This window comes from Rhododendron vialii, chromosome 1a (assembly GCF_030253575.1).
Source record: "Rhododendron vialii isolate Sample 1 chromosome 1a, ASM3025357v1".
Taxonomy (NCBI): domain Eukaryota; kingdom Viridiplantae; phylum Streptophyta; class Magnoliopsida; order Ericales; family Ericaceae; genus Rhododendron; species Rhododendron vialii.
The window spans coordinates 36,100,578-36,244,756 of record NC_080557.1 but is presented as its reverse complement, the minus strand read 5'-3'; the positions used below and the strand labels follow the sequence as shown (position 1 = coordinate 36,244,756).

General features: G+C 38.1%; 9 protein-coding genes and 3 non-coding genes across 13 annotated transcripts in view; 8 read left to right on the top strand and 4 right to left on the bottom strand.

Annotated features, from left to right (window-relative positions):
- Positions 1-6,388, top strand: part of LOC131333372 (zinc finger CCCH domain-containing protein 14-like) — a 6,938-nt gene extending 550 nt beyond the window's left edge. The window contains exons 2-3 of the mRNA XM_058367859.1: positions 852-912; positions 5,435-6,388. Coding sequence (XP_058223842.1) covers positions 852-912; positions 5,435-6,194 — 821 coding nt within the window. The 3' untranslated portion in view covers positions 6,195-6,388. The remainder of the gene's footprint in view (positions 1-851; positions 913-5,434) is intronic.
- Positions 6,389-26,711: 20,323 nt separating this feature from the next.
- Positions 26,712-74,144, top strand: LOC131336171 (callose synthase 3). Its single transcript, XM_058371908.1, has 43 exons — positions 26,712-27,015; positions 27,140-27,374; positions 28,235-28,335; positions 29,034-29,158; positions 29,243-29,336; positions 29,503-29,613; positions 29,724-29,840; positions 29,984-30,076; positions 30,907-30,998; positions 31,641-31,767; positions 33,776-33,913; positions 34,029-34,105; positions 34,182-34,278; positions 36,859-36,984; positions 37,060-37,177; positions 41,290-41,624; positions 41,719-41,771; positions 41,859-41,919; positions 47,851-47,932; positions 48,011-48,060; positions 48,148-48,234; positions 50,041-50,184; positions 50,308-50,402; positions 50,571-50,655; positions 53,601-53,761; positions 53,912-54,035; positions 54,536-54,636; positions 54,720-54,849; positions 63,153-63,304; positions 63,441-63,550; positions 63,663-63,788; positions 64,053-64,121; positions 64,803-64,992; positions 65,070-65,226; positions 66,592-66,711; positions 66,791-66,909; positions 67,041-67,124; positions 67,883-67,995; positions 68,133-68,362; positions 68,441-69,238; positions 69,334-69,384; positions 71,808-71,993; positions 73,532-74,144. The coding sequence occupies exons 2-43, from the start codon at positions 27,185-27,187 to the stop codon at positions 73,778-73,780; spliced, it is 5,868 nt and encodes a 1,955-aa protein (XP_058227891.1). The 5' UTR covers positions 26,712-27,015; positions 27,140-27,184; the 3' UTR covers positions 73,781-74,144.
- On the top strand, positions 35,125-82,474 carry LOC131336179 (uncharacterized). The gene is made up of 2 exons (XM_058371921.1): positions 35,125-35,140; positions 80,516-82,474. The coding sequence occupies exon 2, from the start codon at positions 80,764-80,766 to the stop codon at positions 81,979-81,981; it is 1,218 nt and encodes a 405-aa protein (XP_058227904.1). The 5' UTR covers positions 35,125-35,140; positions 80,516-80,763; the 3' UTR covers positions 81,982-82,474.
- Positions 38,027-38,133, bottom strand: LOC131308692 (small nucleolar RNA snoR100). The gene has a single exon (XR_009194530.1). It is a non-coding gene; the product is annotated as a small nucleolar RNA snoR100 (small nucleolar RNA).
- On the top strand, positions 60,980-61,086 carry LOC131308998 (small nucleolar RNA R71). Its single transcript, XR_009194676.1, has one exon. It is a non-coding gene; the product is annotated as a small nucleolar RNA R71 (small nucleolar RNA).
- Positions 82,475-84,056: 1,582 nt separating the features above from the next.
- On the bottom strand, positions 84,057-91,022 carry LOC131336164 (formate--tetrahydrofolate ligase). The gene is made up of 5 exons (XM_058371894.1): positions 90,592-91,022; positions 90,209-90,358; positions 86,561-87,736; positions 85,128-85,274; positions 84,057-84,587 (listed from the first exon to the last, which is right to left on the bottom strand). Exons 1-5 carry the CDS (start codon positions 90,751-90,753, stop codon positions 84,312-84,314), a joined length of 1,911 nt encoding a protein of 636 aa, XP_058227877.1. The 5' UTR covers positions 90,754-91,022; the 3' UTR covers positions 84,057-84,311.
- A 57-nt stretch (positions 91,023-91,079) lies between these two features.
- TRNAA-AGC (transfer RNA alanine (anticodon AGC)) lies at positions 91,080-91,152 on the bottom strand. The gene has a single exon. It is a non-coding gene; the product is annotated as a tRNA-Ala (tRNA).
- A 1,777-nt stretch (positions 91,153-92,929) lies between these two features.
- Positions 92,930-100,127, top strand: LOC131324544 (GTP-binding protein BRASSINAZOLE INSENSITIVE PALE GREEN 2, chloroplastic). Of its 2 annotated transcripts, none has more exons than XM_058356548.1 (4): positions 92,930-93,060; positions 95,433-96,955; positions 98,335-98,502; positions 99,096-100,127. In XM_058356548.1, the coding sequence occupies exons 2-4, from the start codon at positions 95,693-95,695 to the stop codon at positions 99,468-99,470; spliced, it is 1,806 nt and encodes a 601-aa protein (XP_058212531.1). In that variant the 5' UTR covers positions 92,930-93,060; positions 95,433-95,692; the 3' UTR covers positions 99,471-100,127. The 2 variants fall into 2 exon arrangements, with proteins under 2 accessions (XP_058212531.1, XP_058212528.1); XM_058356545.1 differs by lacking the exon at positions 92,930-93,060 and adding an exon at positions 94,619-94,877.
- Positions 100,128-100,916: 789 nt separating this feature from the next.
- Positions 100,917-108,417, bottom strand: LOC131318560 (casein kinase 1-like protein HD16). The gene is made up of 16 exons (XM_058348424.1): positions 107,642-108,417; positions 106,674-106,802; positions 106,498-106,571; positions 106,334-106,403; positions 106,197-106,252; positions 105,965-106,036; positions 105,717-105,811; positions 105,557-105,623; positions 105,350-105,479; positions 105,026-105,244; positions 104,789-104,931; positions 104,188-104,362; positions 103,943-104,033; positions 102,339-102,496; positions 101,715-101,903; positions 100,917-101,245 (listed from the first exon to the last, which is right to left on the bottom strand). The coding sequence occupies exons 1-16, from the start codon at positions 108,101-108,103 to the stop codon at positions 101,186-101,188; spliced, it is 2,190 nt and encodes a 729-aa protein (XP_058204407.1). The 5' UTR covers positions 108,104-108,417; the 3' UTR covers positions 100,917-101,185.
- A 26,609-nt stretch (positions 108,418-135,026) lies between these two features.
- On the top strand, positions 135,027-137,665 carry LOC131323878 (uncharacterized). Its single transcript, XM_058355721.1, has 2 exons — positions 135,027-135,852; positions 136,827-137,665. The coding sequence occupies exons 1-2, from the start codon at positions 135,421-135,423 to the stop codon at positions 137,514-137,516; spliced, it is 1,122 nt and encodes a 373-aa protein (XP_058211704.1). The 5' UTR covers positions 135,027-135,420; the 3' UTR covers positions 137,517-137,665.
- Positions 137,666-138,538: 873 nt separating this feature from the next.
- LOC131336251 (pentatricopeptide repeat-containing protein At5g66520-like) lies at positions 138,539-141,155 on the top strand. The gene is made up of 2 exons (XM_058372040.1): positions 138,539-139,180; positions 139,807-141,155. Exons 1-2 carry the CDS (start codon positions 138,627-138,629, stop codon positions 140,654-140,656), a joined length of 1,404 nt encoding a protein of 467 aa, XP_058228023.1. The 5' UTR covers positions 138,539-138,626; the 3' UTR covers positions 140,657-141,155.
- A 1,768-nt stretch (positions 141,156-142,923) lies between these two features.
- Positions 142,924-144,179, top strand: part of LOC131332689 (RNA pseudouridine synthase 3, mitochondrial) — an 11,188-nt gene continuing 9,932 nt past the window's right edge. The window contains exon 1 of the mRNA XM_058366988.1: positions 142,924-143,547. Within this exon, the coding sequence (XP_058222971.1) occupies positions 143,227-143,547 (321 nt within the window). The 5' untranslated portion in view covers positions 142,924-143,226. The remainder of the gene's footprint in view (positions 143,548-144,179) is intronic.

Sequence of the window (144,179 nt, the reverse complement as noted above, 5' to 3'; positions counted from 1 at the left end):
CAGTTTTTTCCACCGTTGTTTTAGTTTTTATTATTCTTTTGGTTGGTTAATTTTTTTCCCACAATTTTTTACCTTGTAAGAAATTCAGGTTTTTGTAGGTCTCTTTTGTTCAGTATACCGGTCTTTCTCTTGGTCGATTCTGGTGGCATTTTCATAATTTTTGCATTATCAAAGGGTTTTTTTTTTTTGGTTTCCGCGTTTGTCCTTTTTTTAGTAGCTGGGTCTGAACAATTTATTGGTATTTCGTTCTTTCTGTTCCTACATTTCCTAATGCCAACATGTTTTTGAGTTGTGTTTTGTTTGGACAAGGATAGTTTAAAGTGGGAAGATATCTGATTGCCATGAAAATTAGGTTTAAGTTTTCTTTTCCTCCAGTTTCTCGATGACCCGAGAGAATTCTGGTATACAGTTTGCTTGAAGGGGACGGAAAGGAATCACTTTTTTCGATTTTCTTATGGGATTGGTTATTTATGTCCTTTCGAATTTCATTGGGGTCCATTATTGAAGTATTATTTCCTAGATATGAAATGCCTAAGTATTCTCATCGTGAATGGTCATTCCCGGACACAATTGAAGATTCTTTGTGAATTTATCAAAGAAGAAACAATCTGATAATGGGAGCCTTAAAAAATCGTAGTGAAGCGTTTCCCATTAAAATCTTTGGAGCCATTATGTTAGTGACGGTCTTCTATTGTTTTAGCAAAGAATAATATTGGCTCTCTTTATTAAGGCAATGTTTTTTGGACAATGTTTAAAAGTTTGTGAAGTCGTTCTTAGATATTATTCACTGCTCCAAGAATAACAACTTAGTGGAAATTTAACTGAGAAAAATAATTAATGTTCTACAACAGAAATGGAGTCCTTTCCAACTGGTACAGGAAGCAAATCGAAGCCATGCACAAAGTTTTTCAGGTTCAAATCCTAACCTATCTAAGATAAATATTCTGATTGCAAATTTTATCTGTTTTAAACGTCTATACCAATTGTAAAGACAAATATCTTTGTATAATCATTGCGTGGAAAAGTATGATGATTTGGACTAATGAATTGGCAGTCTAAAGTTGTGTACAGGTCACATTTCATATAGTGATGTAACAAGGACTATTGAACAGAACTGGTTGATTTGTAAGAGCCCAGTTGGATTAAGTATTTGCCGGTGGTGTGATCCAAACTAATAAATTGGGTGTCTAATATTGTGACACAGGTCATATACCTTCTTTAATGAATGGTTATGAGAACTATTCAACAGAACTGGTTGATTTGTAATTCTACTATGGCATTAAAAACCTTATGGCTTCGCTGCCTTATAGTCCGAAAGACGCTGAGTGGGTTGTGAGTATTCTATTGTAGAAGTTACTTGGTCGGCTGTCTATAGGTGATAAGAAGCTAAATGGTAAGCAAAGGATTGTCCGTAAGTGATTTCTTGTGATATTTCCTTCTATCATTGCAAGGTAGTGGAATCTAGTCCCATTAATGGACATCTAAAGTTGTCGGAACTGGTTATTTCACTTACCTTTTTTCCTCATCATTTTGTCCGTAAAGACTATGGGATGATACTATTTTGTTTTCACGACCGTACAGCATATATTAAACTTGGAAATGGTTGTCGGCAAGGCAACTCTACTACCTTATTTTGGTTATTGACTTCTAGTACCTTGAATAATGAATACTTTGTTCTCCGACTGAATTTTGTTGATCACTTTGCTTTTGGTTTCCTACTCCTGATTTTAATACCATCTCAGTCGCTGTTGCTTTTACTTGGGAATATTGCTTTCTAGTTCCAAGTTGATATTGTGCTGATGGTCTTTCTTAAAATAACTTTTCGTGTAGCTAATCCATTCAATTATTTGCTGCATTACAGATTATTGCAGTTTTTTGTTAAAATCTATTTCAAAATCTTCTCACTGAATCTTAAAAATACTCCATAACACCTTATGTTTTATACTAGGAGAAGTATACAAGGGGAAAAAAAAAATAGGTGAGCTGGATTTTGTAAGTATGAAATCCTCTGGAAAAACTCTGTAAAAAAGTGTTGATCAATTCTTTTTGACATGTTGATGAAATTTGGGCTTGTACTTCGTTCACATTTGCTTACAATCTAGTGTTCTTTTGATATTGATGGTAGCCCATTTGCAAAATTAATCTGACTGCACAGTTATTACATCGTATTATATTTCCAAGTTGTCTGCATATCGAATTCAATGCCCATTTGACATGGTGTATAGGTTATCGTTATCCCTTTTCTTTTCTTTTTTGTGTGTGTGTGTGCATAAAAGTGTTAATGAGTATTTTCATGTAAATTTTTTTGGTTGTCGAGCAACCTCAAATGCTGCTGTGCTTGAAAAAATACTGAATATAAATTCATGGGATGCAATGATAGATTGATCTTAAGATAGAGAAATGGAAAGGACAAGTAGATTGAACATCAGCTCTAGCTGTTATGTTTTGTAGTCGATATTTAGGGTTTCAAAATTCTCAAATAAGGACTTCAACAAGCTCATTAGAGACTTGAAATACGCAGGCCAGGGTCGAATCGGGTCATATGGCCAGCAAATCAGCACAACTTGGTTCGAATCTGGCTAGAAATTGCTCGAATCTCATTGAATAGGGTTGTATTAAGTAAAACATTGCTCGAAAGTTGTCCGACACCATTGCGAGGTATAGTCTATGGTTTCACATTCAAGCAGGTACAAATAGGATGGAAATCTGTCTGGCTTTGTGTCCGCAGGTTCGAATTTGCTGTGGATTCGAATGGGTCAAAACAAGATCACAGATCTTTAATTAACCATGAAATGAATGATCGAGGGGTGCAACTCCCATTGGAGTCGATTTAGGGTTTGATTTTGTGTGCTATATATATATATATATATATATATATATATATATATATAGAGAGAGAGAGAGAGAGAGAGAGAGAGAGTCCGTCTCCCGTAAGGACCACCTCATTTTAATAAAATGCGGACCTCCCTTTCCCGATTGAATTTCGATGATCCGAGCCGCTCAATGTGTTCAGAACGTGATTTTAAGGGTACCCGCGGGAAATCAGCAAAAAAAATGATCGGGAAGGGCTTCATCCGAGCAGTTTTTGTTTGTTTTTTATCGAACGGTTCAAACAAAAACTGCTTGGATGAAGCCCTTCCCGGTCATTTTTTTTGCCAATTTCTCGCGGGTACCCTTAAAATCACGTTCTGAACACATTGAGCGGCTCGGATCATCGAAATTCGATCGGAAAATGGAAGAAACGAGGAGGTCCGCATTTTAACTAAAATAAGGTGGTCCTTACGGGAGACGGACTGTATATATATATATATACAGTCAGTCTCAAATGAGGGAGCCCTTATTTTAGTTAAAATGCGGACCTCCTCATTTCTCCCATTTTCCGATCAAATTTCGATGATCCGAGCCGCTCAATGTGTTCAGAACGTGATTTTAAGGGTACCTGCGAGAAATCGGCAAAAAAAATGACCAGGAAGGGCTTCATCCGAGCAGTTTTTGTTTGAACCGTTCGATAAAAAACAAACGATAAAAAACAAACAAAAACTGTTCAGATGAAGCCCTTCCCGGTCATTTTTTTTGCTGATTTCTCACGAGTACCCTTAAAATCACATTCTGAACACATTGAGCGGCTCGGATCATCAAAATTCAATCGGGAAAGGGAGGTCCGCATTTTATTAAAATGAGGTGGTCCTTACGGGAGACGGACTGCATATATATATACACACACATATATCTCTTCAAACCAACATATCTGAGTGAGAATAGGAAGAGAAAGGTGTTTAGGGTTCTGGCAAAATTTTCCTGGCGAGGCTAGGGTATAGGCAAGAGTTCACATCCAGGTTAGGAGTCTGATACCAAATGATGCGACCAAATCAAAATGAAATATTGATAAAGAACAAGAAAATCTCAGAATGGGATACAATGAGAAAAGCTCTCAAGTATTCTCTTTTGAAAATGATAAAAATTTCCTAATGAGGATTCTAGACTCGTAGTTATAGACTCACCGACTCTAAGACAAGAATAGAAATAAAATACATATTCTATTCAACTGCATCGACGTTTATTTTGTTGTCGAGCAAACATGTATGCTGCTGTGCGTAAAAGAAATACTACTAGATATAGATGTCCTCGGCATATCTGCAAGTGTTGGAATCAATCCTGTGTCTTCCCCGATGAGTCGATGACGTGGGTTCATTTATTTCTATTTCTAGCAAGCAGGGAAGTATAACTTTACCATGAATCAAGGGGAAACAAAGTGGAATCAGGAAATGCTCCTCTTTTCTTTGTAACTTTACCATGTATTCATTTATTAATGGACCCAACACTTCATATCTTTATCCTTGGCATATATCATGGATGATTAGGTATTTGATGCCTTGATGTGTCCATGCAACGTAGGAAGCCTTGCTCTTTATGTAGTATTTTATGTCATAACAGTTGGATACTTAGATTACTAATGGTTCTTATTAAACAAAGAATCTAATTTAATCAGCTGCGCATCCTATTTTCCCAGTCAGCCGTTGAAACTCAGTTATCAAACATGGCTTGGGCACCTACTTGGAGAAGTGACCGAGTGGATAGGTCACTTGTTCAATAGTATGTTTAACTGGTCAGAATGCATGTATTATCATTATTTGCATAAAGATGAAGGATAACAACAAATCACAATTAGTAATTTTGTGAATGACATTAAAAAAACTTAGATGTTACTTTATATAGGAGGGTCCGAGAGGGAGGGTGTTGGAGGCATGTGGCCTACCATATATCCAAATTGGAATGAGCTTCAATGCTGAGATTATTACGATTGAGACATCCTTTGAAGAGGTCTCTGGGCTGAATCTAAAAGGGTTGACCCTAGGTTACCTGGAATGCATAAAGTCATCGTTATACCTTTATTTGAATTTGTAATGCACCTTGTTGTTCACCTAGACACAATTTTGGGTCTGTCCTTTTTACTGATCATCTCATTGTTTTAGGTCTTTATCGTGATTGCAGCATTGTTTATAGTAGCTTTTGCACTGTGTGCCCAAGTCTAGTATGCGGCTGCTAAAGGCTGTTAATGAATGCTGTTTTTAGCACTATTTCAGTAAGTCGTAACTTTTAGGAGAGACAATTTCCTCATTATGCTGTGGGTTCAGTTCAAGGTAGAGAAAGTAACTTTTGAGTTTATTTGGTGCTGAGCGACACCTTACTGATGTCCATTGATATGTTTGAGTTTGAGAAAACCTGTACAAATTGCAGCCTGTTTATCGCGTTTGGTAGTTGTCCAAACCAATTATTAGGTGAATGTTAAATGTTTGAATCGATCAAACTTGCTTTCCACTCTATGGTTGTGAACCAGTTTGGAATTGATTTCATATCTCCAGCATTGTTTTGAATCAGTTCTGGTTTTCCCCTTTTGGCTCTGATGCATTTGGTGTTATTACTTGCCATGCAGCACTACGGGGTGCCAATTTGGGGAGGGGTGCCATTTCTCGCATTATGTTCCCGGCGGCATTAAAGTCGTGACTCAAATTCTTGGCAGCAACCCAGCTCTTCCATCAGCCGCCAGAAATCCAGTTCCCCCACAGCCCTTTCCAGAAGGTCCATCTCCTCCCACTGTCAAGACCCGCATGTGCAACAAATACAACACAGCTGAAGGTTGCAGGTTTGGCGACAAGTGCCATTTTGCACACGGCGAGTGGGAGCTTGGAAAGCCAACGATTCCGTCCTACGAAGGTCCTCGTGGCATGACGGTGAGACCACCAATGGGAGGTGGCAGGCTGAGCCGGCGAATGGAGCCACCCCCTGCCAGCAGCTTCGGGGCCTCTGCCACAGCCAAGATCAGCGTTGATGCGTCACTCGCCGGGGCTATCATTGGAAAAGGTGGTGTGAACTCAAAGCAGATCTGTCGCGTGACAGGAGCGAAGCTTTCGATACGGGATCATGAGTCGGATCCTAACCTAAAGAACATTGAATTGGAAGGGAGCTTTGATCAGATCAAGCAAGCGAGTGCAATGGTTAGAGAGATCATTGTGAACATCGGTGGTTCGGCGTCTGGGCCGCCTCCTCCTATGGCGAAGAACCCTCCTGCTGGGCCGGGCTCTGGTTCTGTGAGCGGCTTCAAGACAAAACTTTGCGAGAAATTTGCTAAAGGAACTTGTACCTTTGGGGATAGGTGCCATTATGCTCACGGAACCGATGAACTGCGTACATAAGGCAATGTGAGTCTTTATTGGCTCCTATATTAGGTATTCTATTACTAGTTTAGCATGACAGACTGTTAGTTATGGCCTCTAGTTCTAGTTGTCGGTTTGTGGTTTCGGTTATGCAAAGTAGAACAAAAGACGCATTATGAAAAGTTCTCCAGGCTTCGATTAGTAATCAAATTAAAAAAGAATTTAGGGTTTTACATGGGATTGTTGATGTAGATGAGCTTTGGTTTCATTGTTCTTTTTTTGTTCTTTTTTTTATTTATAAAAAACTACCGTTTGTGATGATCGAGTAAATCAGAATTACACACACTGCACGCATTGAAAGGGCTAGCCAAAGCCAACGCTGACGGAATCTACTCGTTTAGGCGGCTAACCGGATATATTGGACGACTTCAGGATTATGTCTTTTCTTTTTCTTTTTTTGTCCAAACCATAAGTGAAGACATTCCTAGTTTAATTGAACGGAACAGAAGTTGACATGGGTCTCTGGGCCCGCCCTTTATGCCTTTCGGTTTCAATTTGGGGGCATGATTCTGCAGCAAAAAGCAAAACGTCTCTTTAGCTCCTCTCTTCTTGGAGGTATAGAGGGTCAATGAAGTATTCTGAGAGCAGTCACTTTGTGCATATATTGCCAAAGGTTAGAACTATCTTCAATCTTTTCTTGCTCATACCCTATGATTGAGGATCAGATGTGTTCTATTATTGTTGTTGTGTATGTGGATCAAATGCATGGAATTTGGTAATTGAAACTTCGAATAAGATGTGGGGGGATGTTTCAAATTAAGTAATGCAAAATTAATGTGAGCTTTAAATCTCTCTGTATACAACATTATATAGACAAATATGGCGCAAGATTCAGTTGCATTTTCAAAAAGTGCGATGAATGTTTACAGCTTGCGCACAGCTAAGGTTTTCGAGAAGAGAATAAATTCTAAACGGAGGGTCCGTGTAGAATGAAATGTCTGCCTAGCCAATGAAAAAAGGACAACTCAGCAATTCACTCCACAATGAAATGTCCGCCTAGCCAATGAAAAAAGGACAACTTAGCAATTCTCACATGTGCTATTCGTTGGAAAATAATTATTTTGGATCTTATGGAGAAGAAACTTGATTATGAAAGCTATAGAGATAAAATTAATTATGACCTTTTAGAATAAAATAAAATAAAATAAAAAAATACGTGCTCCAATTTTTAATGTGTTTGAACCGGTGCGAAGATCCTTTTTTTTTTATCATTTTATTCTAAAGGGTTATAGTTAAATTTTGTTTCTAGAGCTCTCATAATCAAATATTTTCTATTTATTTGAAATCCTATGGAGCAGAAACTTGATTATAAGAGCCTCGAAGACAAAATTTAATTATGACCCTTTAGAATAAAATTATTAGAAAAATAAAATCTTCGCACTCGTTCAAAAGGATTGAAAATTAGAGCACTTAATTTTTTATCATATTTTTTAATATGCAAACAGTCTAAAAAAATTAAGTGCTCTAATTTTCAATCCGTTTGAACCGGTGCGAATATCTTAATAATTAAATTTTGTTTCTAAACCTTTCATAATCAAGTTTCTGCTCCATAAAGTCTCAAATACCCTCCGTGTAGAATTTATTGAGAAGATGGAATCTCAAAAATAAAATTGTCACAGTGATATACATCAGCGGGATTAGTGGAGTTAGTGAGTTAGTAGGTTAGTTAACAGGGAGTTCAGAAGTTATTCATAACCCTAAACCCCAAACGCGCCCCCGTGGGACTCGAACCACGGCATCCACTGGAGAAGCCTATGCCGCACACAACTGAGACAGCTGGGTTTGGCGATGGAGTATGTTTCACATTTTAATTAATGTTTTCAGTTAGGGTAATGTATCGTGGTCCCTATTACACCCCATATATTAACCCACTTAGAACCATTTAAAGCCCTTTATAAATGGGCTTGTGCAATCTAACCCAACTACAACCCACAAAAAAATGAGCAGATTTGGGCAGATTTTAAGTGGGCTGGGGAGTTGGTTCAGGTTGAGATTACCACCTCTAAAAATAATTATTAATCATGTTTTCATGCTTCATATTGGACCTTTGTAGAATCCATACAAATACAACTTGGTTGCCATAGTTGAAGCCATCTTTCTTATTGAGGCTTTCATAGCTCCAATTGCATGTAGCTTCTTTTGGCAAAGTCTTTTCAGCATCTTTTCATTTTGTTTCTGTATCACATAACTAGGAATCTAGGATAGTTAATCAAGCAGTTGTGTAGTTATACTTAGTCAGTGGAGTTGTGAGTTCAATTTCATTGGGGGGATGTTATACTTAGTTATATCTTTTGTATCCGTGCTTCTTTTGGCAAATGCTTTGTACATCTGTTGATCAAGTTAACAACTCTCGTTTTCGACTACGAAGAGAGATTGGGGAGGGGACAATTACATCGAACTACCTGCTTGGCTTTTCCCCTATGAATTCTTGGCTTGCCGAGCACAAAGAATGGTGTTGTCATGACAAATTTATTATTGTCCATCATGGTTTTTGTTACGGCAAATGTGGGACCAATCCTTATATATTTGATATATGTCTCCGGGTTGGAATTTATTTCTCGGTTTTGGGGTTTAGCAAAAAAAGAAATTAATTCCAAAATTTTGAAGCTAACAACAGCTTAGGCATGCCACTCAAAAAGAACAACAGCTTAGGCACATCCCAACTATTATCGATGCTTCAAATTAACGACAATGCAAAAGTCCACGCCAAGAGTTCTTTTTTAGAGTAGTGGGAGTTGAACAATCTCCAAATTTCCCATGTGATCCTAACCCCTCCCCCTTTTTAATTATGTTCCAAAAAAATTAAAAATATGTTGTACGACTTCGCTTAATTAATTCCCATGTCACCCTTACCGCTCCCCCTTTTTAGTTATGTTCCTAAAAAAATTTAAAATATGTTATAGGACTTCACTTATTCAAAATATGTTATGGTACAAGCTTGTAGAGTTTGTCACAGAGGCATATTCAGGGGGCTACAACTTTTGCCCCGGAACTCCAAAAGAGGCGTCCGGCTAAGTGACAAATCAAGCAGAGCCTCTTTTGGAGTTCCGGGGTAAAAGTTGTGGCCCGGGAAATATGCCTCCATGATTAACCCTTCATAACAGAGTTATTCACGGAGGCATATTGAACGGGTCGCAACTTTGTCCCTTAAACTCCAAAAGAGGCGCAGGCGGATCCGTCGCGTAGCTGAACATATTGCGGCCCGCTCAATATACCTCCGTGACCAACTCAACAAGCATTTAGAAAGAAAAAAAAAAAGTAAGAACATTTGCGGAAGTGTTCACTACTGTTCTTGTAATATCCCGTATTTTTCTAAATAGTATTTTATTTGAGTTGGGTAATTAGACAACACAGGAAAGGGAAAAAAAAAAAAAAAAGGGCCACTCGGTGCCTTGTGTGCAACGTGTAGGCTGGAAAAAAGGGCATAGGTAAAAAGGGCATAGGCCGGAAGTTTTTAGGGCCCACCATGTATATTTGTTCTTAAGGACTTGTAATTACTGGACATATATTATTTTTGAGGCAGTGTAAAAATTCGGGTCGTCACAGTTGGTATCAGAGCTTAGGGAATAGGTCTTACATGGAACTTGGTGGGCATGTGACTTTTGAGGTTATAGGAAAATTTGTTTATCAGAGTTCGCAGCGGAAGCTTAGTTGTGATTTTTGAGGTTAATAGGTTATTGAATTTTGAGGGTATAAGGATGCCTGATTCTTTTTTGAGGTTATAGGGAGGAAAACAATATTGATCAGAGGGCGCAGTGAAAGTATGGTTTGAATTTTTGAGGCCCCTATGATATTAATTTTTGAGGTTATTAGGAAGATGGGCATTTTGAGGTCATTGAAAGGCTAAATTTCGAGGACGAAATTTTATAAGGTGGGGAGACTGTAATATCCCGTATTTTTCTAAATAGTATTTTATTTGAGTTGGGTAATTAGACAACACAGGAAAGGGAAAAAAAAAAAAAAAGGGCCACTCGGTGCCTTGTGTGCAACGTGTAGGCTGGAAAAAAGGTTTGATAAGCAAAGTGTTAACCTAGTCATCTTATGGCTGTACACGTGGTATTCTAAATAACTAGTTCACTAGACTTTGGTTCAAATAGGGTTATTTGTAAGGAAAATCCTTAATGCTCTGGAGAAATAGAAAAAACGTGAGGGGCAGTAGGTTTGTGGCATGGCAAGTTCTTCACAGTAGTTTTTGTGAGAAATTCCACGGCGAGGTGATATTCAGGCATAATTTGAGGTACTGGGTAGTGTGCAATACATTCTTAGCTGAATCTCTTTGCAAAGAGTATTCTTTGATTTTCTCATATTTGTACTCATTTGATGTCTAAGCTTGTTGATTCAGTTATTGTCACTTCTTGTTTCGTGACAGAGAAAGTATTTGGCTAAAAGCCATGGAACAGATTGGTACATGTTTAAGCCCGCTGGGTTATAGAGTTATGAAAGATGTACGATTGACTGACCCACGGAGAGTCTAGTATGTTTATGGGGCCCATGTACCCAATACAGAGTTTTGACTTGGGTGGTGTTTGGCATGTTATCGAAATGAGCCGAGTATGAGGCCATAAATGAAAAGCGTTCAGAATGATCCTACTTGATTTGTTATTCTCGTTTATTGAGCATATTCTTATTGCTAGCCATGTTATTGTCCTCGTATTGCATATACTACCCGGACGTTTTATATTTTTCAGGTGCAGAGAAAATTAGTGAGGACCCGAGTTGGAGTATTTGAAGAATTAAGCCTTATAGAGATTGTTCAGAAAATCTGTATCATTTTGGAAGTTTTTAGGGCCCACCATGTATATTTGTTCTTGAGGACTTGTAATTACTAGACATGTATTATTTTTGAGGCAGTGTAAAAATTCGGGTCGTCACAGTTCTTAATTCACTTCTTCACTTTATGTTATTAAACATTATAAGATCAAGCCTCCCAAAATGCTTCGAATAGAAATTTAAACTGTTTCATGTAACTAGGCAATGTTGGGACTTTGGTGTGTATTTATAAAACATTGTGTTTGCCTCTTGTTTCACATTGCCTAGTTACAAAATTCCTTTCTATTTTAAACGACATTGCACACTAGTGGATTTGTGAATGAGGACCCAATGAGAGGTCTTACGCGCTTGGAAAAATGGGCCACGGCCCAAGGCAATTTGAAAAACTGATGATTCGGAAACCAGATAACTGAGTGCGCGTCATGAGTTATTATTTATCTTTTTTCATTTGTCACATACCTCGGTTTGGTTCACGAATAGATTGTTTTGGACGGATTGGTTGGTTTCGGCGATTTAGTTGATTTGCTGGGCAGTCAGATACCACAAGAGGTTTCTACGGCGGTCATTATTTTATCCTGCATAATTCTTTACAGTTACAAATAGAACAAATAATGTCTACATCCCACGACAACATCCTCATCTTGTAACTCATGATCGTGTTAAACGGCACATTTTCAACTTTTCTAGTAATAGTAGATTAGATGAGCTCTTATCGACAACACATAAAAGGGTCTAGCTAGTATATGGAGAAATTTCATTTGAATCAATAGATTAAAGTTCAAAAGCCTTCCCGAACATTACTTTAAAGCCTCTCCGAACATTACTTTTGCAGTGCAAATGTAGTTCTTGAAAAGCTTCTCCTTCATTTCAGTCGATGTACTTTCATCCAATTAAGCACCCAAAGAAGAGGTAAACTTGAATTAGTGTCTCCCATACCAAATAAATAAACTGCCAAATCAAAATCAATGTAAAGATTTGAGCTCTTAAAATCTTAATAAGTCATAAACAACCAAATGTCAACTGCTATCGAATTTAAACTTGGTTAGTTAACAGTCAGAACCGACTACAATGCAAGAAGAAGCCCAGAAAATGATCTGGCCCCTCATAATTGCGCAATCTAGTCATTTAACTTGTTTTATTGTGCTACTATTTTTAAATTCTTTTGTATATACATAAAAAAAAAATTTGCACGCTCAAATCTACCCAAATCGATTCGCTCAAACCACATCCAAATCGATCCGACTAAACAATACTCACAGATGGGCGGACGGATGGTAGATCGAAAAAAAGCGACAATCCGCCGAGATACATGTATCATTTAATTATGTGTTGTCAATTACAGGATACCCATCGAGATATGTATCTCATATCTTGAGATAAGTTTGTAGAAAGGGTAAGAGTTTCTATTATTTAGTTGGACAAGATTTTTGGAAAAAGGAAAAAATTAAAGACAAGAGCGGGGAAGGAGAGTATTTGTATTACACTTGAACTCAAATTTTTTTTTGGCTTTGTACAAAATGGTTAGAACATATCCTTTATTTATACTACCCCATGGAAAGATTCTAGTACAAAGATATTTTCATACAAGATAAAATTTAAGATAATTCTAGAATTACACATGTGGCTAACTAATTCTCACAAAAAACTCTAGAATATTTCACAATCTAGAGCTACATATTTTAAATTTCTAAAAACTAGATATTTATATCTTCTTCAGTATTATCTTCTATCTTTGGGTTTGGAGCTTTGTCAATTGGACTTGTTTGGACTTAATTTTCTTGTACCAAAATACTAAGTTTAGTTTATACTTCAACAACGTTAATCGTAATTAATATAAGTACAATTAAAAAGTAATACACCTAAGGCCATCCACAGTGGTATAATTAAAAAATGATAACCAAAATTTGACATATCAGCTTTTGATTATTCACTTAAGAGGTTGTTGTAGACACTTCATTCTAGACTGTCCAGATAACGTTATTTTTCCGATCTTTTATTTCCCCAATGATGATTATAGTCGAAAACAGTCTAAGGATGATGGTGTGTTTGAGCTTTGAGCGTCCCGAACCTCTTTCAAACCCATGTCAAACCCTTCAAACCAGAGCCAAAACGGCCCCAGCAAAAACGAACAGGCTTACGCCAGTACCTTGATGCCGTACGCCAGTCATGTGCCACGTGTCGGTCATCGAACGTTGACTCAGTTTTTACTGGCGCACGCCAGTCAATTCCAGTCAAATCAACTTTATTCAGCCACATGGACGAGACTTTTGTGCCACCTTGACATCAGCCACAGTAGCCCCTGATGATTATATCGTCCAGGCCCGTCTCCCTTCTCTCCTACACCCCCCATCAAGGCAAGTCCCATGCATTTAATGCATGGGAGGCTCCTTTCTTGACCCAACCAGCCAAACAAGGCCCTAAACCAGACTGATCTCAGTTTCTCTATCCCCTATAAATACCCCCCTTGCATTCATTTGCAAGAGGTTAGCTTCATTAAGAAGGAATAACTCTTTTCATCCCTCTTTTGCTCTCTATCTCTCTCATTCCATTGCAAGAGAAAGTAGGGCAACTCACCTGCATATACATTACTGATATCCAGGCACCATAAAAACACCCATCTTCAACCTTTGGGCTCAAAACTACCTTCAAACCTCAACACCGAAAGGTATACCACCTTTGTAGTCCTTTCTGGTTTCAGCCCCTGAGGGGAACCAGTAAGGCTTAGGCTAGTAAGTAATACTAGTCCTGGCCTTAAACTGGTAAAATACAACAATCGTAAGAGATGGGAAATGGCGCACGCCAGTACACCTATGCCGTACGCCAGTTATGGCAGTGCGAGCACTACTGGCGTGGGGATCATGGATCGTCATTTCTGTTATTTTACCTTTCTGTCAATCACCCTTGCATGCAAATAATCAGTTTACTGCTTTCTGTATATTCGGAGCTGCTTAGATGATGTTGTTTTTGCTTATCTCTATCTGTTCAAAAAGGCCTCTGGGATTCTTTTGGTCGTGTTCCAGAGCCCAGATGATGCAAAGCCAAGCACTGGATTAGGGTCAAACTAGCGCACGGTTGTCTACAACTGGCGTACGGCAGTTTTCCTCAGGATCCAGTGGCTGGCCCTTGCATCTTAGTTTAATTTTGGCCCATTTTCTGTCCCCACACTGTTTTTGGGGTATTTTGTTTTCTTTCGTGGCTTGAAGCCATTTCATCTGTCTGTAACTATGTGTATTCTGCTCTATTAACTGTGTGGTTTGCCCTGGGTGTGCGTTGGTCCCTTTCCAGAGCCCAAAGGGTTGCAAACAAAGACTGTGAAATCTGATAAGTGGAGTACGCCAATTGGGTTGTGGCGTGCGCAGGTCTTATCAGCATGCATTGGTTCGGCCAGTGCATGCTGGTACGGATCCTGCTCATGTCCTTTCAGGGCAGCGTGCTCCAACTTGTTCGGGTTGCTCGGTGTTTGTTCTCAATTTATATTTAGCATCGCAAGTAAATCATCCATAAACATTTTGTCACATAATTGCAACTTGTTACAGTTTTAACCCCCATTAACTGTTCCCCCACCCTAACTGGCTAGAAAAATGATCAAATGAGAGAAAAATGCAAATATTTTACAAAAATGCCCGAGTAGAGACCGATCTCCGGATTGGGCGAGAGGGGTGCCATAAAACCCTTCCCCTCTCGTAACATGGCTCCCGAACCTCAGATATCGAAGGTGACGACGGACCGGTCTACAAGCCTTCTTCAAAATCAAACAAACGTGGCAAACATTTTCGAGTTCGGTTCCTTGGGTGCTTTCACCGCTAAAACCCGAGTGGCGACTCTGAATCGAAGCGTTTCGTCGCGCTTTTCCGAAAAAAAAAGGGGCCGCGCCCAATTTTTGTAAACAAAAATTTCCGGGGGCACGTGCCCACAGTTGTTAAGTTTAACAATGTTAAGCTTCACAATAATCACTTCTAGTCCATAATCAAAATAAGGGTCCACTACAATTCACTCTCTCTCGTCATCTGTTTCCTGCTATTCACTTCCCTTCATTTATATTTATTTTTTTTGACAAAAATATATCAATTTTCTCTCTTAATTTTGGGAAAAAATCGGTGACTTTCTTCTCTCCTATTATGAATTTTTTTTGGGGAAAAAAATAGAAACTAGAAAAAAGAGTGAAATATCTTAATCCGGCGATGATGGGTTGAATTGTACGTGATCGAGAGATATGAACTTCACTATTTGAGGGAAAGAAAGATAAATAGTTTGTGGGTGGAATGAAGAAGATATAGAGTAGATGAAGAAGAGAAGGAAAAAATGCCAATTGAAACACGCATATATACAAATTTTGGAACTAGTTAACTTATGTGATGTGGACTCTACAAATTTTGATTATTGAAAAATGTTGCTAGTTTTGGTTATTCAAAGCAAAAAAATTGATAATTTCTATGGATGTTGCTAAGTTTGATTATACCATTGTGAGTCATCTTTTGCACCAACATTGTTAACTTTAAAAACAATTGGTTTTTAATTATACCAGCATGGATGGCCTAATAACAACGTCCTTAGAAATAATCAAATTTTTTGCTTTTGATAACCAAAACTGGCAACCTTTTTTAATAATCAAAATTTATAAACTTTTTTTTTCACGGAATTTATAGACTCCACACCACATAAGTTAACTATTTTCAAAATTTGTATACACGCGTGTTTCAATTGATATTTTTTTCTTTCTTCGCCTACTCTATATCTTCTTCGCTTCACTCACAAACTATTTCTCTTTTTTTTCCTCAAAAAGTGAAGCTCGTATCTCTCGGTCATTTATAATTCAACCCATCACCAGATTAAAGTATTTCACTCTTCTTTTCTGTTTCTATTTTTTTTTCCCAAAAAAATCATAATAAGAGGGAAGAAAGTCACCGATTTTTTCCCAAAATTAAGAGAGAGAATCAATATATTTTTGCAAAAAAAAAATGTAAATGGAGGTAAGTGAATGGTCGGAAACAAAGGGGGAGAGAGAGTGAAATTGTAGTGAACCTTTATTTTGATTATGGACTAGAAGTGTTCTTTGTAAACCTTAACATTATTAAGCTTAACAACTTTTTAAGTGAATAATCAAAAGTTGATATGTCAACTTTTGGTTATCCTTTTTATTATTATACCACTGTGGATGGCCTAATGGCTCTAAATTGTTCTAACTTCTGGTGTTCCACTTTCTGGAAAAAGAACTTTTGGAAAAAGAAAGTAATTTCGAACTCAAATATAATGAAAATGAAAAATATTTTTTCAAATTTTTTTTGCACCGTTTAAAAGATTTTAGTGAGATCTATCAAACAATATCCATATTGGTAGGAAAATTATTTGCGTAAATATATAATTTTTGAGCTTAAAATTGTCTTCTTCTTCAAAAAGTTACTTTTCCACAAAAATGGAACACCCTAGGTGGATTAATAAATGCGGTAGATAGGCACCACGATACCTTACCCAAACTGAAAACATTAAAATGCAACAATTTTTTCCATCTTCTCATTTCTCCAAAACCTTAGCTGTAAGCAAGCAGTAAACATTCATCGTGCTTTTTGAAAATGCAACTGAATCTTGCTTCGTATTTTTTTTGTTTATATAATGTTGCTGATAGAGAGATTTAAACCTCACATGAGTTTTGCATTACTCAATATGAAACATCCCCCCACATCATCCTATTCGAAGTTTCACTTAATTACCAAATTCCATGCATTTGATCCACGTATGTCATGGAAAATAATTTATCACGGGACGTTTGTACTTGGGCTTGTGCAATCTAACCCAATTACAACCCACTTAAATAAATGAGCAGATTTGGACAGATTTTAGATAGGCTGGGTAATTGGTTCGGGTTGAGATTACCACATCTAAAAATATATATCATGTTTTCATGCTACCTATTGGACCTTAATTTGTAGCATCTATACAAATACAACTTTGTTGCTACAGTTGAAGACATCCTTCTTGATTGAGGCTGAAAGCTCTAATTCCATGTACAGTAGCTTCTTTTGGCAAAGGCTTTTCAGCATCTTTTCGTTTTGTTTCTGTATATTAATAAGATAAGATAACTAGGATAGTTAATCTACCAGTTGTGTAGCTATACTCTTTTTCTTTTTTTTTTATAACTGAATGTCCAAATCAGCTTGCGCGCATCTCGTCATCTTGCAATTGTGTAGCTATATTTAGTTTGCAGTGAAGTTGTGAGTTCGATTTTCATTAAGAGGATGTTAATGTCGGAGAAATTTTTGGATAAAGAGTGGGTATCACATAGCCGTGCCCACGTGGTGCCCAAGCAACCCATCTAGGCAGTTCAAAAATGTGTTGGACAATCCAAATTGAAATTCTTTCTTTTCTCTCACCCCACCAATCTCTCTCATTTTTCTCTCTCCAAATCGGAGCTGTCCAAAACTAAAATGGATGGTCCGAATGTGCTATGATTACACCATTTGATGTACACTATAACCCACCCACCATTTGAAAATGAACTGTGCTACGGGTACAACAAGAGCTATACAGACAGCGTGTACAATAGGCTTTTGGGCCCGTTTTGGGTCCAACAAAGATAATCGGAATCGCTCATTTTGTTCAAAATAATTTTTTTAAGGTCCTTGCAAAAAATCAGCTCCATTCAATAACGTGAAGGGTATTTATGAAATGTCCATATTTGCTAAATTGGACGTTTTGTAAACGCCCTTAATGATATCGGATGGAGCTGATTTTTTATGAAGACCCCAAAAAAAATATTTTAAATAACATAAGCGGCTCTGATTATTTTTATTGAACCCAAAATGGGCTCAAAAGCGCGTTTTATGCACTGTGTACGGCATTTTCTGTACCAGTAGCATTTCATATAGAGGTGCAAATGCTGACAAAGAAAGTTACAGAGTAGAGAAGGGAAATACTAGGCAATAGAGAAAGAGACCTGCCCCCCACCCCCCCCCCCCGACGCACCCCCTCCCTCCGCCCCACCTCTCTTTTTTCGAATTACCCCCGCCTCTCTCTCTCTCATTTTTTTTTCTTTCTACTGTTTGCTTCTTTTCTTTTCCAATTTATTTTTTCATTTTATTTTCTTTTTTTTTTTCGGTTTGAATTTTTTTCTCTTTAATAATAGGTTTAAGTCTAATTCTAGACTTTATAAAATAATTAAGAGAAAAAAAATATTTCAATTAATTATGTTTATCTGACTGTTTTATTTTTATTTTTTTGTCAGGAGGAGTAGCAATTTACATAGAGAAAGGGTACAAGACTTGTATATTTACAACTGGTAAGAATGGACGTTTGATTTGATTTGGTGTTTTGGTTTTACGTGACACTTTCACCCGAATCAAATAAAGCGAGTGCAATAATTCTAGTGACACACCGAAACTCATACCCAAATACACACTCATAATCATATGAGTGGTAGGCTCCATACATACACTAGAGTATGTAGTGTGTGTGGGACCCACCACTCATGTGAGTCGTAGGTGTGTGTTTGGATATGAGTTTTGGGTGTAGTACTAGCACCACTCAAAACGAGTAAGTGAATGTTTCTTTGCCTCGTCATAAAATATTTCATGGTAGCTTCTTCTTCTTTTTTCAAACGGAAAATCCTGCATTAAATAAAAACGAATGTCAATTGCCCGATAAACGGCATACAAAGATCATAGAACGACAAAAAGGCTACACAGCATAAAATGAAGCTTCACACCTTAACGTAAATTAATCTTTCTTTTCCTCAACATAAAATATTGGGAAAATACCTTTTCTATTTACACTTTTATTTTGTCTTTATTCACGTGAAATTTTTAAAGTACACTTTTATTTCTGTGAATGCAGTAAAAAAAAAGATAAAAATGAAAGTATGAAAATAATTTGGAGAGTGATCTTCACAATCCCCAAATCATCTTTGAGAGGGCCCCAAAAGTTAACAAGAGTGCGAAAATCATTCCCGCATCAATTTGAGGAGTACGAGAACTATTTTATTGTAGAAGACCTTGACTACTGATTTAAAAAATAAAAAAAATAAAAACTTGACTTATCCCGAGGTAGGCGACTCCTGTCAAGTGGGACCCACCCCAATTAAGGTAAAGCGAATCGAAAAAATAGTTGGCCGAATAAAGCAAACCGAAAAAAGAGTCGGCCGAATAAAGGTAGTAATTTACGTGAGTTGCCCAACTACTGTGTTTAACAAATGTACATGCATTAACAAAGCTTTGATTTTCCTTCTGGGAGAAATTTTTCAGTGCGGAGCGGGCACCGGCCACGTGGTGCCGAGCACGCATCTCGGCTATCCAAACGTGTTTTGGTGGCTCAAATCTGTTTGGACTTGAGGGGATGTTTTGGTAATTTTACACTCTAAATTTAACCAAACAGATTTGGAACGTCTAAAACACGTTTGGACGACTGAGATGGTGCTCTGCACCACGTGACTGGTGCCCCCGGCACTGAAAAACTTCTCTCCTTCTGGTGGCACTCTTTTGGTGTCATTTCTCATTTTAAGAGTTCAAGTCATGGTACTCACATTTAAATTTAAAAATGTACATGCATTGTAAAAAACAAAAAACAAATGTACATGTGAGATCGGTCTGAGGAGAAGTTTCTGATCTTATTATTAGTATTTCTATTATATAAACGTGCACTAGCTTCGATTTATGTGCCTATTCCTATTCTTATACTAGTACTAGTGTAATTTCAGGTGCTTTGCACGGTGTTATGTGCTTATTGGTGTAATTGTTCATGTATGTAAGATAATTTAAATTAAGATTTAGTTATGGGAATAAAGAAGTCGTACGAGTAAGTAATTGAATTGCCGAGCAAAAAAAAAACAAGTAATTGAATGAAAGTTCATTTTTACAAAAAAAGAAAAGAAAAGAAGATAGTATTTTATAAGTAATGCGAAAGGAGTTTCTGAACAGAAAAAATAACATAAAGAACACTACTTTGGAGTACCAAAATATTTTTAATTTTGTGGACTCAAATAATTAATTAAGGCTATAGTAATTTCATAGATCATGCAAGGAATTTAATTCAACATATGCACTATAACTGAAAAGAGTCACAAATAGCTCAACCTTGTTAAAAAAGGATTATAAGGAACGGTATTTTTGATTCCATCAAGACAAATTAAACATTGCATAAACATAGATCAAAAAAATAGGTATTTGGATTAAAATATAAATTCTTTCTCAAACAATAGCAACAATAATCAAGATAATGTCATGGATTAGATTCTAAAATTGTGCGAATAATGAGGCTTTTTCGTCCGTGTATATTGAAAAATAACTGTAAAACCTTGCCGCAAGAGAGCCTTTCTCCAAATATCATACAAAATTAGAGCTCAATTTGCTGAGAGTACATAACAAACTATCATGCCGAAAAAGACAGAATCCTAAAAGTAAAACAATTAGAAAATTCCAGAAAGAAGAGACCACTCAAAATATTTACGATTTGAAATTCTAACAAAATCATAGTCTAGGGTTATGAAATTTAAGAGAATCTAACCAGGTAGTTGCGTCTTTCCTCGTGTGTAAAATCGATGCGTCTATCTTCGTTTGAATTGTAGAGGGATCGATGAAAAAGAGATCGGGGGAGATCTAGGAGACAAAGAGAGAGGGAAAGAGAGAGAGCAAGAGAGAATGATTTCTTTCTTTCTAATGGTTAGATTTAGAAAATGTATAAAGCTTTTTTTTCTTAACAAAGCAAAGAGGCGCCTAAAATACCTAAAATACTCATGAGAAGCCTTTTGTTATTGACTAAGCAAAGTAGGACCTAAAATACTCCCGAAAAGATTTTTCTCCTTTACCTCAAAAGAAGACTTTAAATACCTAAAATACCCTTGAAAAAGTTTTTTCTTCTTGACTTAGCAAAGTAGGACCTAAAATACTCCCAAAAAGCCTTTTTTCTTCACTAAGCAAATGAGGACCCAAAATACCTAAAATACCTTCGAAAAGTCTTTTCTTCTTGACTAAGCAAAGTAGGACCTAAAATAATCTTAACTCAAGACATCAAAAAGAAATTTGAAAGACGAAATCTACAAGGGTAATTTTGTCTTTTAACATGGTAGCTTGGCTTGTCTTAAATTAGGGGAAAGAAAGATTTTTTTTTTTTTGTACCTATAAAAAACAATTTCCCTTAAATTAGGGAAAAGAAAGATTTTATTGTACTTCATTTTCTTCTTTACTAAGCAAAAGACCTAATACTGAAATGCCTAAAATACCCCAATATCTTAACTCCACCATTGACAAACTACAAGGACAAACCGGTAATTTCACAGTGTGGCTTAGCTTGCCATCCTATGTTCTTTTAGATCTTCCAAAGGCAAAATGACGACCATATCCTTCAACTCAAACTACAAGGGTAATCCTACCAGGGATAATTTGGTATTTTGAAGGTGTGCCTTGGCTTACCATCCTATCTTCTTTTATTACAAGTGTATTGATAAGTAAAAATGGTCAATCAGGTATTATTATGAGTGACCTTTTGGGACTTCGTCTCATTTTAAAATGTTTAAATCTTTTGATTTATGAAATTTTATGTGATTTTAAAAAAAATTAATAGAATTAATTAAAATCTATCAAACAATATCTATATTACATATTTTTTAATATTCATATTAAAATATATAAGTAATTGAAAATGACACACTTTTCCAAAAAGATCACTTCATTTTGGAACGAAAGGAGTACTTATGTTCCTCTTTTTCAGCCTCAGAATTTTAACTTGGTATTGGTCTGTTCTTTTTGAATTCGAACTCCCTAAGCGAAATGCCCCACGGTGATGCTAATTTTCCGAGATCAGCCCCACGGACCTCGCATTGTTTGGACAGAATTGCCCTTGTCAAGTATCCCAAGTTAAGACCAATGAGTTAGTTTAGTGGTTGTGGCTCTTCCTTACTAGATAAAGTGCATGAATTCGAGTCTTATTGCTACGAATTGGAGCAACCATCCCTTATCACTTCCTATCAATTGAAAAAACAAACAAAATATATATATCACAAGTTCCAACCTCTAAAAAAGAAGTTACCAACTCCATTCAATTTAGCTACTCAATTTTTCCAAAATTTAGAAGTTGGTCGATGTAGTTCATGATTATGGAAGAAGATTACATTAATCGATTCACTGTTTGAGTAACTATATACTTTATCTTAAATTTGTGCAAGAACCTTTTTTAAATTTGAAATTTTATAAACATTTGAATCAAAAGCACATCGCCACTCACCGGTCCATCTAATTATGATACATGCTCTCGTGTCAAACAACCAAACTCTTTGGAGACAACTACAAGTGTTGTTTTGTATTGAGTTTGTCAAGCCTGATTTAGTTTGATATGTAATTCTAGTTGGGTTTAACCTGCATTAACGGGGACAATACCCCTAAAACTTAGGACGAGGACATTTCGATAATTGGTTATGTAAACCCTAGGGAATGACTTCGTGCAATATACAACCCAAGTAACTTGGAATTGGGGAATGGTGCTGTGCAGAGCACCATGCTGCGCACTTTCGAGCCATCGGATCGTGCATCCGACGGCTCGGGTCTCATCTCAACAATGAACGGCTCTCGATCGTTGGTTATTGAGATGAGATCTGAGCTGTCGGATACACGATCCGACAGCTCAGAAGTGCACATCACGGTCACTGCACAACATCAAACTGAAGTCCAGTAACTTATAGTCAATTCCTCATTCAATGCATGCTGGAAATTGATGTGAGTTTCCGACGGCTCAAAAGTGCACAACACGATCACTGCACAGCACCAATCTGAAGTCCAGTAACTTATAGTCAACTCCTCATTCAATGCATGCTGGAAATTGATGAGAGTTTGGAATGTACTTAAACTACACAATTAGAGAATCAAGCAAAAACCATTGTATTTTTTTTTTCTAATTATACTTTGCGTTTTATGTGTTTGTTGATTTAGCCGAATTCTTAATAGTTTGAAATTCAAATTTGTTAATGACTATAATCTGTAGAATTTTCCTTGCATTATTGATGCTTTGAATTTTGAAGAAAGAAGTAAGATAATGAGCATAAAAATTGAGTCTAAGTCCCTAGCCCTACTATACCAGATGTTTTTTGGTGTTGATTAAGGGAGCATGGTCCTACAACATAACATTCCTTGAATTTCTTAATTTTTTGAGGTATAGAGAGGCCGCTAATATATAGTAAGCCTTTCTAAGAATAGTCACTTTGTGCAAACATTGCCAATAAGATTATACAGTAGTTGTCTCTAGCCCTCCCACACTCATATCCCCATCGAAAGGGTATTACATGGGTATTGCTATTACAAGAAGTTTGTTCACAAATATGTTTTAAACAAATCTTGCACATGTGGTTTTTGTGGGGCCCACCTCGAGTCCAAAAAAATTAATACGAGCTACTTATTTTTTTAAAAATATTTTTTAAAGAATTTTTGTAAAAAATCAATTCAATCGAATATAGATAGGTGCGTTTTCAGAATTGGTAGGTGCGAAATCAGTCAATTTCACCATAGTATTTGCCTTTGCTACAATTCTCACTCACTCTGAGTGAGTTACTGCAACATATTTATAAAGTGGTGAGATAGATAACTCATACTCCCTCTGTTCCATTTTAAATATTCCATACGAAAATTTGTGCATTTTTAAATTTTAAAAAATATTTTTTTATATGTTGTTTATTAGATTTTTTTACACCAAATTAAAATACACAATGAGTACTTTAATTTGGTATAAAAAAAATAATATATAAAAAAATGTTTTTTTGGACTTTGAAGGGAGTACAAACCTTTTTGTTCAATGAAATGAATCTTTGTCTTGTCTAGAAGCAATATATACTAGATCGATGGAATTCGTACTGATGGGGTATCAACAGGCATGCGGGGTCCACTTCGGATCTCGCACGGATGATTTAAGCAGTTTAATAATTTTAAAAAAAAATTGAGTAGGACCGCGAGAAATTAGCTCAATCCAATCTATGTAGATGCTCGACCAATCTTTCATTTTTTTATTCAGATATCAGGATTGTTTTTTTTAATTACTAAACGACTCAGATGAATTCCATTGGTCCTCTTAGGATTACCCGCGTAGAATATAACATTTTAAAAATGACCTCCAATAAATCATATATTCTCTCCGTCCCAAATAGGATAACAATTTTTTATATTTGTGTCAATTTCAATTTCTTATATCTTTCAATTTGAATCTCAAAAAATATGCAACATGGATCTTGTTTGATAGTTATCGATTAGTCTTATTATACAAAGTTTTCAAACTCGCGAGAAATATTATAGATTGAAAGATATAAGCAATTAAATTGGCACAAATTTCAAAAATTATCATCCTTTTTGTGATGGAGGGAGTACTACTTTAAGCTTCGTACGGAAGATTTTAAAAAAAAAATTCTCTTATAACTTGGGATTTTCAGAACTAGTACATCTTTTTTCTCTTAAATCATTTATAATAATCACTCTATATCTCTCTCCACTTATTGGCTCCGTTCCGCTAAAATTCTTATTCTTTAAGTATTTATTTTTGCTTATGAGAAAGATCATTCTCTCACAATACATCACCTTTAATTCAAAACTTATTTTAATTAGTGGAACACACCCTTAGTAAAAAATAAAAATAAAAACTCCCTCAAAATATTTACCAAACCACCTCTTGTTTTACTTGTAATGGAAATATTCAATACTCGTGGAGTACACTCTCTCCTTTCATACAACACGCGGAGACTCCAAGATTATACTCGTTCCTCTCACATAACATGTGGGACCAATATGTTATGCGAGGAAGGGAGTATACTCCCAGAGTACTGAATAATTACCCTTCGTAATGATTGGTTGAACAGTAAATGAAGTTTATCCCACATCGATTAATTATTTTCTCAAAAAATAGTATATGGGTTTGGACCGTCTCTCTACTCTTTACCAATTGATTTTGAGTTGAATGTTTTGACATGATATTAGAGCTAGAGTTAGAGTTTTGGAGAATTTATTCCCTCTTGTCTATGCCTTAAGTGCACTGTTGTTTGTTATGATCCAAGTATTATGAATCATTTGTTACCTCTCCACATGTGAGTTGGGGGTCGCATGTGCGGGGAATGGATCCAAAATACTACATCAACCCAATGCAACCCATTATGGCCAAGTTATATATGTTCCGATCAAGACACTTAGTGATATTCGATCGAGCTAATTTTTATCGTGCACTTGTTGTACTCGACGAATCTAAAAAGTAAATATTTTCGATCATCGGAGCTGACCATGATCGTGGGGAATAACACGGTGCGCAGCAGGCCCTGTTCTCCTAAAAAATCAATACTTATAGTATCCATAATGCTGTAATCAAAAGTAAAAGATTTTTAAATTTAACAATGTTGATGCAAAACATGACTCATAATGCTAGAATCAAATTTAATAACCTCCTTAGAAATAATCAAATTTTGGGCTTTGGATAACAAAAATTAGCAACTTTTTTACAATAACCAAATTTAATAGACCCTATATATTCTCAATCAAATACATCAATTATTATACAAAAATATTCTATCTCTTTTCCCTTTCTCTCTCTCTTTCTTTTCGAACAATATTTTCGAAAAAAAAATATTTTACTACAAAGTTGTTTTCTTAGAAAATAGTTTTTTTCCAAAATAAAATTTCAAAAACTATTTTCTATTTCTAGTAAATAGTTTTTATTAGTTTTAAAACTATTTTTGGAAAAACAATTTTCTACTATTCACAGTTTCTAGTTTTTTTTTTTGTGGTTTGAAAAGATGACGTGATAAGTTTTGGTTATGCAATTTTGATTATGCAATTGTAGACATCTATATTGCTAACTTAAACAATATCTTAAATGAATAATAAAAAACTAATGTGACAACTTTTGGTTATCAAATTTTGATTATAGTATTGTGAATACCCTTATATGTAATTTGCAAACTTAAAAATAACGCCTTTGTTTGGTTTCCATGTTTGAGTATATTAGTTGAAATAGGAAGGGCTGTAGTGCACCCGCTACATTATACCGTGTAGTGCGACCGATCCATCCGTCTATCTTGGCACAGACGGCTCGGATTTAATCCAAACTCTTACAAATTCTAGTCGTCCATTATTCGTATAAAAATTCGAGCGCGGATCAGCCGCACTACACGTGTAATGTGGGGGTACATTATAATACCCTGAGTCCATTTTAGTTTTGGTAGTGGGTAAAGAGAGAAATATGGTAATGTTTTTTTTTTCCAAATAGGGTAATGATTGGAAAGAGGAGTAATGAGTAGAGAGAGGAATGAAAATAATAATTGAAAAAAAGAGTAATAATTGAAGAGAGAAATAATGTAATAATTAAAAAGTAAAAACAAAACAAAGTTAAATTTGAAAACGAACAAAATGAATGTATTTACGAAAATAATTTTTAAATTCTTTTACACCTCTCAAAAGATTTTATTGAAATCTATTAAACAAAATTTATATTACAAAAAAAAAATATTTCAGTAAGTGCGTTATTTTTAAGCTTAAAAATTATAAATAATTAACCCTCCCCGGAATGAAAATTGGAAAAGTTCCAATGGCGGTTAAGAAAACCCAGTGGCACCCCTCGTAATATTCGGTACAATTTCGAAATTCTTCCGCAGCTATCCTTTTCACACACAGAATCATGGTCCCTTTGTCCGGGCCCACTCCCCACTCAAGTAAATTCCCCTGTTTTTTCAATAAACTTTCCTCTTGGGTCGCACGTTCTTGTTCTTCCCCCACCCCAATCCCCACTCCCCCACGCGCTTGCGTTCTTTTCCTTCCCAACCTGCTTAAAGTTGCAGTATACACTCCTCCCCACCCCCTCAATCACTCTCTCTCTCTACTCGCTCTCTCTCTCTCTCTCTCTCCGCTGCTTTTTACTCTCTCTGCTAGGGTTTGTCCTCTCACTCACACCGCTGTATTCTCTTCCAACTTCACAAAATCTCTCCTCAATGCTCCACATTTTACTGCTTTCTGAACTCTCTTTACTTCACTCATTGCACTGCAGATGCTAGATTCATCAGTATCTACCTACCTTTCTTCACCGGCAGGTACTCTTTCTTTACTCTCTCTCTCTCTCTCTACTTTATCTCTCCTCATTCTCACTTTTTCGATTTTCCCCTGTTTACGTTCAAATTTTGCTTGGTAACAGTTGTGGTTTGTTGTAATGGTTAGGGATTTGTACTGGATTTTGAGATACTGAGGAGACTAATTTAAAAAATGTCGTCGAGGGGAGGGGGGTCCGACCAGCCGCCGCCGCAGCGGCGGATCATGCGGACGCAGACGGCCGGTAATCTCGGAGAGTCGATTTTCGACAGCGAGGTTGTGCCGTCTTCGCTCGTGGAGATTGCTCCTATTCTTCGCGTCGCCAATGAAGTCGAGAAAGCCAATCCGAGGGTCGCTTATTTATGTAAGGTTTTTACTCCTGCTGTGTTTTGTTTTATGCATTGTGTAAGAATTGGACAATGGTGATTAGGAAGCGTTTTTTTTACGTGTTTTACTTGCTTTTACGAGTAAAAACTATGAACAGTGTGTTTGGGTAGCGATGATGGGGTGGCTTCGGCTGTTGTTTCTTAACATGGTTATTGCGGTTCCTGCAAGGAATTCTGATGCCTTTGGCTCGATGCACTAATCTATAGTGGGCAGATTAGTGGTTCCTTCGACGAGGGGAGAAATGCTAACCTGTAATTATAAGGGACTCAAAAGTCTCATTGGGCTGGGACCTTTGATCTTTTATAGAAAAAGAATGTCGCCCGGGTAGGTGCTGTAGTTCAAAGAGGTTTTTTTTTTTTTTTTTTTGTAAGTTGGGCCATGGCTAATTCTACAATAAAATTAACAATAAGTGGAGCACAGCACTGTGTTTGGTCGACAACATAGCATCTCTAATATTTTATATTTAGGTCTCCCATATATTTACAATATCATGGTTATACAGTTCTATATTCCATGTATTGTTGCTATGTTATTTAGAAGTTTCAAATTTGTCCCTCATTTGCTACACGTAGGTTTCAATTTTAGTAGCTATATTGTTCTCCACAGTTGAGTTATATAGTCCCAAAGTGGTAAACTGAAGCACTAATTGCTCTTATCTCAAACCTGGAAATGTGTGCTGAATCAATTCAGCTCTTCATATGTGATTTGAACTTAACCAAAGTTCCTTAAGGAGGTTAACCCTTGTAGTTTATTATTATTATTATTATAAATCTTATGCATTATTTTCACAATATGTGCTCTCCAATGCTATGGTTGACATGGTGGTTCGGGATGTAGGTCGATTCTATGCTTTTGAGAAAGCCCATCGATTGGATCCCACTTCCAGTGGACGTGGTGTTCGCCAATTTAAAACTGCACTTCTTCAACGCTTGGAAAAGGTAACCATTTACAGTTCCTGTATCTTGAATAACTTTGTAGCGACATTATAATGTTAAATGTGTATGAAAAATGCTTGACATGCGGTTATATTTTGGATGATCTGTCACCTCATGTTACAGTGATGAATTTCATTTGGAGGGGTGTCTTAAATATGTCCTACACTTTTCTAGTTGCGTGAATTATTCTATAGGATTTATCTTTCGGTCTCCTTTTGGCGTGCCTACACTGTGGCCTAACGTCTCCATGTCGGACACGTATACATGAGGCAGTTGTGCTTCTTATCTCCTACTTACAGACCCAACCTTATTTATACAAGCCTCCGATGTGGGATGAGGTCATTACAACTTATTTGTGGCTAGCGCCTAGTGGTGTTGAAATTTGTTACCATCTTCATTTTTCAAAGTATTCGTCGATTTGATTGTCCATCGTAAATCTTATTAATGACAAGATGGATTGCCTGTCTGCAAGCAAAGATTTAGATAATAAAACTCGGTTACCCATTGCTAGGAACTCAAATCCATCTTATGAAAGCTTTTTTTGCTCATCTTCCCTGGGTGAGGGGTCGTAGTTAGGACATTCCAATCCATCTTACTGACATCCGTCCTTCAAATCTTGCGCCGAGTGTTTCTGTTGTTGCTTATAATGTCTAAATTATTGTCTTCCTATTTGTTGAAGTTCTTTCTATAACTTGCATCAGGAGAATGAACCTACTTTCATGGGAAGAGTTAAAAAAAGTGATGCACGTGAGATGCAGAGCTTTTATCAACACTACTACAAAAAATATATTCAAGCTTTGCAAAATGCTGCTGATAAAGCTGATCGGTGAGTCTTGTGAGGGATATGAGTCAACTTAAGCCAGCATACTCAGCACTTGCTATACCAGTTGTTTGTTTATTTGCCTGTCAGTGCACAGCTCACCAAGGCGTACCAAACTGCTAATGTTCTCTTTGAGGTTCTGAAGGCTGTCAATCAGACACAAGCTGTCGAAGTTGATCGTGAGGTGACACTAAATGCCATTTTAACTTTTCATCTGATGTATTGCTTAATGAAGGAATTTTTTTATGTGGGTTTCTCGTAAATTCAAAGCTTAAACGGCAAACTTAGAATTGTGAGTGTGTAGGGGGTGTTCTCCACTTATTACTTGGCCTAATGATTGACTTCCACAGATATTGGAAACTCATGATAAAGTTGCAGAGAAGACTCAGATATACGTCCCTTATAATATTCTTCCTCTTGATCCGGATAGTGCAAATCAGGCAATTATGAGATATCCAGAGGTTTGTTGCCTAACCTGGAGGGTTGTTGACTCAGGGTTTTTTTAGCCCCACTTTCCTTTAACCTTCTCCTAAACGTATTTGAATTACTATGGTTGGTTGTATGATTGCAGATTCAGGCTGCTCTTGTAGCTCTTCGCAACACCAGGGGTCTTCCTTGGCCTAGGGACTACAAGAAGAAACAAGAGGAGGATATTCTAGACTGGCTACAAGCCATGTTTGGTTTTCAGGTGACAGATAACATTTGTTTGTCTATGAATTTAGATCTTGTACAATTGTGTTTGCGAAATGCTACTTGAATGTGAAGAGGAACAAATTGTAGTTATTTCTCTGTGTTCAAGGAATTTGATTCTGTGAATTAATTGATTTGCAGAAGGATAATGTGGCAAATCAAAGGGAGCATCTCATTTTATTACTTGCAAATGTACACATTCGGCAGTTCCCAAAGCCTGATCAACAACCCAAGGTTTGTTTTCTGAATCATTTTGTTCATTGCGGGTATATGTCATACAATCATCACCTTTACAAGTATCAAATACTCTACTTCTAGCTTTCCTCCGACACCACCCATATTCCATCAAATAACAGATGACATGGCTACCTTTGTCTATCTGTATAGAGGCTTCTGCTTCATCACCTGACACCACTGCCAGTGCCAGGTTCATGTTGCTACCTCTGCATCGGCCCATGAAACTCATCACTATTGTCTTAGATATTACGTTTGTCTATTTTCTGCCATCACTATTTTTTCAGAACACATTTCGAAGTGGAATTTAAATTCATCACTCGTAATTTTGATGGGCGTTCCCTTTTCACTCATGATTTTCTGCCAAAGGTGTCGAATTAGCTTACCATCTCTCCCGTAAGTTTGTTTGCGTATGTATGTGAACAAAAGTGATTAATGTTGTTAGGGAGGTGTCATGTGTATTTATGATCAGACATCAATGATGTCCCATGACACCTCTTGGAGATAATTATTTGCAGACTGGGGTTCTTCTAAAATCTAAAAACGAGTTAGAGGACCAGATCGCAATTATGAGGGGCCAGATCATTTTTAGGGCTTCTTCCTGTGTTGTAATCAGTTCTGAGTTCCGTATGCAAAGCATCATGTAAAAGTCCCCTTCTAAGTGTTAAGTAACAAAGTTCAAATTTGAAAGTGGTTGATTTTGGTTGTTTACAACTTATTAAGATTTTAAGAGCTGGAGTTTTTGTCTGACGGAGTCTTTACATTTATTTGGTAGTTTTTTTTTTTGTATGGGAGACGCTCATTCAAGTTTACTTCTTCTTTGTGCTTAGTTGGACGAACGTGCATTGAATGAAGTGATGAAGAAACTTTTCAAGAGCTACAAAAAATGGTGCAAGTACTTGGACCGCAAAAGTAGTCTTTGGTGAGGCTTTTGAACTTAGTCTGGTGTTTAAAATGAAATTTCTCCAGATACTATCTACACCCTTTTTTGTGTTGTCGAGGAGAGTTGCTCTAATCAATATTGCTAGAGAAGTTGACAATGTGTTGTCCAACATGTTCATGAGTTATAGGATGTTGTGGTGGGATGTCATGCAGACATGAGCTGTTTTATTCGTAACTGAAAGAGAATTATGCAAGGATAAAACAATGTTAGCCATAGAAATCTCTGTGGTATCTGACTTGACGTGTCTTGATTGAAATGAAATTTCTCAGATACTATCTACACCCTTTTTTGTGTTGTCGAGGAGAGCTGCTCTAATCAGTATTGCTAGAGAAGTTGACAATGTGTTGTCCAACATGTTCATGAGTTATAGGATGTTGTGGTGAGATGTCATGTAGACATGAGCTGTTTTATTCGTAACTGAAAGAGAATTATGCAAGGATAAAACAATGTTAGCCATAGAAATCTCTGTGGTATCCGACATGACGTGTCTTAACATGCGAGCTGTGTTTCTTCTATCTTTTAAGAGAGTCTATTGTCTATGCTTGTTTGTAGAAGAGTTTTCAAGCATACTCTATCTTTCATCACAAGTGTATCATTTTAATTCTGTGCTGTCAACTGCAGGTTACCTACCATACAACAGGAAGTGCAGCAACGTAAATTACTATATATGGGCCTATATCTTCTTATATGGGGTGAAGCTGCAAATCTAAGATTCATGCCAGAATGCCTTTGCTATATTTATCATCACGTATGCTTTAAAATGTTTCTTTCTTTGTTAGATAGATACTCTTTGATTTATTTGCGGCTTTACAGTTTCTACTCAGGCTTCATTTTGTTATTATTAAATCATCCAACTCAAAACCAATTGCATGTGATGATTAATCAATGTGGTAGAATTAATCTGTGGATCCAATGGATCACTACAAAACAAATTATAGATGACACAAACAAAGGGGTGGAATAAATGTGGAGAGGTTTTCCAAAAGCAACCCCATCTCTGATTCCATGTTAAAGTACTCAATTAAAACCAATTGGCAATGAGTGGAAGGGCACCTAGGCTTATATACTAGGCTTTGAGGTGATAATAATGTTATTAAAAAATTAAACTATGACATGATAAAATGGATGGAAGGAAAGAGTCTTTAAAGATTTACCAGAAAATAAGACAGTGGTATTCAAATGGCATGAGAGTGGTTTAAGTTCAAACAAGAGTTGTAGTTGTGTGGGTTGAGGTCTGTTTGAGTAGATCTTCTCGATGGACCCATTTAAGAGAAGATTCATTGGAGTAGAAGGATAAAGTGAGAGTCTGAGGATGTCTCTCTAATCTGATCATTCCTATGCATTGAAAAAACTAAATAAAAACTTTGTTTGTTGATTTAAAAGAACTGTTTGAGTAATAGTCATTGACATGGTGCTGGAGTCTGAAAATCTTGATTTTGAATTTGAACTCTTCCTTTTAGCCAAGCTTGGCATCCTCGTGGTAGTGAACTTGGCTGCCCAAGATGGAAAGGGGGTGGGGGTGGATGGTGATAATTTATACGTTAAGGACCATTTGGCATGTTGGTTAGGTTGCGCATGGTATGTTTTTATATGTTAGTTGGACAGATCATGACAGGTATGGGTAAACATTAGAGTTCAATATCTAGTTATATTAGTTTACGAACACCCTTAACCTAGTATTATGCAAGGAGAAATATCCCACATCTATTTTCAGCTGGGCTAATGTTTAGCATGGTTACTGTTACAGCTTGTCCCACATTGGTGAATAATCACCTCCAAAACTAATATGAGCTTGGGCGGCCTCTCCACTCATTGTCAACTGGTCTTGAGTTGGATGCTTTAACATAGTATCAGAGCTAGGCTTTCAGAGGCTTTTGGACAAAACTCTATGTTGTTCTTGGTTGGTTGCCCATTTGTTGTTGATGGTTGATCGTTGTTGTATGTCTTCAAAAGTTAGAATCGTTTGTTTACCTCACCACGTGCGAATCCGGGGTCACACATGCGGGGAGTGTTCGAGCTTGTCCTACATTGGTTAATAATCCCCTCCAAAACTAGTATATGAGCCTGGGCGGCCTCTCCACTCATTGCTTGTTTCACATTGGTTAATAATCACCTCCAAAACTAGTCTTGAGTTGGATGCTTTGGCAGTTACAATCATAGCGAGAGTTTGTGAAAAAATAGATATTGTAGGTTGCGTGTCTGTGGGTCTCACTCCTCTGCCTACCTGTGGCAGTTACTACACAGAGAGTTGTAGGGTTTTTATTGCCAAGGTTTCCAAGAGTGAAGTCTACACTAGTATCCCTATCTGGGTATCTCCTAAGAATAAATTCACTTCTGGATCTATCAACTTTCCTATGTATCCTTTCTACTGTAGCTAGTGCATGAAGGTGTGGTTCAGGTAGTTAGTCTGTAATATGAAATAGATTGTCGTACTTTTGATGTTGAAGTTTAAAAGGTTATACATATTTGTGCACCTCTTGTCTTTTGGCAAAAGAAGTTGATTTTAAAGCAGCTATTAGGCATTGATCTCAACCTTCCTTTGTGGACAGAGTCAAATCAAGAAATCTAAAATAGCATTAACTAGTCCTTACTTTTTTGGACCCGTCTTTGATCTTACATGGTTTTTTTGCTTCCATGGATCAAGAGACAATTTCTTCTTTAGTAGAGTGGTAGGTAGTGACAAATGATAGTAAGCAATGAACACATGATGCTGAACATATGTTGTTGGTTCTCGTGTTTGTTTCTTCTTATTTTAGATGGCATTTGAATTGTATGGAATGCTCGCTGGCAATGTCAGTCCCATGACGGGAGAGAATGTTAAGCCTGCCTACGGAGGTGAAGATGAGGCTTTCTTGAGGAAAGTTGTTACTCCTATTTACGAAGTGATTGCACAGGTATTGCAAGCCTTGGTTTTCAAATCTCTTCCGAGTTTGGGTTTTGTCTTTGTGCCGATGTCTATAATCTTATTTGCTGACTTCTATCGCATTATTTTTACTTGGACTCTAAAAGGAAGCTGCAAGGAGCAGAAAAGGGATATCAAAGCATTCGCAGTGGAGGAACTATGATGATTTGAATGAATACTTTTGGTAATTCTTTTTGTGGGACTCAGCTTTTGCTTGATTTTATCTCTGTAAATACTAACTTGACCTTTTAAAATTACAGGTCGGTTGACTGCTTTCGATTAGGTTGGCCAATGAGAGCTGATGCTGATTTTTTCTGTCCTCTTATAGATGAACATCATGTTGAGAAAACTAATGGGGTATGCTTTAGTTGGAAATATTTTTGCTACGATTTTCATTTTCCAGTCCCATATTTGTACATTAGGGCCTCGTTTGATAACTGTGATAGACAGGGTGGGCTTCGTAATAAGATGAGATTGGGATAGGATTCGTAATGAGATGGGATTAATGTGAGGTTGTTAAATCACCCTCTCATGTTTGTTTTGCACGGGATTAGACGATGGGATTATTAATACTATGTTTGTTTAGGTCTGGATGGGATAGGATTACACCATAATTTCCCTTTATACCCTTAAACCATAAGAATAAAATTAAAAATTTATTGTAAGGTTAAATAAATAAAAAGTATGCAAATATTTTGTTTGCTAAAAAATTATATGTACAAGAAATCATCATCCACCAAGTAATTCAGGAGAATAACCGTTCCACTGGGGCAATGAGAGGTAATTTTTTTTTTTTTGTTACTTCCAAAATTGAGAGGTATGCTTCGGCTTCTCCTATCAATGAAACAAAAAAGTCAACTTTTTCCGTTGAAGTACACACATAGGATTGTTTCTTTTTCTGTTTAAAAAAACTGAGAGGTGTGTTGGGGGTTATTGTGGGGAATAATAGAAATTACCTTGGGCAATGAGGTAATTTTGGACTACAAGCTTGGGCCCTGGTGGGAGAAGGTATTAGTAATCCAACACAATGGTAGGATTAGCATTCCCATGTGATTAGTAATCCCCTCCACTTTTGTGCAAACAAACAAGGGATTAGTTGGCCCACAACATTAGTAATCATGTCCCAAGGCCTAACACACTTGTCAAGATGTTGACTTGGATGTTTCAAGTGCATCAATGCATCCTTTTTTAAATGACCAACAACTTCGTTTCAATATTGGTAACTGCGTCTTTGGGGTCCTCCCCCTGCCTGTATACTCAAGGTAATAATTACATTTTGTTTGCTCATTGCTGTTGAGCATTGACATCAACTGAACTATTTTCATGTTCCTGGTGAGGTATGTTTCTCATGTGAAATGGAAAAAGCTTGTTGCTGGAGTTTTTCTGTTATACATTGTGAAATCTTAGTCTAAGGAAGCATTTATGCAGTTTGCTTTAACAGTGTGCTTGCGTAAAATGCTTTGAGAGCTGAAGGGTATATGGAAAATATAAGGAATATCAATGGCATATCCAATATCCTTGTAGTGTATGTCAGGTTTGGAAGTACTCAGTGTTATAAAATTTGTAATTAGTCGGCGAGTACTCAGTGCCTAGGCGCTAGTCGGCACTTGGCCAAGGCTATTATGGGGTAGTCGGTGAGATTAGTTAGCCGTACGACTAATCAGGAACTAGTCAGCATTAGTCATGGAGTAGTTGGCAAGTCAGGAGTAGTTGCTGATTCAGGGGTTATTTGGATCTTGGTACCGACTTGTCATATAGAGAGAGAGACGAACAGCTGTCAGTCATCGCTGGAGCTGCCAGATCTAGAGGTTTCAATCACCGGAGAGGTAATGTTTGTCATATAGGGCAGAGAGAGAGAGAGAGGTACTCAGGAATTCTGATCGCTAAAGTAATTTAGGGCTGTTTCGAGATGTATCTGGAGAAGTATATATATAAAGGGTAATTTTAAGATTTTAAAGATTAGTGACCCCTGAGTTGCAAGGATAATATAATATGACCCTATAATTTGATGAAATTATACAAAATTCCCCTTTCATAGTTTTCTTTTTTGTCATTTTCTTACTCAAGACTCTGGGGAGAGGGGGAAATAATTTTTATTTTTTGATAAAAATGAAAAATCAGACTAATTGCTAGGCGCCGACTAATCTCCGATTACTAGGCCTAGGCGCTCGAAGGTGCCCGTCTGCCCGACTAGCGCCAAGCGACTTTTACAACACTAGAAGTAAAGTTGTTCTGAAAGATTGAGTTGATTGTATCTTATCCACGCCTCATCCTCACCCTTCCCTACTATCTTTGGGGTGATTATCCTTTTGACGGTGCCTAGGGCGTCTCATTTTTTATTCCTTAGTTATTATGTAGTGTTTGTAAACTTGGGTTTGGTTTATTTCTCATAGTCTTACAGAGACATTCAAGTAGACAAGATTAGACATGGACACATGGTTGTGACTCTGTGCATCTTTCTAGGCTTCTTGTGGTCGCTATGCGTTATGTGCTGCTCATTTGAAATACGCATTGGGTTTATTTGAGCATTGCCTCTCATTCATTTAACATTGCCTCTCATGCATTTTGTGAGAGATTTAATGACGTTTTGATAACTTAGGTGTTAATTTGATTTATTGGTGTTTGGAATCCCAATGGCGGGCTATGCATGTTAGGGGAGGATAGTCTTCTTCTGTTTGTTTTCAGTTATAATGCTTTCCCAGGATTTCTCTACAAGTCCTGCTGTAGTTAAATGAAGTATATTTGTGACAGATATTAGCAAATAGTCAATAAAGTGGTTGAGATCCTTCAAAGTCCACCTCTCTCTCTCTCTCTCTGTTTCCAAATCCACTACTAATTGAGAAAGTCCTTGTTTATCCACCAGTAATGTTCTTAAAGGGTGCCTTAAATGTTTTGTCTGGTGGGACTTTAATTAATATGAATTTTGGCGATCTTCAGGATAGCAAGCCAACCGTTGGTAAAGATCGGTGGGTGGGGAAAGTCAACTTTGTGGAGATACGATCATACTGGCATATGTTTAGAAGCTTTGATAGAATGTGGAGTTTTTTCATTCTGTGCTTACAGGTAACTGTTTCTTGAATATGTGAGGTTATTTATTTCGAGCTATAAGTATTGTTATACTCCTTTATTCCTCTGAAGGCCATGATAATTGTTGCTTGGAATGGCTCGGGGAACCCAAGCTCAATCTTCAGTTCTGATATTTTCAAGAAAGTTCTGAGCGTTTTTATAACAGCAGCGATATTGAAGCTTGGGCAAGGTAGAGTATTTCATTTCATTGCTTTCATGATGCACACCTATTTGCATTTTTAACGCTTGTTTTTAAACTATTTGTTTTGCTTTCTTGTGTCTGAGCATACGATGATGTTATTATTACGTGCTTGAAGAAAATGATGTAGCCTTTATTTTAATCATTCGAATTCCAACCCTCCAGTAATACAAGAATACAACATTCTTTTCAAATGTAAGTACAAATATTCTTAAAAGTGAGACAAAAGAGTTTCAAAAATAATAGTACTATGGGACATGATGGGTCCTAAAATGGAAGAGTCTCTAAATATAAATGGTTCGCCCAATACTCCAATCCGGTTGCACCTTTTCCACACCTGAAAAAATAGTACGGTATACAACATGACCTGAATAAAATTGGCTTTAAATAAAGATGAGTCAAAAAAATAAATGATGATTGCCAGTCAAATAGAGTCAGATCATACATTATTATTAATGACTAAAATGAAGCCTCGTACGCGGATATTGGTAGCCTGCCAAGCGCCATATGGGTGAAATCATATGCACCACTCGGGCCGCATAGCTGTAGCCTTAGGGGTAGTTACCATATATCCTTATCTCTTCACATGGTGGGCTTGTATATGCCACCAGTCATGGCATTCTAGCCAAAAAATTGTTGTGCATCAATTCCAAGAAAATAATCATGCCACTGAGTTTGTTAGCTCAGTAGATTAAAATCAATACAAACAACAACTGAACCCATGTAGTCTCCGATCATTGGGGGTAAGGGCGGGGGAGGATTGGAGACAGACATAACCTTTGGCAATATGCACAAAGTGGCTGCTCTCAAAATACCATTGAAACAGTGGCCCCCTATATCTGTTTTGTTGCGGAACCCTACCCCCAAATCAAAGCCAATGACATCAAAGAAGGCAGGCCTAGAGACCCAATTCAATTTATGTGCACATTACCATGCTTTCTTCATTGATAGTCTAGAGCATCGGTATGCATAATTATTAAAATCAATACAAACACATGACTAAAATGTTTTACTCATTGCAAAGAGCTTTAGCAACAAAAAATTTCTTAGTATCGGATTACATCATATTAAGATCATAGCCGTTGGACTAGTAGGTTCCCCCTCGCGAATAGCACTCCAAAATTCAATCTCAAACTGAGTTGATTTACCCATTTGATTACCGAGTTGGAGATTTCTATAGTTTTGGTCTCCATCTCATTTTTCTCTCTCGGATGCTCACAATGTCTACTTTCTCTCACACTATCCATTTGATCAGGAGCTGAAGTTCACTAATGTGATACTTGTTTCTTATCCCCGATTCATTAGCGTGTAGAAATGTAGAATTAAGAGTCTTGAGATTAGTAGTCCCAGGCTATTTGTAACGCAAGAGTATTACTTGAGGCCTTGTTTGATCGGAGTCTAAAACATACATGATTAAGAGTCCTGGGATTGGTAGTCCCAGGCTATTTGTCGTGGGATAAATTCCACTGTTGGGTTTTTGGAAAGACCAAATTCTAATTTTACATTAAAGACACTGGCCTAATTGCATGCTTTTACACATGCAATTCATCCAGAGGTAAATTGGAGTTTTGTTGTGAAACTGAAGAAACAAAAGTTTCAAGTCCTTAGCAAATCGAATGTGGAAATCACCTCAGGAAGGGAACTATCGTGGAGCTACGGTCGCCAAAGACGCAGAACCATAGAAGGTGATTCTTGCGATCTTAAGACGGTGATTCCCCGACCTTTTGTTTCTTCTCCTGCTTCCCTCGACTCTTTCTCATCCCAAAAAACATCCTTCCAACTGATAACCTTACTCTTTAATCTAAATTATCACACTACACAAATCCAATCAATTGATTTATTAATAGTTTCTGTGGCTGTGTGCCTTCATATGAAAAAGAAGATACGGGATGTGCCAGAGTTCTACCTCTCCAGACTATTGGTGATTCCAGCAATCTTTCAACCGGTTTTCGCTTAGGATGTATTCAAAGGAGATTTCTGATTAATAATTGTAGTTCAAGAAGTGAGCAATTTTCGTAATTCTCAGAATCTCAAATACCAAACAGAGAAACAATATGATAGTACTACATGTACCCAATATCAAGTGAAGAAACTGATAGAACCCCGCATAACTATTGATCTCCAAAACCAGTCCCATCAACCTAACAATACCCATTGAAGTTGGGCTGCAAAAAATTGTGGAAGTGCTTGAGGGTATACCGAAGCAACTACTGGGCTAGAGGATGAAATTTCATGTAACATCGGTTACTTGGCAACCTCGAACACACGTTGAAAAAATCAGAGGAGCTGCACGATGGGCTACGCATAAATTTGTCTCTCACACATTTCATCGAACACGTAAAATGCAAGTTACGTTTCTTACCTTCCACGCAGCTTTCAATGTTGTTCTTGACGTCGAGACCTCGGTGGAGATTCGAGACTGCGGTGGATTTCGTCGCCGGTGACACCAGTGAGAGTGAGAGCCGTGGATTTCGTCGGAGTAGTGTAGATGAGAGAGAGAGATAAAAGGTTGCCCAGCAAACCCATTCTTCTTGCCAATGATGCAGATTCTCATAGAAACCCATTACCAGGGGAAACCCAAACGTCGACTAAGCTGTTTTTTTTTTTTAATCAACACAACAGAAGCTGATTGGTAGGGGGAAAAAACAAACTGATGGCGTTTTTGTAATATAATTGAAAGAGTGGGCACATTCTTAAGAGTAGGAGAACACACATCAACCATTGGAATCATTAGATCAATTCAATCCTAGCCATTGCAACAACTTGTATTTTGGGTGGGCTCTACACCATTGTGTTTTGTATTATTGATATAGATAATGCTAACACCTATATACGAATGCATGCACCCAACTCCCAACTCTCCACTTCTTCACACAACACCACCACTTCCACGTGTCCATCTCTAATAAAAAACTGTGCGTATGATCACATCACATAATAAAGCTAGCTTACCACACATTTGAATGCATGAAATCCAATATTTATACTAAATATAAACAACAACATACGTAATAAATTGTTTAACGTCAAATTTACTGTGGATGCAATTATAAAGGTTGGTTCAAAGGGATTCACTGGGTTGATAGTTGCATCCCAAGTTGTATTGAGTACATCACGAGCTTGTGAAAAGTTGAAACTTTCCTAGATATTTATGGAGTTAAAACAATGAGGAAGAGTGCCTTTTCTGTATGTTTTGGTATGATAGATCGGGAGAACTGACCAGAGTGTTATATCAAAGAGGGCCAGCTCACGGAAATGTGCCATCTAAAGAAATAAAATAATTTCTATTTGCCGCTTACTATGTAATACTACTGTCTTCTGATATTGACATATAGCTGTTAACTGAAAATGTGTCCTCATCACCAAGGATAGTGGATATATATATGATACATGTACTTGACTTCTAGAGACATGTTTTTCTTTTCCGCGAGGTTTCGAAATGGTTTTAACAATCATGGAGATAGACATTTGAGCGCAAATGAAAGGAAATCATTAGTTTTGTTTTGTTTGTTGGCCTTGGCAACATTACAACTGAGTAATTATGTTTGCGTATTACAAAAAGCGAAAAGACTTTGAGGCCATCTGGGTGTCAGTCAGGCCTTTGTGTAGTATTTGGTCTTAATGCTACATTCATGGCCATAACGAACTTTCTGAGGTACTGCTACTTCTGTTGTAGCAATTGGGATGGTGATTTTCTTACGATGGTATGATGACATAGACATGGATCTGCTCATTAGATATGTATACATATGCACATACATGAAAATATAATATGCAAGTGATTGTTTTCTTCACCTGCTTTCTGGCATTGATTGCCCTTTTGTCGTTGTATTTGTTTCTCATTTTGTTTTGATTATCCTTTCGTCCCGACTTTCTCAGAATTGTAGTTAAGTCGAAAAAATGTTCTTTGCGTATGAGAAGAATGGGATGCCTATTTGTTTTAGTACTTTCAACTGAATGTTCAACCTGTACATGCTTTGTTTGATGGTGTATTCTTCATTCGCTTTGGTTCCATTTTGTTTTAATTTAGTTATACTCGTGTTTTATCAGACATCTACTTTGTTAGTGCTGTCATATGACTGTTGTACATCTTAATTATGCAGCTGTCCTTGACTTTATCCTTAGTTGGAAAGCAAGACGGAGCATGTCAATCCATGTTAAGCTACGATACATATTGAAAGTTTTGTCTGCTGCTGCATGGGTGGTCATTTTGCCAATCACTTATGCTTATACATGGGAGAATCCACCTGGATTTGCTCAAACTATTAAAAGTTGGTTTGGCAATAATTCAAAATCTCCCTCATTGTTTATTTTGGCGATCACAATCTACTTGTCCCCCAATATGCTCGCTGCAATTTTGTTTCTTTTGCCCTTCATCCGCCGGTTCCTCGAGAGATCTAACTATAGAGTTGTGATGCTGATGATGTGGTGGTCACAGGCACGTCACTCAACTTATGGTCTGCATTTCAGTTGTTGACAAAGATAACCATTTCCGATAGTCATTGGCTAATAGTTTGCTTGATATCTGGCAGCCTCGGCTATATGTTGGAAGGGGGATGCATGAAAGCACGTTCTCTCTTTTCAAGTAATAGCACTCATGGGTGGAACTGCTTACTACTATATTAGAGTGAAATTATTTGGATTTTAGATAATATTTTGTTTTATCTTTCAGGTACACCATGTTTTGGGTTCTTCTTCTAATGACAAAGTTGGCATTCAGTTACTATATAGAGGTGTTTCACTTGTCCATCATGCATTCTTATTCGTGTTGATAGACTAGTTTTGGATTTGATCATTTGATAATTAGCATGTCTTTATGTTGCTTTTTATGGATCATCGTAAGGTTTGTTTTCTAGCCCATTTGTTTCCTCTTTGTGTGTGTGTGTGTGTGTGTGTGTATATATATATATATATATATATATATATTTTTATCAACTTATAGAAAATCAATCTTGAACTGGACCAGTCCAAACCAAACCAAAGCAACTTTTGGTTTGGAAAAAGGTTTGTGTCATGCCTTATTCGGGTTTTGTCTTTGACGACCTAGAGTCCTTTATTTGAATAAAGGGGGCCAATTGTGAGTAAGGTTGTGTGCAGCCTTCTCTTATATTTGATAGTCCATTCAATCTGCTTCTTGTTGGCATCCATCCATACCTCCAAAGTAACTGGCTTCCACCATAGAACTCTATTTTGAGAATATTTTCTGCAATTGCAGTTTCTCTGCCATGAAAAAGTGCCCCCAGTTTAGTCTCCTCCGTTGATGAGGGTGTGGGACAGGAAGATTGGGTACAAGCCTAATCTTTTGCATTCAAGCCTAATCTTTTGCATTTTATGCATCTTTTACAAAGTTGCTGCCTTCAGCAGTGTATAATGTATATTACATTTGTCGAAATACTTTGATTGATATTTATTCTTCTCACAATGAGGTACAATATATAGACCGAATACAAGGTAAAATAAGGAAAGAAAATAAAATAAAATAAAATCCCTAACTGATCCCTAATTGATTAGGTACTGATCCCTAATTGATTCTACCTAATCAAATCCCTAATTGATTCTACCAAATTGAGTAACTTCCTAATTACATTCAATACATTAAATACAGTCAACACTCCCCCTCAAGCTGGAGCATAAACGTCGTGTACTCCCAGCTTGTGACAAATAGTATCCATGGAAGTCTTGGGAAGTGCCTTGGTGAAAATATCAGCCAGTTGAGAACCTGAAGGAACAAAAGGAGTGCTAATATCTTTAGATTTCACCTTTGACCGAATGAAATGACAATCAACTTCAATGTGTTTGGTCCTCTCATGGAATATTGGATTATTAGCAATGTGGATAGCAGCTTGATTATCACAATATGGAGGAGTAGGACCATGTACCAGGATCCCAAACTCTGGTAGAAGTGTGCGCAACCAAGTCAACTCACCAGCGGTATGAGCCATTGCTCTATACTCTGCCTCAGCACTAGATCGTGCTACAACTGACTGTTTCTTACTTCTCCGTGTCACAAGATTGCCTCCTATAAAGGTGCAATAGCCAGTAGTAGAACGACGATCAGCAGGAGATCCTGCCCATTCAGCATCTGTATATCCTTCAATACGAAGATGTCCAGATGATTTGTAGAGAAGTCCACGTCCGGGAGCGTTTTTTAGATACTTCAAGATACGAACTGCCTCCATATGAGGAACTCGAGGACGAGTCATAAATTGACTGACAACGCTAACTGCATAGGAGATATCGGGTTGAGTAATAGTTAGATAAATAAGTTTTCCCACAAGTCTCCGATACATCTCAGGGTCGTCAATCAGCTCACCATCTTCAGGCATTAACTTAAGATTAGTCTCCATGGGAGTAGCTACAGGTTTAGACCCAATATAACCTGTATCTTTCAAGAGATCAAGAGTGTACTTCCTTTTTGATAAACTGATACCCGCTTTGGAACGAGCCACCTCAATGCCAAGGAAATATCGAAGCTTGCCTAGATCTTTGGTAAGAAAGCTAGAACCAAGATGGCGAATTAGTATTTGAATCCCAATGCTATCACTACCAGTGATGACGATATCATCCACATAGACCACAAGAATCACAATACCACGAGTGGTCTTTTTAAAGAACACGGAGTGATCAACCTGACTCCGAGTCATACCATGAGAAATAAGTATTACTGAACTTATCGAACCAAGCCCGCGGAGACTGTTTGAGGCCATATATAGATTTGTGGAGACGACACACACACTCCCCTTTGGACTCAAAACCGGGTGGTTGTGCCATATAGACAGTCTCAGACAGATCCCCATGTAGAAAGGCATTCTTAACATCAAGCTGGTGGAGAGGCCAATCAAGATTTGCCGCAAGAGAGATAACAATCCGTACAGAATTAAGTTTGGCCACTGGAGAAAAAGTCTCAGTATAATCAAGTCCATAGGTTTGGGTGAAACCTTTGGCCACAAGACGAGCTTTCAGTCGATCAAGAGTACCATCAGGATTTTGTTTGACAGTAAACACCCAACGACAACCAACAATATGTGCTCCAATAGGCTTGGAAACAAGGGTCCAAGTATGATTTATGGACAAGGCATGCATCTCTTCTTCCATAGCGGAGCGCCATCCAGGATGAGAAAGAGCCTCTAAAAAAGACTTAGGAACAACAACAGAAGATAGAGACACAGAAAAAGCGCGAAAAGATGGAGATAAACAATCATAGGACACAAATTGAGAAATAGGATGGAAAGTGCAAGAACGCGTACCCTTACGAACGGCAATAGGCAAGTCAAGATCCGGATCCTCAGACGGTGAAGGAGATGATGTGGGTAAAGAAGTTGGGTTTGCAGGAGCAATGGGTGGTGCGGCGGCGGAAGAGCGACGAAGACGAACATAGACCTGTTTTATGGGTGGTCGAGAAGCAGTCTCGGGAGGACGGACCGGTGTAATGGGTGGTCGAGGAGCAATCTCGGGAAGACAAGGTGACAGACCAAGATCAGCCAACATGGGTGGCTGTAACCGTGCACCTGCTGGGGAATAATATGGGACAGTCTCAAAGTATGTCACGTCAGCACTTACAAAGTGCTTACGTAGCAAGGGACTATAACACCTGTATCGTTTCTGTGTTCGAGAGTAACCAAGAAATATACATTTATAAGAACGAGGATCAAGCTTATCACGACCTGGAGAGAAATTATGTACGAATGAAACACAACCAAAAAGTTTTGGGGGGAGAGAAAAAAGATCCTTGTCAGGAAAGAGAATCTGGTAAGGAGTTTTGCCGTTCAAAGCTCGAGATGGCATTCTATTTATAAGATAATTAGCTGTAAGAACTGCATACCCCCAAAAATGTTTTGGAACATGCATGTGAATCCTAAGAGCTCGGGCAACTGCTAAAATCGGTCCATTTTTCCGCTCAGCAACCCCATTTCGTTGAGGGGTGGTTACACAAGTAGTTTGATGAATAATGCCATGAGTTTCAGTAAAATGCGTAAATTGATGAGAAATATATTCTTGGGCATTATCAGTCCGCAAAATACGTAATTTGGCATTAAATTGAGTGACAATTTCAGCATAAAAATTAGAGAACACAGAAAATAATTGAGACCGATCTTTGAGAAGATATACCCAAGTTAAACGAGAAAAATCATCAATAAACGTAACAAAATAGCGAGCACCACATAAACTTGTGGTACGAGATGGTCCCCAAATATCCGAATGAACTAAAGCAAACGGTTCTAAACTAGGTGACTCAACTCGTAAAGGAAAAGAAACCCTACGATGTTTATTGAGTTCACAAGTGTCACAATTAAAAGGAGAAAAACTAGGTAAATTAGGGACTATCTTGCGAAGATTGGCAGAAGATGGGTGTCCAAGGCGACAATGCCACTGGTAAGGTGTGGTAATGGAGTGGAAGGCAGATAACTTGGAAGGATTAGACGGCTGAAGGTAGTACAGACCATTCTTCTCATGCCCCCCACCAATCATCCTCTGCGTCTTGAGATCCTGAAATTCACAATGAGAGGGATAGAAGAGTACAGAACAATTGTGAGTTTGAGAAAGTTTATGAATGGAAAGTAGATTAAAAGGAAATTGTGGTAAGTATAAGACAAAAGTAAAAATAAGGCCAGAGGCACGATAAGTACCAAAGCCATGTACATGAATTTTAGTACCATCCGCAATAGTAACATAAGAAGGAACGGAAGGTGTAACGACATCAATAAGAAGAGACAAATCACCTGTCATATGATCAGATGCGCCAGAATCGAGAATCCATGGAGCACTGCCAGTACGAGAAGATGAGTGGAGGCAAGTATTACCTAATGAGACATGAGTCGCAATGGAAGTCGAAGATGCATTAGCCTTGTGAAACATGGAATCATACTCAGACCTAGAGATAGTAATCTGATCTGGAGGAGCCAACCCAGATGGCTCCCCCTCAAATGTAGCCTGATTAGCCCAAGCTGGCTTGCCATGAAGCTTCCAACAGAACTCAACAGTGAGATTGGTTGCATTGCAATGTGTACACTTCTTGGTGCCACGACCACCACGCCCCCACGGCCGCCACGTCGACCACCACGTTCATAAGAACCACTACGACTGTGGGGAGGATTAGAGTGGCTAAAATTCCCAGAAGATGGAATAAGACCAGTAGCAGGAGCAGCTAGAGCAGATGGAGTTGGATGCTCTAAAACAAAAGACTGAGGAGCAGCCCTTCGAACACGAGCAAAAGCCTCACCAACAGTAGGAACTTCCTTGCTGGAAAGAATTTGGGGACTGAGAGGAGCAAGTTCTGTATTCAGCCCGGACAAGAATTTGGTAACTCGAAATTCATCTCTGTATTTCTGCTGAACCTTTAAATCTGTGGTTAAAGGTTGATAAACATTTAACTCATCCCACATCCCTTTTAAGGTGGAAAAGTACTCATCAACCTATCGATCTCCTTGTTGGAAAGAGAATATTCTGATAAATCTGATAAATACGAGAGAGATTCTGTTCGGATGAATATAACTCATGTAAAGTATCCCATACTTCTTTGGATGTGTCAAGGCATGCAACATTGTTAAAAATATCAGGTTCAAGACTATTCCAAAGCAAAGTCATAATATATGAATCATTTTGAATCCAAACAGAATCTTCAGATGGGGCATCAGTGATATAGGAAGTCTCACCACTTGCTCGCAAAGAAACAGTCACAGCACGTGACCATGGCAAATAATTGGCCCCATTTAATTTAATTGAGGTGAGAGAACGACGATGAAATTGATCCCCAACAGTGTCCTTAGAGCCAGATGTTTCGGTTTTCTTATCCTTATCACCCATAATACGAGAGCAAACCAAAAAATAGGAATAAACCAAATATTACCAGATCTGGTGGGGATGCAACAGAGATAGCCGGAATTGATATGGTTTAGATGAGGGTCTGATGTTGCTGACTGGGGTTCAAGCAAGGTTGCCGAAGTCCGACTGAGTGGGCGGCAGAGTCTGTAGAAGGCCGGAGAAGGCAGTCTCAGTATTGCTGAGAACTGAGAGTACTTCGTCGGACAAGATGAATTTCTCAGATAGTTCTGAGAAACAGAGATCGTTCGAGAGAGAATAAAGACAGGCTCCCTGGCTCTGAAAAAAGAAGAAGATAAAGACGATACTTGGTCGAGAGACCAAGAAAAGAAGAGAAAGAAGAAATTAGGTTCTTGGAACCTGCTCTGATACCATGTCGAAATACTTTGATTGATATTTATTCTTCTCACAATGAGGTACAATATATAGACGGAATACAAGGTAAAATAAGGAAAGAAAATAAAATAAAATCAAATCCCGAACTGATCCCTAATTGATTAGGTACTGATCCCTAATTGATTCCTACCTAATCAAATCCCTAATTGATTCTACCAAATTGAGTAACTTCCTAATTACATTCAATACATTAAATACAGTCAACAACATTCATGATTCTCTTAAGTTCTTAGCTTTCCCAACTTTTTAGTAACCACTAACTGATTTACCCTTCATCTTCTCTCTTCTTTTTTCTCTAATATTTTTCTTGTCGTTTCTCTGATCTGTATGTGAGGAATTTTTAGTAACCATTAGCGATATTTGGAAAAGGATTGTTGTGATCATTTGGTTCTTTAATTTAAAATTATCTTGAATTTTATTACAAGTGTTATAATATTTCTCTGCTGCAGATAAGGCCTTTAGTGAATCCAACAAAAGCTATCATGAGTGTTCACATAACAAATTATCAGTGGCATGAATTCTTTCCTCGAGGTACATGAATAAATTGCACAAACTTCTGTATTTGTTATTTCATAAATTGATCTGTTCGTCTTGTTTACTGCTTTGCAGCAAAGAACAATATTGGTGTTGTGATTGCACTCTGGGCTCCTATTATTCTTGTATGACTTGTCTGATCGCTTATCCTTTCTTTTTGCTTCCTGTCTGGCTACTCTAGTCCAAAGTTCTAATGCACAGAGAATTTCTAGGTGTATTTTATGGATGTCCAAATCTGGTATGCTATATTTTCCACAATATTCGGAGGTATCTATGGTGCATTCCGTCGACTTGGAGAGGTCAGTGGAACTTCATTTCTTCACTCTATAGCTTCTGTACTTTATGCTACCACTTCTAATGCTTTATTTTGCTAATTGTTGGGAAAAAAAATCCTTCTGTTATTATGTTAATGTTCCGACGATATGTGTTAATGACAACCAAAAACTGGTAAGAACTAGGTGACATAGAAGATGGCTGTAACTTCTTGCTGAAGTAAGAGGTGGTCTGCGTGCCAACCTAATGCATAGTAAACTAGGCTCTATGCCAATTAAGCCTTCATGATCCAGTTATTGCCACCCAGCTTTTTTGAGCAAACTTTCTCCGTTCATTGACTCCGGAAGTTTCTACAGAACAGCGTGAATTTTTCGGGTCATGTTATATTATTTTAGAAACTTTTAGGTTTTGTTTTGTTTCGTATTCTTCATTAAAGGGTTACTGTTTTGTTAACTCATTTCCCAGGCTTGAGAGCTTGTAAAGTTATGAAAAGATGGGTAGTTGATGAAGTAGGCTTGAGAGCTACTTTTTTGCCGATATCCAATCTCAAGCTTCTTTGTTATGTCTCTATGACTAATTCCTTCGATGTCTTTCCATTTTGATTAAAATAGAAAGAAACATGAAGGGAAAAATTGGCAACTTTTGTGAAAGGAATCAGTTAACTTCTTACTTCTTGGAGTTTTAATTTGAGATACATCTTATTTCACCCCTTTGGTATATCATAAACTCCAGCTGTGTTAGAAACTGTGTTCGGCAATTTTTTCGCCTTCGCACCTATACCGGTACCTCCCCAATTTGTATTATGAAGATTGACCTCTCGTTAGCTTTACTTTTCCTTTTAAGATTCCCCCTATAGTCGAATGCTAATGAGGTGAACAGAATTTGATGAGGTCAGACTAGATTTCTGATTCCTGTTTTTCCCTTGTTTTACGTGTAGGCTAAGTACCCTTACTATATAAAGGGCAAAAATAGCTTGCTATATTTTGAAGACAAAAATACATTCAGCATCATCTTGATGTAGACACTGATACATTTTATACAAAATTTCCAGATCCCTAGTATTTCTACTCTCTTCCCCCTCCCTGCCGTCCAGATCATCCCCCCCTCTCTTAAGTCATAATTCTTCCAGATGCACCTACTGTCCGCCATCTCTCCTTGCTTGCTCTCAACTGCCCTGGCAGCCCGCCTTAGTCCCTCCTATCACCACTGTGCACGATACCCCATCTCATGCTGTGTTGGTAATGTTATCTATTTTTGCTGGGAGGTTGTGTCCGGATTGTTGTTAGAGTGGCATAATGGCATTGGGGCTTTTCAGTGGCACGGTATTGAGGGGGCTGTTTGTAAGGTAGACCAGTTTTGTCAGAAGAGGTGCCACAAAATATAAGTCAAAGCTATACATTTGAAAGTGGAAACTTCTTTCATTATTTGAATGCGTAAGGATGACTATGACCTGTATTGCACGACATGCATGCTTTTAAAGTTCACATTGTCTTGGTGCTTTTGTCTAAAATTTTAGACTAATACAACTATATATGTGTGGTTGTGGATGGGAGTGTGCATATCAGAAGATTAAATAACCCAGAAGAATATGTTGTATATTTGGAATGTGCTGTGTCATATATTGATACCTTCATGCCATGTGTCAACATTCTGGCGCATGCTTTGTTGATGGATTTCTTAAGCAGTGATTTAGTGTTGGGTGTTTTGAGTATCTTGATTGGTCGTTGCATATTTCAACTTTTGTGTTGGCTTGGGCTTCTTTACATTTATCTTATTATATCTTCAATGCCTCCATTTGTGCCACTGTTTACCCTAACCTCTATTGTTGCCAGATCCGAACTCTAGGAATGCTAAGGTCCAGATTTGAGTCACTGCCTGGTGCATTTAATGCTTGCTTAATTCCAGAGGAAAAGAGCGAGCCAGCAAAAAAGAAAGGACTGAAGGCCTCTTTATCTTTCTCGCGGAACTTTGCTGAGGTTATTCACTTTGCAACTTCTTAGAAATGCTCGGCTGCTTTCATTTTGATCTTTGTTCCGATATTTTCAAGAAAAGATGGAGAGTTCTTTACTTTAATTTGATTCATCTTCGTACTTTTTTAGAACCCTTCTAAAAAAGAAAAAGAACCAGCAAGATTCGCTCAGTTGTGGAACACAATAATCAGCAGTTTCAGAGAGGAGGATCTTATAAGTAACAGGTAATCCTGAATGTGTGACTTTGGAATCTATAGTTCTTTTTGTTTTTGTTTGACTCTTTCCTCTTTTTTTTTTTTTTGTTCTATCATATTGTTGGCTATTCAGATAATTTTCGTGTATCCCGATCTTATCCTTTCATTCTTGAGAATGTAAATTTGGTGTTATTTCAGGGAAATGGACCTACTGCTTGTTCCGTATTGGGCTGACCGTGAATTGAACCTCATACAATGGCCTCCATTTTTGCTTGCCAGCAAGGTTTGTTTTGTGGTTCAAATTTTGCTAAAACTGTTTGGAATCGACTAAGTATGTAAAAAAACAGGAAAACTAGGAACATCTATATTATGTTTAGGATACGGAGAAGAAAGAGCACGGTAAAATAGATCTCGACGAAATAGTTAGTAGAAGTTCAAAAAGGTAAGGATGCGATACTTTTCGAGAACAGATGATTGAGGAATTAAAATAGCATCATAAAAAAGAGCAAAACATTTTTATCTGGAAGGAGGTCCTTGTGCCTCATTGGGGAAGTGGGCCAGAGGGGTGTCGACCAAAAGTAATATTCAAAATTTGAAAATTCTATATTAGCTGACTCAAAGCTATGAAGTCAGTAAGGTATACTAAACAGAAGGTTTTTGGGATCTAATATCACATTAGGTACGTAACTACTAACTAGTGAATATAATTCAAATAAAAGGTTGTGATTTCCATATTAAGCATAGATGGTCAAGACGACAGTGCTATTAGAGGAAGGCATGATCAAGAAAAGGTGGATTCTTTTTATTTTTATTTTTTTATTTTCATGATACAACTTATATGCAACTGATTTTAACTGAGAGTACAATGAGAGCTCTAAGATAAATGCATATATGTGTAAGAAGTTGGGAGTGTTGCCAATTGATCATCGAAACGACAAAAGGACAATTGACATAGAATGATTAGACCATGTATTGCGGTGGTGATCTTGCGCGATTTGATTCAGGTTGAAGGGACCAAAAGGGAAATGGGTAGGCTAAGATAGTTATGAGTTGAGGTGGTCTGATGTTGAAAAGGAGATAATTTATTTGGATTTAATAGAGCACATGGCTTTGAATTCCGTCAGCTGGTGGAACAAGTTGATGTATTCTACCTGAGTACGAACTCAGGCTTACTTGCTCAACAAGTGATTACAGGTTATCATTAAAGCCAAGACAAAAGATATCTGCCTAATGCAAGGATCACAGCTTTAACTCTTGTTTTAGTCATTTAATATGATGTCTCTGTGTATGATGTATCCCTCGTCTTTAGCAGAGCAATGATATGACAACAACGATGGCTAATGCAGCCAGCCAATTTCAGGGGCACATAAGCACTGTTAATGGGTGATGGGGGATAGATACATCTCGGTGCAAAATTACTGTGTGAAGGGCATTTCTCAGGAGGAACACTTGTGTATTAATTCAAGACATAGGATCCGCCGTGCTAGCTCATGGAGCAATCATAGAGAAAAGCTGCAAATTTTTGTTTGAGACTGGCCTTTGATCACGTAGGATTTGAGAAATCTTCATAATGCGATTAGGTCGATGCATTGGTTTGCAAATACAGGGAAAAATACTTGAAGCGAATATTGATTGCTAGCTGTTTGTCAACTCGTCTTGTTAACTAGTTCTTCAAAGATCATTTGGTGCAGATGGTCAGCTTCTTTGATGCTGGAGTCGGCTTTCCTTCTGTATTGGAGGATATGATTTACAAGTATCAAAAGTATCTTGTAAACATGATGATCTTATGGATATATCATGAAGAATTGAAGAAACACAGATAGGGCCATTGGACATGGATGTGACAACACATTGAGAGGCGTCTTAAAAATCAAGATATAACAGGGTAGGAAGAGATGAAGTTAATCATACCAAAATAATAAGAAATAATTTAATGGATTACATACTGGAAAAGTAAGTATGAACAAAACGAGAAAATATCTATTTAGGACTTCTTCGTAAAAGAATTGGATTTTTGTTGATAAACGTTGATTACAAGTGGATAAATTAAAAAAAAAAATCAAAATGAGAAAGGATAAATAGGTAAAATATACGTTGGTTTCCAAGTTCTCCCTTCCTCTTTTTTTTTTTTTAATGTCATGTCTTGTGTGTCTAATTGATGGACACATCTGTTCCCCTATTGTTCAAAGCATGTCCATTTCTAAAAAGTACAAACAATAAGACAAATGTTTTGTACATGTCGGGACTGTCCGACAAGCCTCTACATTTGGTGCCTTCGACGCGTAGTTGAATCTATTTGTGCTTCTTAGAGCACCATGCTTTTAAAGTTGATGGTAACTTGAAATAAATACTTTTGTTACAGTCATTTTTGGATTTTATTGGCAGCTTAAGTTTCACCATACAATCTTATGTTCTTTTTGTGAACTCTGCTTTACATGGGTAGTAAGTTGTAACCCTTCTGATCCAATAATAGCGTACTTAATTGTTGGTATAAGGATTTCCTCTTGTTTCATAGTTTCCCATGATAAATGTGGAATAGATCATAATCATAACTGGAAATGAAGCAGACTTCATAGAATATGATACCATGCTACATCACCAGTTACCTTAAAAGCTAAGCTGTAAGGAAATACGCTTAAGGATGTATATCAGGCTATTCAACATCTTCCCTCATGAGGAAGATGCAAACATCCTTGTATGCAAACATCCTTGTTTCTTGGATGCAACGAGAAACAGTTGTAAACGAAGAGACTTGAAACCAAGACCTCCACCACTTTGGGTTGATACCATGTTAGGTAATATACAAATTGCGGTCCATTATTTTGGTGACATCCTTCATTACTCACATATTTCACCTGAAAGGTATATGAAAAATCTTTATTCTAACCGAAATGGGAAAACAGTCTATTTTCCCCCTGAAATGTATTTTAAACAATATATTTCACATTAGCACCTCTTTTACTTCTGCTTCCACTTACCATGATAACGGTGGCATCGTTCATGTTTAAGGAATTTAATTATGTTTTTGCTAAAACATGTGGCTCTGGAACTACAGTTTGGCTTGTATCTAATCATACTGGTAATCTATGGAAGCATGTTAGTAATAGTTGTGGAATGTTGCCGAACTGTAACTAGGTTTTTGTTTCAAGCCTAAATGATTGAATTTATGCTGATTGAATACCTACTATAGTCCACATTTACCTATCTATTCTACATCTGACTGGCTAGATCCCAATAGCATTGGACATGGCTAAGGACAGCAATGGCAAGGATCGAGAGCTGAAAAAGAGGATTGAGAATGATAACTATATGTCTTGTGCTGTTCGTGAGTGCTACGCTTCTTTTCGAAACATTATCAGGGTATTGGTACAGGGTAATCGTGAAAAAGAGTAAGTTTTGTTATGCAGGTAGTTTAATATTGATCTCCCGTTGCCGATCAAAAAAAAATATTGATCTCTTGTTGTGTCTCTATTCTTTAATTCAGGCTGCCAATTATTCTTTGATGTGGTTTGATTTATTGCTCTAAATCGTATTTCCAGGGTTATAGGTTGTATATTTTCGGAGGTTGACAAACATGTAGATGCAGGGGATCTACTTAGAGAATACAAAATGAGTGCTCTTCCTATCCTCTATGACCAGTTTGTCAAGCTAATCAAGTACTTGGTACATCCTTTCAATCCTTCGTTGTACCACATACTGATTGTTGTTCTTTTAGGGCCAATTCTTTTGGTGGGACTAAAGTGAAGGGATATGTAATCCCTTGGGTCTAATCGCGAGGGGTTTAATAACGCTGCAGCTCCCATGGTATCATAGATCCTGTCTTGTGTGCGATATAAAATCCGATGGGTGTTTGATCTGGACCGTGGGTTTTTTGACCAAGTGCTGGATATATAGGCCATGTTTGTTTTGGGTCTCTTAGACCCAAACTTTTCTCTCTGCACGGTCCCTAATAAATTCTCTCCAATTACTACTCTCATTTCTCTATCTATCTCTCTCCACTCATTACCCCAAAAAACTTCCTCAAAACCCAAAACGAACATGATCATTGTCTCTTGGATATATAGTCCAACCTGATGCTAACATCGGTCAAACAAACATGACCTTAACTTACCAATAGATTGAATTTATAAAGTGCTCTCGCTGACGGAGTTTCTTTTCTGCAGTTAGAGAATAAGCAGACAGACAGGGATCAAGTTGTGATCCTTTTTCAAGACATGCTTGAGGTTGTGTCGAGAGACATAATGATGGAAGATCACATATCCAGGTGAAGCATTTTGAGGTGTTTAGTCATTGATTTATGCTATGTCTAGATGACATTGTGATTGTTTTCACATTTTTCTGCAATAGCTTGGTAGACTCTGTTTATGGTGGATCGGGATATGAGGGGATGACCCCACTTGATCAACAATATCAGTTATTCGCATCTCCTGAAGCAATAACGTTTCCAGTTCAAGAAACAGAACGTTGGAAAGAGAAGGTGATTGGTGAATTTACCATGATATTTTTTATCTTGCAGAATCATATTTTGCAAAAAACACACACGCACACACACACTGGCTGCGTCGTTCCGTGTCAAAAATAAATTTATAAAAATCAAGAATTAACTACAACTCCATAGAATAATAGTTAAGATCGAGTATCGTTCCAACGGGGACTGAATGACTAAGTTACGACAAATTCGATTAGTTTGCAGATTAGTTTGGAAAGAAAAGAGTTGATTGATTTGGTTTGTTGGAATAACCTAATTAAATTAAAACAATGAATTAAAAAGTTTGAAAACGATGGAGGAAAATATCTAGGGTTTGGAATCCACTCCGACCTTGTAACAACAATATGCATAGGTTAGGTTTATTTATTCGAATCAAAAGGGATTATCGCTAGGGCTTGCAAATCCTAACGATAATCGTCAAGGAAATAATTGAGTTGTTAAAAGGCATAGACTATCCCATAGCACGGACCGTCTCTCAGTAGCACAATCTGGCCACCTAACGGCACGATCCGTCTTACGAGCATAATCTATCTCAGAACTCCAACCACAATCGGTGAAAACCATTGTAAAACTAGGTATTTGAAATCTAGAATACAAATACTCAATCGATAGAAAGAATTAAAATCAATTCATTCAATTGAAACGAAAAGGATTCTTAGTCTTACAATCAATTCGAATAACAAACCCAAAAACCTATGCATAAAAGAAGTTACTTAGCTCGGAGTTTCATCGTCCCCCTAGACGAGGGGTTTAGCCGACCATGAGAGCCGAAGTCCGTTTATGCGTAGCTTTTTCTCTTTGTTATTCGAGAAATCCACAATAACGAAACCCTCTTTTTCCTTTTATAATGCTGCTGCCGATTATATATCCATAAAAGAAACACTTCTTTTCCTATTACAACTCCCCCTTTTATGGCAGTCCTTTCCAAACCAATTTCTTCCTTCCTTGTATATGCACTGAGCCAACCAATACAAGTATAAATCGTATTGTTTTGCTACCAATTGCACTTCCACAACCACGTGCACAGTAGGAGCATTTATAGGGCCCATCTCTATTGCTATTTTATTTTTTCCACCACCGAATACTAGCCAATTAATCTTTGCGGCAACCCTCCGTAAGACCTTCCAAACTGCACGTTACCCATCGGTCTCAAGGCCTGCAACATTGTAAAACACTAAATCTCATAAAGTAACAATGTAAACAGACCAACAAGGCATAAATTAGAAGGATTAAATGGGTGCTTTTCAGCACCTATCACCCCATCTAACTTACACTTTGCTAGTCCCTTAGCAAATAAAAGAAAATACAAAAAGGAAAAAAAATGGATAGTTCTTTTAAACCTCCAGGGGGCCCCCTTAGGACGCGTGAAGTCTCGTGAGGGTTTTCAGCAGTGATCACCCACAAAACACCGTGAATCCTCTTACACGAAACCCACAACCTGTAAGTAACTCATCAGTCCCTCAAGCCAAGGCACAAAGTCATTGCCCAAGTATATTAGGCAACACCAGTTCAAAATGCTATCAAGACATGCATATAAACCATGACACCTAATTTAGCGTGTGTGAACACTTGGACTTAGTCACCGAAGAAATGCCACTCAAAGTTCTCTCCGGGCCGAGCTTCGACTTCAATTCTTACAGTGTCATGCACTCACAAATAAAATCGCTCGAAACAAGGTGCATTATGAACTCTCGAGTGTGCGGTTTGGAAGTTATGTAATTGAAAGCAAAACACTTCGCACACTATGACACGAAAAGAACGCTTTATGCAGTGGACACACGGTCTCATGAACAGAGCACCAAGCGTTAAAACTTACTCACATTCATCAATCCACTTCCTAACACCCCTAAGATTAAATAGGACTTCATTTACGGTTGTAGTGTTGGGTGAATGGTCATGTTTCAAGGCTACGATAAATCAAATTCAAATGTTCGAGAAGAGGCAAGTATTTCAAGACAACAACGGAGCGAGTATGCAATATGTGCCCCTTAACATTAAATCAATTCCACCTTATCTCTCCTTCTAACCTTTCAACATTTTTCAACCATAAACCACGATTCCTTCTTTTCAAATATATTGGAACCCCTTTCTTCCTTTTCTTCTTCTTTTTTTTTTTTTTTTTTTTTTAGGGACGCTACCAATTCAAGCACAAAATTTCACAATCTACCCAAAAATTTCACCTTCATATTTTTGCCTTTCTCCAAACACAATATGGAAGGTGGAGCTAACCAAGAAAAGGTTAAGTACAAAAGGCTCAAAGTGGCTTGCAAGGAGTAAATGTGAAAACAAAGGAACGAACCGGCCCAAGTATCAAGAAAATGCCTAAAATCCTCTCCCAGGGTGTAACATCCATGTGGCAAACCAAAACCAAGAGATATTATCATGCATTCAAGTTCCAACACTCAGCAATCAAGAATAATGAGACCATCAACAAGTATATTCTTTCCGTTGACAAACTAAGAAGTTACGTGACACCACTCCAATAAAAGATAAGGCTCAAAAGCTCACTAGGGCATAAGACTCCACTAATCTAGCCATCAAGAACATTCAAACGACACTCACAAGCAAACTAAGTCTAAATAGACTGTAGAGATCCAAATGCCATAGCTACATGCATTAACAAGATAGCATAGAGAACTAATAGTCCACAAAATACCCAAACAATGCCAACATGCATCAACTCAAGCAACCAACAAGTCTCTCGCAAATTCCAAGTTCCATGCAAGAAAGATCCAACTATTTTTGAACTTTTCAAAATTTTCAAATTTTTTTTGGATTTTAAAGACTCTAAACATAAACAAGCACCAAAGGGTTCACTCCCCCCAACTTAAAACTGTTTAATGTCCTCATTAAAAATAAGCACACGAAAAAGGTAAGACAAGAGCGGAAAAGAGAGGAAAGAAATCACCTCAGGCATGGAGACACGCAAACTAAAAAGATGTGGGAGAAAGTGGAACTCCCCCTAACTTACTGCACAAATAAATTTCTCCTAGTCCGGACCATGTGTGGGCTTGTCTGGGCCACCGTTGTGGATGTGCAAAATTTGAACCTCCTGATATTCTCGCCTAGACCACGGATTGTCTGGTCCGGACCAACCTTGACGGCGTGACAAATTGGACATACTGAAATATTCGCCCAGACCACCTATTTTCTTGTCCGGACCAGGTGTGTTGCGCGCAATCTAACTAGGACACTTTGTTGCATGCTCCTGCACCCAAAAACAAAATTCTATATGGCAAATTTAGTACAGAAAAGGACAAAAATGACGGGGAAAAAAAATGCTTAACAAGAGAAAATAAAAATAAAATAAAAAACATTAACAAAAATTAAAATCCACCGCTTTCTTCACGCGAAAGACACGGGTACTACTTTTTTCCCTTGCCAAAGACTGTGGTTCCCTACTTGTTGGAAGAGCAATATGTGTAGGATTTAACGATATCTTGAGAAGCGATGCCATCATCTAATAGACTGTCACTCCCTTTGAGGCTGCCTGATTCCTTACCCACCACTCGGCTTATGAAGCAATCTCCGCCAAGCTGGACACTAAAGTCGGATAGTTCAGACAGATTTCTCGCTGCTAACTACGCGTCTGCCGCCAGACCCAACCTCCTAAGTACTACATACATATCTTTGACAAGGTGGCTATACCAGACCGTTAGAAGCCGTTCGAGCACGGCAAACACTGGAGGTATCTCATCCTCTAAGGATTTATAGTCTCCTAGACTTGTCACGATCCACCTGACACTCAACGGTCTAAAAACATTCTCCTCTTAAAATTTAATCGAGATGGATCATTCCAAAAGATATCATCCGACCCGTCTAGAAAAATGAAAGATAGTTGATAACATAATCGAGTCAGAATTGTCCCTCTAGTCACCATACGAATAAAATCATCGTACCAAGGAAAATTGTGCTTAAATGGCAAAGTTTTGAAACTCACCCTAAAAGTTAAGACCGGACAAGACACATTGCCCTCCATCTCTCCCTCTGAACAATAAATATTTGTGCAAGAACCACCTACCCCCCAACTTTGAATACACTCTGTATGTCCGCAATCTATCGTGATAGCCTTTACTCAATTAACACATGGAGCCATAGATTCAGGCGGCACATGCTGTAACCCATGCTCTAATGGGGACCCTACAGAAGGAGTGGGCGGTTCACTCAGAAGAATGGGTCCAGGCTCAATTTCGATTTCTTGAGGAGGGGTGACCATTATGTGTGTGGAACCAAGTGAAGTGTTAACCTCCTTGATGGACTGATCAATATCAAAATTCTCAAAGTCAAAATGAGCCAAACAAGCGGCCAGCGGGTCATCAGTCAAAATATTAGGCAATGCCTCTTCCACTAAGTCCTCCATGACATCGACTGAGAAGCGGTCTTCCTCCACTGGAGGAGGTCTCGTGGCCTTGTATACATTTAGTTTAAGGGTCATGTTCCCAAAAGTCACCTCCATCTCTCCACTCCTCACATGAATATTTGCATTAGCAGTCGCCAAGAAGGGACGACCAAGAATAACTGGAGTTTATTTTTTGAGGGTTTGCACTGGTTTTGTGTCAAGGACTATAAATCAACCGGAAAGTAAAAATCATTAACCTTAACAAGAACGTCCTCAACTACTCCACGTGGCACCTTAATGGATCTATCAGCTAATTGCAAGGTAACCGACGTGAGCTTCAACTCCCCAAGCCCCAATTGTTCATACACCGAGTACGGAATCAAGTTGACACTCGCCCCTAAGTCTAAAAGTGCGCGCTCTGTGGCATGTCTCCCAATGACTATATCAATAGTCGGGGTACCAGGATCTTGCATCTTAAGGGGAGCGACTGACTGAAAAACAGAGCTCACTTGCTACGTGAGAAGGACCTTTTTAGACACATGGGTTCGGCTTTTCCTCTTTTGAGTGCAGAGGTCCTTTAGAAATTTCGCATAAGTTGGGACTTGTTTGATGGCATCTAGGGGTGGGATGTTAACTTTCACTTGCTTGAATACCTCAATGATATCCTCCATAGATGCTCCTCTTAGGAAAGGGAGATGGTGCATTCAAACATGATGGGAACGGGGCTTTAGGCACATAGGGTGGCAACTTAGAGCCCTTTGCCATGAGAGTGGGTGGTGTAGGTGTGACTAGAAGGGTTCCTTCCTTACACTGTGAACTCTCCTCCCCAAAGTCATTGGGGTCGGAGGGAGCCAAATGCTCCTTCGGCTTCTCTTTCTCTGGTCGGGTTTCGACCTCTCTCTTATTGCTCAATGTCATGACTACCTTAGCGTGAGCAGGGGCGGTTTCATGAACCACAAATTGTCCTTTAGGGGGTTGGACAGGCTGACTGGGTAACCTACCTTCTTCCCTACGACTCAGCGCATCGGCTATTTGACCCACTTGGGTCTCTAACCTCGCAATAGACTGTGTGTTGGTTGCTGTTGGGTGTCATTTAAACGGTCAAGCGCTTGCAGCACCTTTTCCTCAAAGGATGGATCCCGTGAGGATTGGGGAGGTGCTTGCTGTTGGTTCTGTGAGCGATAGGCCGTAGGGTTAAACTGAGTGTTAAATGGCCTAGGCTGTTGGGCAAAACTGTTGCCCTGTTGTTCCGTCTTCCACAAGAAATTAGAATGTTTGGCCTAACCCGCATTGTAAGTACTAGAATACGGATCATTACCAGGTTGAGAGAAACCCTGTGCATTAGAGTACCCTTGTGCTGCATTAACTTGCTCCTCCACAAAAATGGGAAATTGTGGAGCTGCAGGACAATCAGCGATGAAATGAGCCAGGTTAGCACATAAAGAACATGCCTCCTGATAAGGTAGAGGCTGTGAGGTGGCCGGTCCCATGCAAAGAAGCTTTTCAACCTTTTCAGTCAATATTTCTACTTTAGAATGGAGGTCATGAGATGGTTTAATCTCGCACATACCTCGAGGCTTATCAGAACCAGCAGTGATTGACTTACCTCTCCTCTCCAAAGAAATATTTTGCAGAGACCCGTCGCTCATAGTTTCGAACAACTGCCAGGCAACATCTTCACTCTTAACCATCACAGAGCCTCCACATGAGGCATCAACCATCACTCGATGCTGCGGAAGTAGCCTGGAATAAAAACTCTGTACTAATTGCCACTTAGGTATGTCATGGTGCGGACACTTGCGAATGAGATCCTCATATCGCTCCCAAGCCTCATAGAACTGTTCATTCCCAGCTTGTTGGAAAGTGGTGATCTTCTGCCGAAGTTTGAGTGTTTTTCCTATGGGGAAGAATTTCTTAAGGAATGCTGCACTCATTTGCGCCCAAGATGTTATAGAATTAGCTGGCAAAGTACTAAGCCAATGTTTGGCGTTCCCTATCAAAGTGAATTGAAACAAAATTAATCTCAATGCATCCATCGGAAAATTTTGAATTAAAAGCGTGGAACTGAGGGCTTCAAATTCAGTGATGTGTTGATATGGATCCTCTTGAGATTGCCCTTGAAACTTAGGGAGCATTTGAAGGGTACCGGGCTTAATCTCATAGTTGTTAGCTGTGATCGCGGGTAATCGTACACATGATGGTGTAGTGTACGCTGTGGGGGCAAAGTGTGAGTTGAGAGGGAGGGGGTCAGGTACAACTAAGTCCCTTTGCTCATCAGCCATTGTGACTAAATTGGTCTTTTTGTGAACCCTACGTCTCCTTTCTAAGTCTAGATTAAGAGGAATAAGTTCAGGTTCCAAAGACCGAAGACCAAGCATGCAAGTTCAATATCCCTCAATTGTAAGAACGGGGTATTCTAGACACAGACGCAAATTCACCAAAAAGAACAAAACTCACAGTGGGTCAACGAAATCGCTTTGTATCACGGCACTGCTTTCCCACCGCGCTCTTTGCTTGTTTTGCCGCCTTGTAACCTATAGCTTAGAGTACCAAAACTGACAAACAAAATTAAAATAAATAACAATGAACTAAAATAAAAACTAATCGAATTAATGCAACCGTGCAAACTGTCCCCGGCAACGGCCCCAAAATTTGACCACGTCGTTCCGTGTCAAAAATAAATTTATAAAAATCAATAATTAACTACTACTCCGTAGAATAATGGTTAAGACCGAGTATCATTCCAACGAGGTCTGTATGGCTAAGTTACGACAAATTCGATTAGTCTGCAGATTAGTTCGGAAAGAAAAGAGTTGATTGATTTGGTTTGTTTGGAATAACCTAATTAAATTAAAACAATGAATTAAAAAGTTCGAAAACGATGGAGGAAAATATCTAGGGCTTGGAATCCACTCCGACCGCGTAACAACAATACGCATAGGTTAGGTCTATTTATTCGAATCAAAAGGGATTATCGCTAGGGCTTGCAAATCCTAACGATAATCGTCAAGGAAATAATTGAGTTGTTAAAAGGCATAGATTATCCCATAGCACGGACCGTCTCTTAGTAGCACAATCTGGCCACCTAACGGTATGATCCGTCTTACGAGCATAATCTATCGTAGAACTCCAACCACAATCGGTGAAAACCATTGTAATACTAGGTATTTGAAATCTAGAATACAAATACTCAATCGATAGAAAGAATTAAAATCAATTCATTCGATTGAAACGAAAAAGGATTCTTAGTCTTACAATCAATTCGAATAACAATCCCAAAAACCTATGCATAAAAGAAGTTACTTAGCTGGAGTTTCATCGTCCCCCTAGACGAGGGGTTTAGCCGACCATGAGAGCCAAAGTCCCGTTTATGCGCAGCTTTTGCTCTTTGTTATTCGAGAAATCCACAATAACGAAATCCTCTTTTTCCTTTTATAATGCCGCTGCCGATTATATTTTCATAAAAGAAACACTTCTTTTCCTATCCAACTCCCCCTTTTATGGTAGTCCTTTCCAAACTTTTTTTCCTTGTATATGCACTGAGTCAACCAATACAAGTATAAATCGTATTGTTTTGCTACCAATTGCTCTTCCACAATCACGTGCACAGTAGGAGCATTTATAGGGCCCATCTCTATTGCTATTTTATTTTTTCCACCACTGAATACTAGCCAATTAATCTTTGTGGCAACCCTCCATAAGACCTTCTAAACTACACATTTTCGCACCTATCGGTCTCAAGGCCTGCAAACACTGTAAATCACTAAATCGCGTCAAGTAACAATGTAAACAGACCAACAAGGCATAAATTAGAAGGATTAAATGGGTGCTTTTCAGCACCTATCACACACCACTGACAGAGATGTGCACACACTAGAAAGAATAGAGAATAGAAAAGTGATTAAAAAATGAAAAGAATGCATTACATGTTCATTTTGGTCCATTTCTGTAGATCAAACGGCTCGATCTATTGCTTACGGTGAAGGAGTCTGCTATGGATGTACCATCAAACCTAGAAGCTCGAAGGCGCATTTCCTTCTTCTCAAATTCATTGTTTATGGAAATGCCTCCGGCACCCAAAGTCCGCAATATGCTTTCCTTCTCGTAAGTTTTCCAAGTTGTTTTCCTTCTGTGCATGTGTTCTCTAATAGCGATTGGGTGCTAATACTTTGATGAATTGTTTGTTTATGGGGTCCATGATCAATTTCTTATGTATTTGTTATGGAAATTTCTCTTGTAGCGTTTTGACTCCTTACTGCGCGGAAGATGTTCTCTTCTCACTCAATGAATTGGAAGTCCAGAATGAAGATGGGGTTTCCATCCTTTTTTACCTGCAGAAAATTTTTCCAGGTTGGTTGGTTAGTATGTGAGAAACATTGCTAGTTATGGTCTTTCTTCTTTTATTTTGTCATGCATTTCAAGCTCCTTTTTTTTCCTGAGTTGTATCAAATAACTCTTGCAGACGAATGGAACAACTTTCTTGAGCGAGTAAACTGCAGCAATGAAGAATATCTTAAAGCATCAGATGAGCTTGAAGAAAAACTGCGTCTTTGGGCGTCGTATAGAGGCCAAACATTGACTAGGACTGGTACAATGTTTTTCTGTACTTAGCTGTCGATCTTTTACATTTGTCATCTCTATTTGTGTGTCTCTTTAAGTGGGTGGGGGTTTTGTTGAGGTCACACATTTACCATTGGTTTAGTGTTTTTTTCTTGCTCGGGTGTCGATGCGTGAAGATACATGCCTTTGCATCTGTGTATTCGTTCAGCGTTTTGCGGGGGTAGTGGGGTGGTGAAGTGTGTTTCAATATCTCATTCACTGTTCATTGTACTGACCTTATTCCAACTGCCAGTAAGGGGCATGATGTATTACCGGAAAGCTTTGGAGCTTCAGGCCTTCCTGGATATGGCCAAGGATGAAGGTACGGTCCTCCTGAAAACTTTTGAATCCTTTCTGTAATGCAGTTCTTCAACTTATATCATCTCCAAGCAAGGTAGCAATTTTCTGTATAAAATTTAACTTTGATGACACATGTGGAAAGTTGAAGAGCCACTTGCAACAAGTGCACTCCAAGGGACTCTTCAAACTTCAAACTTTTATACTTCTTTGTCTTCTTTTTTTGATAAGAGATAATATTAATAAGAAGGCATTAATGGAATGCCACCCCGTAAACAAAAAAAGGGCCGAAAACACTCATATTGGAATGGAAAGCTCAAACCAATCTAGAGATAATATCTTGGACTTCTAGAAGAAGATGACTCACTTTGGTGTATACTTCTATGACTTCAAGTGACCCACTTTGCTAGAAAAAATATCTATTCGCCAATCATAACCTACTAATGTGAAGATAAGACAATTTGAGATCGGACTCCTTAAACTTGAAGAGCGAGAGAGCTACACCAAAATAGTGTACCAAGCTTATTATCTCCCTTGGAGTGCCTGTCATGGCTATCAAATGTAGTTTTGTTTTGATTTTGCTATTTCCCTTTGAGATGCTCTTAGTGTTGAGAGAAGTGATAGGCTACTACTTGTTTGATTAATGAAGTATGATACAACAAGAAATAATATGTGGTTTTTTTACTTGATGACTCCCTGTGATCAGATTTGATGGAAGGCATTAAGGCTGTTGAATTAAATATGGAGGATCAGGTTAATGGAGAAAGGTCATTGTGGGCACAATGCCAAGCAGTAGCTGATATGAAGTTCACATATGTGGTCTCATGTCAGCAATATGGGATTGACAAACGATCTGGAAATCCTCGTGCACAAGACATTCTTAGGCTTATGACAACGTAGGTCTTCCCTTATAGTTGCTTGTGGATATTTTTGTTTCCATAATTTCTCTAGTCAATATGTTTTCTTGTCACAGGTATCCATCCCTCCGTGTAGCTTTCATCGATGAGGTTGAAGAACCCAGCAAAGCCGGACCAAAAAAAATTAACCAGAAAGTTTACTATTCTTCTCTAGTGAAGGCTGCTTTGCCAAAGTCAAGTAATACTCTAGAGCCAGAACAAAATTTGGACCAGGTAAAAATTATGCCTCTATTAAAAGATAATAGATGATCGTGGTATATGATGTTTGAAGTATGAACCTGAAACAAATTATTTGCAATCCTCAAATTTGATGGTCTGTAAAATCAAATAGATTTTCAGTAACTGTAGTCCTTCTGTTTCGGTAGCTGTGGTGATGACATGGTTTTGGAATTGAATTTTTCCCTGTGCACATTTTAGATTTACTGATAATGGTTTTAATTTAAAGTCTCATCTGTGTTTAAATGGTTATGATGGGTTTGGTTTATTTAGAAGCTTGATTAGTGCATGGACTTAAAAATACGAATTAAAAGGTAATGTACATAATGAAAGGAAGAATAATATAGAGGAAGGAGGCACACGGTTTATGCGGTTTGGCCATGGCCTATATTTATAAAAGAAAGTCACAGCACTAATGTTTTTCCCAAGTAAATACTTGGCCTATTTTTGTAAAAGAAAGTTATAGCAGTAGTTTTTTTCCCCAAGTATGCTCTTCATATGTATAGAACATTGAAAATAGAGATACGACATTGTAAATATCTTTTACACCTGAAGTCTGTCTTCATCTTTTGATCAACATGTAAAAGAATAATAAGATTATATTTGGAATCACTACCTGGCAAGTACTAACTTTCGTACTAATTTGAAGTTGTCATCAAAGGAGTTTTACCTAATTTTTCTGAATAATTAATTCAGAGATTTCAAGAATTTTCATCAATTTTCCATGAATCGTGGTTATTAATCCAAGTCCAAATGTCTACGCTATTCTTCTAAGCCAAAGCTCTATGCATTTGACAATTTGCTTTTTAAAGTCAGAACTGTTGTGAAGTTTCTTTTCCACCAGGCTAAGCTAATTAATACCGATTGACAATTATGGACAGTGTGAGAGCTGAGAAGCAAGGAGAAAGTAATTGTCTTCAGCTGGGATATCAGTACAATCTAATTTGATGGTCAACCTTGACTCTTAAGCATAGTAAACTACTGGATCAGACTCTATTTGTTCTTTTATCTAACTTTCACGAGGCCTAGAAAACTAGTAGTGTTAGAAATATTTCTTAATTGGCGGGAAACCTGTAAAATCCAACGATTGACTGCACTAGGATCTAGGAAAATCTAGATTACGACAATTAGAGTGAAGGAAGTACAGTGGGCCCTAGTGGTTGGCTTACATTTTCCATAAATACCGAAGGCTTTAGTTATGAAACCTGTAGGAAAGGAGCCTACCTGAGGTACTTTTAGGTTTGGGCTTATTCTTTGCAAACACACTTGGACCCCAATTACGTCTCATATGAAAATGGCTCCGCAGTTTATCAGTGTGGGATGAGAAACTTTTTAAATAGTTACCTCAATCTCTGTACACAGGTTATATATCGAATTAAACTTCCGGGACCTGCTATCTTGGGCGAGGGAAAGCCTGAAAATCAGAATCATGCCATAATCTTCACACGTGGAGAAGGCTTGCAAACAATTGATATGAATCAGGTATAGTGTTGTCATAGAGTCCCTTGTTTCAACCTAATATCTCAGCATTATATTACATCTGTTAAAATACCATATCCAGGACAACTACCTGGAAGAAGCTTTGAAGATGAGGAACTTGCTTCAAGAATTCCTTAAAAAGCATGATGGTGTGAGATTCCCTTCAATACTTGGACTTAGGGAGCACATTTTTACTGGCAGGTATGAACAATCTTTAGTTGGATCAATGCCATGTTGGGGTTTTCGAGACAATACAAACACCATGTTATCTGCTGTTAATTGTTGTCCTTTCCCATTGTTATTGCTTATTGTTGACTTGCTGTTTGCTGCAGTGTTTCTTCACTTGCATGGTTCATGTCAAACCAGGAGACAAGCTTTGTAACCATTGGTCAGAGACTGTTGGCAGATCCTTTGAAGTAACGTTTCTTGTCGTGGAGTAGATACTCTGTTTTTTTATTTTCTAATTTGTTTTAGTTTTTCGTACTTTCTTTTCTTTATCGATACACTTGGGCAGTCAATGGTTAGAATAGAACGTCAATCTTTCCAACCTGTATAGATGTCATGCCATTCTTATCGAATAAACATTTGGTTACTAATCTAAAGAGAAAAAAAGAAGAAAAAGTTCAGGTTGGTTTTGTGAAATTGAGGTTTGCATTTGGTGCCTAGAAAGAGTAGAATTGAGTGAAGAATGAAAAAGTATACCTTCTTGCGGGCCTTACGCGTCTTTTGTCTTGGTTTGAAGATCTGAGCTGATGATAACATTGTGAATGAACCACTCAAGGAACTATGCTTACATATAATACAGCAGAGTGGCGAAGTAAAATATCTTCTAATGTATATAGTTGGCATTTTGTAATTATTTGTTGGTTTTGATGTCTAACACATAAATCAGACGGCACTATGGTGTTTCTTGGGTAACCTACTTTTTGTTGGTCCTTAATGACTTTTTTTTTTTGCATGAAAAGCTTATTTTCTCACGCCAAAAACTTCAGTATTTCCTCATTTTTGAAGAGCCTGTGTGTTCATTTCTTGTGTTTGCATGGATGCTTATCCATGTTTTTTTGTGCTAGGGACAGTTTCGTTAGAGATAACTGTGCATGTCTTCATTATCTTGTGCTTTGTGCTTTTTGTATCTCGTGTGCATTCATTACTTTCCTTGTTATTTTCCATTCAGGGTTCGATTTCACTATGGTCATCCAGATGTTTTCGATAGGCTATTTCACTTGGCAAGAGGGGGTGTTAGCAAGGCATCCAAGACTATTAACTTAAGTGAGGATATATTTGCTGGTATGCTCATCCTCTCAAGTTCTCTACGTATCATTGTTTCCAGTTTTTTTTTTGTCCCTTTTCTTCTTTCGGCAGGGGATGGAAGGGGTAGTAATGATATTGCTTACTTTGCCCTTATGATTGCACCATGACTGCAGGCTTCAATTCTACACTTCGTGAGGGAAATGTTACTCATCATGAATACATACAAGTGGGGAAAGGAAGAGATGTGGGCCTTAACCAGATTTCTCAATTTGAGGCAAAAATTGCTAATGGCAATGGAGAGCAGACATTGAGTCGGGATATATACAGACTTGGACACCGTTTTGACTTTTTCCGAATGTTGTCATGTTATTTTACAACAGTTGGTTCCTACTTTAGTACCTTGGTATGTTGCTATTAAACCATATTTGATTCACTGCGATGATTTTCTTTTGCTTTTCTGAGCTTCTTTGACTCCTGGCAGATTACTGTTCTCACTGTATATGTATTCCTTTACGGACGCCTTTATCTGGTTCTAAGTGGACTTGAGGAGGGGTTGAGCAAACAACCTGGAATTCGAGACAATAAGCCTCTCCAAGTGGCTCTTGCTTCTCAATCATTTGTGCAAATTGGATTCTTGATGGCCTTGCCTATGGTGATGGAGATTGGCTTGGAAAGGGGTTTCCGAACTGCACTAAGTGAGTTTATACTTATGCAGCTACAACTGGCTCCTGTATTTTTCACGTTTTCTCTAGGAACGAAGACCCACTATTACGGAAGGACTTTGCTCCATGGAGGTGCAAAATACAGGCCTACAGGTCGTGGGTTTGTGGTGTTTCATGCCAAGTTTGCTGAGAACTATCGCCTCTACTCCCGTAGCCACTTTGTCAAAGGACTTGAGCTAATGATTCTGCTGATTGTCTACCAAATGTTTGGTGTTTCCTACAGAGGTTCAGTTGCTTATGTTCTGATCACAATATCAATGTGGTTCATGGTGGGCACCTGGCTTTTCGCTCCTTTTCTCTTCAATCCTTCAGGGTTCGAGTGGCAAAAGATTGTTGATGATTGGACTGATTGGAATAAGTGGATAAACAATCGGGGTGGTATTGGTGTACCCCCAGAAAAAAGTTGGGAATCTTGGTGGGAGCAGGAACAGGAACATCTTCGTCATTCTGGGAAGCGTGGTATTGCTGCCGAGATATTGTTAGCTATACGATTTTTTATCTATCAGTATGGGCTCGTTTATCACTTGACCATCACGAAGCATACCAAAAGTTTTCTGGTATGTAAATCACTGGAGGTTTCTGATGCATTTGTGCTACTTCAAGGTCGTAACATTGTATATGAATGTTTATAATTGTTTTCTGCTGGTCTCAGGTATATGGCATATCATGGCTGGTTATCTTTCTCATATTATTTGTGATGAAGGTGAGAAAATTTGCTTACTTTTTTTGTTATGAATGTTTTTTTATTTTTTATTTATTTTTTATGAATGTTCTGAGAAAGCATAATTTAAAAGATACGAAATTTTCTGGTTTTTGTGTCTGATTGTTTATTGCTGGTGCATAAGAGCATCTCCAATCCAATACTCTATTTTCACCTTTATTTTTCATTTGAGAGATCTAAAATGCAATAATTTATCGAAAAGGGTTTGGAGAATTCTTGCATTCAAGCCAACTCCAATCCGATACTCATTTTCTACCTCTATTTTTCCAAAAAAAAAAAAAAAAAACCTCCTTCCAAATGTCAAACATTCACCACTTTCCTCCGAAATTCAAATTATCGTGTTTCAAAATTTTATTAATAATATTCGTTATGGCGAAAGTACATAAACACCCCCTCAACAATCACTTTTTCCCATGGAGACCCCCTCACATTTAAAAGCGCCCATACAAACCTCCTCAACTACTAAAAACGCAAAAATGCTAACTCCGTTAACGGAATGGAGGAAATGACTAAGATACCCTTTTTTTATAAGGCGAAAGTACATAAACACCCCCTCAACTATCACTTTGTTCCACGGAGACCCCCAAACATTTATATTATACCCTTATTCTATCAGTCGTTGTTCTAATTGTTTTTTTTCGTTTTATACAATTTCTTTTTTCCTTACATCAATCATTTTAAAGAGAACCTTCTGTATATAACCATAAAAAATAGTGTGAAAACAGTGGCGCGACGGCGGTAGGTGCCGCGGTGGTTCTTTTGCTGATAAGAAATGAGAAGAGAAAAAGATGAGGGAAAGGAAAAAGGTGTGGGAGAAGAGAAGTGGAGGAGAATGGTGGTGGCAGTCGACGACAGTTGTTGCGTTGTTTTTCCCATCTCAATTTTTTTAACTTTTCTTTAGAGAGAGAGAGTGTGTATTGGAGGAGAGAGAAAAAAAAGGTTACTGGAACCAGTGGTTAGTTGGTTAGGGTATAAAGAGAGAATCGCTTAGATGGAAAGGGAGAGATTACCTGTGATTGAGAGGGGGTGAGGAGAATATAGTCCTTTTAAGTTTTAATCTAACCATTGATTTTAATGGTTGAGATGGAGTGTTTTTTAAAAAAAAATTGTGTGGGTGGAACCGGCCCCTATATATATATATGAGTCCACTTCTAATAAGGGCGCCCTTACCGTATTACAGTAAGAGCTTTCCCTTTCTCCCATTTTCCGACCAAATTTCGATGATCTGAGTTGCTCAATGTGTTCAGAACGTGATTTTAAGGGTACCCGTGAGAAATCAGCAAAAAAAAAGACCGGGAAGGGCTTCATTCGAGCAGTTTTTATTTGAACCGTTCGATAAAAAACAAACAAAAACTGCTCGGATCAAGCCCTTCCCGATCATTTTTTTTGCCGATATCTTGTGAGTACCCTTAAAATCACGTTCTGAAGACATTGAGCGGTTCAGATCATCGAAATTTGATCAGAAAATGGGAGGTCCTCTTAACAAGGTAAGGGCGCCCTTACCTGATTGTAACTGTGTGTGTGTGTGTGTATATATATATATATATATATATATATATGAACCAAAGTTTCAGATTTGTTTGCTGATTTTGGGTTTTGATTGGAGGTTCTTTGTAGAGGGAAGAAAGAGAAGGGTTAGAGGGGGTGTATGTTCGTAATGCAACAAAGGTATTTTTGTCCGATTTATGGATGAGGGGGTTCATCACAAATGGTTTAGAGACGGATGGGTGTCACTTGGGTAACGGAGATTAGTTGAGGGGGTCTGTATGGGCGCTTTTAAATGTGAAGGGGTTTTCGTGAGAAAAAGTGATAGTTGAGGGGGTGTTTATGTTCTTTCGCCATTCGTTATTGGTCTTATTTTAAAGATAAAGTGAATATATCTTAAATAATACCAATTTTATTAAAAATAAATGTGCACATACTCATTTGATTGATAAAATGAGATTTGGAAAAGGTAAATTGTAAAATGGAGGAGATCCTCCATACTTTTTCTACACTCCATATTTGGAGTATCAATCCCATCCTCCCAAATAGAGGAGATACTGGAGGATGGGTTGGAGTTAGTTTTTCCTCCACATTTTGGAGAAATGAAGATGTTGACTGCAGGTTGGAGATGCCCTGAGAATACGTTGAAACAAACGAGGTAACATGGGCCTTTATAAATGAATTGAGGTTATTCCTGGCCAGCTAGATTGAAAGAGTAGGAATGAGATGTTAAGTAATAAGACGTGTTTAATTTCTTAACTACTTAAAAAGTGACATCGGCTACTTGTTTTGGCAAATGGGTTTTCTTCACAATATCCCGTGTCTTTTGAATTTACAAATTGCTCCCCTATGGGATGTGTTATTTAAAGTGGCATATATGACTTGCTGTTTAAATCTTGTATTACTTTCCCCTTTGTCAGACTGTTTCTGTGGGACGGCGAAAGTTCAGTGCAAATTTTCAGCTCATGTTCCGGATTATCAAGGGAATGATCTTCGTGACGTTTGTCTCAATTCTTGTTACTCTGATAGCGCTCCCCCACATGACAATGCAGGATATCTTAGTGTGCATTCTTGCGTTCATGCCAACTGGCTGGGGTTTACTTCTGGTCAGTGAAATATATATGATCTACCTTGCGCAATTATTTTTTTGTTCTTTTTACACTTTGGAAATAACTAGAAATAAATTCTCCTGGTTCTAACCTTAGTTACACTGAAAATAACTCTGGATATCATCGTTGTACACTTAGTTTGCTACTGTTGCAATCTACTCCTGCTGCTGCTGCTCCCAACTACTCCTGCTGCTCTGATGACCGATCTTGATCCTCCTCTCACACAGCTAGCCACCCTCTCGGTTTGGAACACAAACTGTGTCGGGTGCATGACCAGATTCAGCCTAAGAAGCACATATACACACACAGATATAGACAAGGGACACAGGACATGACAATTCTAAATAAATCAGGATACAGACATGGCGAGGGACACAACAAAAAATTTGGGATACATACATGTACGCACATATACACGGATATGGACAAGGGACACAAGAGACAACAATCTATTCTAAATAAATGGGGATACCGACACGGCGAGGTACACAACAAAAAATATGTATAAGTATTAGGATATATATTTAGTAGTTATTCGAACGGACATTCCATCTGGAAATAACAAAAACAAATAGTATCTTTATAATTCTTAATTTTTCCTTTGTAAATAATTACAAGTCAAACGAGAGTTTTATTTGGTCAAAATTAATTTATCTCTACTTTTCCCCTTATATTTTGGGAATATCATAACCTTGAAATAAGCTTTCAATATTATGCATCGATCCATGTCCTGTTTCCATCCCTGTCAAAGTTGAGACACGGGTGTCCTCAAAGTGTCAGACACAGATACACCAAGCAGTTAGGAGTGGCGGTGCTTTATAGGTCTTTGAACGATCCCTGCTGCCAAGGTTATAACGTTGACATTCTTTTGCAAGTGCAAAAAAATACTACACCTTTAGATCCTTTACATGGAGTTTTAATTTTCCTCTTGAGGCTGTTCTTGGAAGATGGATTTTGGGGTGGGATAAAATGAGGGATGGAAACACAATAAATACATTTTTTCTTCTCATGTGTGGTTCCACAAATCCATGATCAAAAGTTCAAAATGGAGCCTTACATGTAATGAGGTGCAAGCTCAACGTAGCATATTTACTGTCTTGTTGATAAGCATATTTGTTAAAATCTCAAGATTCACGATTCTATTATTGATTCAATTTGCGATTCAATTAATGATTTATACAACAATACAAATCTAATCAAGGATTAGACAAAAATTTTCTGAACCGTACTATTCACGGTTGGTTTTGCGATACAATTCATGCAAATATAACAATTACTCCATTCGATGGAAATGAAATCTCTTACCTTCAATTGTTTTTCTTTCTGGAAAAGCATGAATATGACTTCATAGAGTGTTAAGTTTGGAAAACTGTATAGTGTATTCCCATGCAAAATTTGTTTGTTGCAATATCTTTAGTTATTGGGAGCTTGTTGTTATCCCTTTTTTCCTCTTTCTAATCAAGGATTAGTTATTGCTTGGAACAGTTTCTTCTTGTGCATATGCTCAATTTCTGTTCTATTTTCCCTTCGACCAGATAGCACAAGCTTGCAAGCCTCTTGTACATCGATTTGGGTTCTGGGCATCAATTCGTACCCTCGCTCGCGGCTATGAAATTGTCATGGGATTGCTCCTTTTCACCCCTGTTGCATTTCTCGCCTGGTTTCCTTTTGTCTCGGAATTTCAGACTCGTATGTTGTTCAACCAAGCATTTAGCAGAGGTCTACAGATTTCGCGTATTCTCGGTGGCCAAAGGAAGGATCGTTCTTCTCGTAACAAGGACTAGTTTCAGCTCTAGTTGTGGCACTGTTTATGGTAATTACCTGTGGTAACTTATTGTAATTATGTCTGCGGCATTTTTATGTAATTATTAACTGATGGGATGTTGCCGTGTATGGATTACTCTTTGGAGTATTACAACTAGTTAGAATTGCTTACTCAAGGAGGAACCATTTTCATCGTGCCTCTGTATGTTTTATTGCTTTTGAAATTAGGTCGGACTTACCTAGGACTCTATCTTGTTGCGAGTCATTAGTCTAATGAAGCCAATTTGGTAGCTGAGATTGTTAAAACGCTTATCAAAATGGGTCTGTATTGAACTCCAGACCTCAGAATGCAGGTATATTTAAATGTCATAGTTTTCTGCGTAATACTGTGCTAGATGCATCATGTGATTACATAGCTTCTCAATTGTCTTCTCTCTTGCAATTAGTCGAGCTGGGTTGGAAAAAGATTTGGGGAACCGGCACACCAACCCTCTGATCGCTACTTCTATTTTTTTTTCATGGAGATTGGTGTAAAGTGACATCCTCCGAAGAAAGTGAACTCCAGAAGGAGTTGAATGTGGTGGTTAGCTTCTTTGTTGCTAGACTCTGGTGTTAGAGGTCTCTGGTTTAGTTTCTAGATGCCTTTTTTTTTGAATCAGTTTCTCTTCTGATGGATTTACATGAATCTTTTCTGGGTTTTCCTATAGAATCAGGTTCGAAGAATTTTCCTAGTTTTCCTTTTCCTTGTTAAAGGTTTTCTTGAGCTAGTGGAGTTGTATTGCTTGGATTTTAAGGTCTACTGATTTTTTGAGTAAAAAAGCATTAGGCATAACTAAAAGTTGAGCCATCAACCAACATTTGTCTGTGGTATAAAGGTCGCCAGGTCGGTATGTTAAAGCATCTCCGGCAGAAGTAACAAAAGTTGGCTTCAAAACTGTATTTTGTTACCTTTCTAATAATTTGAAAGGTGAGTTAGCATACAATAGACATGCACTCTGACAGAATATATAAATAATATTTTTATTATTAATTTTGAGCATAATTTAAAATACTATATGTACTCGTCATATTTATGTGGATTATTTGCATTTGTTAGTTATATGTCAAATTTTTGTAGATTATTGATATGTCTCAATGAGGGGAATCAAAAATATAAAAAATTAAGATCAAAATTCAAAAACATTAGTAAAGACAAAAAATAAGGAAAAATTTTTTAATTTTGTTCAAAATTTTTGAGTTTTGATAATAATGTTGTATTTTTTCGATTTTTTTCGTTGAGACGAACCAATTATCCACAAGAAAATTTGACCTGAAACCAACAAATGTGAAAAAAAAAGAAAAAGAAATAATAATAAAAAAGTCATTTAGCTTATTTGCCAAACTGGCCCGTAATGGAGTACTGCTATGTGTACCGACCATTTTTGGACCGAAACCGTACAGACGGCCGCGCGCGGCCGTCTCCGGCCACCGGACGGCCGATCCGAGCCGTCCAAAAATTTTTAAAAAAAAAACCGAGGGGCCCCACGCGGGAATCAACGTCATCCGATGTGTGTAGGGTGCTTGATCTAAACACCCTATTTTTCGTGTATATATGTGGCTCGGATCGGCCGTCCGGTGGCCGGAGACGGCCGCGCGCGGCCGTTGGTACGGTTTCGGTCCAAAAATGGTCGGTACACATAGGATTTTCGCCCGTAATGTGTGTGTACCATTTTTGGCGCAATCAGGTGTAGTATGTATTGGTGGGAGTAAAAGTAAAACAATGATTTTTTGTATGAGAATTGAGTTGGTCTATGTGGCAACAAGGTAGCCATGGATCTCAACTGGGGTGATCTTGTCCATACACGGGACGAAACTCGATAGCCGAAAGCTCGACTCGAGCCTACCCCATGGGGTTGAAGAGAGAGAGATTATAGGGTAAAGGGAGTATTAGATAAATAGATAAATAAATATTACTAATTAGTTAGTTTTTTTTTTATTCACTTTGTTCATCTACCATTTTTCACAATTGCAAATTAATTTGAATTTATTTTTTTCGCACTTTAGATATATATGTCATCATGCACATAGAATAAAAAATATCGCTAGCGTGCACCGAACACAAAGTCGAAAAAAAATAAACCAACTTTTTTTCTCGAATAGCGTTGTGTTCGTTCGATGCACGGGCCAAAAAAAATACCAATGTGATTTTTTTTCCTTGTGCATTAAACAACAATAACAATGTTAGTCAAAATATTTGGAGTGATTTTCACTAGTTGTGAAAGAAAAGCCGATGGACTGAAAAAATCCGAACTGAACTGAACCGATCAATTTTCGGTTCGGTCTTGGTTACTTGGAAATTTTTTCAGACTGAACCAAGCCGAACCGATATACCCCAAATATCATACTGATTTGGACCAATCAATCAAAGTCGTCCTCTTCAAAAAAACAACAAATGTCAGCCATCCATTTCAATCTCAATCGTCCATCTGAATCTTAACACTAGACCAAAAACCTAAAAGAACATAAAAAATTGATCGGACCGGACCACCCAGAACTGATTTCGGTCCATTGTTTTTCCGATCGGGGTCAGTTCCGAGCTATATTACCCTGAATCGATCGGTTCGGTCTTGAACACCCCAAAACCGAACCGAACTAACCGATTTTCACACTCCACTTTTTGATATTCACGCTGTTTTTTTAGTGTTAAAAGTATATGTATTGTTTTGTTAAAAGTTGAAAAAAAGGGGTGTAAATATATAAAAAAAGAGTGAATATCATTTCTCTAAAATACTGTAAATGATTTTTTTTTTGACGCATAAGAATGTTGTTGTGCATGCATAAACAATCCAAACTGTTAAAAAACCATATGAAAGACTCTGAATTCTGTAATCCTTATACGATGAAAAAGGAAAAAAGTGACCTAGAAGAATATTTGAAATTTGGAATTCCGGTCACTTAAAACCACTTGTTGAGACGAAAGTCTTAGTAAAAGGCATGATAAAACGCTTGCATTCAGGGCCGGCCCAAAGTATTTGAATGTCCTAGGTCAAGTGGTGGAATAATGCCCTACATAAATTTTTTAATTTAAAAATAATAAACAGAAATACTTATCTATATATCATTTTCATTCATACTATTCAACATGGTAAATATTTCAGCCTTAATGACTTGTGCGGTTGCAATAATATTAGGTGGACTCAGGTTTGAATTACAGCAGCCTCAATTTGTGTGATAGAGAAATTTTAGGATTTGAACCCAAACATCTTATGTGGAAAAGCAAACACTTTACCACCAACAACTAAAGGAGTTTGTATTATAATTGCGCATAGAAATATATATATATATATATATATATATAGAGGAATTTTCAAGTGAGGGATCCCTCATTTTTTTTGAACCGTTCAATGAAAACTGCTCGGATGAAGCCCTTCCCGGTCATTTTTTTTGTTGATTTCTCATGGGGACCTTTAAAATCACGTTCTGATTACTTTGAGCGGCTCGGATCATCGAAATTCAATCGGGAAGGGGAGTCCCGCATTTTAATAAAATGAGGGATCCCTCACCGGAACCTAACTCTATATATATATACACACACACACACTTATCTAGGAAGGAATGCCCTATTTTTGGCCAAAAATGTAAAGGCCCAACTGCCCAAGGCGGCAGCCTCTTGGGCCTTGCCCTGCCTACATTCACCAAATGGCAAAAGGGGCATTTGCTTCATCCCTACTCCGTTAATTTGCTTGACAGTCTGTGACTCAAGTTGTATCTGAATACAACTCTAGAACCCCACTACCCCAGTCAAACAACAATTCATCATTTTGAATGCTCACGAGGGTTATTATTGAGTTTGTATAACTTGGACTAACGTGAGTAATGGAACGGGTAACATTTCACATCCAAATGGAGGTTTACCGAGTATCTTTCCACCCAAATCCAGTTTTCATAATCCTCCAACATCCACACGTAGACAAATAAACTACACACATGATAGAATGCTAATTTCCCTTTCATCTCAAAGATCCACACATACGTATGCGCTTTCTGTGTAGAACATTTCACTCCTGGACGAGGCACATAACGAAATTCTTCAGTGTCCATGTCAAACATCATAATGGAATTGTTGCAAGGGGGAATCCCACTTTCATTTAGTAACCAACAACAATTAACTATCCAGTGCAAGACTCCATTAAGTATTACCGGGGGAGTCGAAGCATCCGGTCGGTGAGAAGAGTCATCAAGTTTTCTCCATGGCTGTCCTTCGAAACTGTATAAAAAGTACTCATAATCAACACCGTCTAGGCCACGAAAAGCAGCTTGTGGTGCACGACAAGCAACTTGTAGTCCTCTTCGTAAGTGGATGGAAGAAAACACCCGGATGAACCAGAGACCTTATAGTTACTTTTTCCCTTGTGAGAGGATTGCAAACAAAAGTTAAACTACTTGGAGATATCGGACGGAACATAAACAACCCGTTGTAAGATCCAGAAAGAACTGGCACTTGCGGCACTTCCGAGTGCATAAATTTGGCCCCCGTTTTCTCGATCATCTAATTCGGTTTAGCTCCTCCGTCAAATATAAACATGTCCATCTTCTCAGCATTGTCAACAGATTGCACGAAAAGAAGTAAAGCGGCTCTCTTACAATGCATCTCAATAAAACTAGGTGTTGAAGTTAAAGTCAACCATTGCCTGCATACCTTTCAACATTCCAACACGCTATTACCGGGGAGTCTATTGAGAATGTCAATAAGGATTTCTTCGGAAAGATCTTGCATGAAAAACCGTCCGCACGGATATTAAGCAAACGAATTATCTTATCCCAAAAAAAACCAACTCTTTTTTTTTTTTTTCAACCATTTGAAGATTCTGTGAAATTCACAGTGTGAATGGAACAGTAAGTTAGTTTAAAAAATTATATAACAGATTATATAAGAATGGGTGGGTTTGCAAATTGTTTTGGGGGCAATATTAGTTGGGATTGGACTTGTCCATCTTGTAATCCCATACGCAAAACAAACATGGGATAGGGAGAATTAACTACCAAATAGTCCCTGGACTATTTAGTCTCCGGACTAATAATCCCATAGCTATAATCCTTCCTAATCCAATCCCTCCAATCAAACAGAGCCTTAAGGCCCCGTTTGATAATAGTGATAGATGAATGTGATTCGTAAGGAGATAGAATTAAGATTGAGATTGGTAATGAGAAGGGATTGATAATAAGAAATGATTAATAATGAGTATGTTTGTTTGGAATGTGATTATTAATATTATGTTTGTTTGAGATGGGATTAGATGATGGGATTGGATTGATAGAAAAGATTGGTAGGAGAAGGGATTGATAATGAGGAGAGGATGGGATGAGATTATTAATACCATCTCCAAGATTGTATTAACAATACCCCCAAATTGGGGTATTAGCAATCCCATCGGATTGATAGTCCGGACCATTTTTGGGAAACCAAACAAGGTATTGATAATACCCCCACTCTACCAATTCAATCCCAACCCCTTGGAGGGTTATCAAACGGGGATTGGAGAGGAGCCGGAGTCCTCTCTCTCACGCACGCACGAGACCTCACCGGTGAATAACCCTAGGTACCAGGGGTTTTGGTTGGGTCTCGTCCAACTCCAATTTGAATCGGTTTCAACTTTCAAGGTACTTACATAATGATTGCTCTCGTTAGTCGTTATTTGAAGTTTCAAGGGGTCTTTTTGTGGTTATTCTGGATCAAATAGAATTTGAACGTCCTGCATAAGAGTGTATATATTGGTTGCATTTGTATAGACCGAGTTTTAATCGAATAAGATAGTAGTAAAGTTCTCTGTTTAGATCAAATTTTGATCATTGTTTTTCCTAATTGGAATTGTGAAAGCTCGCCATCGATAGTGTTAGCAGGCTTCTGCAGTATAAGATAGCTGCCACGGCCATGGCCACATCCACGCAGCTACAAAAAATTAGGATTTGATGATGAATTCATAACTTGGTACATGCCCTATTTTTCTTCATAAATGATTTTTTCTGTGTCTATAAAAGAAACCCACTCTCGGCCGAGAAAGATTAAGATTTCCTATGCCATAAGGATTACAGCTGTTAGCTGAGACTTGGAAAATCGGTTTGAACTGGAAAAATCGGATCGGATCGGATCAAAATTTTCAAACCGGTTGAATAATTTCGATCCAGTTCCAGTTTTAAAAATTTTATTTTTTGAAAATCGGTTCGGTTTCTGGTTTATATGTTTTAGAAAGCGGTTGAAATCGGACCGGAACAATGACCGAGTACCCCCTCGATAAAAAAAAAAACCTCTATTTGAAATTGATAAAAGCATATACGAAACATCAAATGTTTTTTTATAAATTATGTCTGGATTATGAAGCAAAAGTAGATATTTTGTAAACAATTTTGCCGATATTGGATTGAGTTTTTTTTATTTTATGGAAACCTTAAACAAATTTTTTTAAATAAAATAAGCGGCTCAGATCACTTTTTTTGGAATCCGATATTGGTCCAAAACGCAAATGTACGCTATGTATGAACCTGTATGTACTCAGAGACTTTTTGCAGTTTTATAGACAACCGAATCAACGACGCGTGGCGGATCAAAAAAAAAAACGACGCGTGTAAACGAACACGTATTTCAAATCTCACCCGTACGTTGCCAACTTTAAGATCCAACGGTTCACTCTATCATAATCATCTTCTATAAGTAGGCCACCAATGCTTCATTTTTATCTCACCACGCAATGCAGATTCGTTTAAAATCAGAAATCGAGATTTGAGAGAATTTGAAATGATCGGCAAATCGCATCGCCCTTGCCGTTGAGCTTTGAACCGACAATCGATTATTCCTTCGGCGATATAATCAAAATCCTCCCCAGATTTTCCAGGGCTTTCTTTTTTTATCGTTACATAGCCGTTACTTGTTCGCGCTCCATTTGGAAATTTGTTTCAAATTTTTTTGAAATTGGAACCCGATCTAACGCGTTTTTCACTCCGGTCATTCGAGCGCGGTTTCAAGAGCATGAACGATCAGGTGATGACGATGATGATGAACCAACAACCTCCACAGGTACAGATTTTGAGTCAGCCTCAACCGTCTCAACTCATGAACCAAATACATCCTTTGAGTCAGTCTCAGTTGATGATGAGTCGGAGCTGCTACGGGATGTGGCCCCCACCGCATCCTCCTCCTCCTCCGCCGCACGCCTCGATGGACACGATGAGGTTTCCAAACCCTATCAACAAGAAGCAAGGCTTCGCATCGAAACAACGCAATTGGAAGGGTAAAAAGGGAAAAAACGACGCGAGGAAAGACGGTAGGAGGAAGGAAAAGCCAGCGACCATAACCGGTGTTGGTGGCGGCGGTTCCAAGCCTTCAACGGTTATTGAGTTGCAGTATATGAACCGTTTGAAGGCTAGGAGGTTTTACCCTAATAAGAACAACAAGAAGAAGAAGAAGAATGACAGATTTGCCCCTTATGCTCCACGTAACACCACCTCGTTTATAATTAGGGCCAAGAAGTCCGGTGGGATTGCGGCATTCGTTTCGCCTAGCCCCGTAACTCCGGCAGTACTACCGACGCCCAATTTTTCACCATCGAGAGAGGTCTTGGGGGAAATGGCGAAGGAGGAGTGGGGAGTGGACGGGTACGGGTCAATGAAGGGGTTGATTAGGCTTCGATCATCGCCCAGTAATGAGGGGGATGGGCACGAAGAGGAGGAGGAAGAAGAAGAGGAAGGAGGAGGAGGGTCGAGGCCGTCGAGCGAGAGTGATGTGGAAGAGCATGTGGAGGTGGAGAGGAGATTGGATCATGATTTGAGCCGGTTCGAGATGGTTTGTCCGAATTACGGTGTGGATTATAACAATGTGTTGGAGAGTAGGGTGGAAGATCAGGATACCCATATAGGTCAATTGGAAGAGGAGAACTTGATTTTGAAGGAGAGGGTTTTCTTAATGGAGAGGGAGTTGGGTGACTTGAGGAGGAGGTTGGTGTGTCTTGAGAGGCAGAACCAAGTTGGAGAAATTAATGAGGGAGTGGTTGATAATGCTTCTGAAAATGAAAGTGAGGGGAAACAGGATATCCGTTCGAGAGAGGAGAATAATGATAATGAGGAGGTGGAAGAGAATAGTGAAGAGGGTGGGGAGTTTGATTTGAAAAAGGTGAATAATGAGGAGATGAGAGAGAATGAGTTTGCTAGGGATGATTATATGGAGGAATCTGTACATGTAGAACATTAAGTGATTTTGAAGACCAATTAGAAGGATGGAAAATTGGGAAATGTGGTTGCTCAGGGAAGAGCATTGACGACAGTGACTTGACTGATTGTCCCGCGTTTATGCGAGTCTCTCCCCTGAACAGATATAATCTTGAACTCGGTAGATTACACCTTGGCGTCACCCATATGTGCATAGCTCCATATATGTGCTCTAAGTAGATTAACCTGTTTGATTTTCCTTTTTTTTTTTTCTTTTTTTTGTTGATCTAATGAGAAAGAAGAGGACTGGTTTACTTCCCCATTGTCATCATCCAGTTGGTAAATCAGTTTCCCTAATAATATGGGATTTGATCATTTTTTTCTCCATTATATTCGTATCCCTTTCTTTTCCCTATTGGGTGGGGTGGGGATGCTGTGTTGTTGCTGCTGGAGGGTTCTTTTGTTAATCACATGAATTTGTAATCTTTGCATTGTTCAATAAACGTCTGAATTGAAAACTTATTCCTAGTTGCTTTATGTACAAGTGCTTCCCCCATCTATTTCCAAATTGTGCTGTTTTGTTTGTCTTGAATGGCCAGCTTACATGCATAAAGCTTTTGTAATGCTTGTAAATGTATTATCTTGATTTATGTCTCGAGTAAGGAAGAAGTTTCTACTCGGTTCTAGATTTCCTGGTTATTAGCTATGAATCTATTGTCTTGTTCCATTCCATTTATCACTCCAAACTTTGGCTGTTGGGTCCTTTGTGGAGCACAATTAGCTCTGAATTTTTTAGTTGGATGAAAGCATGCATCATTTTACGTTTTCTTCAACTTTGAGCTATTAGCTGGTTGTGGATATGAGTACAGTACACAAGTCACACATCGATGAATGTGAATGTTGGATAGGCTCTGTGTGATTTTAGTCACTGAATGCTCTCCTTCTTCCATGTTTCGTTTGCAAAGGGATACTTCCTGTCAAAATTGTTTTCTAGCAATAACTATTTGTGCCTCTCATTGATCTTTTTTAGCTGACTCACAAGATTGTGTAGTCATCTTGACTACAAGGTTTAGGAGGCTTGAAATAGATTAGTCTGATGTTCTTTTTTAAAAACCTACAGTATTTTGGGTTTAACCTTGGTTGGTAGTTGGAAGCCTTGATTGACAGATGGAAAGTCATCTTGAAAGTAACCTTGAATATTTCTAGATTGTAGACATTTTAAGATTGAATTCTCTCTTTTCAATTAAGGTGGCCAAAAGGTAGATTATTTTGTACTCTGTGTCGTTTTTACGTAATTATAATCTCCAGTTATGGTGTGGAGATTGACATTCTGAGGAGAAGTTAACTGAATTAACATTTTGATGATTTCACCTTGAAGATTCCTTTACTGAGTTGAGATAGAGGAGAGGTTGCATCCCTCATAATGTAGAGGAGGTGACTGAACGAGAGGATAAGATGGAGGAGGAGCTTGTCGTAATAGTTACTATGAAAGCTATTATACAATGACTCTTATGCCATTACAGAGGTTTACGAGGGAGATGACATTGAGTTTGAACCTCGGACCTCCCTCCCTCCCTCTCTCTCTCTCTCTCTCTCTCTCTCTCTCTCTCTGCGCGCGTGTGCATGCATGTGCATGTTTCAAGTTTTAGATTTCACTTGTAGAATGATTTGGATTTCAGTTTTAGATTTCAGGCATCCAGTTAGTGTGCTAATTGAAATTTGTTTTGCTAGTAATCTACTTCTGCTTGAATGCCCAATGCAAGGCCACACGTTAGCTGTTGTGGAAATTATCAGAAACTATTTGGGATGGATTTCATGGACGATAAAATATTACTACGACAAACAGCACTGTTCTTTTGCAGCTGAAACTAAGTTGGTATAGTGATTTACAGTGGATACATACATGTGGAGGCAGATGCTTACTTTCCTGGACTTTGAGTAATACTCCGTACTATATGACTTGTCCTGCGTGAAAGTTTTGGACATTCTGCAACTGTTTCAAACCAAAACACGAATCAAGAACAGAGGTGGAACTTCAATCTCTGAAACAGTCTTCATTTCTACAGAATGTGCAATCTCACCACGAATAGTACCCCAAAAGGAAAATCACGAATGCAATTGACTTGAAACTCAGCTTTATTCAATGAATTTGCCAAAGACAGAATCCCAGTAGGATTTCATGGATGCATGGAGGTGGTATTTCATGTAACAGGCATGGTGTACTTGTTTCTCTCACGAAACATGGGGAGCCCACACAAGAAGCGGCTCTGGGGCTCTAACATGTTCGTGAAAGGAAACAGATACACTAAGTTGGTGTACCTATTACAAATACTCACAAAAAAACAAAATGAACATTGTCCGGATAAATGAGCTTCAAGAAAGACCAATAACCCTCCCAGTGGTGGTATCAATATCGATATCGTAGAAGCAAGGCCTTGTGGGAAGCCCAGGCATCGTGCTCATTGCCCCAACCAAGGGAAAAATAAATCCAGCTCCAATGCTTGCTCTTACGTCCCTGATTGGTAAGACAAAACCGCTTGGGGCTCCTTTCTCAGAAGGAATGTGGGAGAATGAATACTGTGTTTTCGCCATGCAAATTGGTAGAGTAGAGAACCCTTGCTTGCTGTACATCTCTATCTGCTTCTCAGCCTGGTAATCATCCATTTGTACAAGGAACTTATGTCAATGACAAGGTTGTACGGTTGAGAAGAAGAAGAATCCTTCCTCCACTAGGGGAGAAAGTAAGAAGCTGTTCGAGAAAATTAGTTGAAGGCTAAGTCGAACAAAAAGTCTTTAGCATGTTTCCTCTCTGGTAGTGACAAGGTTCCTTTGGGCTAGATATGTTCTGGTGTGGGTCGTAGCCTTTTCTAGCCGTGATTTGTGACCCATGTGAGTTTGAGCTTCACTGTTCTATTTATGTTTTCGGTAACGAAACTAATCGCTTACCAAAAAAGAGCAAAGTTCGGAATTTCATAGCTCCAGACCTATGTCACATGGACTTCTTGATATGCATGAAGTACCCTTGGCAATTGAACAAGGGACAAGGGTACGAGTCTCAGACATTTTTAGTTAGTCATTCGCACAGGAAACATATTTGGTGTTCAAATTTATGATAGAACAACTATGCATTAGCCGTTGCATGTACAAGTGATCTATAACACTTTGTAAAAACAATTTTTATAGGGTTACCTGATCCGAGTACTCTACCCCACTGGCACCATAGGACTTTGCGATTGCCTCTATCTTCTCTTTGATGCTAATATCCAAAGGATATAGAAATTTCAACGGTTGTGTAACATTCTCACATGCTTTCTGAACTGCAATGCCAAGGTCCACCTGAAAATCTCAAGTTCATTAGCTCATCACCATAGCAAACCCAATAGTTGGTACTACCACAAGTGTAACATAAACATTGTAGATCTCTTCGCTTTCATTTGTTCCCATAGTGCAACAAGCCATCAATGCATAATATGATCTGAACTCTTTAGCACCAAAGTTGTTCTGTTTGGCCAAGTACCAAACACAAGGGGTCAAAGTGAAGTTTGCCCTTTTCGAAATGGACAAACCAAAGAACCTAACCTCCTGTTTTCACATGACATACTATAGCATATATTTCATTCACAAAAAAGCTTTCTACCGTGTAACCTAACTTAACAACCTCAAAAGCCAAAGGATAACAATTACCTTTTAAGCTTTAGATTTCAAAGAAAACCAACCACAGCCAAATTCTCACATTGCAGCAACCATTAAGTGATAGAAGTAAAAAAAATAAGCGCCCATGTGGCTGTTACACAATCTTGGTTAGAACTCAACCCCAAAAGCTAGCTATTGAAGTGAGGGTGCCCTCACGTACCCAGGCGATGTGGGACCTTGCTTCTCACCCTCCCTCACCTGCAACGTGCTCACTCGGCTGGTACCTAGCTCTGATACCATGTTACATGGTCTTGGGTAGAACTCAAACCCAAAAGCTAGCTATTGAAGTCAGTTGTCACACTTCTATACTTCATACAATTTTTGTACCCAGGCGATGTGGAACTTCGCTTCACAATGGCAACCATACATTATCTATTTCTTCTTAAAGGTGCTAGTACAGTATACTTGTGAGAGATTTTGGCCGTAAATGGAAATGTTCTGGGCATTTTATTGAAAATGAATCATTCACAATCATTGCCTTTGTCACACAATCATTTCTTAAGGGAGATGTAATATAACTGTTTCAGAGACGGGACTTTCTCAGAAAAGGGGAAGTGGGTTGTGATTATAGTAGGTTAGTTTTCGAAGATACACCGAAGGACAAGAACTCCCACGGAGAAGTCCATTCCTTTTGAACCAGACCAGCCATCTTTTTCCATCCTCCCTACCTCTCTCTGAAAATCTCCATGAGAGTAATGGTAGATACAACAGAATCAATTTCTCGAAGAACGTTAAGGTAGTAAAAGCCACCTCATATTATTCTATTGGACCATCAAAATACAGTAAGGGAAACAGATGTTGCCCAAACCCAGAATTATAAACTTCTTGCAAGAGAAGCAGATAATTTAACTATTCAGATATCCAATTTTGTGGCAATTCCTTATATATTTCAAAAAGAAATGAAATTGTAGTAGGAATGAATTACTAACCGCTCCTTTTCCACCGTGTGCATGATGAGTACAAATCACAGCATCAAAGGCCCCAGCAGCCAATGCAGCATTTCTAACTGCATTCAGTTCTGCCTCTGAATCTGTAGCGAACATATTAACAGCAACCACAACGTTGACACCATAAGCCTTTGTGTTTGACACGTGCCGAGCCAGATTCACACAACCGGCTTCAACAAGACCGACATTCTCAGTTATGTAAGTGCGGTCAAGAGGCTTCCCCGCCACAACTTCAGGGCCTCCCCCATGCATCTTCAGAGCCCTTATTGTCGCAACAATTATGGCACATTGAGGTGTTAAGCCACTATATCTGCACTTTATGTTCATAAACTTTTCGGTACCAATATCAGCACCAAATCCAGCTTCTGTAACCACGAAACCACCTGGTCCCACCAGCTTTACTGCAATCTTGTCAGCCACAATAGAGGAATTCCCATGAGCAATATTGGCAAAGGGACCAGCGTGGACAAGAACGGGGGTGCCCTCTAGAGTCTGCATCAAAGTGGGGTTAATAGCGTCTTTCATGAGCACAGTTAAAGCACCTCCAACACCAAGATCATCGGCGGTAATGGGCTCTCCGGATTTGCTATTTCCAATCACCATGTTTCCAAGCCTCTCCCTCATATCGGCTAGAGAAGTCGTGAGGGCCAAAACCGCCATTATCTCACTAGCAACTGAGATATCGAATGCAGTTTCTCTCACCATCCCTTTTTCCTCAGGACCCTGACCAATAGTAATCTTCCTCAAGAACCGATCATTGATATCCATAACCCTCCTCCACGTGATGGAATCGGGGTCTATATCAAGTCTAGCAAACTTCTTGACTTCTTGTGAGGTAAGATCCTCGGGCTTGGTCTTGGAAATGCCGAGTTTTTTAAGACGCCTAAACATTATGTCACTGAAACTTCGTTTACCTTCTTTGTTTGGAGGGCATAACCGGTTGAGAAGAGCCTTATCACTTTGGGTAGATTCATGGAAAATTCGTGTGTCTATGGCTGCGGCTAGAAGATTATTTGCAGCTGTGATGGCGTGGATATCACCCGTCAGATGAAGGTTGAACTCGTCCATCGGAATCACTTGGCTATAACCACCACCTGCTGCACCCCCTTTGATTCCAAAAGTTGGTCCTTGCGAAGGTTGACGAATGCAGGTGACAACCTAATGTTAATCCAGAAAAATTTAGCCAGTGGTTTTACTTTTATCCTTAGCAGAAATTGAAGCAAAAAAACAAAGATAAGCAGATATTCCACTTCTGTAAGTTCTCCAAACAACAGCGGCCAGTAGATGTGACAGTTAAGAGAAGCAACAGAATCACCGCTAATAGCAATGCTAGGGGGAAGGAGAAGAAATTAACATGGGATGTTTTGGTAGAAAAAAAAAAGTATATGAATTTGTTCAACTTAATAGAATAAACAGCCTCCATAGAGCAGAATGGAGAAAAATGATTCATGTACCCTACTTCTGTACTTCACTTTATTCGGATACAAGTGCTGATTTTTTTTGGGGTTGTGTTCTCCATCATCAAACAGTTCATAGGTCAACTTACAATATCCAAGTACAATAATTGTCTTAATGATTTTGGAAGCAAGCAGAATACATATGGAGAGCGAATGTCTCTTACAATGATACATCCAAGTTTGAACAGTTCATTCTGTAGTGCACTTAAAAGAAACTTGTATGACCAGAAAATTATGAACGACCATGTCGACCACAAAATTGCAGAAACAAGTTAGGACTCGCGTATTAAGATGCAATGTACCGCTAATCATTTTGGGACCAGCTAACTTAAACTGTAAATAAGACATGGTATGCAAAATTGGATTTGATGACTCAGAAACTTTAAGTGTGAAATAGTCTCATAAAAAGGCACAACCACAAGCTTGGGGCAACTAACCTGTACTATTACTCCATTGACACTTGGAATGACAATACTGAAGCAACAAGTAATGAGTATTTGAGGGATAATGTGCACAATATTGAAAGAAGAAGAGAACACGGGATTGGTTTTGGCACAATCCCTTGATTGGTGAATGGTTTTCCTATCAAGACTACTCAGATACATTTTCCAATGAATGAATCTGAATGACAATGCAGTAGTCATTTTTTTACACGTCTCATTTTGTCTTTTTTACATATTTCGCTATTATACTTTTCTCCTGTCAATTTTTCATTACAACAACAGGCTTTTCAATATTGCCCTTTCATGAGCACTGGAACGTGAGATGAAAAATGCCAGTCCCACCACTTATAGAGACGATTTTTCAGTTTATAAGGATTAAGATCTTCACCTTTGGTAAACTGACCTGAACTTGATTAGATATTCAGCAATCTCAAAAGCTGGAATTTCACACAGAGAGAAAATTGCAAGAACAAAAAATTATGTATTCTGGAATCTGGAGGTCTTTGCTGACCTTTGATTTTTCTCAAGGGAGATTGCAATTGACATCACCATTTAAAACCTTACTTGCCACAATGGCCTCTCAATCAACTCGACATAGCTCTCACCAATATTTAAGTTTTCCACATGGATTGAAGTGTAAGGATCTAAACTCTGGATACAAAATCTCACTGGCAGGAAACCACACAAATTTTTTTCCATCTGCCACATACAATTACTGGGAAGTTACCACTGAAAAGTTCAAGTTACCATTTTGGGAATATATAACTCATGTCACAATCGCATCCAACTTTTAACCAATAAACCGAAATCCGGTTTATAGCAAGAAAGTCAGCATATCATATAGGGTGATACAATACTATTGTATCATGGAGAAGAGCTTGTTCTGTAAGTTGAGAGTTGAAACACAAGAACAACTTTTACACTAAATCTTAACTTCATCATTCACATTCGATCACGTGTCCAAACCTCGCCATCTGGTTGCTAATTAAATATTTGAACGTGTTTGGTCCACTCCCAGATGAGAATTTGGCCATGCACGACGGCACATGGAGGGGCGTTGGGACATGGGATGGTGACAGAAGTTACACCTCTCACTACTAGGCAGTAAGCTTAAGCTCTCATATGAGTTAGTAGTCAACAATTCAACAATCCAATTCATTTTCTAACATAAAAAGGTACGACTCTCAAGTGAACAGAGCTTACAAACAGACTAACCAAAAGAATATATGCTGCACTGTTCTTTACTATTGGGAATAACAAAGGCAATATAAAGTCTTACTTTTAGATAAAGAGCAAAAAAATATTTTATACTTTAAGATGACCGGTTCTCCACAAAGCGTCAATGATTATCGAATCTGTTATCTTTACAAGGGGATACCAATGTAGAGAAACATTTCTCTCCAGTAAGTTCCACAAATGTTCACACATAAGCCATCAGCCCATCACTATCTGAAGATGCAAAAATACATACATCAATAACTAACCCACTAACATTCTCAGTAACCCAAGCATATGGTCATAAATATCAAGGAACTCCAATGTATTACTTGCTCAGTTCTCAACCAATCAAATCTGGACCGTAAACTAATAAACAATTACTCGAACAGGATCCCGAATAGGGTTCTTGAATTTGTTATTGTCATAATAGGAAGTGGAAATGTGGCATTCAAATGGACATCAAGAGCAAAATACGTTAGAATGAGACAATAAATGGTAAATACAAAAACGACCTTTTTGTCAAGAAAAGCTCCCAAAGCCTGACAGATACCAACAGTAGTTGTGGATTTGCCTTCTCCCAAAGGTGTTGGAGTGATTCCTCCAACCACCACATAGTACCCGTCCCCACTTCCTTCCAGTTCATCAACTACAGATAACAGCACCTACAACAAATACCCACATACCCAAAAATCAATAGATTGATTAGATTCCAAACCCACCGCAATAAAAGGGGGGAAAAAAAAAACCCACAAAAAAACAAATCGAGTCAAACCCAAGATGCATATCACCTCGGCATACAATACCCAGAAAGCAAAAACTCCACAACAGGTCATTAGACTCATTACACGCATGAGAATAGATAGTATTGATGCATGAGTGTAGTGTCATATTTTACCTTGGCTTTGTACTTGCCATAGAGATCGTAGTGATTGGGACTGAGATTCAGTTCTTGGGCAATTTCAGTGATGTGGAGAGGCTCAACAGAATTTGCTACGTCTATATCAGCGGGAACTGGTGAGACCACTTGGAGCTTTCTCACTGTCTTGGATGAACTCATCTCCTTACCCTCTCCTATGATAAAAAAACAAGACCCAGAAAGACAAAGGAAAAAAAGAAACTTGGGATTTTCTGTTCTGAGTTTTTCTGAATCTTGACCAGGGGATTGAATCCACTCACTGATGAACAGATCTAGTATCTTTCCAACGTAGCAAATAATCTCTTATCTTTGGGAGATGGCCAGGTGGGTACTGGCGAAATGTGACTAGATTGGAAGATAAATTATGTTTTTTTTTTTTTTTTTGATCCGCGAAGACAAATTATGTTTGCTGTGTTGTTTTTTATAGTCAACCGAATCTTTTAAAAAAAAGGGAGTTAGCTAATTGTTGGAGATGCGGGGTATCGATCCCCGTACCTCTCGCATGCTAAGCGAGCGCTCTACCATCTGAGCTACATCCCCAGTTGACAATTATTGCAGAAAATTGAAATCATATATCTAAGTGGAAGTATGTAAGTGTAGATTTCTCGTCTTTGTTTTTTATTCATGGAGTACAAGAAAAATGAAATGTATTCTGCCTCCAAACCAAATCAATGGAGTAAAATATCTCTAAACCAACAATCTACCATTGTTTTGGAAAATATTTTCATGTGCCAACCAAATATTGAAAAATAAAATTTTTATTATTTGAAAAAATATTTTAAAACAAACGGAGCCTAAGAGACATTTATTTGCTGTGGATCTATCTTAAACAAGCAAAGGGGTATAATACTAATCCAAAACCTGATAGCACAAGTTTCAAACTTGATATATGAGATACCGGTAACAAAACTCGTGTAAAAATAAAATTGATAGGGATATGCCGGGAGGACTAAATAGATTTTAGTTTCGATAGTACATGCACAAAGTGGGTTAGAAATTTTTACTACACAACTAACTAAATCACATTCCCAAATCGAAATCGAAAAAGATTAGAGAAGACAAGTCTAAAAACTTCATTAATTTGTGTACCCATCATCATCCCTTTTATTCTTAAACCCATAGCAACACTCATGCACAAACTTGACATCTTGTTGATTATAAATAAAAAAAAATCTGGTTTTCATACTTTTCTTTATTATGAATACATTATATTTTATGTTTTCTAGTACATTTTTTTCTGTACTTGAAAATTTTTAATTAATAGACAAGAAATGAAGTGTATTTATAAAAACGAAAGTAAAGAAATCATTGCCAAAAAATGCTCCCTTTGTCCCCATTTTTTTAAGTCTCTGTTACAACCTTAAGATAGGATGGAAGGGTTTTAATGTTTTATGAGATAAGAGAGGAAAGGATAATGGTTACTTGTGAAATCACTCACTTGAATTGAGTATTTTGGTGAGAAATAGAGAGAAAAATACAACAATAACAAAAATAATTGGCCCTCCTCCTTTTTCGCCGAATCTCACCATTTACCATCTGGTGAGAAAGGATCCTTTTTTTAGGATTCGCGGTCGGTGTTGTACAGCTGCTATGCAGCACCGTGCTGCACGGCTCAAATATCATCCGTTCGGCAATCCAACGGTTCAAATTTCATCTCAGCATTGAACGGCTCAGATGCAACATGGGTGAAGATGAAATTTGAATCGTTAAATTGCTGAACGGACGACATCCGAAATGCGCAACACAGTGCTATGCAGCAACTGTACATCACCAATCCCAATCCCTTTTTTTATATTATCCTTTCTCACCATCCAGGGGCTGTTTCACCACCTCTTTTCATTTCTCTTTGAATGTACTATTTGTCCAATTGCCTGTTTTATATTTTTTGTTAGTGGTATTGGAGTAAAATAGAAGGGTAAAATAAGAATTTCATTAACTATTGCCCTTTTGGTTGTATGGTTACAGAGTGAGATAATATTTTTGAAACAGTAAAAAGTGCTAACTGAAATTAAAAAAATAGGGATGGAGGGTTGCAAATGAAGCGAGTAGCTCCCGAGCTCGGTTCGTTTACAACCGAGTGGAGTTCAGCTAGTTCGAAAAAAGCTCGGCTCGTTAAGGAGACTCGACTCGATTAAAGAAGCTCGTTTAGTAAATAACTGTTGACGTCAGCTCAAAACGATGTCGTTTTCTCTCTTTAAAAAAAAAGAGGTCCCGAACAACGCTTTCCCTTCCCCTTCTCATTCCCTTCCTTCCCCACATTCACGATTAGAGAAGAGAATCGAGAGAGAGCGGGGCCTCCCACCACCACCACCGACGACGACGCTTCCTACCTCCACCAGTGACCACGCTTCCCACCTGGCCACCTCCACCACCAGAACCCAACCCCAGCGATCCCCACCGCCAGCAACCGCCACCACCAACGGCGACGACGTTACCCCCACCACGAAGGTCTCTCTCTCTCCCCCCTTTGTTTCAATTAGTACCCTTAAATCTTAATTGATTGCTGAGTTGCTGGAGAAAAAACAACCCTAAATTGAGTTTGTTGGGAAAAAAACCCTAAGTCGAAAATTAGGGTTTCGTTTTGAACTTAGATTCAAATTGACTTAAAGGGATGGAATTGAACTGCCTGTTGTACAGAATCTCAAGCTTAAACAAAACCACCCTAGCAATTATATAGTAATCTCATGTCTGATGTAACGATGTTATCCAAATACATGTATTCCTGCTCTCTTACTATTTACAGAATTAGCATTTCTTTTGAATATCTTTGTCCTCCATTGCGGGAGATGATACATAAACCAGCACAAGGTGTGTTTTAACAACATTATGGTAATAGTAATATCAATGGCTCTTGAATGAAGCCCTCATAGAGAATATTAGTTTCTCTCTATTTCTTTTTCTCTATTCTATTATTCTTTCCTCAATAACTTCTTTTTTCTCTCGGGGACTGCAACTTATCAACTGGAAATAGCTTACATTAACGATTACTGCTAACAATCTTGAGGAAGGTATCTTTTGTCTTGACAACAAGTGTTGGAAGTGGGGTGATGCCATCTACCTACTGAATTCCTGCCATTAGTGGGAGCCTTACAGAATAGAGACATATCTATTTTCTATTTTAATCAGCTTTTCCAAGACCCAATTTGGCATTGCTTTTGTTGGGCTAGAAATCAAGGTTTTAAATACCGTACCGGCAAGAGTACTGATTTTCTTACTGGTACGGTACGGTACCGATACCGTCAAATACCGGTACCGTTTTGGATTTAGAACAATTACCAATATACAGTTATAAATTCATTATTTTTCTCATGACATCCAATTCATCATAACATAAATTTTTTTTAGAACTGTCATTACATAACTCTCATCTAGTAAATCCAAAAAAAAAAGAGAGAAGAGGATGAACACTCCCATAACTAACAAAACTTGAGAGTTAAAATTTTATTCTCGTAAACAAATTTGTGCTCACAAAAATAGAAAGAAAAAAAAAGAAAAGAAGGAAAAACATTTCTCGATTAACCACTTTTGCCTTTTTTGAAGAAGGCCCACGATCAACCATTTCAAAAATAAGGGGTAATTAAGTACTTTTATAATTTTAGGGCTTCACACCTTTATAAGCCTTCTTCCTCCTTTCAATTTCTGCTGCTGCCCCCGACTTCCAATTCCAGTGCGGCGTTCACCTCTCTCCCGCTCTCACAGTCATTATAATTAGAATAAATACATATTTATCATTAATTATGGGATAAAATAAATTCATTTTATCTTAATAATGTTTAAACGTTACTTTTTATTAGAATAAATTTTTTTTGGATAGAAAAATGATGTATATGACCAATTTGCTGTGCTTTGTTATTTTATGCTCCATCAATAAGTTGGTGCATGATGTAATTTTGAAAAGTTATTTGAAGTTATGTAGGGTTAATAGCATAAAATATGATATATTTATTTAGGCTAAACTGTAATTTGTAATAGTTATAAGGTAAATTGGCAAATACAATATAGATGTGTATATCTATACACGTGTATAGTTCAAACCTCAGAACCACCAACAAATCACCTCTGTTTCTACCTCTCTTCAGCCCTAATTTAATCTATCAGAACGAGGAGCTTTGATACCACTCCTGCAACGATGGAGGCCCCGACGATGATGGGTACAACACTCCGGCGATGATGGGTACAACGATGGTGGGTTCGGCAATCCAATCAGACCACCCCCAAATCTGCATCCAAAACTCCGATCACGATGACGGCTCAAGCGACGAACAGTACTTCTCTCTCTCTCTCTCTCTCTCTCTCTCTCTCTCTCTCGTTGTCATCTGGATCAGTTTAGCAAAATACCGCCCGAAATTTCTGGTACCACCATCTCGCCCGGTATTGTCCGGAATCGCTGGTACCGATCGGTAACGGCCGGTATTGTATGGTTGGAGTACCGTTTTCTCTCCAAACTGGTACGTACTGGCCGGTACGGAACGGTATTCACAACCTTGCTAGAAATGCATGCAGCCATCTTGATGAATTGAAGTTTCAGTGACTGCAATTTTAGTCCTTGGCCTGGAGCTTACAGGTTGTGTATTTAAAATGGTTTCTTTGAGATTGTGTGTTATATTTAGTTGAAAACCTCGAAGAGTGATTAATGAGTTTTAACTTGGAAACGTTAATAGCTCTCACATTAATAGAAGATAGGAGAGTGTTGTATTTTAAGTGACTTGAACTCTAACTTAAGTTTGACTCGACTTGATGGTTTCATATGAAGTTTATTCTTAGTCATTCTTAATGATGTATCCTACTTGTCTATTCTAAATCATTTTTTCCTTGAATAGATATGTGCAGGTGCAGTGGTGCTTACTGATTGTGTCTTTTGGTTCATAATTTTTCCGTTTCTCACCTTCGATGATTACAGCTGGGTTTTTTTTTAAACAAAACGACGTCATTTTGAGATGACATCAACATGATGTCAGCCGTTGTGTAAGTTTGTTGTGCGGGGATGTTGTGTGTGTAGCATTTTTGAAGCAAAAAACAGCCGAGCACTGTTATGGTGATCAAGTTTTAGAGAGAGAGAGAGAGAGAGAGGAGGGAGAGGATGATAGTCCGAGCACTCTCTCCATCGAAGCTCAAACACCTCCGTCCATTCTCTCACTTCGCCTATACACACACCACAACACCACCTGCACCTGCATCTCTTCCATTAATCTTTTATCCCCAAACAAATCCCAACCCCCAAAACCCTACCAAAGCCCTACTAATAAACCCCTCACAACCCTTCCTCCTCAGACCCTTCTCCTCCCAAACCAACCCCCCTAAAACCCCAACAACCACTTTACCCCTCAACAGAGATGGAAATTACAACGAAAAACCCACCTCCTCCCCATCTCCCTTCCCCATTTGCCCCGGTTGTGGCGTCCCAATGCAATACTCTGACCCTAAACAACCTGGGTTTGTCATCAACCCAATCCCCAAAACACCTAACTACAAATCTCCCATCGATCGAAACCCAGTTGCAGAGGAACCCGAGATATCAAATTCCCTCAAAAGGGGCATGCTCAATGAGCTAGTGGAACCCGAAAACGACGAAAACCCTAACCCTAGTTTTCTTGAAAAGCTTGTGGTTTGCTCCAGGTGCCACAGCCTGAGGCACTACGGGAGGGTGAGGGATCCGACGGTGGAGAATTTGTTGCCGGATTTCGATTTCGATCATACGGTTGGGAGGAAGTTAAATTCGACGGCGGGGGCGAGGACAGTGGTTTTGGTGGTGGTGGACGCGGCGGATTTCGACGGGTCCTTCCCCAAGAAGGTGGCCAAGTTGGTGTCCACCGCCATCGATGAGAATTACGCCGTGTGGAAGGAGGGCAAGTCGGGAAATGTGCCTAGGGTTGTGTTGGTGGTGACAAAGATTGATCTTTTGCCGAGTTCGTTGTCTCCGACTCGGTTGGAGCATTGGGTTCGGACCCGAGCGAGAGAGGGAGGGGCTAGTAAGATAACAAGTGTGCATTTGGTGAGTGCAATGAGGGATTGGGGGTTAAAGAATCTGTTTGATGATGTGGTGGGATTGGCTGGTCCTAGAGGGAATGTGTGGGCTATTGGGGCACAGAATGCGGGGAAGTCAACGTTGATCAATTCGATAGGGAAACATGTTGGGGGGAAGATTGTGCATTTGACTGAGGCGCCCGTGCCGGGTACTACATTGGGGATTGTTAGGGTTGAGGGGGTACTGCCGAGTCAGGCGAAGCTGTTTGATACGCCGGGACTTTTGCACCCTCATCAGATTTCGACAAGGTTGACTAGGGAAGAGCAGAAACTTGTGCAGATTAGCAAGGAGTTGAAACCCAGAACGTATAGAATCAAGGTTAGTAAGCATTCTAACTTTCTTTGTTGATTGATTCAAGAAGAGATTGTGATTTGGATGTTGCCAATGCTTTAATAGACTGTTACGTTTCTTATCATAGACCAGAATGATGTATTGAGCAGAGGGTAGTACCGATCATTAAAAAAAACAGCGAAAGGGCCGGCTACATAGTCTACTTTGTAAGTTACTGCTTTTCGTCTCGAATAGCCATTTGGGTTTAGGGATTTGGTGAGGAATGATAAAAACGGACAGAAGGAAACCTGTCACTTGTTTGGATTTGAGAAGGGGAGTGGGGGGACTCAAACACACACACATTCATAAAGCGAGCACTTTACCACTGCATTTCTTTATGCATGTGAGATGATTATGTTATAAGCCTAAATGGGACATGAAGTAGGAACCATGCAATAGCAAGAGACAACAGCTATGCTTGCTATCAAAAGAGCGCTTAGAAAGAAAGGAAGGCTATTTATTCACAACTTTGCATGACAAGGGACAAATCATACTCAAAAAGCGATAAATATATGTTCTTGGTGAACCACACATCTATGCATACTGGTAAAAAAATAAAGCACTTTATTTGGTTTCAACAATTTCATTTTGCCACGGTATAACAGTGGTACTGATCAGTTAGTGGTTAGCACGTCCCAATAGCAGACCGATGTTGCTCTATCAACTCGAAGTAAGGAATGAAGAGAAATGATACACTCATAAAAATTCCCTTCCATGTCTCACCAAAAGTGGTGAGAAACACTGATAAGTTCTTTCCTTATATCACTTGCATAATTGCATTCGAAAAGGAGCCCAATTTTAATGATAGTGAAGTGGATAATTTGCTCTCTCAATTTGTTTGCTTGGTGGACAAAATACTCTTCCACTTTGTACCTTCCGGACATACAATGTCAAGGCGTATTGGTTTCTGAGAAAAATTATTTTTCACCATGGACCAATGGATGTACCAATTATTATTTTTAGTACTCATTATGGAATTGATTAGCAATATTGCCAAAGCTTAGTCAGCGCTGCATACTCCATTTACTGCTAGTATCTAGGTGTGTTTCAGGCATCACTAAATTTGGCCCAGTGTGATGCTTTATTACATCGGCTCTTTTGATGATTTATGAATGTTTTGAGAAGTTGCGAAAACCACTCAATGTGAAGCTGTATACATAAATTCCTTTTGCCTGTTATTGTCAAACAGAAGACCAGGATGCTATTAATGTATTATATTGGATAGCTCACAACCAACGCGTTGGGGTGCGATTTTACATATCAACTTGAAGATTTGAATCAAGAATAGTTGGTAAAAAGCAACTTACTTGAGGAATTAGTTTGCATCATATACTTCTAGCTTGCTTATGTAATATCTATTGTTACAGGCAGGGCATTCAGTTCATATTGGTGGACTGATGAGGTTAGATATAGAGGAATTGTCAACAGATTCTATTTATATCACCGTGTGGGCATCTCCTTACCTTCCATTACACATGGGGAAAACTGAGAATGTACAAAAAATGCTGGAGGATCATTTTGGTCGTCAATTACAGGTATTCTTTTAACTTAACAACTGTAGTTTTTATTTACCTTGCTTGAGAGTTCCCGTTTTCCAATTATCACTGCTGCAATAATCTGTTGGAGACCACAGGTGGTTATACACGAATGAGATCTCAGGTTGAGCAGCCTAATCGGGACCCCACTTCATTTTGCCACCATTCTCCTTCAAACAATTCTTATTTTTTTCAGTTCCTTCTTTTACTTCGTTTTTTAGCAAGTTTTGGACTCCAATTAAGCAAATCGTCCAATACTTCCAATCCGAAAATACACTTCTCTGGCCCCATTTGTATGTCCTGTTGTGCTTTGTAATCTTGTCATCGACTGACATTTTTCTTGAGTAAAATTGGAAATTTATTCCATCAATCCAAAGATCTCAAAAAAAAAAAAAGGGGAGAGGAAAATATAGATGATGTTTTAGATGTCCAAACTAGTGAAAATGGAGTGATGAACTGTTGTGGGTTCTGAAATTCAGGTCTGAAAATGGAGGGTTTGAGGTTTTAGATATGCTCCTTGTATGCATGTTCTTGTTAGCAAGCGTTTTTAAAATGTCTATTGTAGTTATCTTACGTGCTTTTCCTTGATCCAGCCACCAATTGGGGAAAAACGATCTGAGGAGCTTGGGCAATGGGTTAGGAAAGAATTCCGTGTCTCTGGCAATTCTTGGGACTCAAGCTCTGTAGACATTGCTGCTGCAGGTCTGGGTTGGTTTGCTATTGGGCTTAAAGGAGAGGCTTCTTTAGGAGTTTGGACTTATGATGGAATTGATGTTATTCTACGCAATTCTCTGATTCCCGATAGAGCGAGGAGTTTTGAAGTCGCAGGGTTTACGGTCTCAAAAATTGTCTCCAAAGCTGATCAAACTTCAAACAAGTTGAAACGCCAAAGTGGAAAGAAGCAGAAGCGGAGTCCCTTGAAAGCTGAAGCAGCTTTGGCCCCAATAACTCACTCCCACATCAGTTAAAGTGGGATCTGACATCCTATATTTTTACCTTCCAGAGTAACGTTGGTCCCAAGTTGGTACAACCCTTGGTTTCGGTTCTGCTGAAGTGGCTGACTACAAGTGATCGGGACCTAAGATGAGGTGATGGACTCAAGACAATTTCTTGATAAGTTCACACCATGATACAGATCTTTTCTTAGAACTAGGAAAATTCAGCAATGGTTTTGTGGCGTGGAAGTAATGATTAGCGGGGTTCTCCTTGTGCAGAAGTATTTGGGTGAGGCTTCGTTTGTTCGAATGGCCTGGAAGAGCGGTAACATGAAATCAAATTGTCAGATTGATTAGGCGAACATGCGAACAGTGATGCCCTCTTTCGGTGCTCTGGTAGTCCCTTACCTGCTACAATTTTAGCCAGTTATGCATTTGACCAAGCCGATCGTACTTTGTGCTCGACCTGTCTTCGCATCGTGTTCTCCTCTGGTGACTTGATTTCCTAATGTACGAGAAACTTTTACTTCTCAGATGTAAGGATTTTCGCTGCCGGTTTGATATTTTTGGTTTATTTGTTTATTTCATTCTGATGTTGGGAACTCTACGAGGAACTCTACGACGGGTGTCCAAAATTTTTGCTATTTGCATTGATGAATCTTACCGCAACTAACATGATCTTCCAAACAATTGTCAAAATCCTCAGTTGATCAAAGCAAGCACTTCGCTTTGAGACTCTTCATTTCAATCGTTAAACTCAGATTGTAGAATGTTTTCCAGATCGCTTCTGAAAATAAGAATTTTTTCAGCATTTCATGTAAATTCTACTTCTTTTGTGGAAATGGGTGTAGACATTTGAAGATTTCTTTATAATATCTAGTAAAAAAGTAGCTAAGCTATCAAGTTTACAAGTTTCAAATGGAAGAAACTTATTCACGGCTCAGCCGCGAAAAAGTTTTTTACAACAGCAATCAATTGCAACCATCCAAAATACTTTTGGATAGCCGTGATTCGGGAAACGGGAGGCTGTCATGCAACGTACTGCACAGCAGGTGCTGTGCGCATTCTCACTCACCCATTGGTATTTTGGGAATTTTTTATTTGAAGCGTCATTTTGGGAATTTTTTATTTAAATCTGGACGCTTCAAAACACAAACGGACTGCTGAAATGGGCATAGCACCTGCTGTGCACCTTCCTACACAGCAAGGCCCCCTACTTCCCGCGAGTAGTGCCGTAAACAACTATTCATAGCAGAGCCGTGAAAAATTTTCTTGTTTCAAAAACCTTCAACCAAATCACTCTTTTTTTGCGGGTCCATCATTAACACATTTGAAAATTTGATTCTGGAAACTGGAATGAGCATGTTGAACCTCCATTTCAAAACTGGCACCATTCCTCTGAATATCTTGGCTCGCCTTGGCAGAATGCCATTTCTCCTAAAGCAACTATTCCAACTAGTATTTTGACAGGTCGAGAAATTATTGAAACGAATTGCAAGTATTTATTAGCTCCCAATGTAAAAACAACAAACAAAAAAACACGAATAGCTGCTCATTATCTTCAACTACAATTACACAAACAAAAACAAAAGTATTAGATTAGGTATACAGAGGCACAATGTTTCAGCGGATTCACACACCTAACAACAATTCTTCTTCATGATTCCTATTGGGACAAAATAAAGAAGTGAATAAACGATGAAATACAGACAGCGGCTTCAGGTTTGTGGCTTTAATGTAGAAAGGAATTAAGACACTGTTCGTCCATAGCACACGCAAGCAAGGTAAAGATTCTTCGCCCACTTTTCCTGCGCATGAAAGCAAAACCGGGTCATCAAAATCAAACCACGTCACAAACAGAATACATACATCTATATCCACATTAGCGGTACTGGAGTGGCAGACATTAAGCTGTTAAAAACCTAGTTTCTCTACCGTCTACAATTATAGCAAAACAAATCAGCAGGACAAGGCTAAGCTAATTACTAAATTCTTCCACTGCTAGGGCAGTTTAGGCCCGATCAAACCAAAATAAGAACAAAAAACTCTTCCGACAGCTTACTCATGTTGCAGTTGAATTTCTACCTCAAGGAACACATCCCAGTGTTTGAAGCAGAATAAAACCTGAGTTCACTATCACAAAGATAGGCGGTTGAAGGAACTCTTAGTCTCATATAATCAGATCCATTCCCAGGTTCAGGAACATATACTCATAACAACTTTGAAAAAATATTCAAGGATACCACAAGAGGAATGGCAACCACAAGTATTATTTACCTTAACATGTGTGCTTGGAAACTGAGATGTACGCAAAGTTTCTTGAGTTTCATCACCAGGTTTGCGCCTTGGTATGCTCAAGATAAGAGCTGTTTGATCCCAAGTAGCAGCTGTTGATGTAATACGGTAACCAGTATCCCAACGTTTGTGGATGCCCTCGCTCGGATAAAGAAAATCAAGCTCAACAACCTACTTAGCCAATGACAGTTAGGAAAAGGAAGACAATCAATCAACTGATAATGTATTTTTGTTTAAAGAAAAAGTGCACTGGTAGGTTCATGATATCGATGCAAGACCTCATTGCACATTTAACCTAAACAGCATTTTCCAAGTACCGCCAGAAAGTATACCAATTGAAGTTGGCCCTAATAAAAATATCTGAAAGAACCATGTGTACCAAGATAATAAGTTTTCACTTGGGGAAAATTTTTGATTGAAAGAGAAAAATGAGTTTTTTTTTTTTGTCAGTAAGACGAACCCATTCTTGGGTTCGAGTGGGATGGATAGCTCTCCCTTCATATTTTGTGTAAATAGGCATTAGTCAAAAGGGCTCAACTCAGAAGTCAAGCTCAAGAATGACATGTACGAGAAAACAAAGACAAAGTTGAAGAAGAGAAGCTCAACCTGATCACTATAGCCAGCATTTCGAGACATGACAACAGCCCATCGGGTACCGGCAGTTGCCATGGAGGTCACATGAAACCCTTCTCTCCACTTCTTATTTATCCACTTGAAGGGAAAGGAGTCACTAACTTTATAGGACTGTTGACTGTATTGGGTGCCTGCAAAAGTTAATCATGGCTGCACCATTAATGAAACTATGGAAGCCTAGCAGCTGAAGATTCTTAATAACATGTAATAACTGAAATTCCAAAACCATTGGCTTGAACCAAGCAGAGATTTATATCAAAACGTGTTCAGCAAATCAACAGGTAAAATGAAGTTCTGCTGTAGATAGAAAAAAGAACACAGAATAACAAAAGCACACATGTAAAGCAATTAGCCATACCCAGCAGTCAATAATCAAATAGCCACTTCAAATTAATGCACAAGACAGGAAGCTCAGCCTATTAAAGGGGTTAGAGTGTGAAGAAGAACCAGAACCATCTGAACAAAGAGACATACAGGCCTCAACTGTAGACACAACAATCAATACATATAAACACACGAGATCAATTAGCACACAAAGGTCTTAATGCAGCAGTCAACAATCAATTATAAGGGCCCATCATCAACGAATAAAATTGGCAATATCAAAACTGATAAAGCACGCAGTGCTAATGTGCTGTAGTATTATCCACGTCAACCCTTCCATGGATAAAATGATTGTGCTTAAGCAGAGACACAACCATAGCCGTTAAATGAATCAAGTGCCTCAAGCTTGGTTTTGCTTATTCATAGCTTGAGTAATACACATAAAAACATTAACGTACTCAACTTAACATATTCACGTTGATTCAGGTAGGGAGGGCAATCACTTGTCCCCCGCCGAACCTGCTGCAGGTGGAAAATATGCAATCCGGCCCGCCAAATAGTCAATAGATAACAAGTCCTATTCACATAGAGATTTGAGACTCTAGGAATAGTATATAATCAAACATGTCTATAAATCCACAAATGCACATGCAGATGCATTAAAGTACAAAAAACTCTTCCCTGTTAAGCCTCAATTTGAATCCTTCATGCAAACACTTCCATCACTACTCTTGTGTCACTATTGCACACTAAGAAATCAAGCCAAATCTCAACCTTCTCATCCGAAAACCTAGAACCACCATGTACTCAGCTAAGCTAGGCTGATTTGTACATTAAACGACGACACATCCAAAATCATTCTTACATTATTCTCGAAAATAATGGGTTCTTAACATCCAGTGATGCAACACTTTACGAGACAACCAGTTAAACAGGGAAAAACAAGATGTCCATGTTTAAAGCATGCAATCATCAACCATAGATGAGTCCAGGCCACAAGAACGTGAATTGAATCCAGGCTATCCTGAAAACTGGCCTCCCACTACGTAAACAAATGAGCAACATTTATTCTACACATTATTCTATTCACAATAAGTGCAGGTTTGAAACAATACATGGCATCAAAGTACAAACTAATCATGCAGGCAATAATACATTACAATCGACAATTATAAACGAAATTGCATATATTTCCGTACGAATGGAATTGAGCAATCCATAGAAACCAAAACTTCAAGACAAAGCCAAAATACCTTTGGACATAACCACAAGAGAGCTTCCATTGTTAGCACCAGCAATAGAACTGATGTAATAGTTCTTTTCCCACTGTTCCATGATCCATTCCTGTTGGGGCATCAATTACACAACTTCTTGGGTTAAACTGTTACATCCACAGAAAAACAACTATGCTACACAGAAATTCACTTTGTGAAGAAATTCAAACATGCTACAAAGAAGAAAATCCACGGGAAAACAAATATGGCACAAAGAAATTCACCTTGTGTAAGAAGAAAGGTGATAGCTGATACACTTGGTTAGTGAAGCCAGTTCCAGCATCCATAATAAGTGCCCATAAATTGGAACAAGACGCTACACAACTGATGAGCAAACCATCTGCATTTCCTTTCTCTACATGTTGAGCCAGTCTTGCATCTGCCACGTTATAATGGTACCTAACAACAGCACAAAGTTAGGCAACGGAATGATGGAAGAAATGCAAAATATGATATAAGGTATCATCATCATAGGTGAGTAGCATTAATCAAAGCAACAAAACACCCGCCCACAAACAGTAGCATTTAAATCAAAATGCTTCCCGTCCTGAATTTGAAACAAACTAAGGGGAAGGACTTGCACCCTCTCAACAAAGTTTAACATATATTCCCAAGTAAAAAAATTTAACAGCGGTAGAGCTGCTAGGGCTTCGCATACTTTTGCAGGAAAGTAAACTCCAATCCCACCACAATGCACTCCAGTACATTTTCCCAGAAGTCTTAAACCAAACAAATGCAAAGCAAACAATATTTCTTGATGAAACATAAAAACTTCATCGATGAAGGCATCCATGAAGTACCCAAAAAAAAAAAACCATAACCTACCTCTGTTTCATAGGCATCCTGGCATTGTAAATTGAAACCCACTGTGTGGCAGGGACTCCTAAACGGACCTTCTTCTTAGGCAGGCCGTCATCATCATCCTCAACATTCAATCTACTTCGTTTTTGCCCTACTTGATATATAATCTACCAATGATTGACAAAAAGGACCAATTACTAACCAGAAAGTACCCAAGAAAAGAAGACAATATTACAAATCAAGAAGATTACAGTGATTTACCTTTTGAGCGCCATCAGTGTTAATTGGCCTGCCTGCAGGATTTGCTCCAATCAATCCCTCAAACAGAGAAATTAGCTTGGAATAGTTAGGCTCTTCATCAAATTTCATGTTCACCACAATTTCGAGAAATTGTTTAAGGGGTGCAGGGCAGAAGCAGCACAGCATCTCCGGGGATGTTGACATCTTTTTCTTGCAAACTAGGAATGACTTATTATCACCCTAAAAGATGAAAACATTGAGTTCTTATCTTCAAACTAACTCAAGCAACAATTACATGGGCCTGGAAAGATGTAGAATAACAATTAACAAAAGGCTATACAACACCTGATACCCTTGCCAAGGAAGCCTGCCACGGTGAAGAAAAATGAGTGTATATGCAAGAGATTCTAGATCATCTCTTCTACTGGCAGTTCTTCCCAAGTGTGCATGAACACTAGCATATCGTACGGTTCCTCTGAACAATATTAACCAAAATATTAGATAATGAAAAGGAGTTTTCGGCACAACCCAAAAGCACAAGAACTAGGGCACCTGAACATATCGGGACGTTGATCATACTCAACATGCTGCCCATTAGAACTCTCTCTCCACTTTGTCGCTGCAATTCAAGTGTTAATAGAGAACATTAGCAAAGAATGCAGTAGCATCTAAAATAAAAAATTACGTTGGGCCCCAAAAAGTGTTCACCCACCTAAGCCCAAGTCCACAAGAAACAACTTCTTCTCTTGTGGTGTACCTGGCTGGCCAAGTAAAAAGTTTTCTGGCTTTACGTCTCCATGCACATAACTGGTCACAATGGGAAACATACATGAAAAGATGAAACAAAACCAGAATAGCCAGAGGAATAATCCATCAGAACCATCAGTTTAGGGAAGAAACCCAGGACAATATTGGTAAATGAATTGGAGGACAAGAATATGAAAGTTTTTGGTATGATACCCTCTTGAGTGCATCTTCTCTAGGATTGACAAAGACTCGACTGCAATACATGCCACCATTTCGGAAGACATCCTGTGCAGATATAGGTTAGAAACAAAAAATGGAGCTATGCATTGGTCATCAGCACATTCTGCGATAGGGTGCGTGTGTTTTTGGGATGTGAACGATTGAAAGACATGTAGACACATCGTATAAAATGAAAGCTCTCGTATTGACAAGATAGGATACTCACGATTGTCCTGAAGTATTCCACACATCCCACAAACTCGGCCCTAGCATGTCCATAACCTGCAAAAACATGGATGATGTTACAAGTTTAACAGTTGAAAGATACTAAACATTAAACCTGCACGAAGTTGTTTAACATACCATAACGTAATAGTCTCCTTGCTTTCCTTTGTAGTGCACCCTAGGCACTCCATGACTGCCACCAAGAGTGCTGTTCACCCAGAAAATGTCAAGTTAACCACGGAAAGATATAAAATAGTAATATCACAAAATTAGTACCAAACCAAAGAATTAATTATCCTTACTTGTACACTTGCCACTCATATGGAGGGCCATAATTACAGCCTTTGCTATTTCTGTGCTCAAATTTCAAAGCCACCTAGCACAGGCACACAAGTCAACTAAAATTAAGAACCTTGTTTCTTTTTGTAGTCCCATATTTCACAAAACTGAATCGCTTGCATTGATAACATAGTATTACCTCCGTAGCCCCAGGACCAGTAGAGCGGTCATTTCCACCTGAAACACGGCGACCCACAAAGACCTGGCCAAAGCCACCTTTACCTAACTTCCTGTCAATCTTATACATTGGGGATCCTCCTACTTGAACCTAAAATTACCACAAATTAAAAGCACAAAATTCTCATAAATTCATCTCAAGTTGGCAGACACAAAATGTTCTCAAAAGTTCATTATAACACAAAAAGAAATAATTCAGCCACCCAGGAAAATACAAATTGTTTAAAAGATAACAACAAATGTGCAATCCAAAATAAGCTGAAAAATCTGTACAAAAGATACCATATAAACGAAGATAAGAAATGAATTCATTTGAAGACAAAAATGATCACCACTCAAGAACAACTTACGAATTCCAATAACAAAGGAAAAGTGATGGCAAGATACAGTTACACTGGTAGACTAGTGGCAGTCCTCAAAGTGGAGTTTCACCAGAACATTTATAGTCAACCTACTGGATAAAGCCATAAAGAGAACAAACCAAAGAACAAAATCCTACTCCTACACAAAGCAGCATTCCTAACTATGTATTCCAGCATAAGGGTTGGCATAACACTCAATACAACAAATACAACAAATAAAATTATCCTATACAAACATGCATTCCAGAGTATGGAACATATGCAACAATTGAATCATCCTATACAAACCTGCCTTCCAAAGTATGTATGGTACTCCTGCAGAAAACCCATCATACAGACACACCCAATACAACACATACGCAATCATTCACCAACAATCACATTAAACCATGAATCTATGTCTATACATAATCAGTTGGTGTCAATACAACACATGCAACTATCCAAATTCTCCCATATCCTAAGATGAACTCCTGCGAAAAAACCCATGCAATCATTCACCAATAACCACAAGAAACCATGAATTATTTTTCCTAAATATACCAAGTGACAGAGAGAAATATCATACCTTCTCTGGGAAAGGGGCTGTGCTGCCCTCTTCCTCCGCAGTTACTTTATTAGCACTCAAACCACCACTGTCATCCCCCATGATTTTTTCTCTCCCCCCAATCAAACCCTCTCCCCCTTCTCCTTCTCCTCCTTCAACCTTCTCTTCAGGCAAAAACCCACCTTCTCTCTCTCCTCCTTCAACCTTGGTACCCTCAGACACCACAATCACCTCCTCCTCTTTCCCCTTCCCCTTCTTAGCTGCCCCCACCAACAACCTAGCACCCCGGCCCCTGCGCGGAGCTACGTCTGCCGCCTTAGCCTTTGCCTTCGCTTCTGCCGCCTCTTTCGCTGCGGCCGCCCTAGTCTTCACGAAATTCCCAACCAAGTGCTCCGCTTTCGTTTCCGCCGCCTGACTCTTGCGCCGCCGCTTGTCTACTGCGGGAGCACGGCCGCGGCGTACTCCGCTGCGCAACTCCGGCATTCTACACCCATACAACAGATGCAAAACTCGATCGAACCGACCATCATCTATCTATAACTTCCCCTCAACGGAGCTGTGAAACCCTAATCATCGCCTGGATTTGGAATCGAGCCGATTGAAACCCTAATGACCGGATGAGGACTGGAGAGGGTCAAATGTGGTCAGGACAACGAAGAAGACGTGCACTCGTATATGCACGAAAATGCTGGCAACGGGCGGTGGATTTTGCCAGAAGTTGGATCGGTAGGGTTCGTATAAAGAAGAGAGAGAGAGAGATCGAAAATATCTATGTAAAGCAGACACGGTGTTTGAGCGCGTGGGTTTTTATTTTCCCAAATAACATTCCAAATTCCCACCTAAAAAGAAATCTTGTTTTCAATTTTCTTTTTTCATGACCTAAGAGCAAATGTGTGATGGAAATTGAGAATTAAGTGCTAAAAATTGAACGTGAATGTTATGAATGATAGAAAAACAAGAGCTGAATTAAAAATACATAATGTGATGATAAAAATGAATGAATTTCGATTATATTATTTTTCTTCATTGTTTTTTGTTTTTTTTTTTTAAACATGCACTGTGTGTGTTTCTAGTGTGATTTGGTGGTGGTAAAGTGATGGTGGAGAAGTGTTTGACCGTGTGTGATGGTGTGGTAAAGAGATGGTGATCATAGCGGTGGGAGGTGGTCATGGCGACAGATGGCGATGTGGTGGTCGAGAGATACTGTAACAACTCCGATTTTTCGTTCAATAAAAATCTCGTTGTTATTTGAAATTTCTTAATTTCTCTTAATTGCTCGTTGATTTTCTATTTGATTCCTTGTGGTTTGTATTTAAGCAATCGATCGCCTTATCATCGTATTTCTCGACTAGAAACCCTAATCGCACTTTAGCCCCTCAAAGATCGTTTCTTGACTTATATGCCCTACTTAGCAAGCCTAGTTAGCTTCTAACCGGCTTGATGGAGTAACCAAACTAGGAAGTCACCTAGTTACTTATCCCTAACCGTAAATTGACCATTTTGCTCATCTTGAACCTTTTGAATCTTTTCAAACCCTAGACTAGAAATTGTTTTATAATTTTCTTTTATTGTTTTGGTTATATTCTTTACCCTTTGGACGATAAATGTTAGGGGAACTATTATCCATTGGATAATAGAAACCCAATTCTTTATTTTAAAAGGATTTTGAAAGATTTGAACAAGTACTTTGATCTTTTAAAGAAATGACATTTGAAAAGTACTTTTGATTATTTTTTCTAATAAAAGTACCCAAGTAACTTTGGACCATTGGACAATAACCATTAGGGTAATCTTTACCCATTGGACAAAAGTCTTTCCTTTATTTTATTTGGTAAGTACATATATATATATATATATATATATATATCACATGTGTATTTTCAAAAAGGACATGTAGTCTTTTTCAAAAAACTTAGTTTAGTAATTAAAGTACTAGTACCTTATTATCCTTTGGTTAATAACCGTTAGGGGTTTTATTATCCATTGGGTAATAGGCTCATCCTTCAAACAAAGTACTTAACCCATTAAACTAATGTTTTGTTAAGATTCCCAGGAGTACAAAAGTACATTATTATATTAATTAAAGTACTCGTACCTTTTAATTGTTTATTGGGGAAATCTTGACCCTTTAAAGACTAAATTGCCCTTTTGTACAAAAGTACCTATTGTTTATTTGTATTCTTGCATTGTAGTACATATATATACATATGTATATAGCTAGTACATGGGAGAGAGAGAGAGAGGAAAGAGGAGAGAGAGAGGGGAGAGGCCGAGAGAGAGAAAGAGGGAGAGGGAGAGGGAGAGAGAGAGAGGGAAAGAGGAAGGAAGAAGAAGATGGATTTGATGTGTACTAGACCTTGGTCTTCCAAAGTACTTCAAAATCCTTGGTGATTTCTTTTCCTAGCCAAATCTTAACTCTATTGTCCTCCATTGTACAAACTTCAATTGTTTAAGTCATGAATCTTGTACCCATGTCTCCTCCTTTCCAACATATCTTCCAAAGATCAAATCCAAGGACCAAAGTAGCCATGCAAGCCTACCATTTAGCCATTGATCTTCCAACCAAGCCTTAACTTCACCCATCAAGCTTTCAATCAAGCTTGACAAGTGAAAGAAATCAAAGATGTAGAGAGAGAGAGAGAGAGAGAGAGAGATTCGGTTGAGAGAGGGAGAGGAGAAGCCTTTGCCTATAAATAGAAGCTCACTCCAAGCTTAAACTCACACCTTCAAACATTGCTCCAACTTCTCTCTAGAAATTTTAAAAGTTCTTGCTTTCAAAGTTCTAGTTTTCTTATGTTCTTGAGTGTTCTTGAGAGAAACCACTAAACCACCTCCCAAAACCACCGTTAGATCTTTTAAAGTAGCTTAGTTAGTTAGAAAGTTGTTTTTAGGAAAAGAAAGTACAACTCTTTTCCTTTCGAAGCAAACCGACGCCGTTACGCCGCCAAAATCCAAAACCGACGACCGAATCTTCTTAGCCGACTACTACTGCCAAGAAGCACGGTAGGATTTCCTTATCTTCCATCCCGGTAGAATATTCTTATCGTCCACCCCAAGTATAAAGTAGAAATTTCTTATCCCTATTCCTAAGTAAAGTAGTTATCTTTACCTACTATCCCAAGTATAAAGTAACTTTGATCATTAAGCTTATGTAGATAAGGTTATCTTTGTTTAAGAATGTATGAGATGCATGATGTTGTTATTATGATTCAAGCATGTTATGTGGTCAAGAGTTGGATAATATTGTTGTATTCATTTTGGAAATTTATAAATGCTCGTTTATGTGGAAAGTCCTACACCACGGAGTCTATGCATGTAACGTGACACGAAAACCAAGAGAATAGAGACATGGCACCTAGGGTGTGTTAACGAAGATAAAAATGTGTATCTGAGGGAGGAAATATTTTGAAACTACATAATGACCGGTTTTGGATGCATTATGTGAGTTGTGTGTGTGTATGCCAATGGGAACCCGGCGCGGCGGAACCATTGTCAAGATACTCGGGAAACCGGCGCGGCGGAACCGAGGTTGGGTGTGTGCTTGGTTATCCGCGGTACGGAGCCAATGCGGTTGTGTGCCAATGGGAACCCGGCGCGGCGGAACCATTGTGAGGATACTCGGGAAACCGGCACGGCGGAACCGAGGCTGGGTGAGTTAAAAAGGAGTTTTTGGGTAAAAAGGAAAGTGAAGTAAAAACATGGTCTACGATGAGTCTAAGTAATGAACACAACGTTAGTCAAGTAAGGAATGTCAATTAGAATACTTGTTGGACTATATGCATGATCTAAGTGGAATTGTTGTTATAATGTTCTTACGTTCATAAGTTAAGGGTTAGAGGGTTTGGATAAGTTCTATTGAGCTTTATGGCTCACGGTGTTGCCTTTTTGGTGACCCTGGCCTATTATATTGGTGGCGACACCGGTATAATATGTCAGACTTCATAGACGAACAGGGTGAACTTTACACCTTGGAAGCCTTCGGAGCCGAGGAGCTAGCTGTGATGGAAGAACAAGCGGAGTTGTAGTTAGGAGCTTTAGTTTCCTTCCGTTTGTAATAAAAGTACTCCTTTTATGTTTTTGTTGTAATAAAAGAGCCGGACTCAGCTTTTATTTCAATAAAATGTTTTATTTAACGTACCCAAAATTCGGGGCGTTACAGATACTAAGGTCGGGCAGACATGTGATATGTGATGATTGTATGTGGCTCAAAGGTGGAGAGACGGCGGTCATGATACTGATGGCAGTGGTGGAGAGGTAGTAACTTCATGTAGTATTATGGTGGAGAGATAGTGGTGATTGTGGCAAGTGGCGGTTGGAGAAGGATGATGGTCATGGATGGATGCCACTGACAAGACTGATCATGTTGGTAAAATATGACGATGATGAGTGGTGGTGTAGTCGTATGTGGAGGTTATAGTGATAAAAGATGGTGGGGAGATGATGGAGAGAGGACAATGGTTATAATGGAAAGACAGCTGCGGTGCAGTTGGTGGTAATAGTGACGGTGGAGTGGTGGTTATAGCAAAGGTACCGGTGATTTATTAGTGGTGTTGGTGGTCGAAGGATGGCGACGACAAAAGTGGTGCTAGTGATGGCAATAACAAGTACTGGTGATTTTATTAGAGCAAGTATATCAGATTAGGTAAAATTTGAGCCAAAATTGCTAGTGAACAGTGTACATTTTTTCTTTTAACTACCCACATCTCTTTCAATACTACACCAATACTATTTATTTTACCTATTCTCTATTAAAATAATACTTTCTTTTTCTTTTTCTTCTTTTCTTTTTACTATTCTTCTTTTTGTTGGAGGAGAGAAAGAGAGACTAGAAGAGAGAGAAAATAATATTAAATGTATAAATGGTGAATAGTTTTTAGGTAAATTTACCTAAGCACTATTGCAAAATTTATTTTACCTAATCTTAGAGCATGTACACCAATAGTTGTGTATTTTAGCTACTCAACAGTCTACTTTTTTCATTTTACCTACCCAAATCTCTCTCAACCATACACCAATCATCTCTATTACCATCTCTATTCTTATAAAATACTATAAAAATTTACTATTCATCCTGTACTAGAGCTCCATTGTGGAGAGGGAGAGAGAGGAAGAGAGAGAAATAATTATTGTTTAATAGAATAACCCATGAATAGTTCCAAGGTATTAATATAGAGCCAAACCACCGAGAGCTATTTTACCTCTTTGTTTTGCTACTCTGGTGCAAAGCAATTTCTTATTTTGACAAGCTAAAATAAATAAAAAGCTTTTTTACCTTGACCGTAAAATTGCTCTTAAAAGGAGTTATTGCTAACTTGGTGCAATGTTTATTTTGGGTTTTTTTCTTAGGTAAAATACCTAAGATGCTATTTTTCCTAATCTAGTGTACATGCTCTTAGAGCATCAACACCAGCACAGGCAAAATGCAAAATTAGCTACTTTGACTAGGAAAAAGTCTAAAAGGGAGCTGCACCAGATTCTCTAAAAGGGGAGGTAAAAAACATCTATGAACAGTTCGTCAGTACCTTTACCGTGGCACTGTTCATCAGCTTTCCAATTTTCTATTCTTTTTCCTCCCCTTTTTCTCTCTCTCTCTCTCTCTCTCTCTCTCTCTCTCTCTCTCTCCCAATTTGCAATTTGGGTTTTGATGAAAGGAGGGGAAAAAATATATATTTTAATTGGTGTTAGGTAAAATAAATAGTATTGGTGTAGTTGTGAAAGAAAATGTTGATAGGTAAAATAGAATTGTAAACTGTTCACGAGATAGTATAGCTACCGACTGATAAACTTGCTCTTAGTCGTGATAGTGAAGAGATTGGTAGTTATAGCAATCGAAAGTAATGAAGAGATAACGGTCGTGATAGTGTTATAGCGATCGAAAGTAATGAAGAGATAACGGTGGTTGTAGAGGTAGTGGTGGTGGAAAGATGACATACCGAAGACAGTTTTTGGCCTCACCAATTAGGAGAAGGGACCATTACCACCAAGTGCACTTTTAGAAGACAAGAAGTAAGTTTTTGGGTCTTTTTCGTTGTCTTATAGTACGATTTTTGTTCAATTTGGTTTAAATCTTTTTATTTTTTTGATTTCTTTCGTCGAGATGAAAAATATGATACTATAAAAATTTGTCCCAAATCTTATAAATTTTTGTTCAATTTGGTCTAGATCTTTTTATTTTTTTGATTCCTCTCGTCGAAATAAAAAATATGATATAAAAATTTGTCCCAAATCTTATAAAAATTTAGAGAAAACAACAACAAAAGAAATGAGTCAAAAGGTCCGTAAAATGTCCATCCAAACTCATACTAATTACTCTAATGAGCCTTGAGTATAGCATAAAAGTCCAGAAATCAATCATTTAAATGGGCCTAGATAGGCAAACAATTGGCTAGGATTATTGTACTAGCGTCTTGCCCGTGCCTAAAGGCACTTATTGACGAAATTCATTCAAACTTTGACTAACTACAGCATTATGCGTACTGCTTCCATTATCGAGTATTCCAGGTAATGCAATCCCACCCCTTATCAAAATTACATAAAATTATGCGAGTTCAATAAGTGAAATTTTTAAATAAAAGAAGAAGAAGAAGAAGACGAAGCTACTAACATCTAGTTAATCAATTCACAGAGGGGGAAATTGTTTGAATGGTAATCAATTACCATCCAGCAATCAACTAAACCAAAAAATTAGTGGATTTGATGAACCACCTCTCTTCCAAGTATTTTGTAATCTTTTCAAAATTTACAATATTCCTGGGACATTCCAAAATGGAATATTGCACCATATTTGCGAGTGAAAGGAGTAATAATACCCAATGGTTCACGCACAATAAAAAGTATGTAATTTTAAGCATCACAAAGAGATTTTGCTTACGACGGATGATAGTACTCTTGGATGTCTAGTCAGCATAGGGTTTTCTAGTCGTTTGCAGAATAACTCGGTAAGACGAGATCGTACCATATGGAACTCGAATATAGCTAGTTCAGATTGTAGGCTTTATGTGAGGTTTGTGGCGTTTAGACGACCAACTGTTGGTTTTTCTTTGAAAAGTGAAATACTCTTATAAAAATACTAGAAATGAGGTTTAAACTAAGATAAAAAGGCAGCAAGGTTGAGGGGATTAAACCACCCGTGACTTAGCGGTTTTAACCATTTCTTTCTAACAACTCGAGGTCAAGACGTAGACAATCTTGAACCCGAAGTACTCGACATTAAAAGTCAAGCATAATCGTGGTTTTAGTTCGGAAATAGCTTAATATCGTTTAGTAAACTTTTAGTTCAAATACAAGGAGCTTTATAGCTCCAAGCACTGTGTGCGACAACTGCAAGGCTGGCCCCAGGGTAAGCTCCGCAAGCTTTCGGGCTTGGGCAACAAAAAAAAAAACTAAAGTTAGATATAAATCTAAAAGAGTTTTCAATACCATCATAAGTTAGCTGCTTGGCAAGTTGGTGTTGCTTGTCACTGCAAGTTGCGAAAGTTCTAGGCATGGCAAGTTTGATTCCTCGGAGGCCTCACATCCGCGCCCCCCTTTTACCTTTATTTCTTCATTTTTTTCCTAGTTCTTTTTGTTTTCTTTCCAATTCACAATATTATGAAATCATTTTTATTTCTACATTTTTGTTCTACCTTTTCTTTTTTTTTTCCCCTCTCAGTCCACAATATTGCGGAATGCGCCCCCCCATTTCTTTTATTTCTTCATTTTTTTCCTACTTCTTTTTGTTTTCTTTCCAATTCACAATAGTATCAAATCATCTTTATTTCTACATTTTTATTCTACCTTTTTTTTATTTTCCTCTCAGTCCACAATATTGCGGAAAACAAATTACTTTGTTCGAAATTTTCGATTTAACAAACACAAGAGTGATGTATAAGTGATATGTTCTTACATTTGATTAAAAAAAGTTATAGTTAAAATAAACTGAGCGAGCTAACACAGTTTTTATTTTTACCTTTGAACTACCATTTTGCAAGAAAGGTTAAACGATTGGCTATGGTCTCAATTGAAAATGTGGCGCCGTTACACTAAGCGCATTTTTGGCATTTTGTGCTCTCTTTTTTTTAACTTTTTATGTTTTTCGAGACAGACCATTCCCCTCACATATATCAATTAAAAGCCCAAAAATTCACACAAAAAAATGTGAGCAGAACATGCCCCGAGTTCTTGGATAAGTAAAGTATGATGACTCAATTAAAAATATTGCTTCAAAAAATGCAATGAAAGTTGTTTTCTTTGAATCGGATCATGCTAAACATAAAGTACTATAACCGAGGTTAACATTTTGATGTTGATTTTTTTAATGTTATAACAATGTAATTTTGAATTTTTTTTGAACTTGTATATATATATATTTATTTTGTATGACTTAATAGTAAGTGGGCAACAAAACAAAAAATTGGGCTAGGGCAATCCAAATGTCGGAGTCGGCATTGGCGACAAGTAGGTTAAAACTCTGGCCAACACAAGATCAAAAAGCGTAACAACTTTAGGGGCCGATTGGATGCAACTTTGGGTGGGTGTATTGTGGAATACACCCGGTTTATGGGTGATGGGACAGTTTTAGCTGGGTTTGGCAAGCCTATTTCCTCCTGTATTGTTCAGTCCCCCTTCTTCGCGAATACACCTCAATCCGGTGTATGAGGTGCTAAATTATTGCCACCCCTTGAGCTCTCCATAGTTTATCCGGCTTAATACACCTGCTTTTTGACCAAAACACCCCTCCTCATCCCCCTCCCCAACGGCTCTCTTGCTCTGTTAACAGAGACGAAGAAGAAGATGAATCCAAAAAAAAAAAAAGAGAAGAAGAAGAAGAAGAGGAGGAGATCACCACCACACCTACACAAAAACACACACAAACCATCAGAACCACCACAAACCGCCACTACCACAAACCCCCAATTTCGAATTTGAAACCCTAAATTTCAGAGAGATGAACAGTGAAAAGAAACAAGAAGATGAAGATGAACATCAACAACAAATCGGAGAGACAGAGAGAGAGAGGGAGGGATGTTCACCATGATCGAAGAGCAGCATCAGCTTCCTCTTCTTCTCTCTTCTGCCATTCTTTCTCTCTCTCTCTCTCTCTCGCTCTCTCTCTCTTCTGCCGTTCTTTTCTCTCTCTCTCTCTTGATAAAAACAAACAAGAGAAGATTAAGGAAAGAGGAAAAATGATTTGGTGCATTTCAACTTAACATTTGTACATTTCATATTAAACAAACCACAAATTGAATTAAATATAATTGAAATTGATTTTTTATTATTTATAAATGTTAAATTAGTTATTTTTATTTATAAACTAAATTATTATTCCTTAAATTGTGAAAAGTAATAAATTTTATTGAATTTTGTTATTATATAGTGAATAATCTAATTTCATACTACATAAGGGCAAATGAGTCATTTGACAGCTTTTTATATTATACACTCTTCCTTATACCACAAATTTATCATTCATCCAAATCAAGTATTATTTTATTCCCCCTCCATAAATGTCACATCAATGTGGATCATCTCTTCTTAACTAATACCCCTTACTATTTTATCCCCCTTCATAAATAATACGCCCAAAACTTATACGGCATCCAATCGGGCCCTTAAGGTTTTGCCGGAAACAAGAGATTTGAGCATTTTCTTATGAAACCATGATCGAGTTATAGTTAAACCATTAAAACCACTAAGTCATAGGGAAGAAATCACCCCATGACCCAACCTTAAGTGACTACTCACACGTAATAGAAGAACAAAGCATGGTTTGAAAGTAAGCCATGAGATTTAACCGATAAAATTAAAACTGAAATAAACTTGATATTAACAAAGATTTGAGCCTAGGCTACAACATTAACAAATGAGAAAATAATGTATGACAAATATCTTAAACCATAAAAGACTCGATAGATATTTATGAAGGAGAGAGCTATATATACACATTTGTTTCTCTCTCTACAAAATATCCCAAAAACATACTATTTATATGAGTGTTTTCAACGGTCCGGATTCAAATGAAACTTTCATTTGAATCTGGATCATTGAAAACACTCATGAACGGCTAAGATTTGCCCTACAGAGCGCTCTGCAAGGATCCGCCCTACAGGATCTTGTGAGCCACGAGAGAGAGTGGATTTTTGAAATTCCTATATGGATGGATGGTGTTTCTTTTTAGAAATGAGTATTCTTTCATCCGGATCAACCAAAAAAAAAAAAAGTATTCTTTCATCATGTGGTAATTTTTTTTATCCACTTTCCTTTTTTGTTTTTTTTTTAATTAACCAAAAGTTGTATTGGAAAAGCAAGTTTTTCAATTTGGACCTTATGACGGAATCTTGTTAGGAGAGAAACAAGAGGTTTTGAAACATGAAAAATGTTGTGTAGGGCATTTTGAAAAAGTTACTCTCCGTTATATATATGAGTCGTTTATGTATGTGACGGACCAATAGGCATGACTAGATGGAGAATGAGTCCACAATTGGAGAGAGAGAGAGAGAGAGAGAGAGAGAGGAGTACCAATGCATGTAAATTCCAAAACATGGGGGTCTAATTCTTATCTGTCAAAAACCTCGAGGGTGGCTTTTCAAATTTACCCTTTAATTAATTGCAAAAGTAGATTACTGACTCTGTTTGATAAAGTGGTCAGTTTTTGTTTATTTATAAAAAAATAAAAAAAAAACATGTTTGGTGATCATAATTTGTTTGTTTATTTAGTTTTTGGGTTACCGAAAGTGTTTTTAAAATAAATGAAAACACGATTTTTGTGTTTTTAGAATTTTCGTAAACTAGTAAAATTGATTATGTATTTTGTAAACAAAAACAGTAACACAAACATGTTTATGGTGCTTATTTCAAAAAATATCGGAAACAAAAACAAAAAATATGGAAATAAAAACTTTTCCAAACAGAGCCTAAATTTTTTTTTTCCCAAGGGAAATGATAATGTCAAAACTGTTTTTATTAGTACCAAAACTCTAGTGCACAAAGATGCAAATTGGAGATAACAATATCAAAATAATGACTATACTGGGGGTGTTTGGGAGCCTACTTTTTGGCTTTTAATTTTCAACTTTTTTTGGCTTTTTGACTTTTTGAATTGTGGTTAGAATGTATTTTGATTTTGATAGAGTGTTTGGATGATATGTGCAAAATGCATTTTGCAGCATAGGTAGTGTTTGGGAGATATGGAATGAAAATGAATTATGGGTTGATTTTTTACTATGTTGCCCTTGGTTATTAATAATGGTGTATAATGTATATAAATAATGTTTTAATCATTTTTTTAAAATTTTCTTTCGAAATTGATTATTCTTCATTAACTGAGAGTGTCACACTATTTTTTTAATTATATTTTTATTGTTTCAATTATTCTTTGCTCTTACTTTTCCACCAATAATGTTTTGATTTATAAATTAAAATAATAATTAAGTTAAATCAAAGTAATTGAAAAACCAAACATACAACTTTAAACATTACAGAAATTCGGATAAAAAAAATTACAGAAATTGAATCTAGAGAGGATATTGAGGAATTCTCCCAAAAAAGAGAGGGTAGGGATGTCTTTTGCTCTTCATCTTCAAAATCTGAAAATGTGTTTTGAAGGAATGAGTTTTGGGGACAAGCATCCAAACACCTAAATGGAAAAAGGAGAAATGAGAAATGGAAAATGAAGGATACAAACACCCCCAATCCAGATCTCTTTTCTCCTCCAACAAATTTCTTTCGGATGTGACTGGATATTTTTCTAACGTAGATGAATCTAATACTAATATTCTATCAAATAAAACACAAGGGTGTTTAAAAATATTCTTTCTCAACGGTTCAGATTTCTCCATGACACAAATTTTATCTACTCATATAAACAAATCTAACGGTCCAGATTTCTCCACCCTTCACATACAAACCAATGGTATCTTCGTAAATAACTTACATTGTTTGGCCAAATTTTTTATGGAATGTTTCGGAAAGAGTGTGCATTCAACGCCCGGATCCTAAAGAGTTTTATATATTAAAAAAATAGTTAAAAGATTAAGTGTTCCAATTTTCAATCTATTTGAATCGGTGCGAAGATCTTATTTTCTTGATCATTTTATCCTAAAGAGTTGTGATTAATTTTTGATTATAAGGGCTTTTATTTTATCTTAATCTTATAACTATATTTAGTTCTACAGTTATCTTAGGGCTCTAACAGAAAGGCTTAGAATCAAAAATTAATTACGACCCTTTGGGATAAAATTATCAGTTAATTAAGATCTTCGCACCGGTTCAAACAGATTGACAATTGGAACACTTAATCTTTTAACTAATTTTTAAGACTTTTATATATTAAAAAAATTCCAATTCCTGTCGTTGGGCTCTCTCTCTCTCTCTCTCTCTCTCTCTCTCTCCTGCCTGTCATCTTTCGAATCTCCACCGAGGGTCTACAAATCCCGTCAGAAGCTAGGCCAAGAAACATTCCTTTGGGATTTTTGATTTATTTCGGCGAAATTGGCTGAAGAAAGCTGTGTGAAAGTTGGGCCAAGAAAACTTTATGAAAGCAAAGGTAATGGATCTAATAAAGAAATCATTTTTTGAAAGCCATGAAAGCCATGTGAAACATTCCTAAGGGATTTTTTTGGGGAGTTTTTGGTGTCTGTTTCTTTCCAGGGTGTAAGTAGTGTTTAAATTTCAATCTAGCTGCTATTCTGGGTGGAATTTGTGTCTTTTCAGAGTGTTCAAGAAATTTGGGTGATTTTTTTGGTGTGGGTGGGTGAGTGTGTTGTTAAATATTACACATAATCAAGTTTTATTATTTTGACTCCTCTTGACGTTCCGTTTTGAAAGATAGTTTAGTAGTGTAGTCCGCGCCCAAGTCCATGTGTTTGCAGACCATTCTTTTTCTTTTTCTTCCTTCCTTTTTTCTGTTATCATCGGGTTGCCCGTGCCTACATGGGTAGTAATTGATCCAAGTCTTAGCAGAAATTGAACTTCAGAATAGTAACTTCATGGTTACATAATTTTCTGCAAATTGAGCCAATTCCAATCATGGTGGATAGTGTCGTAGGCACGGGCAAACACTATGCCTCCGATGATCGCTTACACTGAGGTATTTCAACTAAAGTCTAAGTTCTATGTAGCCTTTTTAGATAGCCTTTTTTTTTCGCGGTCCGAACTTCTTCTTTTTTTTTTTTTTTTGCTCTTTATATGGTTAGTTTATGGCGTTTGATTACTATTAATGATTGAAGTTATATTGAGGTTTTTGATTTCTCGGTTCTAATATGTTCTTTTATTTCTGCAAATGGGTTTAATGCATGTGATGGGAGATCCATAATAATGCTATTTTAACTTTTTTACTTGGTATTTACAGGGATTGCATAAGAAAATTGATAGTTCTTTGTAGCTAACTTAAAAGTTTAGTTGAGTAGTGCCGTAAGCACGGGTAATTCTCTTTCGTGCCACTAAGAAGAGGATCACATACTACACACTAATGAATTGATTTAGTATTTGAGCTACTAGTTGGCAAGTGCCATAGGCACGGACAAGTCCAACCAAGGTGCGTAGCGCCATAGGTCAAGCACTAGTAAAAAATACAAAAATGCTACTGGTACAGCAGCTGCGTACAGATTCCCTTTGCGCCCGCCTCGGTTCCAGCAAAGATGATCGGAGCCGCTCATTTTGTTCAAAATACGTTGTTTAAGGTCCTTGAAAAAAATCACCTCAATCCGATATCGGGAAGGGTGTTTATGAATCGTCCAACTTTGCTTCAAGATTTAGCCTAAATTTTGAAGCAAAGTTGGATGATTCATAAACACCCTTCCCGATATCGGATTGAGGTGATTTTTTTCAGGGACCTTAAACGACGTATTTTGAACAAAATGAGCGGCTCCGATCATCTTTGCGGAACCCGAGGCGGGCGCAAAGGGGATCTGTACGCAGCTGCTGTACCAGTAGCACAACTCTAAAAAATAAGGAAGAATTTTCGGGAGGTCCACTATAGCATGTTTCTAACCCCACTAGTCCACTTCTAAAGTTCTTAACCCCTCTAGTCCATTAATAATTCCAATCACAAAATTACCCTATGTAAAAGAAACAAGAGCCTTATTTGGCTAACACAAAAAATGTATCTTTCCATTTTTTTCGATCTTGTAACCACCACCACCACCACCACCACCACACCAACATATAACGTTATATGTGTGACAAAAAAATTTCTTTTCTTTTTTTATTCTTGTTTTGAGTCATTCCTTTTTTGAACCCGTCACCCCTTAACATATAACGTTATATATGTGACGAAAATTTCTTTTTTTCTTTTTAACTTGTTTTGAGATCTTCCTTTTTTGAACCCGTCACACCTTAACATATAACACTACTAGCGCATGCCCGTACCTGACTCGAACAACCAGCTCACTGCCCAACGATTCCAACTATGCGAAAAAACAATAGCCCAAGCATATTCATTGATTTGGTTAACTTGAATTAGCAAATAAAGAACAAACAATTTAGCAATTCCCAATTAACTTGTGCATGCAAAAACTCATTGTCGCATAAAACTTGATAAAATAAAACACACCATCCAAGACACCAATGGAAATAGGAACGATACACAACTATGAAAATATGTGACTTGAGGAGACATATATTAAAAGAACGCACGATAACATGTCATATTCACAAAAGACACCATTCCAATGTAAGCACATGTTTGACGATTCAAAATCATACAATGATGTGTCATGTCTTGTAATAAGGTTTTCCTATTATACAGATTTCTCATGTTTTTTTGAAGTCACGCTCCAAAATTGACCTGTAATACTACATGAAGAGGAATTGGAAGCAGCCCATCAAAAAAGAAAAAAGGGAATTGGAAGCAAAAAGAACGATACACCATATTCCAAATGCACTTGCCACACCTTGCACCAACCAACCAAGTCGATCACTCAGATTAAAAGTCTTACCCAATGTTTCTCTTTTCTATTCCAACCGGCCGGTTGCCTTTTCTTTTTCCTTGCCTTCTGTGGTAGATCTTTGTCTTTATTGAGCCATTTCTCTTTGCCTTCGATTTTCCTTTTAATAATTGCAAAATTATTCTCGTAGATGTAACCTCAATGCAAATCTAATACAATTAGCAAAAGGAGAAATAGCAGCAGATTTGCACAACTTCAAATCAAACTCTCAAGTTTTCCATTGCCTCTACACATTGGAGATAGAAAATAGATGATCAGCTTACAAAATCTTAACTCAATTAGTATCAAGGCATCCATGTAGCCCCGATACGGACACAAACACCAAAATGGGGCACGGTAATTCTAAAAAAGTGGAGTCACGAACATACCATTACTTAAAATAATTATTTTTAGTTAAGCAAACCTTTAATCAAAAAATATTTAGGTTACAACGCCTATTGAATGCAATATTGACTCATGGTGCATGCCTATACAACACGTATGTTTTTGCTTTTGGACCAGTACTTTTATAGTTTCAACCTCGAAAAGCTTTTAAATTTGATCTGTTAAAATTACCCTGTCATGTTTCTGTGCGTGTCCTCGACATGACCCACAATAAAAAAGATTTACGTGTACCCGGAGTGTCCGACGCAAATACAAAGATCTCTAAGAGTGTCGGTGCCTCATAAGAAGGCAAAAAAGCAAAAGAAAAAAGTGAGGAAGTTCGCATGACATTTTTTTTATCTCAAGTTTGGTCAACCTTATAACCAAAACTTCTTGTTCTGAAGAAATTACATATACCATAAGAAACAAAAGTCCACAACCTATAAGAGTGGTGGTATAAGAAAGAAATTAAAGTAGCACCAAGGAAAATTTATATACACATAGGGTGCCCAATTCCATCCTAAGATTATTTCTACCTCTTGACCTTAGCAACCAAAATTGTTTTTCTGCAACCAAATAATATAGTCTCCACTTTACATCAGTTAGAAGGGGAGAAAGAAGAAAACTAGCAGAAAAATGACATACTGAATGTTTTCTATTCACTTTTCTTCCAATCTTTTATGTTCACAATTGTCTTGCTCACAATTGTCTCGCTCCCGATCAAATACAACTTCTGGAATAAAGATAAGAAAGCACTCTGAGCCATGTGTGGAGGAACTTTCTAAACTCGCACCATTTTTCAGTAATCTAATGTGTTGAAACTTAAAGAACTAAATTGACTCTTGTGTCTCAATCAAACCAAATTGAGTCAATTAGGGTAGACACGTAACGTATAGCATAGGAGTATATAATAAATTTCTTTATAGAGGTGTATCCCTCTTTCCCTCATGATTAATTTCTCTGCTACATATTTACCTTATGTGATTGTACCAACTGAAAAAAAATATTAGTAGTACCTCGAATTTAAGCTCGATGCAGAATTTCTCTAAATGTATTTTTGCTGATCTTTCCTGCAGTAAAATATTAGAAAGTAAGAAGAATGTAGAAGAAAACAACAAAGTTAGGATTAACGTAAAAGACCCAAGGTTGTCAAAAATTAAAAAAAAAAACTATTCTCTCACACTCATATTTTTTCTCTCAATTTTCGGCAAAAGAAACCCAATATGAGTAAAAATCGTTCAAGAAAAAAATTTGAACTTACATGAGAACTGAAAAAAATCCTTCGATGTTTCTATTGTATGAGATCTGAAAAAAAACCGTTCAAGAAACTCCCAATTTTCGGCAAAAGAAACCCAATATGAGTAAAAATCGTTCAAGAAAAAAATCGAACTTGCATGAGAACTGAAAAAAATCCATGTTTGAATCCCTTGCATGAGGTCTGAAAAAAATCGTTCAAGAATCTTCCAATTTTCGGCAAAACAAACCCAATATGAGTAAAAGGTGTTCAAGAAAAAAATCATGACATGCTTGAGAACTGAAAAAAACCCTTCGATGCTTGAATCCCTTGCATGATAACTGAAAAAAATCGTTCAAGAAATCGAACTTACCTCACTATTGGTAAGTTGACGGAAGAACTACGTTGAAACAAAATTGAAAGTGCAAGATTCAAATGGATGGAAATGAAATTACAGAGAACGTGGACCTTCTAAAAAAGGTTTCCGAAACTTTCGTAATTGTGGTAACAATCTTTCCCACCAATCACCCAAGATCTCAATTTCAATCTTAGTTCAAAATTGCACGTTTACTTTAGTTTCATAGATTTGGTAAATGTAGTAATACTATTTTCCGAAATCACAGGGAACCAATCACCAAAAATCTCACATTACCCTTTCTGAATATACCTCTAATCCTAGGGTCAAAAATACACGGACAAAATTCAAATGGCACGGATCTGTTCGGTCTAGACCGGTTTCACGGTCCTTGGTTTTTCTTAGACTGCCCTACAAATTTTGGAGATAATTTTGGCTGATTATAGATTACCATAATGTGTATTCAATTTTGGCTTGATTATAGAGTACCATAGTTAGCCACTAATTTCGGCTGAAAAGGAATGATTGAACCGGCATAATTTTCCACTAATTTCGGCTGAAAATTAATGCATGATTGAACCAGCATAAGATCAGATTTCCGGAATATTATTAGTCAATAAAAGAAAGAGTTAGGATTAAGATTATGATTAGTCAATAAAAAAAATGCATGATTGATTTAATTTCCGGAATATAGCATTAAGATTAGGATTATACCATATTGGCTAACTATACAATTTTCGGAATATACAATTTTGGCGGATTATAGCATTAGGATTAGGATAACATCATTAGTTATAGATTACCATAATTAGTCACTAATTTCCGAAATATGAGGCATGATTGATTCAAAGTCATGTGAAAGGATTCAAAGGCATGTATTTCCAATCCAACAGTTGAAAAATATGTACCAATCTAACGGTGAAAAATATATACCACCCTCCCATATTATATAGAGTTGTCCCAATATGCATTTTTGTCTTATGTTTGGTACTACATCAACAAAAATGCATATATAATCTTATATGTCCCAATTTGTCCTCTGTACGTTATAAAAAACGAAAATAGATCTGAGACATATAAGGTTATCTATTGATATCTGGAACGTATTTTTTTCCAACACAAACACATATAATATTATATGTGTATATCTGAACTTAGTACCATGCCAAATATATTCTCTGCATATTGAAAAAGTGCACATATAAATTTATATGTCACAAATTGCATTCTTGCCTTATGTTTGGTACTACATCAACAAAATTGCACATACAATCTTATATGTCCCAATTTGTCCTCCGAACATATCTTTGTGAATGTTTCTGCAAGGTTTTTTCAGCAAGTGTTTTTGGAGAAAACTTTTCCAACTGAGACAACCGGAGCGGTGGTGTCAGTTCTAGTGCTAGTAACGATCACCCTAAGTATGACGCAGTAACTCAATCACAGCAGCAACCACACCCTTTCCCTCAACAGAGATGTCCAGCCTCAGTTCTTCAATCTTCTTGTTTAGAAGCTTGTCAAGTTTCCCTTGCAAATTTCTGCAAACATCCCACAAAGAATTCAACATAAGTAGTTGTAATCTTCAACAAAAAAAAAAAACAAAAGACCCATCACAAAATTCAATTAAGTAGGGACATCACCGGCATCAACCCCAGCCGCGCACACTCTTGGAAGCAGAGAAATGAAGGTACCCTCCAAGCATTTCGATACCTTCTCCTTTTTTGCTTGGAATTAGATTACCACCAAACATAAGGAACTGCGATCGAGACGCTCCGAACAAGTCGGTTGTTATCCGATCTCCAAACGGCGATGTCACCGTCAACGGCGTCGCGATACAGAGTTTGGAGGTTTATCGTAACCGATGGGTCGTTGTGTTCTCTGTTTCGCGTAGTGTAGACGACGACAAAGATGACGTGTCGAATATCGGCGACGTGTCAGACGCCGGAGGTGTCAGAGATGAAATTTCAGGACATCCCATTCGCCGGTGGCGGAGGAGGAAGAAGGTACAAGCGATTGGAGGTTCTCGCGCGAGGTTTCTCCTGCGACGTGGAACGACGGCGTATCAACTCTCGCTCTAGCAGTTGAAGGTGAAGGTCTTAATTGTCTGTCTGTCAACTCCCCGGAGTCTACGAGAATCAAGGGTTGGGACTGGTGTCTACGTGGAGAGATCTTCGCCGTCGATATCGTACGTTTTCATCCGGCGGCAGAGAGAGAGAGAGGAGGAGGAGGAGGCTGTGCTCCAAATTTGTTTTTGGTCTAGTGATTCTCTCTATATGACAGTTTATATAGAAGAATATTTTTGTCTTGGTATAATTTTTTTTTTAAAAGTAGTGGACTTAAGGCTTTACTAAACTATATTAGTAGGCTAGAGGGAGTTATAAATATTATAGGTGGACTAACTGGGTTACAAGTTTTCTATCGTGAATTCTAGACCAATTTTTTATAAAAAAATAAGTCACAATGTTCATGATTGCGGAAAGAGAAATATTATACTAGTGTATTTATTATTTTATACTCCCTCCGTCCCAAAATGGATGACAATTTTTGAAACTCGTGTCATTTTTCATCGCTTACATCTTTCAATCTATAATATTTTTCATGAGTTTGAAAACTTTGTATAATAGAACTAATCAAGAACTATCAAACAAGATCCATATTGCATATATTTTGAGATCCATATTGAAAGATATAAGTAATTGAAATTGGCACAGATATCAAAAATTGACATCCAATTTGGGACGGAGGGAGTACTACTTATTGTGCTTGCCCTTTGGTTTCGTACCAGTATAGTATTGTTCACCTCTTTGCTTTTTCCTACATGCATAGAAAGTAGTAATTTAATTTTCTCCTTTATATGGTACTGTTGTAGTGTTTTGAGGTTACATATTCTGACAATATATAGTTCCGACGTTATCCCCCCAAAAAAGAAAATCCTCAAAATCTAAGGAATCTTTTGAATATTATATGAGCTGAAAATTCGTAAACAATGGGGCTTTTTTTTTTTTTTTTTTTTTAACATCGCAAACAATAGGTTTGATTCTTGAGTTTTCCAAGATTAAGAGAAACAGGACCACTCATATACTAGTGTACCTTTAATTTCTTTGATTCACACCAAACAAAAAGTGATGTTTCTTGAAAATTAGTAGTAAGAGTATTTTATCCTGGGTGTTAATTTCTAACATCAACTCCAAAAATAATGGGCTCATGTCCCCATTGGTAAGTCTTCTCCTCCCCATTTAGGAGACCAAGGTTTAAGTCCCGTCGTAAGTGTTTGGGATTCAGACTATGAATAACCTCTGAAACTTCTTGCGGACTAATTTATTAATAACCAACTATTAGAAGAATAAAAAATAAAAAAAATCCAACTCCAAAAGAATGTGAGTATCATTTTTGTTACTCGGTACATTCAAAAGCCACAGATAGTTAATTACCCAAAAAAAAACCCCACAGATAGCTCAGAAAGCTATGCACAAAAAGTTAGGGCTTTGCAGTTAGGTACTTCTTATTTTTGGTGAACAAAAATTACAACTATAAGAAATGATTACTTTTTGGGTTCGTTTTCTCTCGGGTGCAAGTTTTGAACTGGACCGTCCAATCCAAATTTGGACTATATATTGGTATAATCAATGGTTCGGATTTATCGGTAATCGTCTCTGAACAAAAATGAACAATTAAGGGAAAATGACTGTCCAGGACGTGTTTTGATAATTAATACCAGCCAAGGACAAACTAAGAACATTTGTTAATGCTGAAAATATCCTTGGCGGGTATTAATTATCAAAACACGTCATTGGCCGTCATTTTCCCAACAATGGATCATCTAGATTTGGACTAGATCCGGTTCAAATAATATATAGAGCGGGGAGGATCCAATTCCTTAGTAAAAATCACAACAAAAAAATGATGATGATTTTCCAAAATAGGAAGAATAATTATCAGCTGCATTCTACAACTGCAATCTTATATATCTGGCTAAATTAGCTACAAGGAAAATAACATTCAGTACTAATGCTACAAACCCAATACACTACTTATAGTACTCCAATTATTATTCATCACACACTTGTGAAAATACCTGCAAGACTAGGGTTTTCCAGACTAAAAAAACACAGATGCATGAAGGCGCTGGGAAGGCTGAAAAGAGATGAGGAAGAGGAGGAGAAGCAGGACAATGGCTATGCCCCAGGGGGAGCCCCCGGCGCGGTGGATGGCACCGGGCTCGGACCCTGGCACGTGGAGGTCGAGACCGTGGCTGGAGGAGAGCCAGTGAACTGCAATGACCAGAAGCAGGGGAGAGACCATGAGGAGGCGCTGCAGGAGCTCGGCCGCCGTCGACATTACCGCGCCGTAGACTATGTAGCAGAGGAGTGCACATAAGAGTGTCGCCGCTGCCATTAGGAACCATTGTTGTGGTAGCATGCTTGATCTGGTGGGTGAAGCCATGAGAGAGAGAGAGAGAGAGAGAGAGAGAGAGAGAGAGAGAGAATGCTGTTCTTCTTACTTTGTTCCAATATATGAAGTGGCTTGGTGTCCTTTTTTGTGCCTATTATGTTGGACATGTCCACTACTGCTTCAACAAAGAAAAGGTTTAATTATTCAGCCTGAGTTCAGGATGGAGTAAGATTTTTGCAATTAGTAATTATCTATTTTAGTTTCTAGTATTTTTTAAAAATAAATTGGTCAATAATTAAGAATTACCACCACTTCATCTCAACAGGTGAAATTACAAATTTTTAAAGCCCAAATGTTTAAAAAGTTTTGAAAAAAACAAAAAGTAAGATGAGGGCTGGAATTATTTGAAGCCTTTTTGTGGAGACAAACCGAAAAAGAAAAAAAAAAAACCCAGCCTTTAAAAATTCAGAAAATTCAGAGATGCATGTGTACATGATTCTTCAAAGACAAGTTAGTTAAAAGGGAACATCTACGGTGCACACTAACGTACCATGTGCACGTACCCATAATATTTACCACTAAGAGATGTAATATTTACCATTAAGAGACATAATATTAGCATAATATTTTATCAATAGGTGTAACATTTTACCAAATAAGCGTTACGGTGCATACTATATGCACCATAAACTATTGAGAGGCATAACATTTATCATTTAGAGGCTCCAACATAGGCGTAACATATATAGTTATAGGAGTGTGTATTGAAGCTTTTTCGACTATAAGAAAAAATTGAATGATTTACCAAGAGTTTTAGGCGAAAATTAGTTCACCCTATTTGAAGGCAGAGTACGGCCGCCCTAGCAACATCATGGGCATGCAGCATTAACATCTAGTCTAGACACCTTGATAACTTTTACAACTTTGAAAATAAGAACATATGTACGTAACGAAAATCAAGAAGCACATGTCGGAGGGAAGAACTAGCTTAATTTGTCTGGTTTGTTTATCCCTTGCACAAAAGTCAGGCAATCCGTGCGAATGCTCACTGTCACTTCGAAGCACTGATGCGTGGTGTCTTAGATTCTTCTTTCATCATACATTTTCTTTTTTAAGGGCAAATTTATGAATTCCGTATCCGTGTAGGATGACGAGGATCTCGGGCACAAACAGAATTGAGTAATTTTGATCTCATCACATAGAGGGGGAATATTATTTGGGTGCTCCAAACATAGGGGCAAGGAAAAGAATAATTATTCAGTGTCCCGGGGGCATTGTCAAGTGATGCCCCAAGATTATGGGACACAAGAGTGTGATTGAAAAAGAAAAAAGGAACAAAAAATGATTGAGAGATGACACCACGTGACAATGATCTTGGGGCATTCAAACAAATTTCCAAGGAAAACATAAAAACAAGACAGAAATTATGCCAACATGCGCTCCAATATGCTAGACTTGTTTTTATCGTGACCGTCTGCAAGACTTGTTCTTGATCACACCTTCTATAGTGGCCGAGTGTCCCTAGGCATGTAGTGCCCGCAAATCTAATAGGAAATGGGTCATCTCCCGTCGTACTTTTAGACAGGAGAGGACAGTACACATTACGATCATCCATCTACTATAATGAATGATTGAGATTTATTCAAGAACTCTTCCCTGGAACTCTTCTCTGGAAGAGTTTCGAATAAAACCGAACCATTTATTATATCAATGAACGGTCGCGATGTAGACTGTCGCTTCCTGTCCAAAATTACGATCGGAGAGGAGCCGGATCCATTCTAATAAGAGACTGTTGTTGGTTTTTCCTCTTATTAGAGTATCTCCAACCAAGCTCTAAAACACAAAAATAGAGAATGAATGTGACATATTAAGAGGAGATTTCATAATTACTCCCTCCTTTTGCATTTTATGAGAGAATATTGGAGAGACCGTTGTACTTTTTAAAGATTTGGTCTCCAAAATAAGAGCCTACTCCCATTTTGGAGACCAAATCTCTAAAAAGTACCATGGATCCCTCCAAGATTCTCTCATAAAATGAAAAAAAATGGAATAAATTATAAAATCTCCTCTAATATGTCACATCCATTATTTATTTTTTGTGTTTTAGAAGATGGGTCGAAGATGCTAACTACGGTGGATCTATAGTAAGAAAATTTATTTGGTAGTTTTGGGGCACCGTCGCGTGGTGTCCCAACACTCTTATCCACCCCATATTTCTGTGGCTACATTCTCCCTAATTTTTTGCTCTTTCTTGTTTTGTTTGTCTTTTCTGAATTTTTGATAGATTCACGTCATATTTTTTTTGGATTAGTCATCCGTCTTAACAAGAGGAGTCTAACAAGTAAAAATTAAAACAAACAGTAAAAACAATTTCACTAAAGACAAAAAATTAAAACACCAAACATTTGTATTTTTTTTTTTCTAAAGTGACAGCTTATATGAATTTTTTTCAACATCGATCCACGTTTCTATATTTTTCTGATTCTTCTCGTCGAAACAAATGATTAATCTCAAAAATTACAGCGCAAAGTCGAACACAAAGTTGCAAAAAGTAAAAATCATCGAAATAAGTAGTACTACTAGACAAAGAAGTTAAGAAGAATTAATGGAGCCAAGCGTACATACCCCACACGACGAAATTGTGTGACGGATACGCGTGTAATTAACGTGTTTGGAGGCACCACGTGACGGTACTCCAATACAACGGAATAATTACTCCTCCATGGAACCTACATGAACAGCTACCCTACAGGAGTGGCGTTGGTCCAGCCAGGAATGCTAGTTGTGTATTATTGCTTCTCTCGTGAATAATAGTACTGGCGTAGAAACGGGCCCCGTCTAACAAAAAAGGGAAGCGTAGAAATGGGACCAGTACCACTCGTGCCGTCGTTGTGCATCGAGATTTAAAAGCATCTTTTTTTTGTGGGAAAAGACACTAGCTGGTCCGTACAGTCATATGTACGCAGGTAATTTAGTTACAGTTCATACACTTGGCTCCACCAATAATAGATAAAAATGCGCAACGGGATATACTGTCAAGTATCTCCCCGTAGAGCGGTGCAGAGATCCGGCCTCGCATTTTGGCAATGGATGGCTCTGATCTTAACCAACCGATGGATGATTTAGATTTGTATGCGATTTATATGAGCTCAAATTCGATCCGAGCCATCTATGCAGAGATGAACGGCTGGATCGGCTGCTTTGCACGCGCTCGGCAGCATCCCCTGGTGGCTGGCTGGTCAAATTACTTTTTTGTATTTCACCTAGCAACTTTTCCTCACCTTTCAGCAAGAGTTCATCGCCACAATTGTCGACGTTCTGTAGCAAATTGTGTAAGACAGAGGCTAGCACCTAGATTGCTGAACAATGGTTTCCAGATTTGGCTCTCTACTTTAGCTAAAAAGTAAAGAGTCTGTTGTACTTGCCCTGAGTGCATGTTCATGAGACTAGCAAAACCCACCTTTGTAGCTATTTTACCGAATCAAAGGCACAAAAACAGCTTGCAACAGTCTCGGAAAACGGGAAGCTATTTTTCCTTTTCGAAAAATCCTCTCTACATCTACAGAGCAACTATTCACGAGCAAAAGATTAAAATATTGTTATTTCTCTCTCTCTCTCCTTGCTACCACTCCCGGGAGTGGATCCTCTGTCCCATTGTACCTGAGTACCTTACGACGTCGTTTTGGACGGGAAACACAAGCAAAATCTTTATTTTGGTTCTATGGTTCTCTTAGGATTCTCATTGAAAGCCTTAGAGCCAAATATTAATTATAACTCTTTAGAATAAAATAATCAAAAAAAATAAGATCTTCTCACCGGTTCAAACGGATTGAAAATTGGAGCACTTAATTTTTAAATTATATTTTTCAATATATAAATAACCTAATAAAATTAAGTGCTTCAATTTTTAATCCGTTTGAATCGGTGCGAAGATCTCATTTTTTTGATCATTTTATCCTAAAGGATTATAATCAGTACTTGGCTCTAGAGCTTTCAATGAGAACCCTAAGAGAACCATAAAATCAAATAAAGATAAGATCGATTTCTTTATTGCTGTATAAAACGACGTCGTAAGGGACTCAGACTGGCAGGGTATTTTTTTATACTGTTTAATGGGAATAGAGAAGAGTAGTAGAGAGGTTGGTGTGGTGGGAGAGAAAATAATGGATAGGTAAAGTAGAAAATGTACTTTTTTACTGGGTATTTAAGCTATTGTTGATGTACATGTTCTAAGAGAATCTTGAATAGATTTTTTGTTTGTATTTTTTACTGAAAGAAAAGAAAATGAGTACATTTATCAAAAAAATGCCGCCTAATAAAAAAAATGAAGTTTTTAAATGAATCCAAAAAATCTACTAAGTTAAAGTTTTTAAACCAACAAAGATACTTGAGTTCAAGTTAAATGAAGTTTTTAAATGAACCCAAAAAATCTACTAAGTTAAAGTTTTTAAACCAACAAAGATACTTGAGTTCAAGTTTGCGTTCGATTGTTACGTAAATAATCTAACATAAATTAAGCTCGTTAAACCTTTAAATTAAGTTTCAACAAACTACTACTCAATTCGTTCAGCTTATCTCAAGTATAAAACATTCAAGCTAAACTCGAGATCCATCTCTACTCGACTAAAGATTATTTGACATCGACTTGCCTCATTAATAAATTAGATTAAACATGATTGAAACTCGTTAAATCTTCAAACTAATAAGCCATCACATACTGGGCTCATTTGGCTAATTTATCAGCTATAAAAATTGGAGAGAAGAGCTAGCTTGTTTTCTTTCATGAATAAACTAGTGCATGCCCGTGCCTGAAGGCACGGCACAACATATCTCAAGGCACGTTGCTAGTGCATGCCTGAAGGCAACAACTCCACGATTAGCACACTGCAGATAAATATTGGATATTGAACCCAATATATCAACCCTTGTCCAAAGTAAGATTATAAGAACCAACATTTTAAAATTTAAACATACCAACCAATGCTCTACATCAACTAAATCAGTAGGGGATAAAAAATAATAATGGAAACTCTTTTTGGTACTGGTTTTGGCCTTTTGGTTTAATTTATAAAAATGAGAAAGCAGTAAGAGTAGGGGACGAAAATTATCATCTTTCTAATTTGGTGTTTTTGATTTATGCACCCTTATACTTGAGAAAAAGAAGAAGATGAAACACTCAATCATGAACTATTGTTCACACACTGCATGCACTTACACATTTTCCAGCTTAAATGGATGGCCAATAGCCATTACCTGCTTCCAAAACACATACAATTGAATAAAAAGTAGTCTACTTACTACAAAAACCAATTCACTGCTACAGATTCACCGAACATGTGTTGGGCATTCCATCAAATACCTTATTGGCTACATAAAAAAGGTAACTAGTACATGAGAAAGAAGGAAGCTAGAGATGGCAACCACTAGTTTAAACAAAGCAGTACCAATAATTTTGCAGCGACGTCATGGCCGTCGCCTACTTCATCGGACCACACCCAACCCATTTCTACTGCTTGCGCGGAGGGAGAGAGAGAGAGAGAGAGAGAGAGAGAGAGAGAGAGAGAGAGAGAGAGAGAGAGAGAGAGAGAGGAACATAGTTTTAAGAGAATTTTATTTAAGATTCCCCCCTCCCTCACTAAAATACCACTCAAATGTAATGTATTTACCAAAATGTCATGTTGTAAGATCCAACGACTGTAACGTATTGAAAACTCAATTTAACAGCTAAAAATGTGCTCTTGTTTGTATGTGTACATAAATTTTGAAATATTTCCTTAAGATACCATTCTGTTTTATAATAATAATATAGATATATAGATGTTGTTGCTACTATTATGCAAGTAATTTTCTTACGGTCTGAGAAATGATGAGATAAGAAAGGGGAGCTTTTTCTCACAAAATCTCATCATTTTTGGTAAGATTGGGTGAGAAATGAGAGACGCCAGTCAAAACATTTAGTTCCATACTTTTCTCGCCATTTTCTCACCAAAATAGTCAATCTAAACGAGTGATTTTGCTAGAAATCAAAACCATTTCTTTTCTCTTGAAATCACTCCATCCAAATGGGCCATTAGAAAATGGTTGACTCTCTCCAACCAAAGCCCAAGTCCACCATCACCCACCCTCCACTGGTCCTCTTCCATTGAAACTTATACTGGATTCTCCACAGAATTCGATTTGCTCCCAAAACCATCACCCCACAAATAACTCCCTCCCCCTAAAACCCCGCACTCACAACAAACACAACACCACCACCCAACAAAATGAAAACCAACATTCTCATGCATCCTCACTAGCTCATATCCACCCCCATCTCTCTCTCTCTCCTCCTACCACCTCCGTCGTCCCCGCAGCGGACGGCGGCAGAGGCGGCCCTAAGCTGAAGCTTGTGTCTCGACTGCTGTACGCCTCCAAACATATTTGAATTTCAGGGGCCGCTTCTAATTTCAAACCCTTATAAAAGTCCAGAGCAAAAAGGTCTCGTTTTTAGTTTTTATGCTTTGAGCTCCAGAAAAGGCAGGGCCGATTCTGGACGATGGCGATGGGAAGCCTCACCCCCTCCACCAACTCCACCATCACAACCACCTCATCATCATCATCAACGACAACGGCGACAACGTCTCCTTTCCATCTCCTCGAAATCACCATCATATCTGCCCAAGACCTCGCCCCGGTCTCCAAATCGATGCGGACCTACGCGGTGGTGTGGGTCCAACCGGAACGGAAACTGACCACCCGCGTCGACCACCGCGGGGGCCACGCCAACCCCACCTGGAACGACAAGTTCATGTTCCGTATTGATGAGGATTTCCTGAATTCTGATACCTCGGCCGTCATGGTCGAGATCTACACTGTCTCGTGGTTTCGGGATAACCTTGTTGGAAACGTCAAGGTTTTGATAAGCAACCTTATCCCTCCGTTTGCTAGGGTTCATAACAATTTCAGCACCCGGTTCGTTGCACTTCAGGTGTTGTTACTCTTCTCCGTCCTACTTACTCCCTACGTCCCCATTCTTTTGTCTTTCGTCCTATACTCTTATCCCAACCGGATAAAAAATTAATTATAACTTTTAATTAGTAATACTATTTATATACAATATGCACCTTGTTTAATAGATCTCAATGAGCTCTTTTAAAAGATGTTTTCAAAATCTCCTAAAAAATTATAAATTGCAAGATATAATCAATTGAAAAGTGGGACGGACTTCCAAAAGAGACTAAAGAATGGGGTCGGAAGGAGTATTTTTCAGCGGTTTTTTTTTTTATTGTTTAGTTTGTAATGCAAGCCTCTATTCAGGACTCATCTCCTTACGCTCTCATGTCGCAACGTTTGTTCCACGCATTCAATCCTCACTTCCACAAAATTTAATAATTCAAAATATTTTTGATGAACACTTTCACGTTCATGTTAGCGCTCCTGCATACGCATTAGGAAGCATATGCGACTTTTGAGCACTCCATGATCGAAGATAGGAACCAAGGGGACATGGTAGCCACGCCAACTTTGGAAATTTTTGTTCCTCTACTAGTCGGGTAGTATTTTTTTTCTTATAAAATAATGATTGTCAAAAAATTATGTAGTCCGTTTCCAATGAAATAATTTAAAATTATTTTCGTAATAAAAAGGATCACAGCATAAAAATTTTAAAACTTGAATATGACACGGTTTTAATTTGAAGCTTTACAGGTTCACTAAAAGTTTTACATTCTCGCTGAATCTTTGTCTAATTCTCTTCATGCTATTGCTTAAGTGGTATTTTTTGACCAATAATTTTCGGTTAATTCGAGAGACCTTCCGAATGCCCCATTTTTGATTCACCCTTCAGAATACCCCATTTTTCATTCGCGAATCTGGAAATTTTCCAACAATATTCACATGATTGAGATTTGTGTTTTCAAATGATACTTGCTACTTAAAATAACCCCATCATGATCACAACAGGTTCGGCGTGCTTCGGGTAGCCCCCAGGGAATTCTCAACATGGCGGTTTCCCTACTCGACAGCTCCATGCGAAGCATGCCCATTTACAAGCAACCCAACGCCGACGGAAGCCGCCACGATCAAGTAAACACCAAAATCCAGCTCTGGCGATCCCGCAGCGAGAAATCCGACCTCAACTTCGATGACTTCTACCCGCCCAAAGGCGGCTCCATCTGCAACGCCGGCTCCATCGTAAACGGCTCGATCGTCAACGACTCCGAGCTCTGCTCCGACGTGGGCCCCTCGGCGTCGATCGTGGCGGCGGCGATAGCCAAGGGGCTCTACCCGCCGCCGCCGCCGACGACGGCGGAGCAGAAAGGGGTGGTCCTGGCGGCGGAGGCAGAGGAGCGGGGGAGCTCGATACTGGAGGACTTGACGGTGGAAGAAGCGAGGGCGAAGGGTTACAAGTCGAGGAGGGCGGCGGCGGAGTTGCCTACGGCGGCGGATCAGAGTTTCGAGAAGTCGGACAGCTTGCGGCATTCGCGGCGGCACTCCGATGGCGGGCCCGGGTTGTTCTCTTGCTTCGCTTATGGGTTTGAGTTCACCATTGTGTGCGGTTCAAAGAATGAGGGAAGGAACAACAAGAACAACGGCATTGATAATAAACCCATGATTAAGCGTAGCCCTTCTCATCAAAACCTTAGCTTGTGAGATTCGTTCCAGTTTTTCTTTCGGGGGTTAGGTTTTCCGCAGGTTTTTTTCTTCTTCTTCTTTCTTTCGGGGTTGTCTATTACTATTCTCCATGTGTAAGGATTTCGAGCAACAATTTAATTGAATATATTTTGTGATTTTGTTGAGGTCTCTTGATCGTTTTACCAAATTCGGGGGAAATGGAAGAGAGGAGAGAAGTTTTGTGATTTGAGGATTAAATTAATTTTTGGGAAATATCTATATAAAAATAAAAAAAACTTGAAAGCTGACTTTTTGAATTTTTCTTTGAATATTTTAAAAAAGAAAATTTCTAAAATCAGCTGACAAAAATAAGTATGTGAATGTGTATTAAAGGATGAAAAAGTATACAGAAATACGTGTTTTTCTTGTTTTCTAGTGTACTTATCATCAGTCCACTAGGCTGACAATAGTAAAACCGTTTAAAAAATACATGTGTAAATGTCATAATTTTTTACTTTACCGATTCTTCTCGTCGAGCTGGTATGTGGGTGGGTAAAAGAAAAAAATAGAGGGACAAAATGAAGATGAAAAAATTGTGGATTAGTGTGAATAATATAACAAAATGTAATAATTTGTAGTTCAAAATTTTTAATAGAAAAGCCGCCTTAATATCTTATACGAAGAATGTAAATATCATATTTTAAAAAATGAATTAATCGGATTGTAACAATAATTTCTCAATGACTTCATTTGAAGATAATTTAAGAGAGTTGAACCACTCTTTTATTTATTTAACAAAAATATAAATCTTACGGCAAAATTTACATACACGTAATCTTACTATTCGCACTTTTAAAGACAACATGCAACAATACAAGTTGAGTTTAATTCAAATTCTGACTCCACCACTGACTCAATACATTACTTCTACTTTCAAACTTATTCCAGCACTTGACTCAAACTTAGACAATTGGAGTAATTTTTACTAAAAGATTTGAATGACTCAAAAATTCTTGCGATTTTGGATTGTTACTTTAAAATTATTCAATTAATTCATTTTCTACTCAAATATTTACTCCAGTACTATTCTGTAACGTATATTGGCCATCAAAAAAATGTGCTAAGGTGTTGCGATTTATCCACCGTGTGATGCTTTCCCGGCAATTTCAAACCCTCCGCCACCTCCAAAAATCAACCACCACCACTCATCTCCTCCAACTCCAGTCGCTGATCCTTAAAACCGCTCTAGATAGAGACGAATACTTCATATCCAAGTTCATACAATCCTCTTGTTCTGTTTCAATCGAGTTCACAAGATTGTTCTTTGACAGCTTATTACCCCTTGACCCACCCCCACCAATCTTCGCTTTTAACACAATCATAAGGGAGTACTCAAAGAGCTCATCGCCACTTGAATCGGTGAAACTGTTCTCTCAGCTCCAAAGGGTAGGCCTTAAACCCGACAAATTCACGTACCCTTTTGTTCTCAAGTCCTGCGGCAGGTGTTCGGTAATTGGAGTTGGTGGGGCTGTGCATTCGTTGGTTGTTAAAATGGGTTTTGATTCGGATCGGTATGTGGGGAATACACTGTTGAGGATGTACTCTGGGTGTGGCGCGATTGGGTTTGCGAGGCAGGTGTTCGATGAAATGTGTGAGAGAGATGTGGTGTCTTGGAGCTCTATGATTGCTGGCTATGTTGCCTGGTATAATGCCTTTTGAGTTTCTACATTTACAGCCCCTTGGGAGTTGGGATGGTGAGATAAAAAAGATGAAGTCCTTTCTCACAAAATCTCACCATTTTTTATGAGATTGGGCGAGAAAGTGGAAGATCAAGAAATTTCAATTTTGTATTTTTCTCTCCATTTCTCACCAAAATGCTCCATCCAAATGAGTGATTTGGCTATAAACCATTACCCTTTTATTTTATTTTCCTATAAAATCTCTCCTTTGAAAGTTAAAGTTCTTGGCTTGCTAGTCCCTCATTTTGGTTTAAAGAAAGATTCGTGATATGGTTTTTAAATTGGTCTATATGTTACTTGATTGGTCAGCTGGGTTCTACAGCTTAGCATCCAGCCTTTCCTTTAAAACTGCGTTACTTGATAGTTCAATTGGTTTATATGTTACTGATATCCAATATGGAGGAGATTTCCTAGAGGGAAATCCACAATAACCATCTTGAACATGCTATTGGTTCCTCGGGGTGAAAGCTTAGTTATTGGTGTCAACCTTGATAATCACTTCGAAAAAAGTGGACATAGTGACCTCTTTCACGTGTTTTTTCTGTGTTAGCAAGCATTTTTCTTACCATTCTATTCCTTGTTGTCTGCAGTAACTGTCCATTTGATGCTTTAATGGTTTTCCAAAGCATGAAGTTGGTAAATCAGAATCCAAACTCTGTCACTCTGGTTAGCTTACTCTCTGCATGTACTCGTCTGCTCAACATCCGCATAGGGACATCCATTCATTCGCATGTCATTGTTAATAACATCAAGCTGGATGTTGCTTTGGGCACAGCGCTTCTTGAGATGTACTCGAAATGTGGACGCATAGAGGTAGCTTTACAAGTTTTCAGTTCCTTGGAAGAAAAGAATTTGCAGTCTTGGACTATCATGATATCTGGCGTTGCAGATCATGGCCGCGGGGAAGATGCTATTTCCTTGTTTACCCAAATGGAAGAAAATGGCCTAAAACCTGACAGCTTGTCGTTTTCTGGAATCCTTAGTGCATGCAGCCATTTGGGCCTTGTTGAGGAGGGCAAAATGTATTTTGATCAGATGATGAACACATATGGTATAAAGCCGACAATGGAGCATTATGGATGCATGATCGATATGCTTGGAAGAGCTGGGATGATTGAAGAAGCTTATAGAGTAATCAAGAGCATGCCAATGGAACCCAACTCCGTTATACTCAGGAGCTTCATTGGTGCATCTAAAAATCACGGGGAAGTCGTTTGTTTGGACGAAAATCTGAGGAAGCTTCTCCTTCAAATCGAGCCTGACCTTGGAGCAAACTATGTACTTGCTGCGTGTGTTTCGTCCATGTCTGAAAATTGGAACGATGTTGCGAGTTTGAGAGATGCCATGAAAGGAAGACGTTTAAAGAAAGCTCCGGGTTGCAGTTGGGTGGAAGTGAACAGTGCTTCTTCTGGTGAGATTATTCAACCAGCTGTAGGGTAAATTTTTCCCGTGTCCGTGTGGCTGAAGAATCATTTTTTAGTTGCATAGACCTCAATATGAATCAAAAGCATGCTGCCGGCTGCCCCCAATGCCTGGAATGTTGAAGACTAATTTCCATGGTGCTATTTTTTGAGGATGGATCCTTTGGATTTAGCGGCGGTAGTTTGAAAAGACTTAAAATTTTTGGATATCACGGAACACGATGCTCTCGACAGAATCATGTAGCTGTCCTCAATTGATTGAAACTTGAAGCTCGGTTTATGGATCATTTGGCTTTGGAGTGGTACTATAAAGAGATGATAAGAACATGAGCATGGGAGAGCCAAGCGGTTAATTACCCACTCAAGTCTTGAGATATTGTATTCTTGTACATTTTAGAAGTTGTCCCCAATTGGAGTCATTATCACACATGTTTGTTAATTTTTTTTTTCCCATTATTTGAAGGTATACCATTTTTGTCTATAGATGATTTTTATTTTTACTATTTTTTTCACTTATCCTTCGAGATCTTCTAGTTGCTTCTATGAATAGTAGCTCTTCACTAAACATTTATAGCGTATGTGTATATTCTACTATTTTTTCCCCTTCTACTTTCACATAAAAACGTAAATGATCGAAGAAAAAGAATCAAAACGAAAGAAAGAGAGCTATAAGTTGAAGGCCCTTCTGATACTGTAGGACAACGTTTGGATAATATTCCGGGGTCTCTTACGATAGACTTGTATCTGAACCTTCCTCTAATGCACCTCATGAAAAAAAATACAGTAGTAAACAAAGAAAGAATCAATGTTACCTCTTTTTATTCGTATTACACATATTAGTAATTCCTTGACACAACCACAATATTCTACTCCTTCCGTCTCTTTTTAAGTATCTAGTTTCGTAATTCTAACTTATTAAGGAGACAACATCATTATACCTTTTACATCAACTTTTTTCTCTATTTTTCTTACTTAGCCTCTACGGAGACTCATCATTACACTTTTACTCACTAAATTTTCGAACATGGAATCTACTTTTAAGGGCAAAATGGAAAATGTATCAATTTTTACCTATTAACTTTACAAAATGGACATTTATTAAGGTATAATCCAAAATAAAATACTAAGGGACAATCCAAAATAAAATACTGAACTTTAAAAAAGGGACGGAGGGAGTAATACTAAACTAATACTACTGGAGGGAGTAATACTAAACTAATACTACCAAAGTTTTGTTAATTTTTTTTTACAGTAATAGGAAAAATAACTGGAGCTATTGCCTGGACAACTCAAGGGTACTACTCCCACGTTCCCATTCTTTGGTCACAATTAGCATATTTTTTCGTTCCAAAAAAATTGTCGCACTTCACAACTAAGTGGGTAATATATAATGGATTTCCTCTTTTATCCTTCCATTTTTAAAATTTGTAGTACAAAGTAAGAAAATGTAATGATTGAAGGGTAAAATGAGAAAAATAAATAGTTAGAATCCCCGAATGGGACTAGAGCATCTCCAACTCTTTCTCCATTTAGGAGACTTAAAAAAATATATTATATTCAAAAAGTAATTTTGGAAAATCAGCAACTCCAACCCAATTCTTTATTTTTTATCTCTAAAACTCCCCCCAATTCTTTCTCCATTTATTAATCGATATTATTTTTTTCCCTCCTTTCATTAGATGCATTTTTTTTTTCATTTCAACTCATTATTCAAATCAATACAATGATAGGATAGTGTAAATGAAAAAAAAAATTTATTATGAGTTCAAATGGTTTGAATTTACATTTGATGTCATTCAAAATGCATTTACATATACTTAATATTAGACTCATTTTGAAGGTATTATTATTGTCTTTCCAATAATACCAATTTATAAAAAAAGGATGCATAATGTAAAAGTTATATGTAATTGATGAAATTCTAGCAAAAAAGTAAATAGAATATTAGTGAAGGAAAGAAATGGAGATAGGTCTCCATTTGGGAGGTGATCTTCCATGGAGAATGAGAATTGAGTATTCAAAATGGAGACCCTAAATGTAGATGGGTCGGAGACATGGATTCTCAAAAATGGAGTTTTGGTGTCCAAATAGAGATTAGTTGGAAATGCTCTAAAGAATGGGGGAAAATGATAGCCCATGACATATTTTGATAATTAATACCCTCTAAAAATATGCTGAAAAAAATATTCTTAACCGATATTAATTATCAAAATACGTGCTTAACCGTAATTTTCCCAGAACGGGGACGGAGGGAGGAGTATTATACAGCGAAGCGAAGGCAGTTCATTCGAGACTCCTTAACGGACCACCCGACCCGAATCTAATTTCTCCTCCTGTTTGTCCCAAGAATTCTTTGTCGTCGCGAGCTCCATTGGAAGTGAACTCGTCACCTCTCTCTCCCTCTCTCTCTGACTCTCCCTCTCTCTCTGAGATAGTGGAAGCCATACCCCACTGGCCCACTCCAACAACCCTGATCCGACTCGCGAGTCGCGACTCCAAACCCAAACGAACCCCAGAGCCGGTTCGAACCCACGCACCTTTCTTGACGCGCGCACCAAGTGTTTGATACCTGGTCTAGCATGCGCAGCCATGTCGTTCAACGTTCTCCGCCGTCGTCAACATGTGCTCTTAGCAGTCAGACACTTCTCCAGAGTGTCACCGCCGCCGCCTGCTTGCGGCGTCGAGCCAGTGATTCGAGTTTCCAACCATATATCCCATTTGGGTCTTCCCAAACAAGGCCCAAAACCTCGGCAGCTTCTGTCTTTGCCTCCGTTTCCCGCCCAACCTTTGCCCGGAAAGGACTCAGCTACCTGTGGGCAGCCCTCTCATATCACTGCCATTAGCTGGGTCAAGTACTACTTCGATGGAGTCCCCAATCCTGTCATTCAATCCCTCTTCAATAAAGGCCTCGTGAGTACAATATTCTTTATCTTTCTCATTTTTTACCTCTTTCTTGCAAAAGAATTTATTGGTGTATGGCTAGTTCTCGGCCTTTGGATCATTGCTTATAAAATCCCGTTCTCTTGAACGTTAACAGCCCCTTTGGATGGTGAGATTAGGTGAGAAAGGAGAAGGGCCAATCAAAAAATTCCTTTTTTGTACTTTTCCCTCTGTTTCTCACCAAAATTCAATCCAAATGAGTGATTTCACAAAACCATAATCCTTTCCTTTCTTTTCTCAGGAAAACCCCTCCATCCAAAGGAGCTGAATAGCCCATACCTGTTAGACAAAAATGAAAAGGCTAGGGATTGGTTTATTCATTTCAAGAAATTGAATGACACGAATTGGTAGCTTCATTGCGTTTGTCTTTATATCGTCTCTTATCAGAAAGGGGAGAGATTATTCAATGCCCGCCCTAAGTCTTTCCACCACCGAACATTATTGAGGGATCCATACCCCTAGTCTTGGACCCCACAACAATGTGTGGTGGTGAAGGGATCTTGGGCACTGCAAGGGGCACCGAATAATTTATCCTGAGAGGGAGAAGATCATAAGCTGCTTGTATTGAGGTTATGCCTTAAACCATGTTATAAGTGTTTTCT

Excerpts from the sequence above, each read along its gene's own strand:
- LOC131318560 (XM_058348424.1), bottom strand. The coding sequence starts at position 108,103 with ATGCCGGAGTTGCGCAGCGGAGTACGCCGCGGCCGTGCTCCCGCAGTA. Across the intron at positions 106,404-106,497 it reads TATGAGTGGCAAGTGTACAA|CACTCTTGGTGGCAGTCATG; the intron begins GTAAGGATAATT and ends CTGGGTGAACAG. Across the intron at positions 106,253-106,333 it reads AAGGAGACTATTACGTTATG|GTTATGGACATGCTAGGGCC; the intron begins GTATGTTAAACA and ends ATGTTTTTGCAG.
- LOC131336179 (XM_058371921.1), top strand. The coding sequence starts at position 80,764 with ATGAACGATCAGGTGATGACGATGATGATGAACCAACAACCTCCACAG.
- LOC131324544 (XM_058356548.1), top strand. The coding sequence starts at position 95,693 with ATGATAGTCCGAGCACTCTCTCCATCGAAGCTCAAACACCTCCGTCCA. Across the intron at positions 96,956-98,334 it reads CCAGAACGTATAGAATCAAG|GCAGGGCATTCAGTTCATAT; the intron begins GTTAGTAAGCAT and ends CTATTGTTACAG. Across the intron at positions 98,503-99,095 it reads ATTTTGGTCGTCAATTACAG|CCACCAATTGGGGAAAAACG; the intron begins GTATTCTTTTAA and ends TCCTTGATCCAG.
- LOC131323878 (XM_058355721.1), top strand. The coding sequence starts at position 135,421 with ATGGCGATGGGAAGCCTCACCCCCTCCACCAACTCCACCATCACAACC. Across the intron at positions 135,853-136,826 it reads CCCGGTTCGTTGCACTTCAG|GTTCGGCGTGCTTCGGGTAG; the intron begins GTGTTGTTACTC and ends TGATCACAACAG.
- LOC131336164 (XM_058371894.1), bottom strand. The coding sequence starts at position 90,753 with ATGAGTTCATCCAAGACAGTGAGAAAGCTCCAAGTGGTCTCACCAGTT. Across the intron at positions 90,359-90,591 it reads ATGGCAAGTACAAAGCCAAG|GTGCTGTTATCTGTAGTTGA; the intron begins GTAAAATATGAC and ends TATTTGTTGTAG. Across the intron at positions 84,588-85,127 it reads GGGTAGAGTACTCGGATCAG|GCTGAGAAGCAGATAGAGAT; the intron begins GTAACCCTATAA and ends GATGATTACCAG.
- LOC131336171 (XM_058371908.1), top strand. The coding sequence starts at position 27,185 with ATGTCGTCGAGGGGAGGGGGGTCCGACCAGCCGCCGCCGCAGCGGCGG. Across the intron at positions 29,614-29,723 it reads CAATTATGAGATATCCAGAG|ATTCAGGCTGCTCTTGTAGC; the intron begins GTTTGTTGCCTA and ends GTATGATTGCAG. Across the intron at positions 66,910-67,040 it reads GAGCACATTTTTACTGGCAG|TGTTTCTTCACTTGCATGGT; the intron begins GTATGAACAATC and ends TGTTTGCTGCAG.
- LOC131336251 (XM_058372040.1), top strand. The coding sequence starts at position 138,627 with ATGCTTTCCCGGCAATTTCAAACCCTCCGCCACCTCCAAAAATCAACC. Across the intron at positions 139,181-139,806 it reads ATTGCTGGCTATGTTGCCTG|TAACTGTCCATTTGATGCTT; the intron begins GTATAATGCCTT and ends TGTTGTCTGCAG.